Source organism: Catharus ustulatus, chromosome 16, assembly GCF_009819885.2.
Source record: "Catharus ustulatus isolate bCatUst1 chromosome 16, bCatUst1.pri.v2, whole genome shotgun sequence".
Taxonomy (NCBI): domain Eukaryota; kingdom Metazoa; phylum Chordata; class Aves; order Passeriformes; family Turdidae; genus Catharus; species Catharus ustulatus.
The window spans coordinates 16,119,156-16,253,833 of NC_046236.1; the positions used below are offsets into that span (position 1 = coordinate 16,119,156).

The following is a 134,678-nucleotide window of genomic DNA, read 5'->3' on the forward strand; positions in this document are numbered from 1 at the left end:
GACAGTCACAGCACCGCCTTTGAGGCTCTAGGACAGACACACCATCCTCAAGGGCTCAGCCAGATCGGGAACAATCCCCAGCCCTGGTACTCTGTGCAGCTCAGCTCCTGCACCCTCAGTGACCGGCACCACCTGCACTGCTCACATCCCACCAGAGCCATCCTGCGGCTGGGGCAGCTTTCCTTCTCCCTCCTCTCCCTGGAGGGAGTTTGCCCACAGGTGGGATGAACTGCAGTGTGGCTGCTCCCAGTCCCAACCCTGGATGCTTTTCTAAAGGTGACAAGAGCAGCCCAAGCATCGTCTCCTTCCAGAAACAAACGAGTCTGGTGACTTTTCATGCCAGAGAAGTGATGATTGCTTGCCCAAGCCTTCGGAGCAGCAGGTTTCAGCTGCCTGACATTGAGGAAGTAATTGCAAATTCACCTGGGAAGAGGAGCTGCTGCTTCCACGTATGGCGTCCGCATAGCGAGTGCCAGCTCAGCCAGCGCCACATATGCCAGCCTCACCCTGTCAGCAAACAGGGATGGGCAAACAGCACGGGACCCACATGGCTCCGGCAGTCCCTGATGCCAGGGATTTGGCAGCAGCACCCGAGCCCCTGGCTGGCTGCAGATTAGCACGAGAGGCCCAAGGACACCCCTGGAGCCCAGCCCCTCAGTGATCCCCTCGCTGCTCTGGGAGCCTGAGCTGGCAGAGCCTGTGCTGGGGGCCTGTCCAGGCTGTGGAGCAGGGACCAGCCAGCAGCTGTGCCCAGCCAGCACCTACACGTGAGTCTGAGAGCGTTTGCAGAGCAGAACCTGACAGTACAAGGCTGGCTGTGGCACAGCGGGGTCAGGAGATTCCTTCAGCTGCAGCAAAGCACAGGAGCACACAGGACCTCCTCACAATGCGCCTCTCACCAACCTCTGTGCCCCCAGCCCAGTTCTTTTATTTACACTTCTTCTTGCTTAATTTTCAGGTGAGGTCAGAGCGAGTTTCCCTGCTCTGGCTTTTCCCAGAGGACATGGTGGGGCAGGCAGGGAAGGGGACTGCTCCCCACTCTGCCCCTCCAGCCGTGCAGGGATTGCTGCTGGCTGGGGACATGCCAGGCTGGCAAACACAGGGCTCCTGCAGTGTGGCCACCTGCCCGGGGGAAACTGAGACTGCTGAGCCCCCCCAGCTGTCAGGGCTCCCCACCCCCTGATGCTCTGGGGTTTTTCCATCCCTTCTGCAAGTGTTTTGGTGCCAGGGCACTCGGGCAAAGGCCAGGCTGCCTGGTCTGCTCCCCATAAACAACCATGGGCAGAACTGGGAGCACTGGATCCCTGCCCCTGGTGCCAGCCCCAGCTGCCCCAGCCCAGCAGTGTGGCTGCTCCCATGCGCTGCTCCCAGGAGCTGTGCTTGCCCGAGGCTCCCTCTGCAGCGATGCCGAGCTCAGCCCTGGGCTCGGGGCACACACTCTGCCCCAAGGATGGATGGAGAGGGACGGCCAGGCACAGCCAGGAGCTCGGTGCCAGCATCCCCTGCTTCCTGCACTGCAGCAGCTCTATCCGTGTAATGCAAAGCCACTCTGGCACGCTGCCTATCCACTTGAACTGCCACCAGCTGCAGGAGCTGGATCCGGCTCCCAAGGCACCACCCTGCCCGCAGCAGCTCCGCGGGCAGGAGGGGCCGAGGGCACCCGGAGAGGGGGCTCCGCTCCGGGCACCGCCGGGATGAGCACGGAGAACAATCCCCGCTCCGGGTGCCGCACGGACCCCTGGCCCCGGCGCTCCATGGCACAGCGACCAACGCCACCCACGGTCGGCCACGGGACCCCCGGCAGCACCGCGGACCCCTTCGGTGTCCCCCGGGCACCACCGGGGTCACCCGCGGGACGCTCCCTGTCCCCGTTCCTGTCCCGAGCGCGGGGTGTCCCCGCAGGTCACAGAACCCCGCAGGACACGCGGGGCACAGCGAGCACAGGCTCACACCGGGAGCCCCTCGGGCATGGCACTGAGCACCGAGCTGTCCCCCGCACTGTCCCCCGCACTGTCCCCCGCACTGTCCCCCGCGCTGTCCCCCGCGCTGTCCCCCGCGCTGTCCCCTCCCGGGCGCTGTCCCACCCCCGCTCCCAGCGCGGCCGTACCTGTACCGGGACCGGCAGGAGCAGCAGCAGCAGCGGCGGCAGCAGCAGCAGCAGGAGCCCCCGGGCTGCCCCCCGGAGCAGCGGCAGGCTCGGCTCGGCGGGGCCGCCCATGTCCCGGCCAGGCCAGGCCGGGCCGGGCCGCGCTCCGCCGTGAGTCAGCGGGGCCGGGGCGGGTCCCGGACGCGGCTTCCGCCCCCCCCGCGCTCCGCACACGCACCCCGAGCCCGCGGCCCATCGCCTCCCCGCCCGGCCCCGCCGGCTCCCGGAGCCTGGCACGGCCGGAGGAGCCGCCCCCGCCGCCCCGCACCGAGCCCGGGCTGCTCCTCTCGCCGGTAACGCGGGTGAGGCTCTGCCGGGTCCTGCCGGAGCCCAGCCCGGTGAGCCGGGAGCTCTGCCCGGGGGCTGCGCCGGGAGCCCCGCCTGAACGGACCCGTGGAGCCACAGCCAGGGCACACCTGGGCACCTGAACGCTGGAGCCACAGCCAGGGCACACCTGGGCACACCTGGGCACACCTGGGCACCTGAACGCTGGAGCCACAGCCGGGGCACACCTGGGCACCTGAACCCTGGAGCCACAGCCGGGGCACACCTGGGCACACCTGGGCACACCTGGGCACCTGAACCCTGGAGCCACAGCCAGGGCACACCAGGGCACACCTGGGCACCTGAACGCTGGAGCCACAGCCGGGGCACACCTGGGCACCGGAGCGAACGGGAACTGCCCGCGGGCAGAGCTGGACAGTGCCAGCGCCAACCGGGGGCTGTGTCACTGGGGTTTGGCTGGGGGGACAGGAGTGGTCCGAAGGCGAAGCCGAGCTCAGCGTGACAAACCCGAGGCTGGTAAATGGGAGTGGGACTGACACCGCAGCCAGGGCTGGGCCAGCCCCCAGGATCGGGGGAAAACAGCTTAAAGCCCAGCGTTGGGCAGGGAGACACAGCCCATCCTGTAATTCACAGCCCGTGCGTGTGCAGATTTGGGCAGCAGAACCCAAATCCCCACCCTGGGAGATGGGCACCCGCAGCCTCCCCATGGCACCAGGCGGGGTCTCCTGAATTTCACCCGTGCCCATCTTCCTGCAAAGAAACTCACTACAAACCCAATGGGCGCAGCTCTTCATGCAGGAGAGGAAGCAGCTCAGTACATACAGAATATTGAAACACTCAAACACAGAAATACTTAATTATCAAACTTTAATTCTTAAGACTAATCTTACAGAATAAAACACCAGGATAACCAGTCAAGGTTACACTTAAAAAAATCCAGCAGTGCAAATCTAAGACTAAATATTTGTCATCTCCCTCCCCCCAAAATAGGCAATAGATTATTTAAAAATACCATAATACATGGTACTCACATATTCCATTTAAAATAAATCTGCAGTGGACACAAATATCTAAGTTTTTTTTTTCTGTTTTTTATATAAAACCAAAAAATTAATTGCTTTGAGTATGGATAAGACAGAGTGAACTTCCATGAGCTACCAAGGTGAATCCTTGGCTAGAAGGTAAAATGGCCACATTTCATACAAGACTTGCTACGGCGCTCCTGGTCCCCGCTCCCCTCTGGTGACAAGGACATTCACTAACAGAACAAGATGCCAACAGCCTCACGGTAACAGGTGGGGAGAGGCTGCTGGACAGAACCGAGGGTGAGCACAGCTCCACTGGAAAAACCAAGATACAAAGGGAGAAAAGCACAGGAAGGGAGGTGTGGGGAGCAGCCCTGCAGGGAGGGAGCAGGGTCGGGACCGTGGCTGTGGGCAGGGGCAGAGCAGACCCCACCGTGGCACCCGGGCACTGCAGCAGCCGGGAATTGAGGGAATTGTTTCTCTTTGGCCCCTGGAGCACGGAGCAGAGGGCACCAGCCAGCAGGGCAGGGTGTGTGGCACCAGCACAGCGCGGTGGCGGTGACACTTTCTTATCTCCTTTGAATCCAGATCACTCTCTTCCATCACCAGAACATCCTGACTGTAGTTACACATTCCTCATTAATGTCATTAATGGAAATCAATCATTTACTTTAAACTTGGTGTGAAACCATATGAGTAATACAAGCTCTTCATGCAAGACAGTCTCTGTTCAAACCCCAACCAGGCTGAGCAACACCACTTGTGCATTCCCAAGGAAGCAGAGATCCTGGCACTGCTTACACCCGGGGTGCACAGAGTACTGCCCTTGGGACAAGCAGAGGAGGAGAATCCTGCAGTGCTGGGCACGGAGAGGAAGGGATGGCACACAGGTGAGCTGTGATGCTCAATGCCACGGAACAAGGCAGGAGGAATCCCAAGGTGGCAGCAAGGAGGGGACACTGCCTGGGCTCTGGGGGCAGCAAACACAAGCTGTGTCCTGCAGGGACCTGCATTTGCCTCTGGAATACTTTAATCTGCAGTTAGCAAACCCAGAAAACACTCAGTGCAGCCTCATACAGAGAGGTAGCCCAGGATGCTCCCAGGGAACCACACCTGCACCCAGCAGGAACCAGTCACTGCTGGGATCACCCTGGTGAATTGTGATTTAACTGAAATACACATCTGTGCAGCTGTTACTGGTAACTTCCCACAGAACAAAAGTCAGATCTCAGAATCACCTTTATCACCAGCTCCAAACACCGAGTGCTCTCACACTTCACTCACTCTGTGCCTCTCAGGACCAAACTCCTCCCTGGGACCACTGGCTGTGCTGAGTCAGCCTTGGGATTGTCACAGTGACTAGGGAGCAAAACCCAAAGCCAAGAGAGAGGCAGGAACGGCTGTGAGGCAACTGTGGCACTATCCCAGTAAAAAGAGGGTGTTTCCTAATGTCAATAACTGCCTTGGAAAAACTGGTGTATGCCAGAACATAGAAAACTCCACATCATTCCTAAAGAGAAAGGATCTTAAAAGCAGTGCTGCTAATTTCAACTAGAATATTCATTTCAAAGAGGTTCAAGAAGCCTGGGATATTGAGCCAACAAACACCAACTAAAACATTTATAAATCACTTTCCTGTATTTTAATTCAAATTTTGCACATAGAACAAAAAAATGAGGATTTCATTTTTCCAATCAAATCCAACCTGCAAGGAAGCACCTCAACAGGATCACACTTTCTTAATGTAGAGTATTTTCTTCACATTTAAAATGGCTTCATATGTAACCAAGGGGTTTGTGCTGAGCCTTTTTTGAGCTGCTGGGCTGTACTGGCCCAGCACGGAGCAGCTGAGCCCCTCTGGCACAGGGTGACACTGCCCTGTGCCCCAGCAGTGGCAGTGCCTGTCCCCAGCGTTACTCACCCGGTCGCTGCATCCTGCCAGGAGCCACAGGAGCTGGGGAGGAGCTGGAGCTCAGGCACCTGCCTTCCCCAGAGCAAGGGGGTGAAGGGACAGGAGAGCAAACAGAACGTGATGCCAGACAGGTCTGAGCATGCTGAGGAACAAAAGGGAGCTGATCGTCACAGAACCAGCAAGGTGGCAAGTGCCAGAGTGGCCCCAGGGGACAGAAAGAGCCAGTGTCACCCCTTTGCTTTATCCTGCAGTGCCCACACCTTCCACCAGGTAACAAATCGTTAATTTAAGCCTCAACACCAGGAGTGCCAAGTAGGAAATCACAAGTGTGATGGCTGTGCTTCACCCAGGCCAGCTCCTCTCTGCTCCAAGGGACTGCCAGGGGAGCTGCCAGGGCTCTTCTGGCCCCAGCCCCTGCCAGCACACACTGCTGTGCCTTGCACACTGAAAGGAAATACCTCAAGCTGCAAGAGTAACAAGCACATCACTAGTTTCTATGTAGGATATGAAACTCATATTTTAAACTCATATTGTGTGGCTGTTCTAACAGAAAATACAAACTGAGAGCTGCTATCTAGAGGCTACAGGGAAACATGTGACCTCAACACCTACCAGAAAGCCAATGTTCTCCAGTCTCTCAAGTAAAATAAAAATAAAATAAATGCTCATTTGGGAATTTCCACCTGCTGTGCTTCAACTGGGCTCTTCCCTCAAGGAGAGGGAAGAGTGGACAGGGAGCATATTCAGATTAGCTGTTCCTAAAGCTGTTTCTGCATGGGTTTGAGCCCTGGCATGGGGCAGCACTGAGCCCCAGGGCTAATGCAGAGCAGGGATGTGGGAGCTGCTCCAGGCTGGCTGCACAGGCCCCCACTCTGGGCTTTGCAGCTGTCCAGGGCTGAGGGCTCTGCTCAGAACCCTGAGAGAAATGGCACATGGATGGCTGGGATGACACAGAGCATCACAGCCCAAGGTGCAGCATGTTCCTTCTGACAGAATGAGGTGTGAGGGCTTCTTGTGAACTGCAACAGGAGAAAAGCTGGGAGGTGGTTTACATCTCAAAACATCACTTGCTGGATGGTCAATCTAAAGTATGATTCCTGAACTCAAGATCACTATAAATTTTCAAATCCAGCTCACCAAAGACTGCTGCTGTTACTAAGAAGCCAAAACAGCACCTGAGCTTGTCTTCCTCACTGCCCCCACCCCAAAGAGGGCAGGAAGGTCCCAGGGGTTCCTCTGTGTCCCCCCACTCCCACCAGGCAGCACAAGGGTGTTTCCATCCCTGTCCCTGTCACTGTGTCCCCCTGCTCACAGCAGGCAGCACAAGGGTGGTCCCAGTCCAACAGCTCAGTGCCAATGCAGCAGCTGCAAAATGATCCTGGACTGCAATATGCACGAGCAAGAAAATGCTCCCAAAATGCAGGAGGTGAGGCCCTGACTGGGCACAAGAGGGAACAGTTGGCAGCACCGGGTCACTGCTGTGACCAAACATCCCTGCAGAGCTCACCTGCTCCAAACACGCCAACCTGGAGCTGCCAGAGCCCAGGAACAACCCCAGACAAGCAGGGCATCTTTGGGTTAAAACAAAGAATTAGTTCTGCTACCAAGGAGTGGAGGCTGCCCTGGAGGGCCAGCGGGATATGGCTTCACCGAACAGCAACGCTGTGCACTGCTACAGTTTATTCTTAAAAATCTGCTCCTCAAAGTCCCAGACACAACCAAGTAGCTAAATTAAGCCTAATGCTGATAACTGAGAGATTATGAAAATATTTGGTTTTGTTCAAACCACATAAAAAAATCCTCAATAATACATTGCAATATTTTCTTTTTAAAACTAAACTGGAAGATCAACTCTCAGCAGATTTAAGTGTATTACACACGATATTTTGTGAATTAAGGTTTATTGATTTCCATTGTATTTGCTTTAAATATGGTTGAAGCTGACTGCAGAAAAGGGATGGTGAAATCTTTTAAGTTAAAAGTAAACTAATGGTGAAAGAACATCACCTCTGGCTTCCATCCATGCCTCGTTTAGCATGTTTTAATAATAAGTTCCAGGACTGTCACATCCAGGGATGTTGGAGGCCTCTCCCAGCAGTGTCCTTAGATTTGTGTCATTTTCCTGTGCCAGAGGTGAGCGTGCTTTCAAAAATACTGCCACTTTCCCAGCACCGTGTCTTTGATTGCATCCACATACTGAGTTGGGACCCAATAGACCCAGTAGTAAGATGCTTCTGTTGGGCCCAGCTGAAACGCCTGCAATTAAAAATGACAACATTTACACAAGGGGAACAAAGGGCTGGTCCCAGTGGACAGGCACAGCTCATCCACTGCCAAACCAGACCAGCCTGTCCCACCTGCAGCACTCAGGGCACACCACAGCTCTTTGGTGGGCAATTAAAGGAGCACTGCAGAGAACCAGAGCTGCAGAGCACTGAGAAAACCAGGAGCTCTTCCCTTTTACAACATCACAACAGCAACCAGAACTCCTGGCCAGTTTCAAGAACACCAGGAAATTATTCTGGTAGACAGCCTGAAGCATAACTCAGAGTCTCTAAAGAAGGGACAGAGCTGAGAAGCCAAACAGGAACTAAACACAACAATGGCCATGTTTTATAGTCAGGGGATTTTATATTTAGACAATGTCCTATTCTCAACTTCTCTCTTATGCCCAGGAGAGGGGCACCATGGCATGCCAGAGCCTCTGCCCTGGCTCTGGGTAAGTTTGTTGCAACATGTGCTGAAGAGGACTCTTCTCACATGGGTGATCAAAAATCAAGTATTTGGACACAGACTAGAGGAGCACCCTCCTGCAGGCCATGACTTTAAGGAAAAACATTTCCCTTTCCTCCCCCTAAAGAAGGAAACAGACTTCTTGTAGAAAAGAAACTTACTTCAACATCAACAGTTAGTTACTGTGCTTTGAAAAGCAGGATCTTAAAAAAAACCCATGGATTAAAATAAACAGCCAAAATTTCAGTACATTAGCACAGTTCTCTTCTGAAATACAAGGTTGCTAGATCCCATGTGAGTTGTTCAGAAAATTGCAGGTGTGAAAAGATATTACAGCATCAAATCCTTTTTTTCTTAACCTCCATTAAGGCCTGTTGTTCATATAAATACCACAATCTAGAAGTTAAACCAGGTATCAAAAAATACCACCACCATTAAGAAATCAAGAAATTGTGAGTATGGTTACTGGTTTAACACTGTCACAGTCAGGGACAGTGTCAGCATTCACAAAATAATGTTCAAGCACTTCATGTTTGTGTGAAACCAGTCTGGATTTCCACACAGCTGCAGACACTCAATATGGACCCAAAATATTGAGAGTGTGAGGAGCCCTCAGAGGGCTGGAGCCACCATCCACCTCCAGCTGCTCTGAGCTGCAGCCTCAGTGGTGTGTGCTGCATGAAGGAATTAGATGGATATGATTAAATAGAGCCATTACTCACCATCATGTGATAATCCTCATGGCCTTCAATAGGTTCACTCACCACATTTTTAATGGACCCCATGGGTAACTTTTCTGTTCTCTCTACATTAAAATTGATCAAAGTATTATTTCTGACATGTGGGGAAGCAGTATTTCATATTCATTTCATACACCACCTCCATTAATGCCAAAACCTCCTCAGGTCTCCCCTCCAGGTGAGTTTTGGATACCTGCTGCCCAGGATGGGGTGGCTGCAGCACCACACCCACACCCACCCAGGAGGTGAAGGAATCCAAACCTGGATCACACAGCTCATGAGTATTTCAGTGCTCATGATTTGGGCCTAGACTGAGTGAGGAGAAATCCCAGGCTTTACTTAATGCTTTCCCATTCAGAACTCCCCTCTGAGCAGCAGGGATGCTCGTCCTATGGAATCCAGTCCAGGTATGAGAACATCCAGGACTGACTTCCAAGGATTACACTGAATTCTCAACAGCAAGCCTGAAAGCTGCCAAAGATACACTGAGCTAACTCTGAAAGCTTAGGCCAGGCTTTAGCCTCAGGCAGTGTGCAGAGAAGCACAGGGAGGGGAATATAAAAGAGAAAAATAGGGAAAGAAACAAGTAAGAGAAACTGAAGCCCCAAAAAGACCACAGAGTGACATCAGGCCAGAGGCAACAACAGAGTGACAAAGTACAGGCAGAGTTTTCCTGTCAGCTCTGTCCCCACTCCTTTCTGAACACTTAATTCCAAGGTCCTGCCTTCCAGTTCAAGCATCCAGCATCAGCCAAAAATTATCTTCTGCAAGACAGAGAATACCCAAAACACTTTACAAAGGAGAGACTGAACTCTGAGCTCTTGAGATGGATCTGTTTAACTGGTGATCCAAGAAATCTCAAACCTACCTACAGAAAGCAACAGGGAAATACTCAGTGACATCAGGAAAAATATTCTCTGCCTGATAACCGAGCTCACTCTGAACCACCTGTTCAGACCTGTGACTTCATCCATGAGGTAAAACCCCACTTTGCCCTTGTTTAACATCCCCCAAATCAATTTCTGCCCTGAGATCTCACCAACAGACAAATCCCATTATCCACACCTCTGTGCAAGTGACACAGAGCACTGGGGAACAGCTGCCTGTACCAAATTCAGACTACAAACTCCTGCACCAAGGGAGTGAGGCCAGGGAGGCTGCAGGGCTGAGGGCAAGAGCTCCAACTCTGCAGAGCCAGCAAGTGACAAGCTGTGAACAGCCTGATGTGTTTACTGCAGCCCTTACCTGCTGGCCTCTGTCAGAAGGAAGAAGTTTTTCCCAATAACAGGCAGCAATTACAACCATTCCCTAGAGGCAGCAAGCTGCTGCTAATTTGGGGAAGTAGGGGAACAGGTTACAGGAAACATGACTACAAGAAAAATCAAATTCACAGCTTAAGCAACACTAAGTAGAACACCTCAGAAACACCACACTTGAAAACTCATCTAGGGGGTGATGGAAGAGATCAGTCACCTAAATACTGAGCATGGATTTAGAACCTGGGATCACTAACACAAAAATCTGCCTGCCCAACCTACAGAGTTAAAAACCTCCCCCCAATGCCTTGCTCCATCTCTTTGGCCAGGAGAGAAATCACTGCAGCTGGCACCGAGAGGTTTTAAAGCCAGAAAAAATCTTCACGGTCAAGTCTGTCCTACAAAGAAAAGGTCAAAAACTTTTGAGATTTCTGCTTACTTTGGAACTACCATAGCAGCTGGAGGCAGTATCACCACCCAATTAGGCTGCTTTAAGTGAGCAAGCACCTTCATCCCTCCTGTTCTTCACTTTATATTGGCCAAACTGAAGGAGCTTCCTTGGCAGGTGAGGGGATCCCAGGGTCCTGTTTAGCCCCAGCCAGAAATTAAGCAGCCACTCACTCCCCCTGCCCTGCTGGGATGGGGAGGAGAACCAGGGGAAAAAAGTAAAAAACTCATGGTTTGAGCTAAGAACATTTTAATAAGTGAAACAAAAAATATATATACTACTTCTACTAATGGTAATAATAACAGTAATAAACAAAAACAAAAAAAGCAAACAACCAAAAAAAAAAAAGGAACTCCAGAGAAACCAGTGATGCCCAATACAGCTGCTCCTCACTGCTGACCAACTGCTGACCACTCCTGTCCCCCTTCAGTGACCAGTCCCTCTCAGCCAACTGCCCCCAGTTTATACTGCACACGATGCTCTGTGGTGGGAAATATTCCTTTGGCCAGCTCTGGCCAGCTGTGGCCAGTTCCCTCCCATCTCCTTGCACGCCTCCTCACAGGCAGAGTCTGAGACACCAAACAGTCCTTGACTGAGGGAAGCACTGCACCGCAACAACCAAAACATCCACTGCTATCAGCACTGCTGCCATCCTGAATCCAAAACAGCTCCTGGGAAGAAAACTAACTCTATCCCAGCCAAAACCAGGACACAGACACCCTCAGCAAGGCATGCTATCCCCAGGTCATTCCCAGCTCCTCCTGGCACCACTCATGACTGCAAGCCAACCCCTCTGCACAGCACCCCAGAGCATTACTGAGACAAGACACCCACATAATTTTGGCTGGAAGGACAGAAAGTGCCAGAGGTGCCAACACTCCCAGTTTCTATCCCAGTTCTGAGTTTTCCTTGGCTAAGCCATTGGGCTCCTGTGTACTGCTGGCATCAAATCCATGCTTTGAAATATGCCAGAAATGCCCAATGCTGTCCATTACAGCACCATTATCTGCTGACACCACTGACCCCCAGCTTTCCAGGGCCCCACGTGGAGTATCAAGTACTATTCAATGACCAGGGAGAACGGCACATGAGAAAAGGAAACAAAGTTTTCTGAAGCGCTGCAACACCAACATCATTCCCTAAACACGATTTAGTCAGAGCAGAAGCTTTTCTAGGTCACACAGCTCAGTCACAGCCCAACCACCAACTGCTGATCCCCGAGGCTGAGAGGTGCTCACCTTTTGTGCCAATCCACAGCTGGTCTTGCTCGAGTTTGAAGGTCAGTCTGACTTTGCCCCCTGACTTGTTGTACATGCCGGACAGCGGCACCGTGGGCAGCCGCTCCTGCAACGAGACACAGCCAGTCAGGGCAGCCTGGGGCACCACAGACACACGCTCTCAACCTTTTAACCTCGAGGATCATCCATCCCTCCAGCTCTCTGCTGAGACAGCAACCAGTGGGGAAAGGTCTCAGACCACAGACAAGTCTCTTTTCTGACTCTGAGTGTCTCAAGACCTCATTCACGCACCTGCACACCTTTGACAGAAGGCATCACATCGTCGGGTTTTCCTTTATCCAACACTTTTCTGTGTTGCTACAACATAAAAACAGAAATTAAATTCACAGGAACATGATGAAGCTTTGCAGTTTACTTCCAGCTGCCCCCTGCTCACATCCCAATGGCACTGAGACAGCTGAGGGCTGTGCACAGGCATTTATTACAGTTATTTTCACACTTAGTTGTGCACTTTCTAAGATACTCTCAATAAATTTATCAAAATGAATGGAACTCCAACATAATGCCAAGGATAACAGCCTGCTCAAATACACACAGACACAATACATGTCTGTAAAAACCAAAGCATTGCATCCCATGAGTGGCAGAAACCCTCCACATCTGGCAGTGCAAACCAGAGTGGATCAGAGCAGTGCAAACCTCCAAACCCACACTCACAGCTTGTATCTGAGCACCTTTAAGAAATGATGGGACTTACACTGAGTGTGAATCGTGACAAATCACAGAAAACCAGCAGCATGCTTCATGGAGGCACTACTTAATTTTAATCAAGGTTATTTTGAGGAAAGTATAGGGCTGGTAACACCTTGAGCAGTTTTAAGCAGTTTTTGGAGATCAAATTCTTTTGTGCCAATAAAAATTAGTTAGGTTTTAGGCAGAACTAATCTGGGCTGTGTTTACACTAATATCCATTAAATGTTTCAACGTCTTTATCAAAATGTTTGGCTGTGCCTGGCACCACAAGCAGTGTCTTCCAAAGCCCCAGTCACTGCTGGACTAAACAGTTCTCTGCTACTCCCCTGCCCAGAGTCATTCCAACGCTGAGCTGTCAGAAATGAACCCCCAGCTTGATCTGAGGAGGAACAGGACCCAGAAGTGCGTGTAGGACAACCACGTAAATCCTACCACTCCCCCACGCCAGCAATTATTGAGATATTAATTACCTTTTGTCTGCAAAGTGGCTCCTTTTTGTTTTCCTCAGCTTTGACCTCCTGTTGAGCAGCTTCTTTGGGCGTATTTACTGCTAACACATCGTTGATGGTAGAGCCCACAACCATTATTTTCGCTCCGTTTGTTACTTTGATTTCCCGCAACGTTTTCTCCTCTGGCAGAAGTCCCTTGAACATAACTTTCTGCATGGCCGGCGGGAGGCCTAGAGACAAGCACAGCGATTAGAGCCGGCGGCGGCGAGGGAGGCGCGGGGGAGGCGGCGGCGGTGCCGACACACCTGTGAGCGAGTGGATCTTCTGCTTCAGCTCGGCTCCCGTGCTGTCCAGGCAGAACTTCACGTCGTACTTGTTCTTGTTCCAGATTACCTTCAGCTCCACCAGCTCCCTCCCGCCGTCCTCGTCGCCGCCGTTGCTGACAGACGCCTGCGGGGGCTCCCGGCGCTCCTCACCCTCCGGAGACCTCCCCGCCGCCGGCGAGCCGCCCCCTCCGCCGCAGCCCAGCGGCAGCTCCTGCGCCTCCGCCTCCATGCCCGGCTCCTCGGCACCTGCGGGGAGCGGACAGGAAGATCCCGGCCCACGGCACGCTGCCCCGGCCCGGCCCCGCTCCAGCCCCCGAGCGCCGCCCGCAGCGCGCCTCCCGGCCCGGCCCGGCCCCGGCCCCGGCCCCCCGCCCCGGCACCGCGGGCACCGCGGGCTCCGCCGGCTCCGGGCACCGCCGGCTGCCGGCACGGCGAGCTCCCGGCACCACCGCTCTCGCCACCGCGGGCGGCGGGTACCGCGGGCTCCCGGCAGCGCGGGGTCCCGGCAGCGCCGGCTCCCGGTACCTCCAGGTACCGCGGGCTCCCGGCCGCGCTCGTACCATCGGCGGCGGCAGCGGCGGCAGCCATGATGATTGTGTACAATCCGCCGCGGGGCACGCCGGGAAACGCCGCGCCGCCGCTGCTGGGCCGCGCCGGCTCCCGTAGTCGCCCCCGCCCGCCTCTCAGCGTGGGGGCGGTGGGACCCCCAGATCGCGCCCCCGCAGCACCAGCCGCGCCGCGCCGGGAGGCGGGAGGGGCGCCGAACCCTCCGCTCAGCGCTCCGGGAACCGGAATCTCCCCACGCTGTCGGGCCCGTGGCAGCGGCCGCGGTGCCCTCGCGTGACAGGACGGCGCGGGTGGCGGCGCCTTTAAAGGACGCCCCGCCCCCAGCGGCGACGCGCGCGGGGATTGGCTGCCGCGGCCGGGCGGAAGCGGCGCCGCGGCCACGTGGGCGCGTGGCGGGATGGCGCGAGCTCTGCGCGCGCTGCGCTGCGCGGCGGGACCGGGATCGGGATCGGGATCGGGATCGGGATCGGGATCGGGACCGGGATCGGGATCGGGATCGGGACCTGGCCCCGGCCCCGAGCGGGGGCCGCGGGTCCGGTTCGGGCCCAGCCCCACAGGTGACCGACCCCTCGGCAGCCCCGCCCCTGCCCACCCCCGGGGCTCCGCTGCGGCGTGGGCGGAGTTTTGGGTTCAAAAACATCAGTTCGGGCTCTGGAGGGCTCCTAGGAGTGCTCCTGCCGGAGCTCCCGGGCTTGCCCTCCCGGTCGTGCGGGTCACTGTCGGTGTACCGTGGCAATGCTGTTTTGGCATGTGCCAGCTTAGAAGGGATTTCCAGGTCACTGTTCCTGGGAGTAGTCATTTTCACAGCTGATGCCCCTGGAGCTGTGTTCGTGGGTGCCTCGGTGACACTGCCATCGCAGGCACCATCCAGCGCCCTTCTAGCTCATATTTAAAACTCTCCCCTGGGTCTTCTTTGTGACCGCCTCTTCTCGTTTCCCTGCCACTACAGGTTTTCTGCATTTAGGTGGCCTTAGGACCGCTTTGTACAATTATATATTTGCCAAAAAACACCGAGGAACCTTTATTTTAAGAGTGGAGGATACAGATCAGAATCGGGTGGTGCCCGGAGCTGCAGAAGGAATAGAGGATATGTTGGACTGGGCAGGTATTCAGAAACATCTTTAATTTTTCACCTACTGAAACCTTACCTTTTAGAGGCTGACAGTGCTCAGCTGGAGGGAGGTCTGACTCTGCCTTTGGGCTATTCTGGCAACCCAGCTGTTCACCTGCTGCTGTTGCAGGTATTCCCCCGGACGAGAGCCCCAGGCGTGGTGGCCCTGCCGGGCCCTACGTGCAGTCGCTGAGGCTGGAGCTGTATGGCCAGGCCAGCGCGGCGCTGCTGGCCAGCGGAGCTGCCTACCGCTGCTTCTGCAGCCCCCAGCGCCTGGAGCTGCTCCGCAGGGACGCTCTGCGCCGCCAGCAGACCCCGCGGTACGTGCTGTGCCTGTGTCCCCTGGGGCTGGTACATCCTGTGCCTGTCCCTGTGTCCCCTGGGGCTGGTTTGTCCCTGTCCCTGTGTCCCCTGGGGCTGGTACATCCTGTCCCTGTGCCTCTCGAGGCTGGTACATCCTGTGCCTGTCCCTGTGTCCCCTGGGGATGGTACATCCTGTGCCTCTGTCCCCTGGGGCTGGTACATCCCTGTCCCTGTGTCCCCTGGGGCTGGTACATCCCTGTCCCTGTGTCCCCTGGGGCTGGTACATCCCTGTCCCTGTGTCCCCTGGGGCTGGTACATCCCTGTCCCTGTGTCCCCTGGGGCTGGTTTGTCCCTGTCCCTGTGTCCCCTGGGGCTGGTACATCCCTGTCCCTGTGTCCCCTGGGGTTGGTACATCCCTGTCCCTGTGCCCCTCGGGGCTGTGCACTCACACAAAGCCTCGCAGCAATGTGATTGTGCCACACTGCCCATAGAGAGGGACAGCGTGTGTCGCTCTCCAGGGATGAGGTGTTGGAGTGGGTGTGTAGTGGGCAGGTTATGGCTAAAATTCAGGAGTCTGCTTAGAGTTTTGGGCATGCAAAAATGGCTGATGTTCTCATCTTGCCTTGTTCTCATCTCCCAAAGATATGATAACAGGTGTCGGCACCTGACGCCCGCGGAAGTGTCCCAGAAGCTGTCCCAGGGCCTGGACTGCGTCATCCGCTTCCACCTGGAGAAGGGCGTGGAGCCCTTCCAGGACCTGGTCTATGGCTGGAACAGGCACGAGGTGGCTGAGGTGGAAGGTGACCCCGTGATTCTCAAGGGGGATGGCTTCCCCACGTACCACCTGGCAAACGTGGTGGATGACCACCACATGGGCGTCACCCACGTCCTGCGCGGCACCGAGTGGCTGGCTTCCACTTCCAAGCACCTGCTTCTCTACAAAGCCTTTGGCTGGGAGCCCCCTCAGTTTGGCCACCTCCCACTGCTGCTGAACAAGGACGGTGGCAAGCTGTCCAAGAGGCAGGGGGACATCTTCCTGGAGCGCTTTGCTCGGGATGGCTTCCTGCCAGAGGCACTGCTGGACATTGTCACCAACTGTGGCTCGGGGTTCACAGGTAACACCCCAGGCTCCTGCCTACCAGCTCACTTCATGCTGGCTTTGTAGCATGGGCTGGGTTTATTTTGATAGCTGAGAGCTTTGTCAGTGTTGAAGGGGTCAGGGAATGGGTGTTGTGTAACCAGTCAGTCACTGAGGTGCCCCCTGGCCTTCTGCAGAGCTCCTGTGGAAGCAGCTGGAATGGTGGAAATCTTTCTGTGCAGCCATTAAAATTGAGTCAGGGGCTTCATGGGCTCTTCCTCGGGAAAGCCCTCACTTCAAGGCTGAGAAACTCTGTGAAGTCTTGACAAAACTTGCATTCTGTGGTTAATAATTGCAGTGTTGTCTGACACCTGTGCCACCTTTCCTTTAACCTGACAGACCAGGAGGAGTTGAGTCAACGTCTCCTTTTGTGGTTCTTGATCACAAATTAACTCATGCTCTGAGAACTCTGCCTGGGAATGAAATCTTCCTTGGGCAGTGCAGCCTCCTGGCTGTGTGAGCTCTCTTTGGCTTTGAGGGGAGGTGTTCTGCTGAGGAAGGTGACAGGAGCCAAGCAGCATTCCCCACAGCAGCATCCCGTGTGTGCCTGCTGCCAGTTCCCTCCTGCCTGCCAGGGGATGTCCCTGCTGCTGCTGGCACTGCACAGGTGGCAGTCCTGTGTCACCTTTCCTCAGCCCAGCCCTGTGAGGACAGCTCATTGTTCAGAGCCCTGTCATTCCCTTTGGGTTGTGTTCCAGAGAAACAGATGGGGAGGACTTTGGAGGAGCTGATCTCCCAGTTTGAAGTAGGCAGAATTACAACTCATTCTGCTCTCCTGGACCTGGAGGCGCTCCCAGAATTCAACAGGTAAAAAATTTAGTGAAATGTAGAAAGCAGCACGTCAGTGGAATTTATTTCTTGCACTTGGCTTGTCTCCCATTCTGTGCTTGGACACTGGTGATGGCAACACTTGAAAGTCTAGGCAGAGGGTGGGTGTAGCTGGGAGGATCTAAAGTCTTTAAGTTTATAACCTAAGAAAATAACATCTAAAAAGAGTTAACGTTTCCAGAAGGTTCTTCTGCAAGTACACTCATGCTGCTGGGACATTGTGCTGCTAAGAGGGGCCTCATCAGCAGTTCCCTGTGGGGCACCAGAGCTAAATGCTTCTTTGTAGAGTGTCTCACTGGTTTTAGAGGAGTGTTGCTTTTCTAACAGTTCCAGTTTTAGCCCAGTTGGTCAGAGTGTGGTGCTAAGAATGCCAAAGTTGTGGGTTCAGGCCCCAGATGGATTATTCCCTTAAGAATTGGATTTGGTGACCCTTGTGGGTCTCTTGCAGCTCAGAATATTCTGTGATTTCTGTGAAGGGGGTTGGGGTGATCCAGTGTAACCCCAAGCAATCCAAAAGCAGGGCTTTGCTCTGTCCCAGGGTTCACCTCAGCCGTCACATTGAGAACCAGGGGCTGCGCCAGAAGCTCGTCAGGGAGCTGCAGGGGCTGGTGGAGCTCGTCTATGGGGACCAGCAGGTGCATCCAGATGTTCTGGAAAACAAATACGTGGAGAGAGTCCTCCTGCTGAGAAAAGTACGAGTAGTGGCAGAGCTCTGTGCCACCGTCCTCCAGGCTGAGGAATTGCTTCCTCCACAGCACAGCCCTCTGCCCTGCCAGCTTTGCTTCCTTTCCCCAGGGTCACATAAGCTTCCTGAAGAATCTGGTGTCGAGTGATTACTCTTACCTGTGGGTCAGGCCCTCAGTGTCCCGGCAGCAGCTACAAACAATTTCTGCAGAAGCAGATGAAATAGGAAAACTGGTCATAGGGTAAGTGTGCTGCTGTCTGAGCTGAGTCGTGGCAGCAAAGGCTCCTCATCTCTGAAAATTGTGTTCTTAATCAGAATTACTGTGGTTTTCCAGGTCTGTGGCATAACTTTGTAGTTTAAACTTGCTCTTTTGAATGAGCTCTGCCTCTGGTGAGCAGAGGGAGTGCCCTGGCACAGGGCAGGGGTGAGGGATAGGAATCCTGTGGTTTTCATGTCCCAGAGTGTAAGGACACCTTCTTTCCTAAAGGCTCATGAGAAGGCAGGCAGCTGACTTCACTGTGGAGGAGTTGAACAAAGGCCTGAGAAGTCTCCAGAAGCAAACCAGGGACACCAAGTACAGCAGCATGATGCAGCTCCTCCGCTTGGCGCTCAGCGGGCGCCAGGTAAAAACAATTCTGACCTTACCTGCAGCGTGCTCTGGTGCTGATCCTTCAGCTCCCTCCAACCAGGGCTGGCATTTGCCTTCAGGAGGAGAAGCCCCAAGGCTTTGTTTGAGCCCCCTCAGTTGCTCTGTTGGTTCAGTCACTGTGGTGCACAGACACTGCCAGGGGCTGAGTTCTGTGTGTTCAGTGACTCCCTCTCGTTTGCAGCATGGCCCGAGTGTTGCTGAGATGATGGTGACTCTGGGAGCAGAGGAGGTGTGTGGCAGGATGCACAGAGCACTGTCCAGCTGACACAGGACGTCGGTGATGCTCACTTGGATGGTGCAGGTGGCACCTGTGAGATCATCTCTGAGCTGGTCCCACATCTGGACAAACCTGCACTGAGCACAAACCACTTTGTTTGGGACAGGAACCAAGTCCAGATTCAGCTCCAGCCTGCTGTTGCCTCGTGCAAGGAGCCTGATTTGAAGGGTGGGAGAAAAAGACATGAATCAGCATTTAAATTCAGACCATGTGGGCAGAAAGTAACTGAACTTCTGACTGAACAGATCAGATCCTTTTTGGAGAGGGCATCGTGGTCAGGGTACCTACAGCTGCAAAACACAGTTCCCCAATAAATATGGGTGGGGTATTTTTATATATGTGTATAAACAGATGTATGCTATAGCTGCTGCCCTGGGGTCCTGCCGGCTGAGCACTCAGAAGGCAGATTCCTCCCTGTGTACTGTGTCACGCACGTGGTTCTGCTAAAAATATCCCTGATCAGGAGATTGAGATGTTTGTTCCTCTTTTGTCTGATGCCCTTTTAATTATTAAATTAACGTGGCGACTTTGATTCCGGTCTCACCAATGCTCTGCACGCTGGTGAGGGGAGGGGCTCGGAGGGGTGGTGGTGGGTGTTGTGCTGAGCCCACCAGGAACACTTCCATGCCATGGGCATTGGTGTGGGCTGATCATGGACCCTGATGGGGGCTGATCACAGACAGACCACGGACACTCACATGGGCTGATCACAGACAGACCATGGACCCTGATGTGGGCTGATCACAGACAGAACCACGGACATTGATGTGGGCTGATCATGGACCCTGACATGGGCTGATCACAGACACACCACGGACCCTGACGTGGGCTGATCACGGACAGAACCACAGACCCTGACGTGGGCTGATCACAGACAGACCATGGACACACCACAGACACTGATGGGGGCTGATCACGGACAGAACCACGGACACTCACGTGGGCTGATCATGGACCCTGACGTGGGCTGATCACGGACACACCACGGACTCCCACGTGGTTGCCCACGGAGTTTCCTGCCTGAGCGGAGCAGACGAGCCCATGGCAGGCAGCGGGACGCTCGAGCGCTGGCTCAGTGAGTGGGGCTGGGGCTGGGAATTGGGGCTGGCTTGGCTCTGCTGCCTCTTCCAAACTGGGTGGGCACCAGAGCAGCTTCACCTCCTGGGGAAGGGTGCATTGCCTCTCGGAACCCTTGTAGGGTGATGTGGGTGCTGTCTTGCTGCAGCTGTCCTTTTTCCCATCTGTCCTGTCCATCCTCAGCCCCCAAAACTGGCTGGATGACTGGGGAGTGGATAAAACAAAAAAATTTCTTTCCCTAATTTAGCTGTGCAGGAGTGTAAACTGCCTGTGTTCCAGCACAAGTTCTGCAGTGGTCCTGGGAGAGCTGCCTGTAAATTTTTTTTAAGTTCCTCCTGCTAAAAGCAACATCGGGCTGTGCTTGACTCTAAGTGTGTGCTTGGGGCTGTTTTTAGGCAGATTTTAGTAACAGCTGTTTCCTGGCTATCCCCCTGCTGCTAGAAAAAGCTCTGGAGCAGCGGCACCAGCGAGGTCTGAGCTGCTTCCTGCCCTGAGCACTCGCTCTCGCTGAGCCTGGGCTTTCCTTCTTGCTCTCTTGTTTTCCTCCCTCTGCAAGATGAGGCCACTGACCCGAGTGTGTGCGAGGAGAACTGGGAATGCATCCAGCGGTTCTGCGAGCAGGTGAACGCTGACACGGAGGGGTAAGGCAGACACACACTCAGCTCTGTGCTCCTGGGCTGTGTCTGGCTCTCAGCTTCCCTCATGGGGAGCTGGGGGTCTGGGCTCTGCTGCTCCTGGGAGCAGAAATGAGTTGGGAATACGAGCTGGGAATAGGTGTGTGGGGTGAGATGGAGGGTGGTGTCTGGAATGGGCTCTGACATCAATTGCTGGAGCCCACTGGGCAGCAGGTCCTGCTGGCCGTGCCCTCGGGAGCCTGGCCAAGGATTCCTGCTGGGGGCTCTGCAGGGAAGCCCCGAGGGAGCTCAGCCTCAGCTTTTCCTTCCAGAGGGATGGAGGATCTCTGCTGAGAATTCCTCACCTTCCAGCTGCAGTCTGGGCTCTGTGGGAAGTAGCAGGGGCTGATCAAGGACTGACCTGTCAGGCCTTAGTGCTGATCTCTGTGTTTAGAGCAGACAGAGTTCAGAGCTCATGCCCAGGAGCTGGCACAGGCTGTCCTGGCTGTCTGCAGCTCCCCTGGTGCCTGCCCAGGGCCATCCCCAGCCTGTCCCTGCTGTCCCTCCCCAGGCACAGCCCCTGGCACGGCTGGAGGGCAGCTCTGGGGTCACCAGCTCACCCCTGTGTGTGTCCCTGGCCAGCACTGTGCCAAGGAAGGGCTCTGTCTGTCCTGCTGTGAGTCCAGGGCAGCTCTGGGGTCACCAGCTCACCCCTGTGTGTGTCCCTGGCCAGCACTGTGCCAAGGAAGGGCTCTGTCTGTCCTGCTGTGAGTCCAGGGCTGCTCTGCTCTGCTCTGCAGACCCAACCCAGCAGCATTTGTTTTTCCTGGGAATTAGTGCCTGGTGTGACTTGCTTTGCTCTCCCCCAGCCCGTTGTCTGCGCTGAGGCTGCTGGCACACAAAATCCAGTCCCCTCAGGAGGGGGAAGCTCTCCATGCCCTCACTGTGAGTACTTCCCTCCACACACTGAGCCACTTGGAAAGGGCAGGGAGAGCAGCAGAGAGGACAGGATAGCTCTCTCTTTTCTCCCAGATGTCAACATCTTTCTCTTTCTCTTGGATGCATCTCCCTTTTAACTTCCCTTGCACAAGGAACACAGAAATCAGGGCACAGAGAGGGAGTGACTGCTCCTGTTCCTCCCCACGCTGCTCTGCTGAGGGGTTTCACTGGTCTGCAGCTCTGGCTGTGTGAGCTGTGTCCCACCCCAGAGAAAATAGCTCAAAAGTTGTTAGTGATGGCTAGAACAGAGCAGGTGGTCTTAAATGTGCTGCTTAGGGAGTGCATGAAGGAATAAAATGTGTTCTTGCTGCATGACTTTCTCAGTATCTTGTGTTGGTGAATGCAGTGTCAGAAAGTTCTTAGATTCAGAAATATAATCACAAAAGTTTTTGAAAGCTCCCCAAGCTTTGTGTGTTCAGTTCCTGTTGGTAACATTTTGTTTTCTGTAGGTGCTGGAGACCTGTGTGAACAACTGTGGTGAGAGATTTCACAGTGAAATGGCAAAATTCAGGTTTCTGAACGAGCTGATTAAAGTGCTTTCCCCAAAGGTAGGGGATTGTGGTTGCAGGGTGTTTCAGGGTAAGAAATGCAGCTCTGCTTTGTCAGAGGCAGTGGGATCTTCTGTCATGCTCCTCTTCACTGGGGTGGGTCTGGGCCTGCCTGAAACGCCCTCTTGGCTTTGCACCCATCGATTTCCCCTTCTGGTGGGTCCTGCACACATTTACCACTGGTGCACGTCTCATTTTCCATTGCATCAGCCCAAGGGCAGAGCTGCAAAAGCTGATTTCAAAGAAATGCTCAACTGAAGAGCAAACTCCTTGTCTCAGTCTCAGGCTTGATTACAGGATTTCAGTGAAACCACAGGCTTTAAAGCATATATCACTGAAGACAATGTTTACTGCTCTGAGAGAACAGGTATCATTTAATGGGTTTGAAATGCCTGGTCTTGGGGAGGTTTGTGTTTTTATAATAAAAGTAGTGCTCTTAGGCAATAATGGAGAAAACACCCAGATGCTGATAAAAGACAATAACGTTCATTTCTGGGTTTTTTCAGTTTTCCTGTGTCTGGGGCTGGCTGGGACCAGTGGGCTGATTGCATTGCAGCACTTGAGGGGAGTGTTTAAAATCAAACACAGTACTGTTTTCAATAAAATATCCTACTTTGGGTTTTGGATCTAATAACTGATCAGAGACTTTTGAAGTGGTTTAATTTTGATTGTTGTAGAACGTGTGTGGTTCTCAAACCCTCCATAGCATTTCTTATGTTTCCTAACCCCAAGATACACAGCAGGAATAAACTCACACGAGTTCATTTTTCCTTGGTGTCTGCATGTAAACTCCTTGGGCTGGATCCTGTGCCAGATCTGGAAACAATTATTTGGGTTTGAGCTTTTTTGTCTTTACTGTCTTGTTTTCAGTACTATGGAATTTGGTCTTCAGAAAAAGTCAAGTCGAGGGTCACAGAAGTGATATTCAGTTGGACAGTCTGGTTTCCTCAGGAAGTCAAAATCCAGGATGCTTATCAGATGCTGAAGAAACAAGGTTCAGTTCTGTTATTTCAGTTTCCTTTTTAGCCTCCCAAGCCCATGGTTTCCCCCACAGATATCTGCCCCCTCAGCTTGTGACTCAGCTTTTTCACAGCATGTTGTGTGTAAGGAAAAGGGACAAAGGTCCCAGGCTGGTTGGGCTCTGAAGGATTCATGGGACTGTTTAAAGGGATTTTCCAAAGAACCTTCCTGAGCCACAGCTCAGACTCTGTCCACACTGTGCAGGGAAAAAAGTACAGGACAGGCTCAGGAGTGATCTCTGCCCTGCAATACCCTCCCAGGGCTGTGAGACATGAGTTCAGAGTGATCCTGGCATGGATTTTTCATCCATTCCATTATATTTAATAGTCCTCAGTGGTATTTTAATCTGGAAATTTCTTCAAAACCTCATGTACTGTTGAGCACCGAGGTTTCAGCAGCTTGGGCATCACTGAATAATTACTGTTACCTGTTGCAGGGATTGTAAAAGAAGATCCCAAACTGCCAGAAGACAAAATTTTACCTCCTCCTTCTCCAAGACCTCAGAATTCTATTTTTGACACAGATGAAGAGAAGTCCAAGGTAAACCTTAGAGTCTTCATGCCCCTCTGCTTTGTGCTGATGAGAAAAGAGGCTCAGGAATATTTTGAGAGGTTCTGCTGTTTCACACAGACTATCTCAGAAAAATGCTGATCCTTCCTGCAGTGCAACAGCTAGAGAACTCTCTGAGGCCTTGTCAGAAATATTTCCTTAGTAAAAAGTGAAACTTTTTTACATAAAAACATTGTTTTCCATGAAACCTCCCCAAGGGAGGGATTCTCCAGGCTTTACAGAAGTTCTGCAGAGCCAGAGTTCCTAATCCAGAGCAGCCAGTGCATGCAGGCAGCAGTGTAACCTGGATTGGATTATGGGACAGGAGCTGGCACATTCCCAGGATTGTAGGACTGTTCTGCAGGAGCTGTCTGTGGTGTGTGGTGTGTGCACAGTGCCCAGGGGCTGCTGCTCACTGCTGTCCCCTCTCTGCCCTGACAGCTGCTGGCCAGGCTCCTGAGGAGCAGCCACCCCGAGGACCTGCAGGCTGCCAACCGCCTGATCCAGAGCGTGGTTAAAGAGGTGGGAGCTCCCTTTAATCCTGGGATTAAAAGCCAGGAGGCCTGGGAGAGAACTTGGTCATTCAGTTTTGGACAGGAGACCCTCTGTGCTGCAGCCCCTGGTTCAGTCTCTCCAAATTGTTCTGAGATTACAGCATGGCATCATTTTGTTTCGTTTCCCTAAAATGTGCTATTGCCAGGAAGAGGGAATATGTGAATGTGCACACAGCAGGACACTTCCATGTCAGTGGGACCTTGGCAGCAGTACTGTGGTCAGAAATTTCCAAAAATAAACTCAGTTCCCAGATGGAAAAAGGTCACTTCTGTACAAAACTGCCTTTGCTGCATGCAGTGTGTGCACATCTGGCCTGTTTGCATGTTCCATCTGAAGGAGTATCCCACTTCTCTGCTTATGGAGGAGATTTGGTTTCACAAAGCCCTGTGGTTGATTTGGGTGTGTTGTTCTGTGTGGCAGAAGCCACCAGCTCCCAGCTCAGATTTTGAAGTCACACTTGTGCCTGTGGTGAGATGTATTTCATATTCCATATTTAATATTCCATAGCACATGGCCAGGGTGCCTGACAGGGCAGCTGGGGGCATGTTCCCACCTGTGCTGCTTTGTGCCTTCTCTACCTGCAGTAAGATGTTAATAGGTGCGACCCAGAGTGCTCCAGCCGAGTGCACTGGCTGTATCAGCCAAGCCACCATCTACCTTTCTTTCATTTTCCATCACAGGAACAAGAAAAGTCAGCTCAGGTGTCCCGAAGAGTGAACACCATCAGAGAGGTTTCTGAGAATGTCACACGTATGGGGGAGTTGCTGGAGAGCTCCAGGAGACAGGAATTATCCCCAGCTGACCAGGAGACCCTACAGGTAAGTGCTCTTTTTCCTGCACAAATGTTCTTTCCCTCCCTCTTGTAGAGGGAGCAGCACCTGTAGGTGACTGCAGAGACAGAAGTGTGGTGTGCCTGGGTCCTGAGCAATGGAACTTTTCGTCCCCAGGCTCTATGCCAGCGCTGTGAGAAGCTCAGGCCGCTGCTCTTCCGCCTGGCCAGCGAGGCAGTGGCTGATGAGGACGCTCTAGGTAAGAGCCAGCCCTGTCCTGGTGCAGCTGTGACAGGGCTGTGCCCCTCCTGCCAGGGGACTGCTCTGGCACCCTGTGGGCAAAGCTCTCCCCTCTCACCACGAAACCATGCCCAGTGCCTTTTGGTCTCCTCCTGCTCATCTCTGAGGAAGCTGCTAATTTTCACTTGGAGCCCAAAGTTAAACAGGGTTTCTTCAGCTGAGGTGGTTTTCTGAGGTTTTTTTGAGTTCTGATGTTCAGAGAACTGAAGGCTTCTGAGGCCTTTTCTCCCCAGTAATTGAAGTTCTCCCTGTGTATAAACAAAGAAAGAGGAACATATTTTGAATTTTTAATGAGGGAGAGGACTGTAATCAGCAGCTGTGTGTGCAAAATGGAGTGAGAGGAGAGTGAGGAGCTGAGGGCAGCCTGCTCTGCTGCCTTCACTCCTGAGCTGCACTGGCCCTTCCTCAGAGCATCTTGGGGAGTGCCCTGGAACTGACCTGACCTTTCCTTAGGAACTGAGTGTTTTGTGTGTGCCCTCCCTTCCCAGCTGACATCCTGCAGGCCAGTGACCAGCTCTCCCAGGCACTGGGGCAGTGCAGGCAGGCTGTGGCCAGCCAGGACAGCGGGGATGGAGCAGCTTCAGCTGCCAGCTCTGCCCATGCACCAGGTGAGCAGCACCTGCAGCGTCCCAGGGCAGCTCTCAGGTGGGAGCAGGGTGTGGGAGGGCAGTGCTGCTCAGAGAAAAGTGCTGTAACACAGGGAAAATATTGTGTGGCCATCATTTTCTCTTGTATGTAGTTGTCAGACAGTATTCCCAAGGTGGCTCCTGTTCCAGGCACACCTGTAGCCAGGGATGTTCCATTCCTCTGTGGAGGCTCCTCGCTGACTCTGCCTCTGCTTGCCCACAGCCCCACGGCGCATCAAGAGCTACACCCTGATCGACTTCTCTGAGCTGGAGCCCCCGGCCCAGAGCCCCCCAGAGCCCCTGGCAGACGCTCCCTGGGCCTCCCAGCGCCACGGCAGCACAGCCTCCACCTGCCTGCTCGAGGAGGACTTGGAGTCCTTAGGTCTGTAGGTGCAGTTTGCCCTTGTTACTGGAATTTGGGGTGGTTAATAGAGAGGAGAACTCTTCAGTCAGTCCCAAGAGAAAGCAGAGCCTTCCAGATGCAAGTTTTCAGGGATGCAGTGTCTTTAGTGGTGGTAGACAGCAAAGGAAGAACCTGTGGAAAACCCCTGTTTTCTGTCAATTATCTGTGGCATTTTGGTATCTCTCTTAGGTCTCAGCAACTCCCCTGTCATAGAGAAACCACCACCTGATTTTGGCCTAGCAGAGGTGAGTGATGCTCACTTTGCAGTCCATAAGGTACACAGGACAAAAATCAGAGATGATTCCTGGTCTGCCTTTCCCTGGCAGCCTTTCTGGTGTACCACTCTGCTCTGAAGGCAGCTGGAATCCTTGAGTTCTCAGTTAATCTCTCAGGTGCAGTTTACAACCAAATGACTCATATGTATTTCCCCTTTAGATAGTGTATTTGATAAATGGAATTCTTTTCAGCACAACAGGTTTATTTTTGCTGATGTTATACAGCATGAACCTGAAGGGCCTTATTTTCCAGCCTGCTGTACACAATGGATTTAGGGAAGGTGGCAGTGCTGTTCAAAGCCTGGGGCCACAGGAGAGCTGGGAAGACAGCTGTGCAGGGAAGAGTGAGTTCCAGAGCCTGGATGGACAGCTCTCTCCACTCTCCAGCACTAAGACATTCTCTTTGTAAGTAAACTCTACATAACAGAGTCAGATTTGGGGCTGGGGAATTCTTCTGCAGGGAGGTTTAGGAAAACCTTTCAGCTACCCCTGGTCAGTGATGGCAAGTGATCCATGCACGCATTGGCTCTTTCCTGCAGGTGTGTATCTGTTAATTGCAGTTTGTGTAATTGTACACCAGGACCTTCCAAGGCTCAGAAAAAACTGTGGGAGACAAATCCCTTGCTTGATAACAAGGTGATGTTGAGCTAAAGGAACAAAAACCTCAGTTAGGCCTTTATTATAATAACCACTCAAAAAGTGTTTTCCTCAGCTTTCTCCCGACTGTGACAAGGTAGCTTCCAGGCATTCAGTGGAAGCTTGGAACAGTTCACAAATCAAATTAATCTCCACAGATCTTCAGAGCAGGAGGCTATTACAATATGCTTATACAACCTGCCATGATACAAGAAATTTTACTGAAGATTTCCAGCTTCTTGTGATGGCTTTGAGCTGGAATTTACTTTAATCTGCCTGACCAGGGCTCCAGAGAAGCTGTGCATGGGGACAGCAGACTTCCAAAGCCCTAAACCTAAGTTTTACCTAGTAACAGAACCAAAATCTGCCTTAATGAATTTTGAAACAGCAAGATCTTCCACAGATGGTAGAGTTTTTGAATTCCTCAAGGACTCAGAGTGTAAGTCTGTAGTTTATTTATACCTAAAGGGTGTGAGGCATTGGGAATACAGACAGACACAGCAGAAGAAAGTCTATTCCCTGTAGTATCTCCACTTAATACAAGCTTTCTGCATGCTTTCCTTTCCAGGGATTTATCACCAATGAAATTGCCCTTTCCAGATCCTCCAAACAATTCAGTGGCAGATCCTCCCCTCCTCAGTCCAGGCTATGAGCTGAAGCCTGCTGCCTCTTTGCATCCAGCCTCCTATGGTGCTTCTCTAGAAAACCTTTTTGTGCCTTTGACTTCAGTTACACCAAGTAAGTGCAGTTCTGTGCCCCAGCTCTGCTTGCCAGAGCTCTTCCATGAGTTTTGCAGGACTGGAAGCCAAAGTAGCTTCATGCTGTGTGGGTTGGCTGGAGACAAGTAATGACTGTTCTGTGATGGGCTTAATGTGACTGAGAATTTGAGGAGGTGCTGGAGATCCTAGCATGACAATGTCCTTGTCCTCCCTACTCATTCCTCAGGAGTTTCCTGCCCTGGCTGATGTTTGTAATCTGCTTCCAAACTCTGTCCTTCACACCTTCAGTCAAGCTTCAAACAGTTGTTCTACTAAAAGTCCTAAAAGACACTTTTGAGTGGGACTTGCCCCACTTCCTAGAGCAGAGCTCTTCATTCCAGCTCTGCTTTTGGGTTTCAGACTGTATGGCCCAGCTCTGCAGCTCCTCCCCAGAGCATTTCCTGGGTTTGTGTCACCCTGGGGTCTCAGCCCAGGCCACAGAGCCTTGGCTCTCCCTGCTGCTGGAGGAGTACAGTGCACAGAATCCTGATCTGCCTTCAGTCTCAAGTGGTCTCAGCAGATTTGGGAAGGGCTGGATGGTGATAGTCAGGTGTGAATTTGTCAGGCACGGATGGTAAGGAGCTAAACTTTGTGTGCTCTAAGAAAGGCACTTTGCTTTTCCCACCATCTCTGTTGGATTCACAGCTGACTTATCTCAAGGACTGGTGAAACCTGAGCTGCTAGATCCCAAATGCAGACATTCAGATTCCTGTCTCTGCCTTAGAAGCAGATGTAAATGAGGGGCTGTGTGCCACTTGATCTGTGAGTTTGCCAAAGGAAGTAAAAGTTTGCATTTTCCTTTTTGCTATTCCTTATCCCACCTTTCCTGCTCTCCCTCAGATGGGAGAGGAATCCAGGCTTTGGTTCTGATTGTTGGTTTGTCTCTGGCAGGCACTGTCTGTCCCCTCACTGTGTATGACAGGAATGGTTTCAAGGCCATGCTCCACTTCTCCAGAGACCCAGCTCCCGGCCGACCCGACGTGCTGGTGATGGTTCTGTCCATGCTGAGCACCTCGGCGCACCCCATTAAGGACATCGTGTTCCAGGCTGCAGCCCCAAAGGTCAGAAGCCTGGCACAAAGTAGCAGAGATGGTCAGAAATGTCCTGAGGAGAAGGTTCACCATTTCTTACTGAGTTTTTGCCTTGCTCCTGGGAAGTTGTGTGGTTCCCTGTCTGTTCACAGAAATGGTTGTACAGTGGTGCGTGTTTCACAGTGTGTATCCCTGGCCTTGCTATAGCCAGAGAGGGCTCCAGAGCTGCTGCTTCAGCCTCCTGGGCCGGGCTCTTGTTCCTTGTGCACGTGTAGCATAGAATTGGCTGTTCAGGAGTGTCTGCCTTTAGCTGCAGGCTGTGCTTTTCACCGAATGACAGAGTCTGGCTGATGATCTTTGACCAGCTCCATGGCTCAGTGATGCTCACAGCCCTTTCCCAACATGGACTAAAAAGTGTTTATTTCATTTTCTCTTTCAGACCATGCAAATAAAGTTACAACCAGCCTCTGGTTCTGAGCTGCCAGCCTTCAACCCTCTCCTCCCACCTGCAGTGGTGTCCCAGGTGCTGCTGCTGGCCAACCCACACAAGGTGCTGCTGGGGGCACTGGGAATCCCTCTGGCTGTTTGCCTGGAAGATGGGGACAGCCTTAATAATGGGGAGATGCAGTGGAGGGACAGGGCAGTCTGCACTGTGCTGGGAAGATGTTCTTTCTGCTCAAAGAGCTTTCCAGAGCTGCAGTCTGAGGGACTGTGTGGGCAGTTGCTGCAGGGTCCTGCACAGTTCTGGGCTATGTGCACACAGACAGCTCCAGGCACTCGCTGTGCGGCTGCTGGCAGCTGATGGAACACAAGGGCACCCAAGGAACAAGCGCTGGGTGGCAGATCTGCTGCATTGGTGGTGGATAATTGCGAGAGCCAAGATTGGTGCAAGGGACTCTGGCTCTCAGTAGGCCTGGATTGCCAATGGGTGGTGCACACAGGGCTTGCAGTTCGTGTCTTGGGAAGATGCAGGGTTTCCTTTTGTGCAGAGCTGCTGCAAGGCTGGTGTTTCCCCTTCCAGGGCTGGCTCTGCAGAAGGCTGTGTGGTGTGGAGGAGTCCGGAGTTGATGGTGATGTGTGACCCTGTCTGTGCCTCTCTCCGCAGGATCCCATCCGCCTGCGGTACAGGCTGGAGTTCACGCAGGGCCTGCAGCCCCTCGGCGCCGCGGGAGAGCTGACTGGATTTCCAGAAGCAGAGCTCTGGGGCAGGAGCTGAAATCCTCCTGAAGTCCATCAGGCTCGGACACTCCGTGATGCCTTAACCACAGCTGGGGAGGGACTGGGGGCCAGCAGTGCTGGCCAGCACTCTGTGAGGAGCCTGTTGTGGGGATCTGCCCCCTCCTTCCTCCTTTTTGTGCCTGCAGGAGGTGAAGGGGCTGCTGCTGGCCCAGCCCTGCTGGGGCTGAGCCTGCTCCAGGAGCCAACGTGCTGCTGCATGCACGCCTTGCCTGCCGCTTTCTCCGCCATTTCCCCTTCAGTTTTTGAATAAAAAAACCCAAAACAAACAAAAATATCGAACAAACCAACAACCAAAAAAAAAACAACCCAAAAAAGCGAATTTACACTAGCATTCGGCCCTGTGCCAGGGAGCCGGGGCACTCCCGGAGCGGAGGCAGTGTGAGGGAGCGGGGCCGAGCTCGGGGACCGCACGGAGGGAGCGGGCTGGGCCCAGAGCCGGCGGAATCGGATTGGGCTGGACAGAGACCCGGTCCGCCCACACACAGGCCCGGGACCGCCTCGGTACCGCCCCGAGACCACCCTGGGACCGCTTCGGGACCGCCCCGGGATTGCCCTGTACCACTTCGGGACTGCCTCGAAACTGCTCGGGACCGCCCCGGGACCGCCCCGAGACCGCCCTGGTACCGCCCCGGGACTGCCCCGAAACTGCTCGGGACCGCCCCGGGACCGCCCCGAGCGCTCCCGGTACCGCCCCGGTGCCGCCCCAGACACGGCCGAGCGTTTCCGGGTGCGGCGGGCCCGGGCCGCAGCCGCTCGGGCCGTTCCCCCTCTATCCCCCCCTCTATCCCCCCTCTATCCCCGCCATGGACTTCTCTCGGTTCCTGTCGGACGAGTTCGAGGTGAAGGGCTGGGTGAACGCGGCGTTCCGCGCCGTGCAGCAGGAGGCGCCGGGCAAGGTGGACGCGCACGCCGCCACGCTGGTGATGAAGCTGCAGCTCTTCATCCAGGAGGTGAACAACGCCGTGGAAGGTGCGGGCTTTGCTCGGCTCCGGCTCGTTCCCCACACCTGTGCGGGCCACCAAGGCCTCCTGGGTGATCCCGGCCTTGCCCCGAGCTCGGGTCTTGTAGTTATTCACCATCACATCTGCGTTAAATGCTGGGGAACAGCAGCTCCTGCCAGCGCTGGGTTAGATGGGATAACAGAGTAGATTTATTTTCCACAAGGGTTGCCCAGGGTGCCTAGGGCAGTGTTGGAGTCCCTGGAAGGATGAAAAAGCCGTGTGGATGTGGCACTTGGGGACAGGGGTTAGTGGTGGCCTTGGCTGAGCTGGGGGAACAGGACTGGGCTGTTGGGAACAGCTGGACTTGATGATCCCATTAAACCTAAATGATCCCGTGATTAAATACATACTTAAAGTTTAAAGATACAGCTGAAGATTTGTTGTTTGATGTTTTTGCTTTGGATTTTTTCGAGTACTAAAGATTATTGAAAAACCAGCTGTTCCTGCAAGGCTCTCACCCTCCTCACTCGCTGCTCTGTGTCCTGCAGAAACCAGCCATCAGGCTCTCCAGAACATGCCCCGAGTCCTCCGGGAAGTGGAAGTCCTGAAACAGGAGGCAACATTCCTGAAGGAGCAGATGATCCTTGTTAAAGAAGATATAAAGAAGTTTGAAGAAGACACAGCTCAGTCCATGCAGGTCAGGTCTTAGTGTTTATCTGCAGCCTGTGGCATTCTGAAAGTTGTTCATATGAAATAATCTTGTGAGCTTAAGATAGACAAAACCACTTATTTCAGCATCAGTGGTGGAAAGGTGGGTGTGTCACAGCCTGTGCAGTCTGCATGTCCTGAGGAGCAGCTGCTCGGGTGTTGGTTCAGAGCTGCTGGTACCTGCCTGGGGACACTGATTTCTGCCTGGGGTGCACAGCGTTTCCAGGCAAAGTGGATACTAAAAGAACAAGGCCAGAATTCAAAACAACCTTCTGTTATTTGACTTTGAAAGGTGATTGTACATCTCTAGCTACTTCGGATCATTCCATCTTCTTTGTAATAACATAATCTTTTCACCCCTTTTTGTTTTTAAAATTCAAGCAGAAAGTAACTCCCAGGTATCTGTGACAGTCATTTTGTGTTTCAGTGAGGAACACAACATTGTGTTTTTCCCTTCAGGTGCTGGTGGAGATTGACCAGGTGAAGTCCAGGATGCAGCTGGCAGCCGAGTCTCTTCAGGAAGCAGACAAATGGAGCACACTAAGTGCAGATATTGAAGAAACTCTTAAAACACAGGTAAATACTGAATCACTTGGTGTTTGTGCCTGGTGCTGATGCTGTCTGAGGTTGCCCTGGGTAACGGGTGCCTTTCCCTGTGGCAGGACGTGTCCCTGATCTCAGCCAAGCTGACGAGCATGCAGAGCAGCCTGGCCATGCTGGTGGACACACCAGATTACTCAGAGAAGTGTGTGCACCTGGAGGCACTGAAGAACCGCCTGGAGGCCATGGCCAGCCCTCAGATTGTTGCTGCTTTTAACTCCCAGTCTGTAGGTCAGTAGCTCCTGGTGTCATTTACTGTCAGCACAGAGTTCATTTCTTTAAAGCAGTGTTTGGCTGGAGAGTTGGTGTCCTGAAGGCTCCTGGCGCTGTGTCCTGAGCTTCTCGTGGTGGGGCAGATGCCCTGGAATGTTTTGGGCTCTGCAGCTGCCTGCAGGCCAGTGCTGCTTTGGTTTCCCTAGGGTTTGGGGTGCCTGTGGCCACTGCAGGGAACAAGAAGATTGCAGGATTTTGTGGGCCACATGGATGTGTGAGATGGAGGTGCTGCTCAAATAAGCAGAAGGACCCTGAAGGGTTTTCTGTTCTCATGGTGTTGCTGGTGTAATCAGGAAGGAAATTTGTTTGGAAATATTCTGACTTCCTACTGCTTTGTAAAACTAGCTTTATAAATTCTCCTTAGAAAATTGGTCTTTTGGGACAGTTCTTTGTGCTGTTCCTTCCCTGTGCTGCTGTCAGCACTTCTGAAAAATAGTTGTTCTGGTTGTTGACACTCATCTTTGTGCATCTTGAGGTCCTGGAGGGATCTGGAGCTGTGGGGTACAAACCAGACTTTTGAGGAGCCTGTGTTCCTAAGCTCTGTGCCATGAGTCAGTCTGAGGCACAAGGATAATTTTGAGGACAGGTGAAAGCAAAGCTGAGGCCTTTTTCAGGTGTGCTTTAGGTTTGTAAGTGCTGGCTTCTTTCTAGAAACTAATTATTTCCTTCTAGGAAATGCTCTGGCTTTATCTGGCTTTAATACTGGATGTGTTAGTAGTATGTGCTGCTTAGGAAGTTGAATTCATTCCTTGTGTCTGCTCCCTGATCTTGTTTGAGGGTGGTTTCAGGCAGCTCTGCAAATGAGAGATGAAGTTGTGTCTTTCTGTGTATTCCATTGTGCCTGCTCCCTTAGGATTTCTTGCTCAGACTGATGTCTCACCCTCAGCTGTGAGGCTGATCCTGTTGTCTGTTATTTTGTCTTGTTCAGATCAGGCAAAAATGTTTGTTAAAGTCTTCACTGAAATCGATAGGATGCCGCAGCTTCTCGCTTATTATTACAAGTGTCACAAGGTAAGAGTTTTAACATTTTAACACCGAGGAACGGAAATGGGAATTCTTGCTGGGCTCTGACTGCAGAGGGAGCTGCTGCCCCACGGATCTCAGCTGGGCTCTGGTGGGGGAGGCTCCTGCTCCTCTCTGTGTTTCCTTCTTCCACTTCTCTTGCTGGCTCTGAGCAGCTTTGGTTACTCCCCGTGCAGGAGTAATTCTCCGTTCGGGTGCTTGTGTCCCTCCCTGCAGCAGACACAGGATCTGTGTGTTCTGATTTCTCTGTGCCTTATGGCTTTGCTTTGCTTTCTGTGCATGTGGCTATGTCAGCAGCAACTTTATTACTGCAACTTGCCAGCTGCTGACTTGTGTACACTCTTTTCAGGTAAGATTAAAAGTTGGAATTCCAGACAGTTCTGTATCCATAACCTGAGCTTCAAATTTCTCACATGACTGTGACTTTTGAGGATTAAGTTCAAGACTGGGGCTTGCCAAGTATTTCAACTATTATGTGGGGGTATCAGTTGCAATCTCATTTTATGAGTAAAATACCAATGTTAATTAAATCTTTGAATCACTAAGAAGCCTGAAGCTCCATGCTGAAAGTCTTTTCCTTCTGTGGTGCTGAATTATGTGTTGTGCTGAAACGTGGAGAGGGGAGCAAGGGTGAGCCTCATGTTTTGGCAGAAGTGCTGTGAGTGGGGAGTGCTGGGTTTGGCACAGCAAAAGCAAACTGTGGCCTGCCAGTTTTCTTCTCACATGTCTTTGTTGCCCATCAGGTGCAGCTGGTGGCCGTGTGGCAGGAGCTTTGCCAGAGTGACCTGAGCCTGCATCGGCAGCTGAGCGAGCTGTACGACACCCTGCTGGGGACCTGGCACTCCCAGCTGCAGTGGGCAGCACAGGTGCAGTCACAGCCTCCTGCTCTGGTGCCCCACCAGCAGCAAGGTTGCTGTGTTATTGACATCAAAGCTGCCCTATCACTTTCATCTGTATCTTAAGTTAAAAGTAATTTGTTGGTGTTGTAAGTGTGTTCTGTTGCAAGACGTTTGAAATGCCTGAATTGCTTTATCACTTGGCCTGGAGGAAGCCCTCAAGGTCACACTGGACTGATGCATGTTGCTCTGAGTGAGATATCTGAGGGCTTCTGCTGTCACATCTTGGAGTCTCTGTGCTTCTTTTCCTTGCCAAGAATAATGTAGGATCAAAAAAGGGTTTTGTCCTTTGGTGAAATGAAGAAATAAGTTCATATTGTTGAAGAGTTTTTCATCCATGAAGGGTAAGAGATTTTTATCTGCATGTCACAAAGCCAGTGTCAGTGCAAGGCCTGTGCTGCAGAGGAGCTCAGTGTTTGCTTGAAATGTATTTTTTCTGCCTAATGATTGGATGTGACTTGCAGGTCAGATGTCAGGTTACATTTTAGCAGATAATTCTTTGAACTGGGGATTGTGAGAAATGGCACGTGGGGCACAGCTCGTGTCACTCAATCTCCTGTGTTGCTTCTGCTTTTTGAAAAACTCTTGGACCTTTTTGATGGTAAACCCAGCTTTCAGAGCAAATGAGCAGAAAAGCTGATGGAAAAGTCACAGTGAAGGCTGTAAAAAGTTTTATGCCAGTGGAGTGGCTGATTCTCAGCTGATTGGAGGCTTTCTAGCCTTTCCACTACTGACTTCTGCCTATCTGGCCAGTAATTTGATTTGTGAGATAGTCCTTTCTTCATATTTTACTGATTCATGTTGTTTCCCAACACACCTGTGTAAAATGAGTGCTCTGTTCCAAATGCCCTCTTCTGCCAGGTACTTTTTGCAGTTTTTTGTAGTGCCTGTGTTCTTCTGAATTCAGTTTTTGACCTGTACCTATCTTCTATTTTCTTGGTGCTTGTACTCAAAGCACAGCAGTAAATAAGTACTGCCCTAGACTGCAGCCAGGCTGTCCTGAGTGCTAGGTCAGCCTTAGCTGACCACTTGTGGGTTTTCCACCCCTTGTGAGGTGTTTCAGATTTGGAAGCTGCTCTTTACTGCTGTGTGTTCTCTCAGGTCGTGTGCTCTTCCCAGTAGCTGTTCTGCTGTGCAGGTTTTCAAGAACCCCCATGAAATCGTGACCGTGCTGTTGATTCAAACGCTGGGAGCGCTGGTGCCTTCCATCCCCGTGTGCCTCAGCACTGCCATGGAGAGGACAGGCCAGGACACCAAGCTGGCCCAGCTGCTGGAGCTCCACGACGCCTCCGTGCACTTCGCCAAGGGGCTGGAGGTGGCCATGCTGCCAAACCTGAGTAAGGCTCTGGCGCTGATTCTGTCGTTCTGTGCTTTGTCAAGTTCATTGTGGTGTTTTGTTTAGTTTTAGGTGGAGGGAGGGATTTTCTCTGGTAAGCAATGCCCAGTTCCAGGGCACTTGCACCTTTGTGTTTGTGTGTGTATCTCACACCCGAGCTGTTGACACAACACTGAGTTTCCTGCAGCAGCCCTGTCCTGAGCATGCTGGCTCTGCAGGGTAAATAGCATTTAGCACTTCTTTTATGAGATTTACTGTTTCTTCTGTCTCCCAGAGGAGGAAATGTCTCTGGGGAGGCAGTGAGGCCCATTGTGAGAGATCACAAAGCAGAAAAGTTGAGGAGTTTCCTGGAACTGTCACACCTCACTAAACAAGAGAGAACCTGCTTGAAGGCTGCATCCATTGGATGCTTGTATTTGATTTTGTAGTTTTTCTGTTGCTACTGGCTTAGGGTTTAATCAAGTGACAATGCCCAGTGTTTCCAGATCTGCCCAGTGCTTTCTCCTCCCTGGGACATTTGTCATTTTGGTCATGACTGCTGAGTAAATCCCACAGACCACGCAGCAGTGAGGTGCTGTGTTTGCACAGGTTTACACCAGACTGGAGCTGCTGGCTATTTATAAACCCTTATGAATTTGGTGGGGCCACTTCAAAGGCTGGCTATAGGAAAATCCAAAATTAAAGCTCATGGAGCATTCCTGATGCTGTGCTTCCTGTGTTTGGTTCCTCATAACATTGTCTTGAGCTGTTTAAACCCAGATTCTTTCTTGATCCTGTAAATTATGATTGCTGGGCAATGTCAGGGAGTGTGACTGTGTCTGTTGTCTGTCTGGTTGCATACACATCAGTCATTTTCCAGCTTAATTTGTGGTTCATTATAGAAATTATTAAAAAGGACTTGGAAAAATAATGCCAGATTCTAGATGATGGAATAGGAAGACCACTGTTGAACTGTTATCTGAGTGTGTTTTAAAAAACAAACAAACAAACAAAAAAAACAAAACCCAAAGCCTTTTTTTTTTAAATCTCTTTTAGTAGGGGGTAAGATGTTTGAGAAAATGAATATATCAAGAGTGGAAGTGCCAGGTGACTCAGCTGAGAAGAGTCAAACCAGTTCCTGCATGGGTGAGGGGAGGGCTCAGCTGTGATTCACAGCATAATTCCATTTGGAAGGGACCTTGGGAGATGATCTGGTCCAGTCTCCTGCTCCAAGCAGGATCTGCTGTGAGGTCAGACCCTGGTGCTTGGGATTCTCTTCAGTCTGGTCTCGAAAATGTGTGGCTTTGGACAGACTGCTCCATTGCTTTCCTGTCCTCAGGATGTGAAAGTCCTTTCTGATAGCCAGGACTCAGAGTAATTTTGGTTTGCTGCAGGTTTGAGTTTGGCAGAGCTTTGTGAGAGCAGCTGGTGCCCAGTTGTGATGTGAGCAATGATCACTCAGCCCTGCTTTGTGCTTGGGTTGGCAGCTCCTGCTCAGGCATGGCACTGAGAGCTGAGTCTGCTTCACATTCAGCTCTGCTTGATGAAGGCTGGCACAGTAGTGCCAATTATTTTAAGTGTGAAGTGGACTTTCTGATAAATGAGGATTGCCCCTGTTTGATGCCGTGGGAGTAATGTGTTTCACTTCTCAGATGGTTTCAATTCTTCTGCTGTAGGTTGGAATGTTTGGTAGATTTTTGTCACTCGGGCTGTTTTGGGTCAGTGAGTGTTAATTTTCCTGAGGCACTTGTTGAGGTAGAACATCTTGGTTTTAGGAAGCAGGTAGAGATAATAATCTTGTTTCTAAAAAAATAAAAAATCCAATCTGTGTAGTTGAGATTGAAGCTGTTGGGCAGCATTCCAAGCCTGTGCAGGCAGCATGCTCAAGTGGAAGAATTGCATCTAGCTTGAAATGAGGCTTTTAGTAGCAGATTCATGTGTTTGTAGACTAAACATCTGATTTTTTGTAGAGGAGCAGAACCTGGTGAAGGTGATGGAGCTGGTGGAAGTGGTGTATGCTCCATACAAGCCCTATCAACTCGAGTATGGAGACCTGGAGGAGGAGAATCTGCTCATCCAGATCAGTGCAGTGCCCTTGGTAATGTCCCAGTCTTGGCTCAGCTGTCCAGGGAGGGGCTGAAGCTTCCACTAAACACAGGGGTCTTTGTCATATCCCTGCTCTCTTTGCCCCTCTCCTTTTTGGTTATATCCTGCTGTTGGCAGAGCTGTTTTTCCTCAATTTGCTGGTGGGCAGGGGGTTTGGCAGCCTGGCTGTTGATACAGCCCATGGGCTGGAGGGTGGAAGCACCAGGGTGGTTCTGCCTTAGGAGTTTGACAAGAATGGAGCATTCCAGAGAACACTGTGTTGGACAAGGTGTGTTTTCTCTATTGCCTGGAAGAAGAGTCAGGCTCAGCTTTGTTGTTGCTGTTGTTGTCCAGGAGCATTGGGAAGTGATTGATTGTGTCCAGGAGCTGAACCACTCAGTCAACAAACTCTTCATCCTGGCGGCCGGAGCCATCGACAACTGCCTCAAGCTCACGGATGGCCTGGGGGTGTGTGGGCTGCTGAAGGCCCTGAAGGCCCTGTTCTCAAAGTAAGGTGCCTGTAGTACTGCCCCGTTTATCCTGAGTGGTGAGTGTGCAGTTTGTGACCAAGGACTTTGTAGTTTATGGGAAATGGCTGAGAGCAGAAATTATCCCTGACTACCATGAACCATCAATATCCCTCTTCATTCCAGCACAGGCTGTTTTCTAGATGGAAAATGGAAGATTTTATGACTAAATCAAAGACTTGCCAACTGTTTTCTATTCTGGTTGGGTAGAGTTTTCATTTTTAATAAAAACTTTTGAGGAAGAAGATGTTTCCCAAAACAAAATAAGGCAAATTAGGCTGACGAAAGTAGATCTCAGTGGGGAAATAAGTCTGGAGGTTGAACTTGATCATCTTGGAGGTCTTTTCCAACCTTACTGGTTCTGTGAATACACAATCACTGGGACAAGTGACCTCATTCAGGATCTCCCTGTAAATGTGAGACACCCCAAGGAGTGAGGTTCACTCTTAGTTCTTGTCTTAAAGTGTCACTCTCCTATTCCTGCACTGCTTTGCTCCTTATTCCTTCACAATACTGAAAGAGCTGCTCACCAGGCATGAATCAGATATTGCTGCCCTGTGGGAAGGGGAAAGAGGAAAGCACAAGTCTGATCTCACCTTCTTTATAGGCAATTACAGAGCAATGTACCTGCCTCCAGCTTATGGGCATTATTAAAATGAAAACGGGTGTGTGTAGAAAACAAAATGTTCTCTTTATCCATGTTCTCATCTGGGGAGTCACTGAGAAAACAAATTCATGAGATTGTTGTCACCATGTTCTGGAGTAAGGGCCAAGTGATGGTGGAGTACCAGGAGCCATATAAACTTTTCCTGGTCTTTCCTAGGAGATGGTCAATGTAGTGGTAACTAAAATGTCTTACTCCTCCCTTCTCCTGGGAATCCAGGCAGCAAACTGAGGCAGCCACACAGCATCTTTCACACTCCTTGTCTTCTGGTCTAGGCTTGAGTGTGCTGTGGCTGGTCAGTTTTGCTCATCCACCTGTTTGGAGTGGAGCCAGATTGTCTGTTCTGTTCTCCTTTTAGTATTTCTGGTTCTTGTTCTGCCCTTGCAGAGGACTGATGGAGCAAATCACAGGACATGTCTTTGTGCTGCTCTCCAGCCTGTTCCCTTATGCTGGTGCTTGTCTCTGCTCCTTCTCTCCCTGCAGGTACACGTCTGACTTCACAAACACACTGCAGTCTATACGAAAGAAGTGTAAACTGGATGATGTCCTGGCAGATTCCCCATTCCAGGAGGACTGGACTGCATTCCAGAACTCTGTCCGGTAAAGGGTTTGGGTATTTTTGTCTGGCTCAGAGCTGATTTTTGTATCAAAGCTGAAAGGGAACTGCTTGGGGTCAGTTTACACAAGCTCTCAGTGCAGAGCACAGGCTGAGCTCGCTGTGCTGCTGGGAGCACCAGTCTCACTCATGGGTTTCAGGTTGCTCCTGGCACGGGAAGGGCTGTGGGGCTCCCCACCCTGCCTGGAGCAAGGCTGCCTCTCATATCACTTGTGATATTAGCAGCTCTTAGAATTCTTCCCAGTGACACTGAGCTGGCCTTCCCCACATTGACGAGCATGTGGATGAGGGATGGGCAAAAAAACCCCAGTGTTACCAAATGGATGCAGAGGTAATCACCAAAGTGACTCTTGACAGATGTGTGGGCTGTGGTTTGGTTATGGCATCTCATAATTACTTGACATGGGTCTGAGATGGGTTCTCTGAGGGGGATCTGGCATTGTCTGCCTCAGATCTCACAGTGTATTTTTGTGTTTCCCAGGATAATTTCCATTTGTGGTGAACTCCTTCATCAGTGTGGAGATTTTGAGCAGCAGCTGGCCAACAGGTGAGCACTGGTGACCTGAATTCATGAGCTGTCAATGTAGGAACCAAGCTGAACAAAAACAAAGCCCAAGGTGCTGTGGTTGCATAGACCATGGAGGGAAAGCCAGCACTGATTCCCCTTCCCCATACTGTGACATGTCAGAGATGGGGCTGTTCTGCCCAGTTGTGTTCCTGAGACAGTCCCAAGAATCCTTCTCCTTGGATACCTGGCTGGCCAGCAATGGGCTGCCAGATGGGGGTCAGGAGGGAATTTTCCACTCAATCAAATTGGCAAGATCCTCACCCTTGTGACATGGGGCGTGACTCACGTGCTGAAATGGGTGTAGGTGTGCCTGACCTGATGGGCTCCCTGAAACCTGAGGAGTGTAGGCACAGGCAGCACGTGGATCTTGCTACTCCTTGTTGTAAGCAGTGCCCTGCTCAGCCTGGGCTTCCTTGAAATGCTCAGTGTGACTCGAGGAGAGCCCAGCCTGCAGTGCTCAGTGGGGCCCCACTGCCCTTGAGTTGCCAGAGCTCAAACCCCTCTGTGCTCTGTGTTCCCAGAGCTCAAACCCCTCTGTGCTCTGTGTTCCCAGAGCTCAAACCCCTCTGTGCTCTGTGTTCCCAGAGCTCAAACCCCTCTGTGCTCTCAGCATTCCCAGAGCTCAAACACCTCTGTGCTCTCAGTGTTCCCAGAGCTCAAACCCCTCTGTGCTCTGTGTTCTCAGCATTCCCAGAGCTCAAACCCCTCTGTGCTCTCAGCATTCCCAGAGCTCAAACCCCTCTGTGCTCTGTGTTCCCAGAGCTCAAACCCCTCTGTGCTCTCAGCACCTCTGCAGCTGCTGCATGGCACAGTGGATGAGGGGATGGGCTGCAATTGCAGTCTCTGTCAGTGAATGCTCTCCCCTGAAGTCACTCAAGGGCAGTGCTGGTCCTTGCACCAGCATGAGGACAGGGCTGCCAACTCCAGACAATTCTGCTGGTGACTTTTGTGTACTTGTTTCCAGGATTTTGTCAACTGCTGGGAAGTATCTCTCAGACTCCTACAGCCCTTGCAGTTTTTCTGGCTTTCAGGACACCAGTTCTGCAGAAAAGAAGAGCTCCATAAAGAATCCCTGGCAGGAATACAATTACCTCTTGAAGGAGAACCCATCTGAGTATGCCAGCCTTATGGAAACACTTTACACTCTGAAGGTAGCCCTGGTGCCTGGGGAGCCTGCCTGTATTACTGTGTGCTCTTGGGCCCATTTTGGGTGGATGACACCTGGATTCCCCTTCCAGTCTAATGAATTTTCCTGCTGGGCTGCAGCTTTTCCATGGGCTGTGTTCTACAGAGACACTGATACATGGAGAGATGAAATGTCCAAACCCAGGAAGTCTGGACTCATTCCATCTCTCCCCAGATCCTGGCTCTGTTTTGTGAACATGCCCTTATCAGCTCAAGTGAGGGAGATTTTATCACAGCAAGCATTGGGAAGGTGGTGTTGGAGCCATCTCAAATTCTGGAGCCCACACACCTTCTGAGACTTTATCTGCTGCCCTGTCCAGTCTGAAACAGAATTCTGCAGGATCATTCATGCATGGATCTGTGAACAGGGTAGAATGACTTCAGTTATCTTCTCGTGGATCTAAGTTATGTTTGCCATTATTGGTCACATGGAGTAGTGAATTCAAGCTTAGGAGTTTTATTTCCTCAAAATGTTTTGATTCTTTTACCTGCAACTTTTGTGGTTCTGCCTTCAGTGTCATGTGTTTGACTTTAAACCTTGACTAAACTGTCCAGTACCACAGGGACTCTTCAGGTAGAACTTATTTCCATCCAGGACATCACTTGTGCCCTGTGAGTAAAAGGCAGCTTTGCATTTTCTCAGCAAATTTCTCAGTACCCAGCATGTGCCAGAGCCTGGGGAGGCTGGAATGTAATGCTGATTCCTTGTCCTGCAGTTCAGATAACAGTGGCAGCTTGTGTCTTGAATGAGTGCTTGGAATAGGTCGTTCCAAAGGAAGCAGGCTGTGCCATCACAGAGCAAACCTCTGCAAGCACATTAACACAGCCCCTCCGTGGCCACTTCAGTGTCTGTAAATGTTTTTGTGTGGCAGGAGAAGGGCACCAGCAACCACAACCTGCTGGCCTCGTCCCGAGCAGCCCTGAGCCGCCTGAACCAGCTGTGCCACCAGCTGGCCTTCGACTCCGTGTTCCTGCGCATCAAACAGCAGCTGCTGCTGGTTCCCAGGATGGAGGTGGGCACGGGGCTGGGGCTGAGCTGGGCAGCAGGGTGTGCTGGGGATCCCTTGGGTCAGCACTGCCCACAATGGTTCTCTCTGGTTTGTCTCAGAGCTGCAGGCAGTGGGAGTTTCCCTTCCCTCACCCACAGCCTTTGCAGCACAGGATTTGAAGGCTCAGGTGTTTGAGATTCTGCTTTTCTGACCCGTGGGAGCATGTTTCTCACAGGGAGCTGAGTAGAAAAAGAGTGGCTGTTTTGGGCCTGAGGGATAATATGACAAACAGTTTTCTCACCATCTGTGTTCTGTTTTCTAGAATCCCTTGGGTAGTCACAGCTCCTATTGTTGGGTCACCCCTTTCTAAAATACTGCCAGGCTTCATTCTCTGGGAATCAGGAGTTCATCCTGGACTTTCTGCCTTACAGGGCTGGAGTTCTGGTGGCGTGGGTGAGACCCTGACAGATGACCTGCCAAACTTCAGCTTGACCCCTCTGGAATATATCAGCAATGTAAGAGAACTCAACTGTCTTTCTGCTCCAGAAAACAAATTGCTGGGAACAAAGATTTGCTTGGAGTAGCAGTTCTCTGTACAGGTCTTTCTTACTATGAGTGTTTCAGTGACTGCTTCTCTGACCTTGTGAAAAACTATTTCTTTTACCAAGTGTACTGATGCACGAGAGCCAATCTGGACGTGAGTGAGTGGCTGTCAGGCTCAGCTCTCTGCTTTCAGGTGTATTTACTGCAGGTGACTTTTTTCCTTAGAAAGGACTTGCCTCACATTTGTTCAGTGACTCAGCTTTTGGTGCTTTTATTCTAGATTGGGCAATACATTATGTCGCTTCCTCTGCACCTTGAGCCGTTTGTCACTCAAGAGGATTCTGCTTTGGAGCTGGCATTACATGCTGGAAAACTGCCATACCCCCCAGAGCAAGGTACGGTGACACCAAAGGCTTGGAGTGTCTGGGGAAAGCTTTCCCATCCTGACATTACACGGGTGGGATGTGTTACAGTGACAAAACCATTGGAGGTCCCTTTCCTATTTCTGTTTCTTCCAAAAACCCTTCTGTAAAACCCAGGAGGAGCCTCTAAATAATGAGTAGATTTTTTTTTTGTTGTTTCATTCAAACTGGAAGCTTTGGCTTGGTCTGTGTGAGTTTAGTGTTTGTTAAAATGATGGTTTGGGGTCTGAGGAGTTCTGTTGGGTTTTTGGATCCTGTTCATGCTCCAGGGAGCTGTTACCTGCTGTTACCTCATCCTGCTGCAGGTAACAGCAGCAGCCACCCAGTGCCTTTCCCTGCAGCCTGGCAGTGTACCTGGTGTGGGGGCTTGGTCTTTTTATGGTGTTATTGTTTCCACAGACAGTCAAGAAAGCATAGAGCTTGGTATTTACAGTCTTTCTGGAACCTTCCAAAAACATGCTCTTCACTTCAGGCTTTTGCATTACTATTATGTCACCTTCAAGCCTTTACATGTTGTAATGGCTTGATAATTTTCAAAACACTATTGAACACAGACTGCCTTTAGGGCTGGGAAAAAAGTTCTTGTGGATCCTTGTCACTTGTGGCTGGCAAACTGCTCCTGGAAGAGGATCCTGTAGGTGCCAGGCAGTGTCCTGTCCCACGGGTCACCCACCAGCCATGGGAAGTGACTTAGCTGGAGGTGATCCAGGTGTTTTGTGTCTGGAGCTCGTGTCAGAGGTGCACAGCACAGGGAGGGTACAGGACTGCTTTGATTACTCCAAAACCAGCTGATAACTGTGCCTGCCTGCATGTCCTGAAGGAGCAGTTCAGGTGTTATTAACCAGTTATGGTTCTGTGTTGTACCAACACAGCGAGGGCAGGGTTTGTGTGTGCAGAGCTAACAGGGCTGTCTGTCTGTCTGTCTGTCTGTGCAGGGGGTGAGCTGACAGGGCTGTCTGTCTGTCTGTGCAGGGGGTGAGCTGACAGGGCTGTCTGTCTGTCTGTCTGTGCAGGGGATGAGCTGACAGGGCTGTCTGTCTGTCTGTGCAGGGGATGAGCTGACAGGGCTGTCTGTCTGTCTGTCTGTGCAGGGGATGAGCTGACAGGGCTGTCTGTCTGTGCAGGGGATGAGCTGACAGGGCTGTCTGTCTGTCTGTCTGTGCAGGGGGTGAGCTGACAGGGCTGTCTGTCTGTGCAGGGGATGAGCTGATAGGGCTGTCTGTCTGTGCAGGGGATGAGCTGACAGGGCTGTCTGTCTGTCTGTGCAGGGGATGAGCTGACAGGGCTGTCTGTCTGTCTGTGCAGGGGATGAGCTGACAGGGCTGTCTGTCTGTCTGTGCAGGGGATGAGCTGACGGGGCTGTCTGTCTGTCTGTCTGTCTGTGCAGGGGATGAGCTGACAGGGCTGTCTGTCTGTCTGTCTGTCTGTGCAGGGGATGAGCTGCCCGAGCTGGACAATGTGGCCGATTACTGGCTGGGCTCCATCGCCAGGGCCACCATGCAGACGTACTGTGAGGTGATCCTGCAGATCCCCCAGCTCTCAGCACACTCCACCAAGCAGCTGGCCACAGACATTGGTGAGTGTGGGCACGGTGTCCTGGGCACAGCTGTGTCACACACAGGCTGTGTCACACACAGGCTGTGTCACACACAGGCTGCTCTCACCCTGCAGGGCTCCTGCCTGGTGCATCCCAGCCACTGCTGGGTGGCAGCTCTGGGGGACAGGGTTCCCTCTGCCACCAAGAACAAGGGTGTTGTTCATTTCACATTCTATTGCAAGTTAAATACGAGCTTTTCCTGAATTTTGCAGATTATCTCATCAATGTGATGGATGCCCTGGGCCTGCAGCCCTCACGGACACTGCAGAACATTGTGACTCTGCTGAAGGCCAAGCCAGAGGAGTTCCGCCAGGCTGCCAAGAGCCTGCCCCGCAGGATGGCAGCTGGCATCGCAGCCATGAGGGGGCTGGAGAGCTAGCTGTGCCCTCCCTGAAGCTGGCATCACTGCCAGGAGGGGCCTGGAGAGCTAGCTGTGCCCTCCCTGCTGGTGGCATTGTGACCATGAGGACCCTGGAGTGCCAGCTGTGCCCTCCCTGCTGGTGACATTGTGACCATGAGGGCCCTGAAGTGCCAGCTGTGCCCTCCCTGCTGGTGACATTGTGGCCATGAGGGCCCTGGAGAGCCAGCTGTGCTCTCCCTGCTCAAGGACTCACCTCCTCAGATTGGTTTTCATTTCTGCAAGGACAGTGAAAAAATCTCAGGGGATTTATTTCAGACTAACTTTTAATAAATGTCTTTGTCTAGGAAAAGCTTGTTCCATTTTTCCATTTCCCAAAAAACTGCATGACCCTGAGTAGGTTGGGGAGTGCTGGAAATGTTCTGGCAGGTGCTGTATAGTTCATGCTTTGTGTTAGCTTTTTCAGGGAGTTTAATCTGCTGTGTCTGAGGTGATGGGGTAGGTGCAGCACAGAGAGGGCTGCCTGGAGGCAGTGCCCACTGCTCAGGGTCAGGAAAGGTCTCTTCATCTTCAGTTGGCACTTGAGGCTTGATCAGGCTTGACCCTGAGAATAAAACCAGCTTTGCAGGTTGTTCCTGGTGCATGAAGTTTGTAAGGAATTTAAGGAAAGCAGTGCTTTCTTTTAGAATTTACCCCCATTTGTTACACAGATTTTTGTGAAACAGCTGATCTACAGGGAGGCCCAAAACTGGGACACCAGCTGAGTCTGGAGCACCTGCACTGCTGCTGCTTCCCCTCTGCTCAGCTGGGCTCAGGCTGCTGTGGGTCCAGCTGGGCTGGGACAGGGCTGGAGCCAGGCACCTGAGACACTTCCCACTTTTATGAGATGTCAGACAGCTCCATGAGCCAGCTGTGACTGGAATGCTGAGCTGTCCCCGTCCTGCAGAGAACACTCTGTTCCCTTCACTCCTGTGTAAGGAGGGTGAAGCTCTCCAGCCGTGCCTCTCCCACCCTGCCCCTGCCCCAGCGCTGTTTTGGGCTGTTCCTATGCTGGGCTGGCAGCCAGCTGGGGCTGAGGGCACAAGGGCAGGGTGAGCAGCCTGGGAGCTGCTGCCCATCCCAGGACCTGCTGCCCATCCCAGGACCTGCTGTCTGGTGGTGACAATGGGAGAGGAGATGCCCAGGCTCTTGCTGTCAGCATGGTTTAAGCCATGTGCTCTGTGTTCTGGTTTTTCACTGTTGAATCCTTTGGAGGCCTTTGCCAAGGATGACACTGCATGCATTGATTCAGGAGGGGAGGGTGTCAGGTCCTGGTTTCCCACTCAGCTGTGATTTGGGATCAAGTGCCATCACTTCACAAGAGCTCTCCTGTGGGAAAGGAGGCTGTGCTTGAGCGTTCATGGTGCCCAGGGACAGAAATGTTCCTTTCAGGAGACAGGGGAAGTCTAGGGGTGGATTCCTCTGTCTTTACAAATGTTTATGCTGCCTGTCATGTGCCCTGCTGCCACTCAGGTGGGTTTAGGGGCTTGCTGAGCTCAGGCTCTACCTGGACAGAGGAATGTGTCTGGGGGCTCTTGGTCCTTCTCCCTTCAAATGAGAACCAGCTGAGGGAGAAGGGGCTGGGGCACAGCGTGGGCATGCTAAGGAGGCACTCCCCAAATCTGGATGCAGTGAATTTTGAACACAGAATTCCACGGGGCAGAATCAGCCATGCTGGTGGCACCTCAGTGTCAGATTGTCCCCCAGTTCCTCTGTCCTGGTGGTCAGCAGCAGCTGGGAACCCCCCATTGCCAGCACTCCCAAGGGGCTGGGGGGACCCTGGGCTCTGCCAGCAGCTGTGCCCCGGAGCCCCCTGTGCTCGGGGAGCTTCCCCTGCACAAGGATCCCGGACCCCCCTCTCCGAGGCTGCGCTGGGCGCCGTGCCCAGAACATCGTGTTCAGGTATGAGATTTAACCACACTGTGCTTCCTCTTGAACTTTTGCAAAAGCACTCCAGTCAGGCCAGTCCCAGTGGGTTGTGATGGGCTCCTGGGAAAGCTCCTGAGGGCCAGAACCAGCCAGGGCCAGCTGAACTCTCTGCCCCACTCAGCTCAGGGACCCCCAAAGGCCCCACTGCCCTCATGCCAGGGTCAGCACAGTGTTCTCCTCCCCAGCCCTGGACTACCCCCACTGCCAGCAGGGAAGCTCAAGGCAACTTTGAAATCAATTTTTTATTATTGCAAGAGTGACAAACAGGCTGGTGCTTCCTCCCACCCCAGTCTCTGTGAGTGGTATCCTTGGCACACACCCAGAGCTGTGCCCACCTGCCCCACGAGGGGAACAAACCCTGGGCAGCAGCACAACAGGGGCTCCAGCAGTGAAGGGAGAGCTCAGTTTTTGCTGTTTCCATTGTAGTGGCTTGGGAATGGAAATTCTGCAGCCTCAGAGGTCAGGAGCAGCTTTGGTCCCATCCCAAGGCTCTGCTCCATGGTGTGGCACAGCTGTGCCAGGAGTGCTGGAGAAGGGGACAGGATGAGACTCTTTAAGGTCCCTTTCAAACTCTTCCAGGGCTCTGTGACCCACCAGGCCACAGCCTTGCATCCACTGTCAGCACCTCCTGTCCCCTCCCTGCCAGCACCTGGTGACAAGGGACTGTGACGTGATTTTACAGCAACACACGAGCTGTACACGAGCTCTCCACGCCACAGCCCGAGCCTGGCTCTGGGAGCTTTATTGCAGGGTTTATTGGGCAGAGCTTCCTCCCAGCCATCACTCATAGGATTGGCCTTAATTGTGACAGACAGCTGCCCAGCAAGGGGCACAGCCCTGCAGGAGTGGACAGGACACTGTGGTCACTCAGCACAGCTGGCAGAGTGGACAGGATGCTGATCACTCAGCACAGCCCTGCAGGAGTGGAGAGGGCACTGTGGTCACTCAGCACAGCTGGCAGGAGTGCACAGGACGCTGTGGTCAGTCAGCACAGCTGGCAGAGTGGACAGGACACTGTGGTCACTCAGCACAGCCCGGCAGAGTGGACAGGATGCTGTGGTCACTCAGCACAGCCTGGCAGAGTGGACAGGATGCTGTGGTCACTCAGCACAGCTGGCAGGAGTGGACAGGATGCTGTGGTCACTCAGCACAGCTGGCAGGAGTGGACAGGACGCTGTGGTCACTCAGCACAGCCCGGCAGAGTGGACAGGACACTGTGGTCACTCAGCACAGCCCAGCAGAGCGGACAGGACGCTGCGGTCACTCGGCACAGCCCAGCAGAGTGGACAGGACGCTGTGGTCACTCGGCACAGCTGGCAGGAGTGGACAGGATGCTGTGGTCACTCGGCACAGCTGGCAGAGTGGACAGGACACTGTAGTCACTCGGCACAGCCCAGCAGAGTGGACAGGACGCTGCGGTCACTCGGCACAGCCCAGCAGAGTGGACAGGACGCTGCGGTCACTCGGTGTCCGTGTCGCTGTCGGGGCCGGGGGTGTCCAGGGGCTGCACACGCAGGGAGTCGTAGTTGGGGGGGGGCGTGCCGGGCTCGGGGGGCAGCGCCTGGGCCCCGGCTGCCCCGGCCTCGTGCTGGAAGCCCAGGTTGGTGTGAGCCTCCACCAGCTCCGACACCGTCGGGGGCGCGTCCGGGTACCGCGCCCGCGCCCGCCGCTGCTTCAGCCCTTTGCACCAGCTGATGAGGTTGATGATGGTGATCCAGAGCGAGTCGATGATGATCTCCCCAAACTCAATGAGGCACAGCACCGAGCCCCCCATCCAGAAGCCAAACTGGCCTCCCAGGCTGGACAGCAGCCACACGATCTGCGGGAGGAGGGCAGTGAGTGAGGAAGGGGAGCCCCTGGGATGTGCCCACCCTGACCCAGCACAGGGGCCAGGGCTGATGTGGGGGATGCTCCTGGGACCTGCCTGCTGGGTGCCCTCTGTGCTGGTGCTGCCCTGGGGGCTGGGACAGGGATGGAGGAGGACTGGGGGAAGGAACTGAGGGCTGTGAGCCACCAGGCACAGGTGGCTTCATCCACCTCACTTATGACAGCAGCTGTGCACAGCAGCAGCCTCGAGGGTGTGACACTGTCCCCAGGGCCCCCAGCCCTGCCAGCCCCTGCCGTGCCTCACCGTGGTGGCAGCTGACTCCGAGATGGTGCGGTAGTTGTACTCCTGGAAGTAAATGTTCAGCTTGATGATGCCAGTCCTGTAAAGAACAAAACCCAGCTCGGTGAGGAGCTGCCTGCCCATGTCCTGCACCTCCAGCCTGGGCATGGTGAGTATGAAGTGACAAATCTATGATGTTGGAACTGCCCTCCATGCTGATTGTACCCAACTGCCCGTTTGAGTTTGAGTGACCCAGTCTCAGCTCTGGAGAGCACAGGACGTGCATCAAGCACCTTCTGGATCTGCTCTCTGTGTGTCCCAGGTGAACACGCTCAAACCTCGTCCTCCCTGCGCTGGCCCAGCGCCAGGGCTCGTGTCAGGCTGCTGTTAACAGGCTCAGCACAGAAGATAAAGTGCTTGTTCCTTTCACTCACCTGTCCAGAGTCACATTTGTTGACATATCCCTTTCGTAAGACAGAATATGGAAAATCCAGTCCTAGGAAAACAAAATGAGTTCAGAAGGAGCAGAGGCAGCCTGTGCTCCCCAAGAGCCTGTGCCCTTCCAGGACCAGGGGGATGCTCTGGACCTGAGCAGGGCACTGGGGGCTCCTCCCTGCCCCTGGGGGGATCCAGGGCTGTGCCAGGGGGGCTCAGGCTTGGGCTGACACCAGCCCTGGAGGGAGGAGCTGCTGAGGGGTCCCTCCTCCTGCCTCCAGCCCTGGTGCTCTGCTGGTTGTGAATGGAAAATGGGGACTTGAGCTTTGACCACCGGCTCTGACCACAGCGAGTGTCCCTGTGCTGGGAACAGGAACCATCAGTGTCTGTCACAAACCAAGCAGTCAGAGTTACCTCAGAGGCTTCTGACGGCCAGTCTGCCATGGAGATGGTCATTTTGTACTGTGTGTCACTGGAGGGAACAGAGAGAGCGTTAGTCTGGAGATTCCCCTCCTCTTGAATCTCTGGAACTTCAGTTCTCACAGGGCAAACCAGCCCTGCAGGGCTTGCTGCCCTTTTAGGGCTGATGGGACAAAAGGATCCCTGTACCTGCACAGCACAGATCAGGCTCAGGTACTCACTTGCAGGTTTCTTTACAGGAGTCAATGCAGATCTGACGCTGTTTTATGCTGGATCTCAGTGAGGAATAGCAATATGCTGTTTGGTGAAAACCACATCAAAGTATCTGTTTAGATAAGGACCCACTTACTGAGTTATATCAGTTTCATTTATCAAAATAAATATCAGGTGTGACCCTTCTGCACAGATTTGCCATCCTCCCTTTCAACTTTCATTTCCTTGAGGAACTTGGGCAAAACACTCAGACAATTTAATAACAAATTAAAAATAAACTGTAACTTTCTGAAGACAGTTTTTATAGAGGCAGGTTGCCCAGGGTTGATATTTTGACACAGCCCTGGCCTCTGCCAGCACAGAGCTGTGCCACCCCAGGACCCCCTGTGCTCTCCCCCAGCCCACAGCCCAGTCTGGCCCCTTGTCCCCAGCACCAGCCCAGGTGGCCACGTCCCTGGGAGCAGCTGTGCAGGAGCTGCCAGCCCAGGAACCCCCAGCAGCTCTTACCCCAGCCTGGGTAATCCTCATTATTGCAGTAATTCACCCCTTCGGGCAGAGGGAACATGTAGTGCCCACAGCCACAGCTCTCCACCATGTGGTTCTGGAAACAGGAGCGCAGGCAAGCCTGGGGAGGGAAGGGGTGCTCAGGGCTGGGCTCAGCCCTCGGGCACTGCTGGCCCCGGCTCTGAGAGCCCCTGGGGCACAGAGGGTGGGGGCTGCCCCTGCCCAGCAGCTCCTCCAGCCCTGCTGGGCACTGGAGCTTTCAAAGCCACTCCTGGGAAATGCAGAGAGCTCAGCTCCCACTCACACAAGGAACTGCTCATTTCTCAGTTATTGTAGGGCTTCATAGAAGTAATATTCCAGCTCCCAAAAGGGACACAGGTGTTCTCTTCCACCACAGACATGGCTCTGCTCTCCAGGCTTTACATTGAAAAAGGGCTGGTTTTACACTCTAAGGCCAGGAATTTCCAAATCCCTCAGCATAAAGAGCAGACATACGAATGATGTGTGTGTGTCGGTGCTGCTCTCCTGGAGAGGATCCAGCTGCCATTAGCTCACTGAGGTGTGAAGTTCATCACCTGAGACTGCAATGGGATTCTGCACGAGGCAGCACAGAGCAATAGCAACGTCTGGGAGAAGATAATTAAATTTAACAGCTGTGGGCAGGACAAGCAGAGAATTTCTGTGTGATAGGAAAGGTCCACAGAGTGCAGAGCAGTCAGGGAAGAGCCTGGCTTTGCTGAGAGGCTCTGAAGTGGCATTACAGGGGCACAGAACTCCGTCAGCATTTGCACTTCCAGGGAATAATGCAATCCTGCAATCCTCCCAAGTGTTTGCTCAAACCTTATACAAGCACCTTCAGAAGCTGGGTGAAGTGGTCCAGTTGTTATTGTATTATATAAAGGTAGAAATATAAAACCACTGCCAGCCCAAAGCCCTTCTGATCTCCAGGTGCATCTGTGAATCACCCCAAATGGTTTGGGTGTTTTCCTCATTATCACATCGCACCCTCAAGAGCTGCTTCTCTCTCCAGCACAGCCTGTTACAAATTAACCTGTGCTTAGTGTTTGCACTCTAATTTTCTACAGATTCAAGGTTTACAGACACTCAACTTTCTCATCCAATTTTCAGAGTGATGAAGAAGCAAAGGGCTGTTTCCTGTAAAACCAGCTGCATTTTCAGGGTTAAAAAATACTTGATTTCCCCAAAGAGAAAAAAGTTAAAGAACACAGGAGTGTTCAGAGGGAGAATCTCTCCTTTGTATTCCTCTCCTGTCAGGGGTAAATATCACTTGTGTACACAAAACACGAGTTCCTGAGAAGTGTCACTCTGACATTTTCTCAGCAGAAATTTCCCAGAGCCTCAGTTCCTACAGAACCATGTGGGGCTTAGGTCAGATATTAGGAAAAACTTTTCATGGAAAGCATTTGAAGAGGCAGCCCAGGGCAGTGGTGAAGTCACCATCCCTGAAGTGCTCACAAACCACCACAAACCACCACGAATGACGTGATGTGGCACTTGGGGACACGGCTTATCAGCGCTGCTGCTGTGTTGATACTTGGATTTGATGATCTTGAAAGGTTTTATGATTTTATGATTCCCCAGCACCCTCTGTGATAGGCAAAGATTTAATTGCTCGGATGGTTTTCCTGGCAGTGCTGTTTGGTTCAGAAGGGTGTCTCACCTGGATGGAGTAGGAGGTGTTGTACTGGCTGTAGAGGTTTCTGACGGGGACGTCGGAGCCGTTGACGGTGCAGTCGCTGTAGGGATAACCCATCCTCTCCAGCTCGTCCTGCAGAGCAGCCCAGAGCCCACACTGTGCTTAGCACTCCTCCACAGATCCCTCTGTGTGCCCATTTCCCTGTAATCCCTGAGCTCCCCACTGGCTGTGCTAAAATTGAAGGAGCCAGGGCTGGCAGAGCCCCTTCCCTGGGGATCCAGGCAGAGGGGGCTGCTCAGGGCTCCTGAACACCCTGACTGGTGTTTGTCCTGTCAGGCAAAGCTGACATGCTGGAAGAAGCAGCCACGACCTGAGCCCAATCTCCTGGCCTCAATAAAGCACTTTGCCAGGACAGTTACATAAACTCCTCCATAAAGTGCTCCAGCCCCTGACAGGTGTGTACCTTGTCTCCTTTGGTTTGAGCCAGTTCAGCCAAGACTTAAAGCAAACTTGGTTTAGGTCCCATCAGATAACATTATTCTCAGACAATCTGCTCCCCAGGAATGCCACACATACCACCAGCACTCCGATGGAGGTTTCTGTCCCAGCCATGGCGTAGATGCCCTGGTCCTTGAGGAAGGGGAAGCTCTTCTGCTGATGCAGCATGAGCCTGGCCCCAGCAGCAGAGGACAGGTAGGGAATGTAGTCCTGCTGGCTGATGTCCAGAATCAGCTTCAGCCCTGGGACACCAGAGAAAACACAGGAATTGTATTAGAAGGTGAGGCTTGGGGAAAGAAAGGAGTCTATTTTCTTCCCCCTGTTCCACGGTCTGGCTGCCATGGCCAGCAGTCAGGTGCTACCTCAGATATTTCAAATATCCAGAGGTTGCCCTTATGCTGTAGTCACTTTTTTTCTGTGTGGCACATTTTCCTTTTGGGGCTCATCCCCTTCTGGAAAGCCTCTGCTCCCTGTTGCAGTGCTCCAGTGACAGAGAATCATAAATCTGTCCTGAGTGACAGGAATGGGCACCAAGAGACAGAACCCACACGTGTGCCCCTGCTGCCCCCTGCTCCAGCACAGAGCACTCCCTTACCAAACTCAGCCCCGGGGTTGGAAGAATTCAGAGCCTCTTCATCCATGCCCCAGTTAAAGATGTAGCAGTTCCCATGGTCTGGGTGGTAGATTTGGGTGAAATTCCTGGAAGAATCATACACACAGAACTGTGACTCTCAGAGGGACTAAAGGGCTGTGACAAAAAGCAGATGGTGGGCTCAGCTCAGCAGCTGTGCTGGGCTTCACCTCCCCTTGCCTCAGCTGCTGCACAGGGACTCCAGCTGCTGGCACTTCAATCCCCTGCTTTTGGAAAATGCAAGGCAAGGTACAGGTGTGTGCTGGCCCTGGCCCTGGGACAGTGCTCAGGGGGATGGAGAGGAACATTTGTCACACAGGGGACAGAACAGCTGCCCAGTCTGAGCTGTGCCTACAGGTTTGGGCTGGCATTGTAGCTCCTGCTTTGATGCCAGTTCTTGCTTGCCCTGGTTGCAGAAGGGCTCCCACAGCCTGGGGTGCTGCTGTGTTCCCCTTCTCAGCACTGGAGATGGCAACTTGGGGTCCACAGGAAGCAAAGTTGGCTCAAATGCATTTCTCAGAGCCTTGTGCAAAGGGAGAGGGGCTGTTACTGGTGCTGCTGACTCAGCTGGATCATCACTGGATACCCTGGGTTCTCCTAGTCTTGAGATGTCATGAGCAAAGCAGCCTATCCAAAACTCTAACTCAGCCAGCACTCTTCCAAAAGGACACATTTCAGCCAGGATCACCTCCAGAAAACCTCTGGGAAGTGTTGTTAGAGCTGAGAATCAGCAGCAATCTCATTGACAGCTGATATAAACCGTAAAAAGAGAAAAGAACCCGAGTGCTGTTCATTCCTGCAGGGACAAAAAGGAGCTCGTGTGCACCTACTTGTAGTTGCAGGGCTCAGCCCCGTAGAGACAGGCCAGGATCATGTCCTCTGCCTGGTAGCCCATCCTGATCCTGTCGTGCAGAGGCACCTTGGAGAGGATGGAGGTGGCCTGCAGGATGTACCACTCGGTCACCGCCTGCGCCGCGCTGCTGAAGTTCCTGTACGTGCAGTTGTCAGAGCCCTGGCTGCTGCACTGGGGACACAGAGCAGGCAGGTCTGAGCCTGGGGGATGGCAGGGGCATGGGGACCCCCTCCCCATGCAGCTCCCAGGAACTGAGAGGTTCAGCCTGACAGAGACACAAGCTGGCTGTGACACTGAGCTGGCTGTGATGCTGAGCTGGCTGTCACCCTGAGCTGGCTGTCACCTTGAGCTGGCTGTCACAGTGCAGGGTCCTTCCCCAGGGACATTTCCCAGCTGGGCAGGTTATACATCATCCCCAGGGTGACCTCACCAAGTTAACAGAATATGTCAAATTCTTTAGGGCTGGAGTTTCCCCAGCTTCCGAGGCGTGCCCAGGCAGGTCCTTGGAGCCTCCATGGGAGCAGGGCTGAGGGGCAGAAAGGGATGGGGCACAGCCACAGCCTCCCCCTGGCATTTTGGGGGCCTGACCCAAGGAAGGGTGAAGGTGTCTGGGAGCCTGCAGGGAACACCCCAGCCCTGGCTCTGTCCTGGGCTCAGCCTGCAGCAGGGGCTGGGCACAGGCAGCCCCCAGACTTGGCACAGCCAGAGCACAGCCCCAAGGCAGAGTGGTGGGGAGGGGACACACATCTCCCTGCTGCATCCCTCCCAAGGCACCCACCCCTCATCTCTGCCCCCTTCACTGTGGGACCCCTCTCACCAGCTTCACTGCCAGCTTGTACTTCTTCTCTTCTGTTGTGCTGTTGGCTGGGCCAGGTGGAGCAGTGGTGAGGTTCCCTGCATCAGGGGCAGGTGGAGCAGTGGTGAGGTTCCCTGCATCAGGGCCAGGTGGAGCAGTGGTGAGGTTCCCTGCATCAGGGCCAGGTGGAGCAGTGGTGAGGTTCCCTGCATCAGGGCCAGATGGAGCAGTGGTGAGGCTCTCTGCATCAGGGCCAGGTGGAGCAGTGGTGAGGCTCTCTGCATCAGGGGTAGGTGAAGCAGTGGTGAGGTTCCCCATGGTTTCGTTGCCCATGGCAGTCTGGTTGGTCTCAAAGATGTCCAGGATGATGGGATTGTCTTTGTCGTGCTCGTCGATGAGGACCAGGGGCATCTGGTTCCAGAGCTCCAGGTCCAGTGGTGGGTACACGCTGTCACTGCTGTTCCCTGGCTGCAGGATCCTCTCCAGTGCTGCCTCAATGAGCCTGTCCAGCTCCTTCAGCAGGGGCTTCACCTCCGAGTACCTGGGGACAGGCAGCAGTGAGCAGGCAGGCTTATGGTGCTGGGGACACGTGCTGGGGACATGTGGCAGCTCACCCCAGTGGCCTGGACCTTCCTGGGAGCTCAGAGTGCTGCCTTGGATTTACCAGCAGGAGCATCCAGGCAGAGCATGGCCAGCTCAGGCACTGGTGTCCCAGCAGCTGCAGCTGGCAGGAGGGCAGTGGGAGGATAAACACACCCAGGGTGCACACAGCAGTGCTGGTACACATTGGTTCTAGTTCAGTAATTCACTACAGTTTACACAAAACATTTCTAGCAAGTGCAGGAGAAATCACCCCTAAAGCAATTCTTGTGCTGGCTGAGAGCGTCTTGCCTCGGGCTACACTATTGCATGGATTTAAAACAACTATAAATTTAAAGCAAATCTAATGAAAATCAGTGACCCCTTTGAAATCACAATTCAGTTCTGTCTCGGTGGGTCCTGGCAAACAGGACTGTGGAACCAGCCCTTAGTGACTGGAGTATGAGCAATGCAAGAGTGCTCACAGCGAGGAAGGGGAAGGAAAGAAATGGTGGGGAAAGATGCAAAGACTGATTCTGGCTGGGAAAGGTGAACTGAGGAAAGTTTGCAGGGAGGTAAAAACCTTCATTAGATTGACTGATATGGTGCAAAAACTTTGCTAGGAAGAAACTCTTCCCCATGAGGGTGTGAGACTCTGGCCCAGGGTGCCCAGAGCAGCTGTGGCTGCCCCTGGATCCCTGGCAGTGCCCAGGCCAGGCTGGGCAGGGCTTGGAGCAGCCTGGGACAGTGGGAGGTGTCCCTGCCATGGCAGGGGGTGAAATGAGATGAACTTGAAGGTCCCTTCCCATCCCAAGCTGTTCTGGGATTCTATGAAGCCCAGAAGAACTTGCAGGCAGATGAGCCCTCCTGTGGCCCTGAGCCATTCATCTTTGTTCTGTATTTGTTTTTAGGGCCACTTGGTGAGCCCATTGATGTTCCTAATGTGATGTCTGGGACAGGAACAGGCCCTCAGCACCTCTCACTGGCAATGTTTCTGAGGGGTTAGGGCACACACGGGGAAACTGGGAGATGAAAAACTTACTTGAAAGGGTTGGCATTGCAGACAGTGACTGCGGGGAACTTCATGGTCTTAAAGCCAATGGAGAGGGACGAGGTGACGTTGTAGGAGAGGTAGGTGTTGATGAGGATCCCCCACTGCCAGAACACCAGGGATGCGAAGAGCAGCGTTAGGAAGAACCAGATTAATTTCTTCTTTGGCCCCTCCTTGATGATGCGCTTGGGGCCGTGGGTGTTGGTGTTGTCGCAGTACCAGACCAGCAGCTCCTTGTAGGTGTAGCCAGGGCCCTTCTGCAGGCGGTGCAGCGCCCGCACCAGGTACTTCTTCAGGTTCATGCTGCTGCCTGCAGGCAGGGGAAAAGGCATCAAAGCAGCTCTGAGGGGAGCAGGGGCTGTGCCACACCGGTGTCAGCACAGCACAGTTGCTGCCAGGGCACAGCCGTGGTTTGGAACCCAGGGAAAACCCAGCACAGATGTGCCAGGGTCATGCCATGGCAGCACCTGGGCTGGGAGAGCTCAGGATTGGCAGCTCCAGAGTGTGAGTGCTTCTGTCCCATTTTGGCTCTTGCTGGCGGACCAGAGCTGAGTGGGACCTGCAGGACACGGCTGTGCCTGGTCCTGCTGTGTGGCAGTGCCTGCCCAGGTGCTGCTCAGCCAGTGGGAATGCTGTGTGCACAGATAGAGCTGGAATGCTGTCCCAGCCCCAGCCAACACTAGATGGACCAAGCAGTACACGCAGGAGCTGCCTTGGGCAGAGCTCAGGCACACAGAGCTCAGGGTTCAACCTCGCCCGGAGCCTCAGAGAATTTTTCTTAAAAGGAAGAAGATCAGAGTGCATCCAGCTTTCAGAGGGACAGGAGAAGAGGAGCTGAAGCAGCAGCACCTTTCCCAGGACCAGGAATGCTGTCCAGGGCTGCTGGAGGAGGGACACCAGATCGGTTTCTTCCACCAAATTCCTTTGTCTGACAGATATTATCAGTACGCCCCCCCCCGCCCCAGTCCTCTGCTCTGGTGAGGGATGCTGCATACTTGGCATTCATTTTGTGAGTAAATAGAACATTTTGTGCTGCTATTTTAAGGTTAGAATCTGTATTACCAAATCTTAACATCCTGAGGCAGGATTTCAAAAGGAACCTGGGGCAGCCACTCAGAACATTTGTCAGATCTAAGCTGCAGGAGAGCACAGTTAAAGATTAATGCTGGGAACAGGCCCCATCCTGGGAGGAAGAGTGCTGGAATAATGCAGCAATAGTTCACCAAGGAGCAGCACTCAGCAGGGCAGCAATGAGTGACACAGCACTGCTGCAGCTGAGCAGAGAAGGCAGCAAAGGTGTGCACGGGCCCCAGGGAGTGAAAGGAGGTGGGTTCTTCATACTTTTCAAAACTAAAAACCACTGATTTCTTGATGTGCTGGCCAGTTTGCTAACAGTATAAACCCAACAGATTGTGAAGTCTCTCTCCATGACACAACGAGAGAGATGGTTTTCACTGCATGCCTGTTACCTGTTAGATGTAGGTGATCCTCTGTGGGACAGGACTTTGGAAAGAACAAACCCCAGCTGCTTCCTCTAAGATCCGAGGGCAGGCTCTACTCCTATAGAGAAAGATTTTGTTCTGCAAGGAACTCATGTCCTGGCACTTGCACCCCTGGGCTCCAACATCAGCATCCCATCCTCAGGACCTTGTGACACTGAGCTCCTCCTGCATTGCCTGGGCTGGTTTGCTCAGAGGGAGCAGCAGAGCCTGGCTGGGTTTTGGGAGATGCAAGGAAAGGCAGCAATGACCTGGCCCCTGCTGAACTGCCCACAGCTGTGGGGGGACAGGAGCCCGAGGCCACCCTGCCCCAGCCCTGCAGGGTGAGCTCAGCCCCTGGCAAGGTCAGCCTTGGCTTTACAGAACCGAATCCTCAGAGCTCGTTTAGATCTGGGGAGCCCAGCGAGGCAGACGAGGAAATATTTTCTGCCTTTTAAGAAATCCAACAAAAGATTTAGATTAGATTGCAACTCCAAACCCTGCCCAGTGCAGGATCCTGCCTGGCTGGGGCTGGCCAGCTGTGTGCCCTCAGCTGTCCCTGCTGCCACCAACCACTGGCTGCTGCCACAGGGAGACCCCACTCGTGTGCTGGTCCCTGTGGGTCACTCATCAGCCTGGCAGTGCTGGGAGAAATCATTCCTCCTCATGTGGGATAAAAGAAATGGCATGAAGCAAAAGCTGCATTTGAATACACCTGGATGACTTTTTTTGCGATGTATATTCTCATTTTAACCGTTTTCTTCTCACCTGTATTTCCAGAGTGTTTCTGAAGAGGTTTCTTGCCCAAGCCCTGTTACAGGGACTTGGCACAGTGCTCAGAGCTCGGGCTGGAGCTGCTCAGGGCAGGGTTGGTGCCAGCCTGGAGTGGGTCCTGCTCTGCCCCATCAGGGCTGCACCTGAGCACAGAGGTGATAAACGAGGGATGTAAAGATCCGCTCTCCCTCTATGCACAGACAACCGTGCCCCCTCCCACAGCCCTGCCAGTGAGAGAGCAGAGCAGCGGTGGGGCAGGGCTGAGCAGGGCTGGGGGCACAGGAGGTGCCACCCCCTCGAGGGACACACAGCCTGAACCCTTTGCAGGTGGCTCTGGGGAGCCAGCACTGCTTCACATCGGGGCTGCTCTGGTCACAGCAGGGACAGCTGAGCTGGCTGGGCTGGCCCAGGGACACGAGACCCTGTGGGGCGCAGGGTGGGTGACAGGGTGGGTGCACAGGTGGGTTCTCAGGGTGCCACAGCCCTGTCCTGGCACCACGTGCATCCCTGTGATGACCAAAGCCACCCTGAGAGAAACCTGCTCCTGCTTCCAGCGGGGTTTCTCTCTGTGCTGTGGACGTGTCCTCCCTGTCTCCAGCACCGAGTCCAGCCCTGCCTCATCCCAGCATCATCCTGGGTGAAACTCCTCCACCTCACAGTGACATCAGACTCCCACATTACGAAATGATTGTGTTGACTCTGTTGAATCTCCTCTGGGGTTTTCCTAGGGCAATTGCCACTTGAAGGAAATAAAGTCATGAGCAAAACTTGGCCCAGTCCTGGAAGCTCCAGGGTTGGACATGGGCTGCAAAACCACCCTGACACTACCGGCCCGATGCCACTGTGATTGCTCAGCACTTTCTCTCCTGGGAAACCAGTCACTCCTCTTTGATCACCAGCTGCTCATCTGCCATCTCCCCCGAGCCCTGAGGGAAAAGCTCAGTTTTCCTAAGGGAGACATCGATACTCTCTAGTGCTATCTTTGCCAATTAGAGGAATTTCTTTTATATTACCTCCCAAATTTACAGGTCGGCAGTTTGAAAAGTGGAGCAGGAAGGTGTCAGGGAGCAATGGAAACCTGTCTGAAGGTGGGGCAGAGCTCCCAGCAGATGCTCTGTGCTGCTGGTGGAGAGCAGGGACAGTGGCCAGGGCACACAGTGGCCAGAGCAGGGACAGTGGCCAGGGCACCCAGGGGTGCTCCAACGCCCACGGCTCCAGCCCACGCAGGCGCCTCCGGGTCTCCAGCCCAACGGGCAGGCGAGCAGCACTCCAGGAGTATTTACAGTCTGGGAGCTGAGATAGCGCTCACCTGACTGTGCTGGGTGTGAGGCTCTGCTCCCAGTTCCCTGCCCAGCCCTGAGCTCCCCTCTGCTCTGAGTCAGGCTGGCAGAGCTGGGGGTGCTCGCCTGGAGAGGAGAAGGCTCCAGGGAAATCTCAGAGCCCCTTCCAGGGCCTGAAGGAAGAGCAGGAGGGGGACTGGGGACATGAGCCAGGACTGATGGGACAAGAGGGAATGGCTTCCACTGCCAGAGGGCAGTGCTGGATGCGATATTGGGAAGAAATCCCTCCCTGGGAGGGTGTGAGGGCCTGGCACAGGGTGCCCAGAGCAGCTGTGGCTGCCCCCGGATCCCTGCAGTGTCCCAGGCCAGGTTGGACACGGGCTTGGAGAACCTGGGACAGTGGGAGGTGTCCCTGCCATGGCAGGGGGGGAAATGAGATCAACTTGAAGATCCCTTCCAGCCCAAAGCAATCCAAGATCCCGAGGTGGCCCTGACGTCCCTCTCTTGTAGGACAATCACAAGCCATGTGCCAGTAAGGTCACATTGGTGAGCTCACTTTGCTCCTTGGGCAAGGAACAACGGCAGTCCTGGGCAGGGAGAGGAGCAAACCCCTGCAGCAGCAGCTCCGTGCCCTGGGATGCTGCGAGCACACTCTGCCTCACCATCCTGGGGAGATGGCACACCTCCAAAACCAAGCCAAACACTGCACTACCCCACGAAGATGTGCCTTGCTCCCATTCTCTTTTATCAGGGAGATTAAAGAAAACCCCTGTGTAAATAAAGGTTAAATCCGAATTACCACCCCTGGCGGCACAGCAGGTACATCCCAAACACCTGCCCAGCAGGAGAAGCTGCCCCGCTGCTGCAGAGACGGGTGAGCTCGGTGTGCTCAGGTGTGCTCAGTGTGCTCAGGTGTGCTCAGTGTGCTCAGGTGTGCTCAGGGTCACACGCTCCGTGCCCAGCCCCGTCCGGCCGGTCCCTTCGGATGCCCGAGCGATGCCCGAGCGCTCCCCTCCCTCGGCAGCGCCCCGGGGCCACGGCACCGGCCAGCCCCGAGCCCGCACACCCTCCCGGCCCCGGTGCCCCCGTACCTGCGGCTCCGGCAGCGCTCCCGGTGAGACCGGCACCGGCACCGGCCCCGCCGCTCCGGGCCCGCCCCGGCCCGCCCCGGCCCGGCTGAGCCCGCCCCCGCTCCCTGCCCTCGCTCCTGCCTTGAACAGCGTTTGGAGCTGATCCTGACACGTCCCGAGGAATGGCACCTGGTTCTGCTGCCCTGCTCCCGTCCTGTCAACATCGCCTGGCACTGCCCGGGATAGCGGCACAAACCCCGCAGAAATACAGAACCGCTGAATCCCTGAATCACAGAACCACTGAATCCCTGAATTGCCAAATTACAGAATCACTGAATCCCTGAATCACTGAATTGCCAAATCACAGAATCAGAGAGTCACAGAAGCACAGAATCACCAAATCACAGAACCACTGAATCCCTGAATTGCCAAATCACAGAACCACTGAATCCCTGAATCCTTGAATCCCAGAATCACTGAATCCCTGAATGAATCCCTGAATCACTGAATCACAGAATCACTGAATCGCCAAATCACAGAACCACTGAATCCCTGAATCCTTGAATCCCTGAATCACAGAATCACAGAACCACTGAATCCCTGAATTGCCAAATTACAGAATCACTGAATCCCTGAATCACAGAATCGCCAAATCACAGAACCACTGAATCCCTGAATTGCCAAATCACAGAATCACAGAACCACTGAATGAATCCCTGAATCCCTGAATCGCCAAATCACAGAACCACTGAATCCCTGAATGAATCCCTGAATCACTGAATCACAGAATCACTGAATCGCCAAATCACACAACCACTGAATCCCTGAATCACTGAATTGCCAAATCACAGAATCAGAGAGTCACAGAAGCACAGAATCACCAAATCACAGAACCACTGAATCCTTGAATCCCTGAATCCCTGAATCACTGAATCACAGAATCGCCAAATCACAGAAGCACAGAATTACAGAATCACAGGATCAAAAAAGCACAGAATCTCAGATTCACTGAATCACAGAATCATTTGGTTAGGAAGGAACCTTAGAAACACCGAATCCTGGCATGGTTTGGGTTGGAAGGACCTTAAAGCTCACCCAGTTCCAAGCCCCTGCATGCCCAGGGACACCTTCCACTGTCCCAGGTGCTCCAATGTCCAGCCTGGCCTTCTCTGGGCACCCTGTTCTCTGGGAAAGATATTTATATTCAAATAGAAGGGGCAGAGCTCTGCCTCAGTGGCACCAATGGACTGATCTGGAACTTGGTGATCTCTTTCCAGGAGAAATGAGCACTGTTTCCATAAAATGTCAGAATGAACTGAACGTGGAAGCAGCTCCTCTGTTTTCTTGGGGGCTGGTAGGCAGCAGCTCAAAGGGGCTGGGCCCTCCCAGCCCAGCTGCTGGGATTTTCACAGTGATTAGCATGTGCTTTGTGATTTCATGACTTAATCTCAGTATTATGTGTCTTCCACACTGACTCCTGTTGATCCCATAATTAATCCCTCAGAGGGGCTGGAGGGATTGCCCCCCCATTTTCTGTATTCTCCTAGCCCAGGGCCAGCCCAGTGTGTGCCATGGGCTGGGATCCCTCAGCCCAGCACCATTGTATAAACACGTTTGGAGGTAAAATCGGGAGCATCTCGAGTGATGTGTGAGACGTCAGCTGCTCACAAGAGAACAGTGAATATGTACAAACCTCCTCGGAACCATAAATCACTGCTGAGGGCACAGCATTGTACACAGGAGCGATTGCCCCTTGCTAGGAGAGGTAATGACAGATTCTTGTTCAATCAGGACTTGGTCAGACTTTCCCAAATGTCCCTGTGTTCTGCTATTTGGGAACAAAAGGGATTTTTATTTTTAGCTGGCACAAGTGTACCTCATGCCATGATGTCAGGAGTGCAATGCAGGATTGTGTTTGAAAGTGTCTCCGAGGGAAGCTGGAATGAGCAGGTTTGATGGACCAGGGCCTGCCGGGTTCCTCTGTCCTGTCCCAGTAATTGCCCTCCTGTGGCACTGTTTTTCAGAGAACAATGTCTGTTACCAGCCCTGGCAGCTCCAGCACTGGAAATAGAGCGGGTGGCGTTTGTTCCAGGGTTTGGAACATCAGCCAGCAAAGCCAAATGACCTTGAGCTGGCTTGACTTTCCATCATCTCTCAATTGTTTATGAGAAAGTTTATTCATAAGCAAAAACCTCCTGCTGAAAATACAGCTGAAACGGCACAGGAAGCTGCCCTGCATCCCAGGCATTGTGTTCCCAGTGGTGTGCTGTGCTGGCATGATGCACTGCTGACAGCAGCTAAACACAGCTGGGACACCAGATCCATGGGGAAAATCAGCCCTGAAAGTCACTCCATCTGCCCATCCACCATGTTTCAAAAATATCAACTGCTCCTCAGTTTGTCTGATGGAAGGAAAATGCTTTGATGGTGGCTGTGGCTGCAGTGGGTACACAGGCAGCTGGAATTTTGCTGGATGCTGTTAGCTCTGGGTGTGCAGAAGAGCAGAGGTGCTGTAATTGTAATTAGGTTTATCGTGTACCCTTCCAGAGACATGCTGTCACTAAATGAGATCGAATCATTTTGTTATGAGCAGTAAAATCCCAGTGAAGTGACAGTGAGCATCTCCCAACCACCCTGTGCCGGGAGCCGCTGTGTAAAACCTGTAAACTGGTCTGTGTTTGCGTTACAAAGATCAGGCAGTAAAACCCAGACTGGTTTTGTTTTACAAGCTCAGAAGAGGGGAGGGAAGGGGCCCCGCCGGCTCCTGCTGGCCTGGCACAGCTGGCCAGTGGCCAGTGGCCACATGAGGGGTCACTCTGTGCCGGGGTCTGGCACTGGGCAGTGGCACCACTGGTGTGTGGCTGTGCCAGCCAAGCTGTGGCTACAGGGAGGAAGGGATGGGCAAACTCCACTGGGGCTCAGCTTCCTCAGCGTGGTGACACTGGGCACTGGGTCCTGGTTCACCTGTGGATGACACTGGGCAGGTTCTCAGTGCAGCACTGTGATGATTTGTCATTGGTGGGGTTTCCCCTGACCAGCTCTGTAACTAATTGTGACACAGAATTAGTTGCACTCAATTGCCTTTTCCGCTGTAGAAGTTTACTGAAAAAAACATCCTTGTGCTGTGACTCCAGCATCCTGGGATGTGGCAGCTCAGGTGGAGCCCAGTCCTCTGGATGCCCTCAGGATGCCCTGGTACAGGCCAGGGAGTGCCAGCGTGGCTCCAGCAGCATGCAGCAATGCAAAGGTGCCCTGGGCTGGTGCTTTATGGTCCCCTCCCATGTCCTGGGGCAAATGTGAACTATTTTGTGACTGATGACATTTTATAACGACCAGAGCTGATTTATAACATGACCAGGAGTGATTACCCCTGTGTACCCAGGGGAACAGCTTGTACTGTTCAGGATTCATTATGTAAACTTGGGTGAGAAGGTCTTAAAACCCAGAGGACGGTGCTGGAGTGAGAGGCGTTGTGACAACAGGGTGATTCACCCGGCCACAGCCAGCTCCCACCTCCGCCGTGCTCCGGGTGAGCACATCCCACAGCCCTGCGGTCTGCTCTGCTGCAGGTCAATACATACAGGCAACACATATTTTTAACCCCTAGAAACACGTTTGGACACCGCACAGGAGTGGAAGGGAGAGATGTGACCCCGTGTCGCACAGCTGGTGCTGGATGGGGCCCGGCTGTGTTGGGTTTTTGTCACTCAGCCCCAGGGTCCCGTCCTGTGCTTCATCTCTCACTGCTGTGGGCTCTGCTGATGGCCAGGCTGCCAGGGTGACAGTGCCAGCGTGGCCCTGGGGCTGGCAGGGCTGGCACCCCCACATTCCCAGCAGCGAGGGGGGCTCAGGTCCTGACAGGGTCCAGCTCCCACCCAGCTCCTTCTGGAGGGGAAACTGAGGCAGACCCGTAAGACTGGGAGGGACAAGGCAGTGCAAGAGTGTCACAGGAAAGTGCTGAGGCTTGGGTGAAGATTCCAGAGGACGGAGAGGCAGAACAGTCTGTCCACAGCCCTGGGGCCAGGTGTGTTTCCCTGTTTGCACCTCAGGCATGGCTCAGGTCAGCATCCCGAGCCCACAGCTGCCTGTGGGGCCGGAGGGGAGACCTCTGGTGCAGGAACAAGGACAGGGGGACTGGAGAGGCCCTGTCCTCCAGCAGCACTGCCCCAGTGCCCTCAGCACCCCAGGGCCAGGTCACCCTGCTCTGGGTGCCATGGGGGCAAGCCAGGCCCCGCGCTGCCAGGGCCGGAGTGGCACAGCAGGCTCAGCCCAGCTGGGATGTTGGATGGCACTGCTGGCCCAGGGGTTTCTGCTCGCCCTGCTCGCCCTGGGCACGCTGTCACTCAGCCTGAGCCGTGCCCAGGTGTGCCAGGGGGTGTGGGCAGCTGCTGAGGGCACGTCCTGGCCCGTCCTGCTCCTGGGGAGCTGCTGGCAGCAGGATTAGTGCCGGGCCCTGTCCTGGCCTGTCACTGTGGAGGGACCTGCTGCTCCTCTGGGTCAAACCCTGACTCACTCACGCTGCCTGGAGCTGCTCCAGTGCTGCCACAGCTCCCTGCCACAGCCTGGCCCTGGCTGGGGATGCTCCAGCTGCTGGAAAATCATTCCAAAGGAACATAGGAAGGGCTGGTGGGGATGGCTCAGGCCGGGCTGTCCCTTCAGTGCCCAGTTCTGGTGCTGGCTCACCCTGCCCTGGAGGTGAAGGGGTAAAACTGAGCCATCCACCCTGCCCAGCTGTGTTTGGCCAACCCAGAGCTGGGCTTGAGCACAAGAGCCTGGATGGATTTTCCATTTCCATAGGCATGTGCTGGAGATGCCTTTCCCCAGCCCAGCCCCATTTACATTAATGAGGCATTTAACTCCCAAACCTGTTTGTGGACCACTGCATGTCACACGGATGTTACCTCTCTGGAAGGGACCTGGGCAGTTTTTAACCCTGTCGGTGCTGCCTGGCTGCACCTGCTGGGAGCAGCTTTGGGCAGCTGCCCCTTCCTTCCTCTCTGGGGGAGGCTGGGATCCCCCTCCAGACTGGCACCCCGACATGGGCACATCCCTGCCATACAGAAAATCCCTGTGCAGCTGGGTTTTCCCCCTCAGCTCCTCCATCACCTTGGCCTTCTCCCCTGTGGCAGTGGCTGCTGCAGGAGCCGTGGAGGAGCAGAGCAGAGCGAGGTTCTCCTGCTGTGCCTCCTCTCCTGGAAGGGCTGGTCGCGGTGTGCCAGGGCCGGTCCTGGTGTGCCCGCAGCCTTTCCCGTGAGTCAGCAGCACCTGCTGCTGCAGGTTGGTTTCAACACCTCTCCCCAGCCTGTTCCCTGCCCAGGCAGTGCCTGCCAAGCTGCCTGCACCTTTGCAGTGTTTTGGGGTGCTCCCTGCAGCCCTGTGGTGCCACAGAGCCGTGGGTCTGTGGCTCTGGGGTCACTGCCATCCCTGCCCACAGCTGGGCTCTGTGGCTGTATCCCGGGGATGGGAGGCAGGCAGGGGCTGCTGTGAGTGAGGGGTGCCTGCTCTGGAGCGCTGTCCCCATCAGGAGATGGGGTGGATTCCCAGCCAGCCCTGGAGCCAGCGCAGTGGGGCAGGGGATGTGCTGAACCCTGGATTTTACAGCCTGTTGTACCAATAAACAGCGGGTGAGTGTCTCAGACACTTTGGGTTTATGATGTTTAGCATGTGCCAGTCCTGATTCTCAGACTGTCCCCGGTGGTTTTCTGTGTTTGAGGTGACTCAGATGACTCAGCATGGTTCAGTGTTTAACTCATGATGAAGCAAAGCATTTCTGGAGCTCCATGGCCCTCTGCCTTCTGAGGATTATTCATACATGGAGAGAAGGTGTTGCACCTGCCCCAAAAGTAATTGCAAACAACACCTGCCGAACACCTGTGCTTTTCCAAAGAATTTAAAGCAAGTGTTCTCCCAAAAAACACTTGTCAGGACACATACCTTGGGTTTTCAGTGGGAGAGCCCTGACAGTTCTGCTGCTGGACCACTACAGGTTAGCAGCCTTGTTCTCCATCAGAGGATATTCCCCTTACTGGAACTGCAGCTCTTGGCATAGAGTCTGACCAGTCCCTACACCTGCTTTTGTGCAAAGTTGGCACCACTCTGTTTATTTTCCAAGGTTTTGTTTTGCTCTGGGGAGGCTTTAGAAATGCAAAACCCCTGACCCATCCCAATCAGCACCTTTCCTGGCCCTAGGGCCAGGTGTGGGGGTTCCCTCCTGTTGAGGGGCTCATTGCATGATCAGCACTCACTGATTTAATCCAGCTCTGAGGGCTGGAGGTTGGTAGGGGTGTTTGAGCAGTCTGAGGGGAAGAGGAAATGCAGGAGTGGCTCAGCAGTGGGGAAGGACAAGGACCAGGACCAGCATCAGGCTGAGCTTGGGCAGTTTCTCCTTAGTGCTGCCTGCAGCAGATGTGAGCAAACCTCGTGGAAAGCTGTGGTCTCTGAGGGGCTGCTGTGGAATACAGGTACAGCTGTGGAGTGGGACAAATGTGGCAGGTCCTCAGCCAGGTGTAACGGGGCCAGAGCAGCTCCTGTGCCAGCCCCAGCAGGCTGGCAAGGCAGGGGTTTGTGGTGAGCTGTTCCTTAGCTCTGGGCTTGGCTGTGGCTCCTGTCCCTGCTCTAGTGGGGACAGCTCATGCCTGTAACCCAAGGGGAATGGGGCTCCCTGGGCTGCTCTGCCCTGGGTCTGTTCTGTCACTGCTGCCCATGGCACAAGACTGACGAGATGAGTGCTGGTATTTGATGCTGCTAGAGATGATGGGGATGAGCCCTGGCCCAGTGCTGGACCAGGGACTGAGGCAGATCTGCTTCTCACTTTTCCTGTGGCCTCCAAGGGACTGCCCAGGTGTGGAGCTATCTGGAGACACCTGAAGTTCCAGTGGTTTTGGTCCCTTGCTGGTTTACATTGCTTTGTGAAAGGCCTTTTCGCTGTTTTTGCTTGCACCTCATGTTCCTCCTGCCTGCTCTTGAGCTGGGTCCCACAGAACCCCCCTGCTCCATCTCTGCTGGGAGTCTTGGCCCTGCTGAGAACCCACAGCCCCTGGGCACGCAGAGACAAGTCCCCTCTACTCCCTGGATGCCTGCAGGGAACTAACTCCTATAGCAGTGATACAAAAACAAAAAGGCAAAGGGCAAAGCAGTTATTCAAAAATATATCTTTATTTTTCAGTTTATCATCTATTTAAATAATTCAGTTAAAATAGGTTTTATTGCACATTAAAGAACCTTTCTGGATTCTCACTGTCCTCTGTAAAATAAGCTCCTAGAGAAAGGAAAGGAGACTCTTCCCTCAGACACCCCTCACACACTCTGCATTGCTCTGGCTCTACAGACCCCACCAGCCAGGGTGGAGTGGGCTCTGCTCACATCCCCACAGGGTGCTGAAGGCAGCAGAGCTGTGGCAGGAGGGAGCTGGTGCAGGCTGGGGAGGGCAGGTGCCCCAGGAGCTCTCGTGGCTGTGTGGGCACAGGCAGCAGCCCCTGGCCCAGGGGAGCAGCACAGGAGGTAAGAGGTGGCTGCTGATGCTGCTTTGGGGATGAGGTACAGGTGGAGCCAGACATCCCCCAGGCACTGCCAGCTCCAGGGCAGGCAGCTGGGGATGGTGGCTGCAGGAGGAAGTCCTTGCCTGGGGTTGAGCAGGAAAAGAGCAGCCAGCTAGCTCCCTGTGAGGCTTCTGGGAAGTCGTTTAATGAGCTCCTTGGAAGTTATGTTTAAGGGCTGCCTGAGTGATGTGGAATGGAACAAGCTTGCAGAGGATACACTTCATTACTGTGCTCCAAATTGGATTTCATGCCCTTTCAGATGATTCTTTGGGGATGACTCGGGCTTTCCTACCCAGCTGTGTAGTAACTTGCTCTACAAGCACATTTCTGGTTGTCCTGGCTTTTCATCTTACAAGAAAGAGCTCCTCAGGCCACCATTGGAATCAGGTTTCTAATGAAAATTCAAGTGAGAGCTTTCCTTTAATGCTCTTTTGTGCTCTACCCAAGCCCCTGTCATGCCCTTCCTACAAATGCCATCCTGGATTCCTGACAGCCCCGGGTTTTTCCCACAAGTCCAGCCACACAGCAGAGAGCAATTAGTGTTAATGCTCAATGTGGCATCAATCTGCTGCTGTGGAGCAATTCCTGCCCACATGCAATGGGGTGTGTGCAGCTGGTGGCTAATGCGTGCCTTTGCCTGGTGAGACATCCCAGCTTAGTACCACATCCTGCTCCAGCCATCTCCTGCCATCATTAACTCCAGAACTGATGGTGCTTGAAGCTCTGACTGTCTCAGAGCCCTTGGCTTCTGTGTCTGAGCTCTGCTCAGGGCAGCTTTGACTGCCGGCTCAATCCCTGAGTGAGGGTGTGACCTGACAGCCCTTCAGTGCTCGTCTGGGTCTGTGCCTCTCACCCCAGACATGTGGCTCCAGCACCCACCTCTGTGGGCAGGGGTGGGCGGGTGGGCAGTGTCAGTGCTGGCCCAGCTCCAGCGTGTCGGGCAGCTGCTCGGTGAAGGCGGTCTCCAGGCGCAGGGTGCTGTAATTGGGAGGGGGAGTCCTGGGCAGGGGGCTGTCCTGGGGCAGGGGCAGGCGCAGGGCGGTGGTGAAGGTGGGCAGGTCCTCGTCGATGCACACGGGGTTGTCGTGGCCCTGCCTCTCCACGTCGCTGGCCTGTGCTGCCCTCCCCGAGCCGCCCTGCTGGCGGTGGCTCCACCACTTCTTGGCCTTCTGCCACTGGCGCCGCAGCACGATGGACAGCGAGTCGATGAAGAACACCTCCACGATCTCGATGACACACACCACCGAGCAGCTCATCCACAGCCCCAGCTGGCCCCCGAAGTTGGACAGGAGAATGACGAGCTGCAAGGGCAGAGAGCGCGAGGTTAGGGTCTGCAATGGGCACGTGTCCATGGTGCTGGTACAGCAGGGAGACCGAGCTGGGCACCCAGGGCTTGCTCAGCACTTCCACAGGCAGTGGGCCCATCTCTGCTGTTGTTCTCTCTGGCTCTGCTTCAGAAGAGCTGAGCTTGCTGTGGGCAGCCTGCAGGCTGCCCCTGCACAGAGCTCGGGGCTGGACAGGCAGAGACGAGGCCTGAGATAAGGGCTGGAAAGAGCAGGACCAGCCCAGAGGTGCATATCTGAGATCAGCTTCCTGCCCCTGCCCGTGTGGGACTGCTCCCCTGGGCAGGTGAAAGCTCCCAGCCTGCGTGGGAGGAAGCACTGTGTCTCCTGGGAGCAGGGACCAGCACGCTCACTCACCGTGTTGGCAGGATTCTCCGAAATGAATCTCTCGTTCAGGTCCTTGTAAAACACCATCAGGTTGGCAAGGTCTGTCCTGGGGAAACAGGAGGCAGGCAGAGGGTTTAGTAAAACAATAACATGAAACATACTGAAAAACTATGCAAATAACCAGTTGGACCAGTAGGGCTGGGCTGCTCCAAGGGAGCTTTTTCCCCAATTGCCATCATTAGGGCTGCCGAGATCGTATCAGAGCTGGAGGTGCAAGGCAGGAACACACAGGGGGACCTACTTGTTCAGCTTCTTGTTGAGTTTCTGCCCTTTGTCCCAAGAGAGAACTCGGAGCATCCAGTCCTGGAGAACAGACAGAAAATGCTACTTGAGCTGCAGGTTCTTGTGCAGAGACCCTTGGGAAGGGGCTCATGCTCCACACGTCCCTGGGCTAGTCTGGGCACTGGAACTGAGTGTGTGACAGGCAGCTGGGCCCAAGGGGATCTCCCAAGACAAATTTCAGTTTAATGGTGAACTCCTGAAGGGGAAGCCCTGAGCAGGAAACTAGACTGGTCTCTGGGAGCAGCATCACTGAAGGCTACTGACTACCCCAGGGCCTCCTGCTTTTGTGCTGAGCCTCTGGGGTTACTCAATGCCTTGTGCTAGGCTGCTGCTCTGCTGGAGAACAACGGGACTGACCTCTGACACGATGGACGGCCACTGAGCAATGCTGGTGGTGAGTGCCCACTCCTTGAAGCTGCAGAGAAAGGCAGGATGTCACTTGTGAGCTCTGATCCCATGCACACCTTACCTCTGGCTGTGGCAAGGACTCACCTGCAGGCGTCTTTGCAGATCTGCTGGCAGCCCAGCTGCTCCTTCACAAACTTTTCATGCAGTCTGTAGTAGCAGTACACTAGAGGGGAAGAGCAGGATGTGTGTGAGAAGCCAGAGACAAAACCTGTTACCTGGAGTGGGACATCTGGGGCATAGGTGGCCCTTGTGGCCATCGCCTACATGGTGGGGATAAAAAGATTTACCCTATGAATATTGCAAAAGACTCTTGAGAAGTGGCTGTCACTTGGTACAGGCATGAAAACTGCCACACCTGGTTAAGCCCTCCACTCTTCTGTGGGGGGCATAGGTGACAAACCATCAGGGGAAGTTTCACAAACCAGTCAGTGTGAGCAAGGGAGGCACTTCTGGCTCTGGGGGTGGCAGCTTAAGTGGGTTAAGGCAGATTTGCCTCGTCCCAGCACACTGGATGTGCAGCAGCTGTGCCAGGGACACTGGGGGTACAGGGGACTGTGTGACAGGGACACTGGGGGTGCAGGGTGGGTACAGGGGCTGTGTGACAGAACACTGGGGGTGCAGGGGACAGGACAGCTGAGGCATGTGCAGTGCCAGAGGTGTTTCAATACTAACTCCAGTTTGGGTACTTCTTGTAGTTGCAGTACTCGGCCCCAGGAGGTAAGGGCTGAGCGTACTGGGCACAGCCACACGACTCCACCATGGCCTTCTGGAAGCAGGAGTGCAGGCAGATCTGGGGAGAGAAAACAGAGCTGAGGGCTAAGAGGCAGCACCAAGCTCCAGGCTCCTGTGCACCTAAAAACATCCTGCTAATGACAATGCAGTGGGATGGGAACCCTCTTTCCCTGGGCCGTCAGACTCTGCTGTGGGTGAATACAAACACAGGCAGAAAGTACAATGGAGGGTTGAGGCTCTAGTGCAAAAAATAAGAATATAATCTTCTTGAAGGATTACATATATGGGGGTTCTATGAATGCCACCAAAAGCTTCAGTGTTGCAGTTGCTCTTTACAGAGTCAAAGAGAGGGTTTTAGGCCTGCCATGGCACGTGGCCCATGAATCACTAAGTAGGTGTGGGAAGTGACTCACAGCAGCAAACGTTCACAGCTTCCACCAAACCCTGCTGGTGCCTACTGGGAGAGGTGAAGCTGGGAGGATTAACAAGGCAGCAGAGCTGTGGTTTGTGCTAAAACACTGGGACATGCAGAAACAGAACTTTTCTTTTAAATCCCAGTCAAGCCTTTTGGTTCCAGTCCCTCCTGAGCACTGAGTTTCGGTGAAGTACTGTTATTAAAAACGTGAGACAATGTCTGGGTGATCCTACCTGGCACTACACCACAGCAGATTTCATATTTCCCATAAAACACAAAATCAGCCTAGACCTGGGCTTTGCAGGCAGCAGCTAATGTAAGTACAATTCTTCAAGTGGAGAGTGCCAGAACAACTGACACTCTCCAAGAGGACCAAATTACAGAAACCATGCAAAATTAGTGGAAACTTACTCTGTAAACAAACATCCTGCTATCTGGATACTGATTAGATGGTTTCTGTTATTCTTGGAGTCCTAAAGGTCACAATTTCTGGCTTCAAGGGTTACTTAGCTGCAACCTTTACTTGGCCAATATTTTCCAGTCTCACACTGCTTGAAAATTGCCTAATGAGCTCATGTTCTCTCTTTATCTAACAGGGTGCCTGAGGGAACTTCAAACAGCAACCACTTAGGAATAAAAGTTGGATTTTAAGAAGTGCCGTCGCATTTTACATCAGCACAACCCTGTGCTCAGACTGCTCCCAGGCTCTGAACCACAGACTGTTATAAAGCTTTTTATGCAGGTAGTTTTCAAGCAACTGATAACCCCAAATGTAATGGCTTTACCTGGAGCGAGTAGCTCTTGTTGTAGAGATTTTCCACAGGTATGTCAGCCCCTGTCTCTGTGCAGTCACTGTAGGGTTTGCTCAGCTTGCGAGACCGAGTCTGGGAAACGGAAAAGAACAAAACTTGTTTTTTTGGAGTTCACCAAAGGATTCAGCGACACTTTATCCCAACTCTGAAACTGTAAGTGATAAGGCAGCTTTAAATAGAACGTTTACCTTTTGCTACCTAAAATGATTTGTCAATCCCTTGTCAAAACAAGGGTTTTTTTGTTTCTAATATCGTTTCCCAAACACTGCTCTGGCGGGGCTCTCTGCTGTCTTCCTGGAAACCTTCTGCAGGAATGCAAAGTGCTATAACCAAGGCAGTGAGGAGTTTTCAAAGTAGAGGAACCCATATGCATGCTCTCTCCTGGTCTCAGAGGCTGTGTGTGGCTTGCTCTGGACGTTTGTGTTCTGAGGGATGGCGGTTGTTGGATGGGGGTTTTGGGTTATTTTCTGTGAGGATCCCTGCCTGCCTGAGCTGTTGCTGCACTGGCTGCTCCTGTGCTGTGGGTAAACAGCACTTGAGGCTCCACTAGTGCTCAACAGCACCCCTCAATCCACTCTAAATCAAATGTTTGTGTCTCCTTCAAACCTTTATCCAGGTGCTGCTTTGACCCTTCCTCTCAAATGCCAATGACTTTTCCTGTTCTGCAATCTCTGCCCAGAGCAAAGAGCTCTGACATGCCAAGTCTGTGCCTGCAAGCTCTGTGAAACCAGGGCTGGGATTTCCAAATTCCCGAAATCTGATTCCAGTCCCATGGCCCACTTCCTCCAGACTGCCTTACCTCCCTCAGCCCCTGCTATCTTTCTGCAGTAATTATCCACTTTACAGTAAAGCAGCCTGAAACCACAAGAAACATCCATTTAAGAATCCATTCACCTGTCTTTCTCTACAGAGTTTAAAATTAGAATTAAAAATTCTGTACAAAGGATCAATTTAGCAGGAATCTGAGAAAGGCTCGTAGCCCCCAAGGCACTGAATGCAGCCCCTGAGGCCACATCTGATAGGAGCATACCTCACCACTTTGTCTACAGCAAGAGAAGGCTCGGGGCCACTGTGGTGCAAATCAGTGCTTTTAGAGATACTCAAATCTCTCTTTGGAGGGAAAGATGGAATTTCAGTATTAGAGATGCATTGCTTCTGAAAACTGACTGAAACCAGCTTTTAAATTCCACATAAAATGTAGTGCCAAGACACTGCCTCAGTCTGCTCCTGGGGCTTCCAAGAGATGATCGATCCTTTGTATAGAATTATTTTGTTGTGGCTTATGTTCCTACCAAAGCCTACTTGTTCCTTCAGGTACTGAAATAATTTCCAAACTAAATATTTAACTAAAGCACTGTAACTCTGACCAAGCAATGTCCTGTTTGCGTGCCAAACATCTTGGAACAGTTTTGGAGGTGAGGGCAGTCCTAGTACCCAGCAGGAGCCCCATGAGCAATAAGCAGACACCGATGCTGTGTTCAGAGCCCAGCACAGTGAGGGACACAGCTGCTGTGTCCTCTTTGTGACCTTGCACGTGGGGACAAGGACTGATCTGGCACCTCGGTGCTGCAGCCCTGTCCTGACAACCCTGACCCTCCACCACTCAGCAGGCTCTCTGGAGCTGTCCTTTCCCAGCAGGACAGTGATCCCCAGCTTTTGTTCTGAGACCAGAAATTGTGTCCAGCTTCTATTTTGGCTGCCTCATTAGGATGCAATTGGATCCTTTCCTCAAAGCAAATATTTTATATACAGACACCAAGATATGCCTAATCTTGTTTTTTATACTACAGCAACACTCCAAACGTATTGTGCTAGGAACATATTACATTAAATATTGAGACTCTGCCTTGTGTGACGGTTTCTGTACTGTTGGTGGTGACAGAGAAAAGTCTTGTGAGATTTGTGTCCTCACACCATCCTGGTTCCCAAACCTCTCAGTCATGATTGACCAAGGAGCTGGTGCCAGTTTTCCAGACAGCTGGAAGACAGTTAACTACCTGCATTTTGTAAAACATCAGCCCTCTTTTAATGTCTTTTCTAATGCAGGGCCTCAGCACTCCCAGATAAGCAGGATGGCTGATGCTCAGACCAGAAAGGCAGAGCTGAAGTGCTCACTTAACAGCCCATCCAGATGAAAGGGGACCTGGCACAGCTGTGCCGAACCCCCTTGGGCCAAATGCCTCTGAAAGAAACTAAATGGGGAAAGCAGGAGCTGCAGCTCTGCTTGCCTTTGCTCTCAGCTGCCCACAGCAAAGCCACTGTTCAAGGGTTGTGCTGCTACCATCCCTAGGAACCCAACCCCAATGTTTGGACCCACAGCTCCAGCTCTGGCTCCTCCACCCCAGGGACCCTCATGGGATCAAGCTTCCTGCTCATTGCTAAAGCCAAACAAGGCACTTGACAACACACTTCTCTTGCTGTGGATTTTGAAAACAAAACCAAAAATCCCCTGGAAAGCTAAGAGGTGGAAGAAAAGGGAGAACAAACAATATCTCAGGCCGGTTTGGTTTATAAAGACTGATTTTCCCATGGCCTCTTTTGTTCAGAAAAGTGTTATCACAGGATTTCCCTCAAGGCACTTCAGCTGAGTGGGAGGTATTTAAAGGCCTTCGATTTGCTGGCTCTCTGAAATCACCCCATCAGTTCCTATTTACAGCTGTACCAAGGCAAAGGGACCAGAAATGAAGATTGCTGTCACTCACAAAGTGCATCCCTATGGAGGTGACGGCTGCAGTCTCAATTTCCGTGCCAATGTCCTCAATGAAGGGATATTCGTTTTGGTCGTGGATCATGATCTTGGCTCCTGAGGATGTCACCAGGAAGGGGTTGTAGTCTGCTTCATCGATGTACAGAACAACGTGCAATCCTGAACCACAGAGACAAGGCAGGAAGTTACACCAGGAGCCAGAGCCACGTTTTCTGCTCAGGGAGGGCAGCACAGTTTATTTCATGTTATCTGGCCTTAAGTAGAACTGTAACAGCCAAGTACAGCCTCTGCCCAGCCAGACCAAGACACCTGCAGCCACTAACACCCCTTGGTGGTACCGAGTACAACAAACAACATCTGCTGAGAGCGTGGCTGGAACTTGCTTATATAACTGGGCAGCACTAATTTCAGCTGGAAAACATTAGTGATGCAATGATATTATCTGTATTCTCAGGAAAGAGTTTGCACTAGTTCAAACAGGCATTTCCCCAATCAGCCTGTACATCTACAGCCAACACATCGCTCACGCTCCAGCAGGATCCAGTTTGCTGCACCACTTGTTATCAAACAGTTCCTCTGCAAACTGCCCTGGAACACCCCAGGTGTGCAGTGCCCTGGAACACCCCAGGAGTGCAGAGTGCCCTGGAACACCCAGGAGTGCAGTGCCCCACTCACCATACTCGCTGCCCCCCGTGGAGGTGCTCAGGATGGTCCCGTTCTCGCCGCTGTTGAAGGTGTAGCAGTTGCCGTGGAGAGGGTGATGGAAACGAGTGAAGTGCCTACAAGAAATCAAATATCATTACATTGTTCCCTCTAGTTCTGTCTGTGGGAAAAAGGCAGCACATTTGGACTTTGGATTTGACAAGAGACAGACCAGAACTTACTACTTCAAGTTTATTTTGCTGAAAGATGTGGGTCTCTTTCTGAGTAGCTTTAAAATACATGGCAGTATGATCTAGTTTAAGATATCAAGAGATGGAAACTTGAGGAAGTTTTAATGTGGGAAGGGGGGTTAATAGCATGGGGGAGGCAGATTTACAGAACTAGCAGTGGCTCCTGCTGGAATTCAGCAAATACCAAATATTCCATTCCTACATATTATGGGCTTGGAAAGAAGCTGTTAAGATGACAGGAATTTTCTGTGCACTGACCTTTTGTCACAAGATAGGCCATCAAAGAAACATGTCAGTATAAGGTCATCAGCAGAATAACTCAATTTTTCTTTGGTCTCCAGGGGAATTTGTGCCATGATGTTCATGTAGTGCAGCTTGTACCACTCCTGGATAGCATTAACACCCGAGCTGAACGTGTACAGGGCACACTCACTGCTGTTGTTCGCGTCACACTGACAAGCACAAAGGGGAAAAAACATTTCAGAGGGTCTGAAATCATGGATTCTACAAGGCACAGATATAACCACGTATGAAGTTACAGTGGGCATCAAAGACCTTTCATGCAGTGACATGATCAAATATTTCAGGACCAAAAGAAAGGTCACAGGTGACACTGACTCTATTTGGGAAGACTTCAGGAAGGTTCTTCTCTTCCAGAGAGCTGGAGGTGACTCTGCAGCAGCCATGGAGGCTTAGGCAGAAGAGCAGACAGGGTGCTCTTCACACTGTGCAAAGCCATCTGAGCAGGCAATAAAACCTGCTGGAGGGACACTGACCCCAACACTGCCCTGTGCTGGCCAGGGCACAGTGACACTCACCAGCTGGAAGCCAATGATGTCATTGGAATCGGCCGAGTTCACGATGGATGAGTCCTTGTGAAAGACACTTCCCTCCACTCTCCTCTTCTGCCCGGTGCGCAGGTCGGTCGCTGTCCTGGACAAGTCCTCGACCTTCAGCAGAGGGATCTGTTGGAAGAAGTCGCTCCCTGTGCTGTTCCAGTCATCCACCGACCGGCGCACCTTGGACTTGCCCTCAGAAAATCCATAGAAAGTTTCCAAAGCCTTTTTTGTCTCTTTGTCCAACTCAGATAAATATTCTTTCATGGCACTGTACCTGCATGGGAGACAAGCTGACAGTGACATCCCATCCCACCTCGCTGCCCAGTGCTCTGCCTGCTGCACTGTGGGTGCCTTGGCTTGGACAGAATTCTCTGTGCAGATCTCACACCAGTGAGGGCAGTTATGCCCATGGAGAGATTTGGAGTAAGGACCCCAGGGAGCAGAGCAGACTGAACTACAAAGTTCTCCCAAGACTCTCAAGCTCCTTATGTTAGGAAGTCTGAGGAGGCAGAGTATGTGGAAATAAGACTTCATCTGTGAAGAGTCATCAAAGAGCTGGATCCCCATGGGAACCGGGGTGGCAATCTGGCAGCAGAACAGAGAGCAATGCAAAGCATGATTTGACAGGAGAAAAAGTATTGCTAATGAATCATGTCAAAATCTCCCATAAGGAAAGAAAGAAGCAGGAGAGGAGTGACAGATATCCCCTTTCCATTTTTTAGGAGATGATGCTGTTTGTAATCCTGGAACTCTGGGAAGAAGGGAATTGGAAGAGTCAAAGAGCTGACAGGGACAGTGCGGAGCAGAAAGCAGCACGAAGGGAGCCAGGTCAGCAGGCAGCAGTGAGGGGTGAGTGAAAGGCACAGAGGGGGATGCGGCACACCGGGTGCCCTACAGAGAGAACCCAGGCTGGCGAAGTGCTGACAAGCAGCACCGGGCCGAGCTCGGGAAGGAGCCCAGTGCTGTGCTGCCCTCCCATCCTCCCAGCAGCTCCCCGAGCCTTACTTGTAGGGGTTGATGTTACAGATGGTGACTGCGGGGAAGGGCAGCTTCTGGAACTGGACGGTGACGGACACCGAGGCGCTGTAGTAGTTCATGAGGAGCTCGGCGCACTGCCAGAGGATGAGCGCCACGGCGCTGAGGGTCAGCAGGATCCAGAGCAGGCGGCGCAGGCGGCCGCGGGACACCACGATGCGGCGGCAGCCGTGCGTGTTGGTGTTGAGGCAGTACCAGCGCATCAGCTCGCTCAGCGTGGGCGCCTGCGGGCCCCGCACCGGCAGCGTCCGCTTCAGCCGCGCCGTGATCTTCTTACCGGGAGCCGTGCCGGCCGCTGCGGGAGAACCGGGCGCTGAGGGGGCGGCTGCGGGATCGGCGCCCGCGCACCGCCCGGTGCCCCGCCGCACCGCGACCGCAGGGGCCGGTCCTGCCCGGCATCCCACCCCTCTCCCGGTGTGCGATCCGCGGGACGGCCGTGCCGGGGGGAATCGAGATCGCCGCGCCTCACCTCGCCCGCCCTCCGGGCCCGGCGGCGCCATGCTCCGCTCCCAGTCCCGGCGCCACTGCCGATGGGGCGGCGGGCGGCAGCATCGGTACCTACCCCGGCACCGCCCCGCCCCGGCCCGCCCCGCCCGTCCGGCCCGCCCCGCTCCGCGGCCGCGCAGCGCCGCCCCACGGCAGCGGCCGGGGCTGCGCGGGGAGCCCGGAGTAACGGGCCCGAGCGGGGCGGGCCGGGCCGGGCGGGTCCCGGCGAGCGGGGCCGGAGCCCCCGGTGTGGGACTCGGACCCGGGGGCGGGGCCTGGGCGGGGTTCGGGGGCGTGGCCAGGGCGGGGCCCGCCCCGCGCATGCCAGCACCGAAGATGGCGGCGCTGCGGCAGCGTCTGCCCGTCGCCAAGGTGGCGGCGCGGTCACGTGGCGGCGCGCCCCGCCCCGCCCGCTGCATGGCGGCGCCGTGAGGCGGCGGAGCCGCGGCCCGACCCGGCCCGGCGGGATGCGGCGGCCGCCGGGCTGAGCTCCGGGCCGAGCGCCGGGCGGGCTGAGCTCTGAGCGGGGATGCGCGCTGCGCCGCGCCGCCATGTCGCGGGTGAGCGGCCCCGGGCCGGCCGGCAGCGCCAAGGAGAAGCGCTCCTTCAGCAAGCGGCTTTTCCGCGGGCGGGCGGCGGGCGGCGGCGCGGGCTCGGCCCCGGCCGCCACCCCGGCCCCGGCGCCGTCCGGGCGGTCGCTCGGCGGGTTCATGAGCCGCGTGCTGAAGACCCTCTCCACGCTCTCGCACTACAGCAGCGAGCCCGAGCCCCGCGGCGCGCTCGCCCCGCGCCTGCCCCCGCCGCAGGCGACGGGCGGCCTGGGCAGCTGCTTCCCGCCGGGCCCGCCGCGCAGCCCCGAGCCCCCGCCGCGCCCCGCCGGCGGCTCCGAGGCCGTGCCCGGCGTGGCGGGGCTGCGCAACCACGGCAACACCTGCTTCATGAACGCCATCCTGCAGTGCCTCAGCAACACCGAGCTGTTCGCCGAGTTCCTGGCGCTGGAGCAGTTCCGCGGCGCGCCGCCCCCCGCCGACGGGCCGCCGCCCGCGCCCGGAGAGGTCACGGAGCAGCTGGCGCAGCTGGTGCGGGCGCTCTGGACGCTCGAGTACACCCCGCAGCACAGCCGCGACTTCAAGGTGAGCGGGGCCTCGTCCCGTCGAGGCGCAAGGCCGGCGGGGGCAGCCCTGCGGGGCCGGTGCCCGCCGTGCGGGGGTGGCTCGGGGCTCGCACGGTGCTGCCGTGGCTCACAACAGGTCCAGACGTGACACGGCGTGTCACCATCGCACGGGCACCGCAGGCTGCCCCGGGCACCGTGGGTGTCTTGGCACTGGTCTGAGCACCCACGCGGTGGGGAGAGCCGTCTGGCCTTGCCAGCTGCGTGCCCGTAGCTCTGGAGTGCTGTTCCTGCTCCGAGCATCCTTCCACAGCAGCAGACACTGGTCAAGGGACAACGCTGGACACCCACAGCAGCACCCTGGGGATGGGACAGGTGCTGCCACTCTGCTCTTTGCTCATGGTGTTTGGTGCTGGCTGATGGCTCTGGTTGGTTTCTATAGGTGAAAATACTCCTTTTACTGTTTCGTTCCTCTAGCGTTCTGCCATTAGGAAGCTGGAACTAACTGTTGTTTGGGAGTTGAGAGTGTGCATGGAAAGAGGCTGTTGAGAGCTGTGCCTCATAGTCTACTAACCAAGAACTCGTGAGTCTGGGCTGATTTGTGGAGCGTGTTTCAGGAGTGCCTGCTTGTACTCTCTTGCTCGGGCTCGCTCGTGTTTGGCCCAGGATGCTGTCCCACCACAGCCCCTGTTCTGTGGTTCTGTCTGACCGCCCCTGCCCTGCCCAGGCCTCGTGCCTGCTCCAGGAGCTGCTGGAGCACAGGGCTTGGTCCTGCACAGGGGCTTAAAAACACCCTGCCATGGCTTTGGGTGAAGTTGGGCACAGCTGTTTTAAAAGTGCTCTAGGCCTACCTTGCCCCTTGGAATAGGGAGAAGTATTATTCCTGGCACAGAAGATTCTTTGGCTGTGTGAGAGAACCAGAGAGTGGCTGGTACCTTCCACACTGTGAGCTTAGAGACACTTAGGGGAAATTTTAGGGGAATTTTTCTTGCAGATTGATTTGCAGAGCAGGCGTTCAAGTGCATGAAAACACAGCGAAAGCATTGACACTGTTGGGCTCTCTGCCTGCAGGTCAGCAGGTGGAGACTGGGGAGTTTGCTGTCCCTTGGTGCCTGTTGGGTGGTGGGATGTCCTGGAGGGTCCTCTGAGGTGGCAGTGGCCTTTGGCAGCCCCGGTCATTTGGATGGAGGCATGGCCAGCACCTTCTTCCCTTTGCTTTTCCCGTGCCTTTGGAGGTAGCTGCACCCACCCACCCCACAGCTATGCTGGGGTGTTCCCTGGAGACCCTGGCTCTTTGCCTTGGAGTGAAGGTGCCCGTGTTCTCTCAGCATGCCTGCCACAAGGACCACGTGTGGCTCTGGTCCCTTTGCGAGAGGTTTTTATGGGGGAGTGCTCAGAAAGCTGATCACTCGGTGAGCCTGGTCTTGGCAGCACCAGGGGGACTCACCTTGACCTGTCACTGCTCCTGAGGTGGTGTGGCAGGAGAAGAAACCGTGGATTTCTCCAGAGTAATAGCAGGAAAAAATGGTTGTGAAAGCAGGATTGTCTTCTGACAGTGGAACTGATAAAGAGGAAGCAGCTCTCTTTCTAGGCCAGGCTCTGCTGCTCACACAGGCTGTGGGAGCAGGGCTGGGATACAGAGACAGCAGGAGGAAGAGCAGCAGGGCCAGGGATTAAATGAAGGCCATGTTCTGTGGGTGTTGATAGCAGAACTTTGCTGTTTGCAGGCGTTGCTGATGGTAAGCCGGTGCTGTTCTGCTGTGGATGGAGCTGGAGCCCATCCATCTCCTACCTGCTGGCTCCCTGGGGGTTTTAAAAACCTCTTGCTGAAGGGAATCTGGTCCCAGGTGATCCAGTTCAGCACTGCACGGTGCCAGCAGCCCGGGTCCCGGTGCAGGACTGTGTCATTGTGTCAAGTGCTGCTCCCTTACAGGGGTCAATTACTTCTAATAAGAAATTAATGTTTCTAGAGACAGCTAAGTCGCCTGAACCTGCTATTAAATTCAATTCTTAATTAAACTTTTTCTCAGCAGCAGATTTGCACGGTTCATTTGCAAGTGTAAACAATGGGCTTTGATTGGAGAAAGGCAGAGATTGGCGTTTTCATTCTGGAAACTGCAGCTTCTCCCCAAAACAAGGAAAACATCCGCCAGCTGGTTCTGCTGGGGTGGAACATTCCTGATCTGCCTAGGTGTAATTGTTTTTAAGGATGTAAAGTATTTTCACAGAGCAATTTTGGGCTTTCCCTCCAAGAGTAACAGCCACTGACAGTAATTATTTGATAGGCAAAAGGCTCTTTATTCAGCATGCTTTCAAATCCTTGTGTTGGTTTTTTTGCTATTTTTCCTCTTTTGGTACCAAATGTAACTGGGCAAAGGCACTTCCTAATTGCTAAATATTTCTCTGCAGGTGCTAAATGTATTTTAGGATAAAGGATAATACTTATTTTCTTGCTCACTCATATCTGTAGGCTTCTCTCTTGGAAGAGAGGAAATTATTTTCAAGGGAGCGTGTCTTAGAGTCCTTGTGGGCTGGGGCCTTTGAAGGGATGATCTTTGGAATGCTTTTTACCCTCAGCTGGTTTTCCTTGGTAGTGTTTCCTCTCTTTTTAAGTTAGTCTTCAGGAAATAACCCATGCCATGGGTCTTGGAATGATGTAGCTGCTGAAACCATGGAAAACACAGTTCAAGCAACTGGTTTGTGATAAATGGTTCCTCCTGTAGCTGCAGGGAAGAGCCTGGCAGAGAGTTTGTGCAGAGAGGGGAGGCTGGACATGTTGGCAGAGCAGCAGAGTGGGGGTGTAGGGGCTGAGGTAGGAGAAGGTCCATAAGGACTGGATGGGAGGTGAAGCAGAAGGGTTTGGTTCCTTCCTGGGGAGCAGAACAGCAGCACGGTGGCAGAGCTGGTGGCTCCTGGGTTTCTGTGCTGTGGGTGACTCTCCCGTCGCTCCTGTGATGTTTGCTTTAACAATCCCTCTCTTCCGATTGCTCCGTGGGTTTTGTTTTCCTGCCCAAACAAAGCTGCTGCTTTCACAACAGGGACTAATATTGCAGCGTGTGCTTCCTCTTTCCCCTTTGTGATGGTGTGACAATGGTGACAAACATCTATTGTATAAGCAGGGCTTTGGGCTTGTTTTTTTGCAGGGAGCTGTCCCGTCCTGCCTGCAGAGCTCCCGGGAGTGTCAGACAGGGAGGACAGAGCTCCCTTTGTATGGGAATTGGTCTGCAGCACTCAGAGGTCGTGGTGGGGGTCATCAGCAAGCAGGATTTTGATTTAAACTAATTGGGCTTGAAAAATTATGTTCTTATGCAAATCCTCTGCTTTCTGTGGAGTGTGGGTCTTCTGTCAATGGTGAGTCTGTTTTGAGAGTTTCTTTGAGGCTCTGAGGCAGTTGTACACTGGAGCATGCCAATGTTCAACAGGACCCTTTGCACACCAGAGCTGGGATTGCATTTCTTGTCCTGCAAGAACATGGCCTTGGCTGTGACCTGCAGCATGTTAAGCAAATACAGCAGCAGTCACTGTAAGTCAATTGGGTTGGATTGTCAGAATTGGATCTGAACCCAGAACAAATCCCTATTGGTTGAGCAGGGATTATTGTGCCTGGTTAAAAGTGCTGCTTCCTTTTTTATTTATTTATTTTTAAACTTGTGTTTGGTGGGAGATTTCCAAGTAGCTGTTTGAAACTCATTTCAAGCTGTTTTGGGAATGCTTTTGGTGCAAATATCTCACTTTGGGACGAGCAATCTGCCAGCTGTGTTGGGCACTTCTTTGGGAGTTAGTCACTAACTCCTGAGTTATGGAGGAACTCCTGTTTTCGTGGTCAGATCTTTGCCTCCTGTTGAAGGTGCAGTGAGAGCAGTTCTTGGGGAGGCTGCTGAGGCAGGGTGGGTGTCAGGAGCCTTCAGCTGTGCTCACAGAGCTGTCAGCCCCAGGCCCTTGTGCTCACCAGGGCCCTTGTGCCTTGCTAATGGGGCCAGTGATGTGTCAGATGTGATCTCCTGCACTGTATTTAATTGTCTTGCTCTCTGCCTAGCACAGGATCAGTTCCTTTATTCTGAATAGGGTCAAATGTTTATTCCTTATTTCTGCAGAGAGCAAATTGTCCTCCCTCTGCACAGAGGGATGGAAGAAAGGGGAGTGAAAGAATAACTGTGAGACCCTTCACCCTTCTCTCCTGGTCCCTTGGCTGTTGGTGCTTCAGTTTCTGTGTTGGTCTGAAAAGGCTTTGAGTGGGTAAGGTAATGTGGAATGTTGAGTGCTTTTTGCACTTCAGTCCAGGTGCTTCCAGTGGTGCCATCATACGGAGGAGCTCGTCCTAGAGCTGCTCTGGGACTTGGAGTTCACAGACTTTCCTTGAAACAAAAGGAAGCTCCACATTTTCTGCATTGTTTTTGTGATGGTTCTTGACATCATGGAAATGTGGTTCACTGGGATCACAAAGGTCTTGCCACATTACACCATATTTTAAAATGTTCATTATCAATAGGATGTAAGTCCATTATTGCATGTATGGTTTGTTGTGTTTTGCTTATTTTCTTACCTGTTTTTCCTTACAGTTGCTTCACCTGCTTTCTACACACATACTCCTAAACCCCCTGGGAAGGGTTTCCTGCAGCAGACCTGGTTGCCTTAAGGCTGTCTGACTTACCTGTGAATCCCAAATGCTTTCTGGGGGTTTCTGTGTTATGCTTCAAACTTTGATGTGAGTGAGTGCAGCACAAGGCTGGGGAGCCAAGGCTGAGCAGCAGAGCCCAGAGGTCAGATGTGCTTTGCTGAGGGGTTCTGCTAGAGGGGCAGCAGCGTGTGGTGTGAGTGCTCTTCTCCAGGGCAGAGGGTTGGGTGAGGCAGGAGAAGAGAATCCAGTGTGGAACAGCTCTGCTGCTCCACTGCCAGGTAGCCCTGAGGCTTGGCAGGACCCTCTGTGAGGCTGGAAGGGCAGATGAACGTCAATGCCAAAATGTGTTTTGTGTCATCTGAGCTTCCAGGTTGTTATTTCCGTGCTGCTTGTGCAAAATGAAATATTTGTGGTGCCTCTGGTGTCATGGTGAAAGTATGAGAGCTCTGTGGTGCCTGGCAGCTCATGGAAGCAGTGTTCCCAGGCAGCTTAATTGGGTCTGTGTGGCTCTGTGCTTTGTACATGGCCACACTTTATTGAAGTGAGGCCATTTGTCCTGCCATTTGGGCAAAGCCCTGCTTAATGAACTTGTTTGCGTATGGTTGTGTCACTGAAATGAATGTTTGTTATAAAGTGCAAGGGGAGGCTTCTCAGAGCAGTAATGATGGGATCCCCCATCTCAGTTTCTGTGCCTGACTTGGGACCTGAAGCAAAGGCTGGAGAGAGCGAGAGAGGTGCAGATGTGGAGCTGGAGCTCCTCATGTCCATCCTCTGTACCAGCATGTACTGATAGTCCTTTACTGAGCTGCTTCAGTTTGTGCTGTTCTTCTGCTCCTCAGTTCCTCATTCCTTAGAATCCCACCAGTTACTCCACTAGTGTAGCAGGAAAAGAAGTTCTTTGTGAACAATACGGGATTTCTGCTCCTTGTAAGGGTGAATTCTCCTGGCAGCCAGCACTGATTCCTGGCAGTGCCTTCTGGCAGCCAGAGCTGCCCTCCTGGGAAGGCCTGGAGAGGAGTGTGCCAGCTGGGGAGTGCAGCCCCCACAGCTCTCTCTGTGTCTGTGCACACACTGCAGCCCTGGGTCCATCATCTGGACAGATCTCTCTCTCCTGTTGTGTTGAGGGAAGGTGGTTAATGAGGATTAACAGGCTTCAGCCTGGAAGGGTGAGCTGCTGGTATGAGAGGTGTTAGGCAGGGGCTGGTGCGGTGATGCTTCTTGTCTGGGCTCGTTAAACGTGCTGGAGAATCCCTCTGGTGCTGCTCCCTGTAGTCTCCTCTCAGCTTTGCTTCCTGAAGTACTCTCACAAGGGCTGTGCATTTCCCCTCTGTTGCACAGGTGGGTCTGTCTGGGCACACGGGGTGCCCCTGGAGCTGCCATGTCCCATGGGGTGCTGCCCCCAGAGCCCTGGAGCTCTGGGTGCCCACAGAGCAAGGGAGGAGTTTTATCCTGCTGTGACAGACCTGCTGTCATCAAAGCTTTCCCCTGTTTGGTGCTTGTGTAAGGCCAGGTCCACAGCAATCTCTTCTGCCCCTGGATGGAGGAGCTCCCTTCTGAGCCCCAGGGTGCTGGCTGGGTGCTGGTCTCCCAGAAAAGAAATCTCCAGAGAGGGACAGGTGCTGTCTGTGTGTGAGCAGAGAAATTCAGGTTAGAGATTGTCTGCTGTAGAACTTACACAAAGGCAAGCCTGTGGCTGTGGGCTTAAAAAAGAGGAATAACGTGGTTGAGCATAACTCAGTGTTCAACAGAAGATAAAGAAGAGGCTTTCTTTCCTGTGCATGTGTGTCATTGGGTCAGGTCTCTAATGAGCTGACTTTATCTGTTCATGTGCAAAATCCCACAGTTGCTTCCTAGCTGGGCCACACTGGAAAATAGCAGACCGGCATTTTTCCTCCAGTTGTCTTTGTGATCTGGAACAATAATAGCAGCAAAGAAGAGGCCAATAGTTCAGCTCTGTTTTGATCTATTTATTGCATCTCTTTAGAGCAGTAGATGAATTATTATTAAACTTTCAGTGGCCTGGTATAAATGATAATGTGTCTTTGATGTAAATCTCCTTTATGGACAGGCAGGGACTGATATGGTTACAGGGTGCTTGCATTAGATGTATACAAGTGGGATTGACAGGAAATTCTGATTTTCCCCCTTATCTCTTCAGATGGAGGCACTTCATTCAGGGTGTCTGTGTACCACTGCATGCACACCTGGTGGAAGGGAGGATCCACACAGGGCTGAGCTGAGCAAAGGGCTGGAGGTGCTGTGCCTCATGGAGGATGTTGGGAGGCAATGCCGGGGTCCATGGCCACTCCTGGTGCCTCACAGCTGAAACAACTGCACTGGAATTGTTCTGGAGTCATTCTTAATACCCTGTGGCTGGGCAGAGGCTGGGCTGGTGTGCCAGCTCTGCTTGCAGGAGAGCCAGATTAGGGGCAGAGGATTAACTGCTCTTGGGGGTTGGTAAATGTGGTTTTCATGTGTTTTTAAAGCATTTGCTTCTGAACTCTGTATCTGAATCCAGTTACAGCTGCTGTTGCATTGCTGCAGGACCAGCAAAATGTGGTGTTGTCTTAAGTGATGAGCAAAAGAAGAGTAAAGATTTAGGTTATGGCAAGGGCAAGAAACCTTCTGCTGGGCTGGAAGGGCAGACTTGGAAAGTAAATATGGAGAGGAGCTGGGTGGCCAGTGCCCAGTGATGAGGTTTGAGCAGTTGTGGACCCAGTTCTAGCAGCACTGGCAGGAGGTGTGAGTGGTGCTGGGAGCGTGCTGCTGCTGCTGGAGTGTTTGTTTAGTGGAGCCTCTTGTGAGGAAGTTGCATCTGGTATTTTGTAGTGCTTCCTGAATCACTTCCAGCATCTTGTGATGTGTCTCTACAGGCAGCTCTTTATCCTTAGTCCACTCAGGCTGCAAGAGTGTTGAGAAAAGCAGAGCAATTATCATGGAGATGTTGTGAGCTGAGCAGTGACACAGATACAGAGCAGGGCACGTGGCTGCTGTGCGTCCCTGGGTTCACTGTGGTGCAGACTGGCTGCTCCCTGTGGGACACACATCACTAAAAGCCAGGTCTGAGAGATGTGGTCGAGCAGCCACTAAAGACTGGACTACAATCTCTGCTTCACATGTTAGTGATTGATTTTCAGTTTCAAATTTAACACAGTAATTTAAGGGCTAAATTTAATTTTCAGTGTAGTTTTTTTTGAACAAAGTTAATGTTTGCATAGCAAGTCTCCACATGTATGCCTTACGTTCTTCCCTGCATCACTGTCTGGGTGCATTCAGCTCACATTTCCTCTGAAGGAGGGCAAGAGGTATCAGGCTGGTACCTGAAAAGACTTTTTTGGATCCATTTTATGGATTATATTTTATAATTTTATTTCTGCCAGTGAATTTTGCTTTGCTTAACAGGATCTAGGAGCAGAGAAGGCTGTTTGGTCTCCATTAATCTTCAAGTGCCCACAGGCTGCTTCCAATTTATCTCCCCCATCAAAAGATTTGCAGCAGCATGCCAAGCTGAGGTTACATTGGACACCAAGCAGAGGTGCTGGGGTCACAGCAGTGTGGCACAGAGTGTTGGCTGGGGACCACTCCCATGGTTCAGGCTGTGTGCACATATTTTATGTGGGAGGGTGCTGGTCAGCAGTAAAACTGCTGTTGGAAGGGCTGCACATATGTAACAAGAGCAGATTATTTCTGTTTTCCATTATTTTGCAGCCTTGAGACAGGTGGACAGATTACAGAGCATAGAGAGTATATCAGTTTATCAGTCCTTTCCTGCCTCTTTCATCACCACCCCCCTCCCTGGTGACCCCATTTTCAGAGGGATAAAGCAAGCAACCCAACCTCATTTCTCAAATCTGTTGCAAAGTCTGATTAGAGGAGTGGAGGAGCTCTGGCACAAGGCACATGTGCAGCCTCTGCAGCCTTCCCACCCATTCCTGCCCTGCAGGTGCTGCCTGGGCTCTGCCAGTGCCCCTGTCCCTCCTGGGGATCCCTCTCAGTAAGTCAGAGTGCTTGTGAACAGCTTTTCTCTCTGCAGGTGTGCCGAGGGTGTAGGTGCAGCACAGCCTGGCACGGGTGCTGCATGTTGTGGTTCTTGTGTGCAGGGAAAGCTGCACCTCCCTGGCTGGCATGGCCATGGAAGAGTGTGTTTAGGATGAGCAAGTTATGCATGGTGGATTCTTGCTGCCCAGTGAAAAGAATTCCATGGTGGCCTGTACTACTCTTGTGCCTGACAGGGTGCTGGTGGGAAGTAACTCTACTGTACCTGCATCGTGATGATCAGACTGTAGAAACCTCTGTGATTTAAATGTCCTGATCCTGGCTGAGCCCTGGAATTGTAGACCTAGATCAGCACTGAACACCTGCATCAAGGTTTTGGGAAATGTGTGACCTCACCAAAGCTGCAGTGGACAGGACAGAGTGTGTGGGCATTAGGAGACTGAATTCTTGTCTTGCTTCAGCTTGAACAAGCAGAGGATTTTGTGAGGGCAGCCCTGTCAGGGCTGTGAGGCAGGGTAGGTGATGGGATGGCCTCAGGTCAGCATTATCTGTTGCTGCACTGTCTCCTCCCCGCAGAACATCGTGTCCAAGAACGCGATGCAGTACCGCGGCAACGCCCAGCACGATGCCCAGGAGTTCCTGCTCTGGCTCCTCGACAGAGTCCACGAGGATCTCAACAACGTGGTCAATTCTGGTGGCATGCCTCCACTCAAGGTAAGGGGTTCTGCTGGGAGACAGTGTGGGGGTCTGACTTTGCACACAGGATTTCCTTTTAGAGTAGTTCTCCCCATTGGCTTCTCAACTTCAGTAGTTCAGATGGAAAAAACTTGAGTTAAAATAAGGATTGTTTCTGCCCTGGGAGTGTAACCAGCTGTTGTTCCCCTGGTCCCTGGGGCAGTTGTGTTTGAGTGGCTCTGCAGTAGCCAGGAGGTGTCACTGAGGCTGCCAGACCCTGTCAGGTGTGAGCCCTGTGCCCTTCCCTGGGCTGCCCTGCTCACCTCTCCTTCCTGCGTGCCCACCCCTTGGAACAGAGTGTGCTTGGTAGTTAAAAATGCTTGTGGCATTTTTCCAGTGCTTTTGGCTAAGGAAAGCAAAATTTGCCTGGTGTTCTGGAGCCACCTGCTTGGTGCAGCCACCACACCTGGGTGTGCCTCAAGGGTTTGTTCCTCTCTTTTAGCCGCCTCTGGAGGATGATGTGCTGCTCGAGGGCCCAGCCTTTCCCATCAGTAGCACTTTTGTGCAGGAACTCTTTCAAGCCCAGTACAGGTATGGTATTCTGTAAATTTGTTGGATGTGTGGGTGATCCCAGTGTGATTCTAAACTGACACTAGCTCCCAGTACGGTTGGGACTGGTGTCACTGTGTTAACAGCTGGTTCTGAATTCTTGCTGAACTAAGACTTTGCTCTAGAGGAAAGAGAGAATTTCCCTGCTTCAGATTTGGTATGTTCTGTGTAAATCTGCAGTATGTACCACTACAGCTGTTCCTATGCATCCTGAAAGTGTCAGTGCTTGGTGAGCAAAGGCTCAGGGAAGCCTGGTGCTATGGGGCTCACCCTGACTGAGAGGGAAGAACCCATGGCAGGATCTGGAGGTGCCTGCAGTTAGGGATCCCCAGTGTGCAGAGTGCTTGTCATCCGGCATTTGGGAATTCTGAGCTGAAGTTATCACTGTCCCTTCAGGGCTTTCCCTTGAGATTTCCCTGCTTTCTGGGGAGAGCTTTCTAATTTCAGAGCTTTAGGAAGAGAACAGCTGAATCACCAGTGTTCCTTGATGGCTTGTGCTGTAAGAATTATAATTGCTGGGCTTTCTCCCTAGTATTTGCCAACTTTTCCTTTGCAAAAGAGAAACCTTAAGCCTGGTCTAAGACACAAAGCCATTGTAAAGTGCAGATTGATTCTGAATGAGAATGGAGTTTTGGAGAATGAGACTGGACTCTTGCCTGGAGCTTTTCCTGTGTAAGAACTGTGTGCACCCCAGTGCTGACTGTCTCTGTCCCTGCCCTTCACTTCCCCTTTCTCCAAACACAAAACCCTTCCAGGGTTTCCCGTTGGATCTGCTGGTGGTGACTGTGGGGTTTGGAGGTTTATCCATTCCCAGTGAGGTGAGCTGTAACTGTGCCCTGTTGTCTGTTTGTCCCAGGTCCTCCCTGACGTGCCCTCATTGCCAGAAGCAGAGCAACACCTTTGACCCTTTCCTGTGCATCTCGCTGCCGATCCCTCTGCCCCACACTCGGTACGGAGCTCTCCTCAGTGCAGCCTTGGCTCTCCCCATGCCTGTCCTGCATTTGCTGCAGCAGGGAGACAATGTCAGCACCATTTCTGATAAGGCATTGAAGAAAGTAGATAGGACCACATGGGGATTTCATGTTTTGCTTTGCTGATAAAGTAGAAAATTGAGCCTTTTGCTTGTTTCAGAAAGGTCTGTCCTTCCTATAGCATTAATTTAGGGAGAAAAGGTCTTTGCTTCATATAACCAAATATGTTGCTTTTCACTCAATTTATAGCATTTTAAAATTAAAAAAGGGAAAAGGATGAAACACACTTAGATTTTTTTGGAGCAGCCTCACTGATCACTCAAATTTAAAAAATTGAAGTTAAAGTCTTTCTTGCAAAATGTTTTGCTTTTTTGAAATACAGCTGATGCAAATAAAGAAGAGCTTTGGGGGAGGAAAGAAGTCCAGATAAAACTTGCAAAGTGAAGATAGAGATGCACAGCAAAACTACCTGTAATACAAACTAACTCCTCCCCCTGGTGTCTGCATCCAGAAAACTTGTGTGGGTTCCAGAGGCAATGGAACAGCGTGGTGGTAGGGCAGATTAAACACTGCTCTGTCACGTTTGCTCTGAAAATCCCTGCTTCAGCACCAGGTGGAGGCTGAGTGGGTTGTGCAGGGGAGGTGTCCCCTCCCTCCTGTATCCCCAGTGCTGCTGGCTGCTGCTGGAGCAGGATTGAGGGCTGAGGCACAGCCTGTTCCCAGCAGCTCTCCAAGTGCTTACACTGACTGTCCCAAGCTTCCTTGTAGGATCCCTGTTGGAAATCTGATTGCCTTCTCATAGACAGCTTTGGTTTTAACTTTGTGGGCCTTTTTTGAGATGTTCTGCTTGTGGGAACCAGTAACACCAGGCCATGTAGTAAGAAAGGAGTGTGTAAATCAAACACCCTTGTCTGGCTGCAGCTGAGGGCACCAGTGTGAGGTGGATCGGGGCAGTCCCAGGGCCCTGTGCCTGGTGGGCAGCCTGGATGTGGCCAGCTGGGCTGAGGCTGCTGCAGGCAGTGCCCAGAGGTGCCCAGCCCAGCAGTGCCCGTGCTCTCCACAGGCCCCTCTACGTGACCGTGGTGTACCAGGGCAAGTGCTCGCACTGCATGCGCATCGGGGTGGCCGTGCCCATCTCCGGAACGGTGGCCAGGCTGAGGGAGGCCGTGTCCTCGGAAACCAAGATCCCCACGGAGCAGGTAACGGCCTGGGCTGCTCTCCTGGGTGCCCTCCCCGCAGTGGGAGGGACAGTGGAGGCTTTTGTTCCATGTTGGATATGGAGGAATTGAAATTTGCTGCCCATGGTTGAACAGGAAGCGAGGAAGGGGTGGGAATCTGGATCATGCTTTTCCCATGCATTGGCTGTTTGAATCCCAGTGGTGTTGGAATAGCCCTCAGTGGTGTGCCAGACCTGCCTGACCCCATGGTGATCTGTGCATGCTGGCAGTGAGACACCCACTGGGCACCTATGGCCAGTTCCTCTGTAGGAAGAGCTTCAAGAAAGCTGTTGGAATTCCATGAAAACCTCTCCATATGTCACTTTTACCCCAACTTCTCGTTTATGGCTGTCCTTTTCCCTGTTCCTTGCTCCTGGCTGATGACAGGATGTCTTGAGGAGTGCCATCCCTTAGCAGGAAAATCCCAGCTGAGAGGTGGAGCAGTGAGCTGGAACCGTGGGTGTTTTGATGGGTTCTGTTTGCTGTGCTGCCTGCAGATTGTGCTGACAGAGATGTACTACGATGGCTTCCATCGCTCCTTCTGCGACACCGACGACCTGGACACCATCCACGAGAGCGACTGCATTTTTGCCTTTGAGACCCCAGAGACCTTCAGGCCTGAGGGCATCCTCAGTCAGAGAGGTGAGTCAATAACTCTGCTTAATGCCCACCTCAGTGCCTGGTGAGGGAGGTTTGTGTGAGAAAAGAATGAGTCCCACAAGCTGTTGATGTTCTGGGGTATTGATTTCAGCTCTGACTTTGTCCAGGCTCATTGCAGAAGATTTAATAGTGTTGTCAGCTGGGAGGTTATCAAGCAGCGTTGTACACTCCTTTCTGCCTCTTCTTGGGGCTGATGCTGCAGGCCAGGCTGGCTTAATGGGAAATCTCTTGTCAGGCTTAATTTAAAGACCTGCTAGGGACCAGATGAAGCCACTGGAATTGTGTTATTTAAAATCAGATTGCTAGTGATGAATAAACAGTCTCAGGAATGAACAAACACTTTCTCTTTCCAAGCTCAAACTCCTCAGCCTCTGCATGTCCCCTCAGTGAAAGGGGATCATGGTGTCCTGGGCAGATGGAGTGTAATCAAAGGCGAATTTTATTATTGAAAGTAGCAAGTTGGGTTCCTGGCACTTTAGTTTTTCTTGTGGGCAGTAATAGCTGAGAGTGCTTGTACAACCTGCTGTGAAAAATCAGATGGGGAGCACTTGCATATAATGTCCTTCTCTAGAGAAACAGTCACTGTGAAGGGTAGTTGCTCTTTGAAGCCTTTGTACAAGTGATGAAAATGCTCCTGATTCCACACTAACCTGCTCCTCTGTAGGCCAAGGAGGACTTCTTGAGGGGGACATGAGGGCACTAAAGGCAAATGACAAAATGAAATGTTTCCTTTCTCCTAATTTTTCAGGAATACATGTGAACAATAACCTGAATAACTTGAAATGTGGCACTGAGCACTCCCGAACAATAGCTTACTCTCAAGGAACGGTGAAGTCTGGAAAACTGGAACAGTCCTGTCCTAAGCTAGCAGCAAATGATAAGATTGTCTTGCTGGTGTGTAACAGAGCGTGCACAGGACAGCAGAGCAAAAGGTGACTGGCAGTAACATGGTTTGAGCTACTCTTCTGGGTGCTTCTTAAACTGAGCTGGATTTTACTCTCCTGTAGTACAGGCTGCAGGTGAAGGAGCAGCAGCTTGCGCCCCCAGCTCACATCAGGTGCTAAAGAACATGTTGATCAAAAAGCATGAATGGTTGCAGCAAAATATTTCTGATTTTGGTGTTGTAAAGGAGCAAATGCAGCCCAGCTGGGAGGATACACCACCTTTGTCTGGTTTGAGAGCAGCATGTTTGACTGGGGCCTATTATGGGTGGGAATTTTAAATTGGGGTGAAAATGAGGAGAGGGAGAGAAGTAAGAAACAACCATGGCAAAGGCATTTGTATCAACAAGAGCCTGAGAACTGCCTCAGCCTCTGAAGCTTCACAAAACTTCACGTGAAGTTCTCCCAGGTAGTTTGGGGTTCTGGCTGCTAACAAGATCATCTTTTAATTGTTCTTCAAATGCTTCTCTTTCCCGTAGGTTTGGCTTGCCCTTTGTGTTGCACTTGGAAAAAACAATTGCTTGGGATATTCTGCAGAAGGAAATACTGGAGAAGATGCAGTATTTCCTGCGGCCTGCAGCCTGCTTGCAGGTGAGACAAATGTTCTCTCTGCTCACCAGAGAGGAGCTGTTGGATGCACAGGTTGCACTGCTGTACATCACCCCTCTGTCAGCTCATTGGCACAGGCATGTTTGAGACCTTGTACATTTGTCTTCTCATGTCAAACGTGTTCTAGGGTAAAGTCTTTGTCAGCCAGTGCTGGGAGCAGTTTGCATGTGGGTAGGTTGGAGCACTGAGTTTGGCCCCGTTGTCTCTGTTGCAGGTTTGCCCGTTCAGCTTGCGAGTGGTCAGTGTTGTGGGCATAACATACTTGCTACCTCAGGAGGAGCGACCCCTCTGCCACCCAACAGTGGAAAGGTGAGCTGGCCCTGCTTGCCAGGGGTGGAGAGAGGTGTGTTAGCTGGGAGCTCGCTGTTAACCATGCAGAAATGAGCAGTCCTGGTGCGTGTGGATGTCTGGAATGGACTGCAGAGCAGGGAAATGAGGGAACATCCTCAGGAAGCTGTGTGAGAATACCTCAGTTGTGTGTCATGCCATCTGGAGTCTGTCCTCCCTGGAAATGGAGAACAGAATGGAAATATTACTCCCACTATTTTTGATTTTTTTCTTGTGTCTGTTATTCTTTGAAATGTTGGTAAATGCCTGTTCTGTAACAGGTGTCTGCTGCCTTACAGAACTCATACTTGGATGAAGGCATTTACCAGCTCTGCCAAGTGTTTTGCTGTGTGAATTCCTTTTACTCCTTTGCAAACTTGAGCTGTGGGAGTGGAGGAAGGAAGAAGGGTTGTGGGGAGAAATTACATGCATGTAAAGGTAATGTAGACTTTGGATTGAAAGATGGTCTGACTTGTGTCTGCTCCTCTCTGCAGGGCATTGAAATCATGCGGACAGGGGGGAACTGCTCATGTGAAATTAGTGGTAGAATGGGACAAAGAAACTAAAGATTAGTAAGTATGAAGTAAAAAACCTTAAACTGTGTTCACCTCACAATTGCTGCTTGTGTGAACTGTGCATCCTTCAGCAAACATGAGACCACTCAAACTCCAGCTGTGCCCAGCCCCTGTGTGCAGGGCCAGCATGGGGAGCAGGGGGATGTGCTGGTAAATGTGGTGTCTCCCTGATGCAGCCTGTTTGTGAATACAGAAGAGGAATATATTCCAGACTCTGAAAGCGTCCGCCAGCAGAGAGAGCTTCATCATCAACCTCAGACCTGCACTTTATCTCAGTGTTTCCAACTGTACACCAAAGAGGAACAGGTAGATACACACTGTGTGCTCTGACTTGTCCACATGCTGCAGTAACTCCCTCACTCCAGAGCAGCTCTCTTCTGCTAACACTGATTCCTTGTGACAGGAGAACAGATTTGTAACACAAGACTGTTTATCTGTGCTGCTAACAGAGCTGCTCTGCAGTCAGAAGGTTGTGGGAGGTTCTGCTGCTGGGTTCTTTGCTGCCCAGATATTGATACAAGAACTTAGTCCTCTCTTTGGCAATTTCCTTCTGTGAAATATTATAAATATACAGGGTTAGGGCATTGTGGGTTCATGGGAGTGTCCTGGAGCAATTGTGTGTTCCCAGGTTTGAGCAGGGCTGGGGTGGACTGAGGCAGCCCCCTCAGTGACCACTGAGCTCAGTTCTGCAGGAATGTGGCTGCTCCCCTGCTCTGGGAGGCTGAAGAGACAGGAGTGATAATGTGCCACAGGCAGGCTGGGGAGGCTCTTGCCTGGCACATGGAAGCTATCTGAATTCCTTTAGTCTCTAATCTGCTCTACAAAGGGCTCGTCTGGAGGAAGTCTTTGGACTGAGCTGTAATAATTTGGGAGCCTCTCTTGTTCTTTCAGAGGTGGGGGAAGAGTTGTTTGGCAGCTTAAATCTCTGTGGCTGCTGAGTTCTCTAAGCACTGAGCTGTGGAGAGAGGCTTGGGGGACAGGGAGAGTCTTCAGTGTGTAACTGTGCTGCTGGGACTAGAGAGGAACAGGGTTCCCAGAGGGAACATCCGAAGTACACCTTTCTTCCTTTCTTCTCTCTGTTCTGATTTTTTTCTGCTTTTTTTTCCCTGTTTTTTACTTACTGATGGTTTTCTTTTGAGAATACTTTGCAGGCTGCCAAGCCTGCCTACTTTTTGCCTTGACTTTTCCTTTTTCTTCTGCACTTTTTAGGCACTGGCTTTTATGAGGTGCAAAAAGGTGCTCTGCACAGCAGCACTGGCTGAATTCTGCCTTGCAGCAGGAAGTGCCTCCTGAATGAGGCACACATGCCTCTGCTTGTCCCTTTAAAAGCACCATTGGGAGCCCTGCATTTCCAGTGAGCTTGATAAATGCTGGAGGGAGATGAGGCACAGGGGACAGTGTCTGCACTGGGCTTGGGGCAGCAGAGGAGCAGTGGTGTGGTGCAGGCTGCCTTGGAATTTGGAAAGCAATACCCACCCCTGCCTATTCCTTGTAGCTTGCCCCAGATGACGCATGGAGATGCCCACACTGTAAGCAGCTGCAGCAGGGGAGCATCACACTGAGCCTCTGGACCTTGCCTGATGTTCTCATCATACATCTCAAAAGGTTTAGACAGGTAAGGATGCCTGTGGTGTTGCTGTGTGATGTGAGTAATGCCCCTCTTCTAAAGAGCCATTCTGCCCTGTGTGTTCCTCACCTGGGCTTTTCCCTCTGCTGGCCTTGGCCTCTGCAGTCATGCTCTGCTCTGTGCACAGGAAGGGGACCGAAGGATGAAACTGCAGAACATGGTTAAATTTCCCTTGAGTGGCTTGGACATGACCCCTCACGTTGTGAAACGCAGCCAGAGCAGCTGGAGCCTGCCGTCCCACTGGTCACCTTGGAGGAAGCCTTATGGCCTTGGCAGAGACCCTGAGGACTACATCTATGACCTGTATGCTGTCTGCAACCACCATGGCACCATGCAGGGGGGACACTATACAGGCAAGTGTCCTGCTGTGCTGTCTGTGGTGGAGCCTTTCACAAAGAAACTGGTTCCATTTGTGTGTGGAGTCGCTGGTGGGAGCAGTGTCACAAGTTACAGAAGGTGAAGTGAATGGAGCCACCCCAAATGATGTTCTGTTCTGAGGGGTGATGTTGGACAAAGAAAGTCCTGAAGTGTAAGCTGTTTATTATGTTCTGGCAGCCTCAGGCTTCCATCTTGCCAGTCAGACTGGAAGATGATGCAAGAATAAATCTGTTCCTTGCATTGTCTTCTGAGCCCATTATAACAGATGAGTTATGTTAAATATCATACAGCAAACCTGAGAGCAGTAGGAGTGAGGGAGTCTTACAGTAATGTATTATTTCTTAGCATATTGCAAGAATTCTGTTGATGGCCAGTGGTACTGCTTCGATGACAGTGAAGTTCAGCAACTTTCTGAAAGTGAAGTGTGCAAGCAGACAGCTTACATCTTGTTCTACCAGCGGCGCACAGCCATCCCCTCCTGGTCTGCCAACAGCTCCGTGGCAGGTAAGCCCTGCTGGCACTTCCAGGGGTGGCTCTGAGTTGTCTTTCATGGATAGTTCATCCTGGAGAATTTTCTACCCAGCTCTGCTTAAACCCCCACTCTTGTGTCCCAGAGCTCAGCGAGGCTTGTCTGAGTCTGTGACTGTGTCAGAGGCCATGGGAGCTTTCCACTCCTTCTGCTAAGGCAGTTTGGGCAGGGAGGCTGCAGAGATGGGGGGAGCCCCTGTGCCCCCACAGGTGACTGCTCGGAGCTGCCCTTGTGCAGGACATCAAATTGTGACTTGCTCCTTCCCTGTGGCAGCACAGCCAGTCCTGAGGGGGCACCAGCAGTGCACATGTTGGTGGGATCCAGGGTGAGCTGTGGGTAGCTGCAGGCTGTGGTGTTGGGGTGGCAGCTGCAATGCCACCACTGCCTGCATGCTGGTATTGACAGCACACTGGCACAAGTGCAGTTCTGTCATAAATGCTCCATGAGAGTCAAACCCCATTCCCTTGGCAGAGTCTGGATGCTGGTGCCATGCAGGTCAGCTCTGAGCCCAGGTGCCTGTCAGAACCAGAACCAGGGCAGTGCTGGCTCGCTGGCTGCCAGGGCTCTGTGTGCAGCTGCTGCCCCGTGCCGTTGTCCCCGCAGGCTCGACGAGCTCGTCGCTGTGCGAGCACTGGGTGAGCCGGCTCCCGGGCAGCAAGCAGCCCAGCGTGGCCTCCGCCGCCTCCTCGCGCCGCACCTCCCTCGCCTCGCTCTCCGAGTCCGTGGAGCTCGCTGGGGAGCGCAGTGAAGATGATGGTGGGTACCATTCTGGGGGCTGCCTGTCTTTCTGATGCAGGATCCTTGCTAAAACAGCTGCAGAATCTGTGGTTACTGCAGCAGCTGAGAGAGGCGAGAGTTGGCTCGGTAGGAGCACGGGTGGGCTCTGTCTCATGTGAAAGGTTGGAGGAGAGCAGGGCTGGAACCTTCAGGAGCCTTTCAAGGAAAGCAAATGCCATCAACCTCTCTGTCAGGAACTTCTTGTGCTTGTGTTCTCTCTGGGTCTCACTGCATCACCTTTGCAGGGTGGCTGACACAGTGCTGACAGATTTAGCATAGGCACTAATTACCTGCTGGGAGGGAGATACAAATTCACTCATGTACACAAGTTACTGTTGAGTTCCTGGGTTTGCCTGGTTCATCCACACACTGCCTTGTAACTTTGGAGATCGTGGACCTTCATGGGTCAGTCAGCATTTGGAAACTGGTGTGGTGATGTCAGGGCGGCAGTTCTGTGACAGGTGTCGGGTCTGGCCATAAAAGTCACACTTCTAAAATACTTACATTTTGTGTTTCTAAATACAATTACATCACTTGATCTAGAGGTAGGAATCCTGCTTTGCCTTTCACAGAATGCTCTGGGAAATATTCTTTAATACACAATCATAATCCTAGCTGGTGATCTTGCCAGTTTCAAGGACTTTTGAGTTGCAAACCTTGTGTTTGACCTGCTGCTCAGGGATGAGAGAAGAATCTGGCTTATCAGTTGGAGGCTTCAGGGAGTTACTCCTGGGTGACCCCTCACAAATAAGTTGTTGGACACCTCCTTCAGCTTTTGTGCAGGAAGCTGTGCCTGCAGCCTGTGTGGACAGACACACAGTGTTGTGTGGGTGGGTTGCCTGGCTCTCCTGGGGAAATGTGGATGGTGGGGTGCAGCAGCTGCAGCCTTGGCTTTCCCACTGACACTGTCACTTGCTTCCTCTGCAGGAGGATTTTCAACTCGACCATTTGTAAGGAGCGTCCAACGTCAGAGCTTGTCATCCAGATCCTCTGTCACCAGTCCACTGGCCGTGAGTGAAAATGGTGTCAGGCCCTCGTGGTCACTCTCTGCAAAACTGCAGTTCCGCTCCAACTCCCCATCACGCTTCTCTGGAGATTCCCCAGTACATACCTCTGCTTCCACTCTGGAGAAGATTGGGGAAGCTGCTGATGACAAAGTCTCCACCTCGTGCTTTGGCAGCCTGAGGAATCTCTCCAGCAGCTACTTGGAGCCCTGTGACAGTCGGCGAGAGCACAGGACAGCTCGCAGAGCCCCTCTGGCTGTCATGGAAGGGACGTTCAGGGAAGAGTCCGTTGTAAGGACATCTAGCTCAGACCTTTCAGATGGCTATGGGAAAAGCTCTGTGCAGCCAGACAGGAATCACCCTGCTCTGGACCCTTTTGATAACAACAATCAAATCGCCTTTGTTGACCAGAGTGATTCTGTGGACAGCTCCCCGGTGAAGGAGGTGAAAGCTCCAGCTGGGACGGGGCTGGCTGCAGAGAAGGCACATGACACCCCTAAGAAGGGTCACAGCTCCAAAGGAGCTTCTGAGCCAGACAAAAGTTTGAGGAAGGGAAGGACAGTCTTAGCTCCCCAAGAGACCAAAGTCTCTCACTCTTCTCCTCCACTGAAGAGTTCTCAGAAAGCCTCCCGGTCCAGGAGTAAGACAGACTCTTCCAGGGTCAGCGGGCGACACGGGTCTCCTGCTCCCACTCAGGCTAGGAAAGACCACAGCACGAAGCCCCTGGAGGCATCTGTCCCATCAGCTCAACAGAAGCAGAAGTTAGGTTCCTCTCCATCCTCCACAGCTGCTAAGAAAACCCCATCAGGCTCATTGACTAAGGGCTCTTCCTCTGGGAAGAGCCGGACTTCGGACCGCAGCCTCAGCAGGGAGGGCTCCAAGGTCAGCCTGGGCTCGGACAAAGCGAGCGTTACCAGCAGCTCCAGGACGAGCTCCCCCCGTATCAGCCACTCCAGGAGTGACAGCAGGGCCGTGGACAGCAGGCACGTGCGCAGCTCCTCCATGGCCAACCTGCGCTCCCCCAACGCTGGGGCACGCTCTGGGCTCAAGAGGGACAGCAAGTCGGAAGAGAAGGGTTTGTCTTTCTTTAAATCAGCCTTAAGGCAGAAGGAGACGCGGCGGTCGGCAGACCTGGGGAAGACAACAATGCTTTCAAAGAAGACAGGGAGTGTCAGTTCCAAGTCAGGCAGTAAAAATGTGCTGGAGGACAAACCAGAGAAAGGCGGTGTCCCACCAGCCTCTCAAACCAATGCCAACATCACTACAAAAGAAAAACTTGTCTCAAAAGATGCCACATCTAACAAACATTCTCTGCTATCCAGTCGCAAGTCCAAGTCTTCCCAGCTAGATCCCGGAGTCCAGTCTCCTCCTTCCAGTGGCAAGCAGTCTGCTGACAAGCCGCTGAAGAAGTTACCTTCCAGCATGCAGGTGTCTGTACGGCCTTCTCTGGAACCTCAGTGAAATGCTGCAATCCAGGTGTCTTTTCTTCTGCTGAGAAGCTAATTTATTCTGAGCTCTTGTTTTTTGTTCATGTGCCTAATGTATGTTTTGAGGAGAAGTTAACTGCGAGTTGTTAAAGCGCCTTTGATTCTGCCATCAAACCAAATAGCCACAGGCAGCCAGCACTGGTGCAGTAGCCTAGCTGGAGTCATTGTTGAACATGAATGCAGCTGTCCCATAGCACTTGTGCAGGAGTCTCTGTCGAAAGTGCAACAGCTTTCTTCAGATCTGAGAGTCGGGACCTGGCCCCAGTTGTACTGACACTGTGTGCTTTGTAGAGCTGGGAACTGATATTCCTTGGTCTTGTTCTGGGTGGGCTGTGTCCACGCTGGTGTATGGCCTTGTTCTGAGCTGTGGAGGATGCGAAGGAAACTGGAGAGACTGTCGCTTCTTTCTGCTCTCAACTCTCTGTCCCTGCTCCCCTCCATTTTCAAGCTTTCTAAAGGGCAATATTTCAACACTAATGTTGTTTCTCAGGTATATACTCAGCCAGTATAGGAGGGACTAGCATTAGTGACGGACAGAAAGGTACCTGTGTGTCTGTGTGACAGATTTCATTTTTGCATTCCAACAGCAGGAAGTTTGAAATGGAACCTGCAGTTTTTGTTGCTGTGTCTATGAAGAGTTTTGCTTTGTCCATACTAAGGCAACCTCTGCCCTGTCCTGTTTAACTATTTTATTCTGAAACGCTCTGCTCAACACCAGAAGCAGTCCCTGGGCAGCAGCTGCTGGCCAGCTCGTCCTGTGGGAGCAGTGCCATGGGAGAGTTCTGGCCACACACCTGGATGGCCATGATGCTGTCAGGATGTTCAAACTCCTGGGAAGCATTTCCTAACGTGCTCAGACCCTTATCATAATGGTGTAATTAAGCCTCCATTATCTCTAGGGGTGAAGTTTAGATCAAGTGTCATGCTGCCCTCTCTGAGCATGCTTTGACAGACCCCTTTGTGTGGGTTGGAGGGGCTGTACCCAACCCCAGGCAGTGTCCTGTTCTCCAGAGCACTGTAGGTTCTTCCCTCTGGCATGCTCGTCCCCTCCCCATGGGTCTGGCTGCCACATGTCCCTCAGTGGAAGGTTCCCCTTCTTGTTTGGATGACAGCCTCCATCAGGGTTAAAACACTACATCTACTGATGTCTTTGTTTACATGCCCTTCTTACAGGGGAGATTCCTCAAGTTCTGTAAGGTTCTTCTTAAGGTGGATTTCTTAAGTCCTTTTACATATACGTGGTGTAATTCTTTTTTTAGAAATTCCATGAGTTTTTATTGGTGTGCTGCATATCCTTTATGACCACAGCCTGTGGTGTAGGCTGTGACAAGCTGGGCAGTGCACTGGCCATGCTCTCTGCTGAGCAAGGTCTGTGCCTGTCCAGTCCCATGGCAGAGCTTCTCTGGGGCACAGCTTGGGGCCAGGGACGTGTGTGCTGTCCCATCAGACAGAGCCCATAGCAAACTGGCCTGCAGGCAGCCTTGCCCCCAGGTCTGCTGGGCACCTTGCTGCTCTGTGATCAGATTTCTGCTCCCCACACACCTGCAGCAGTGGGAGGGAAGGGTTGGGGGTGGCTCCTGGAGTGTGTGTGGGGCTGGGCTGGGAGTGCCACTGAGCTGCAGGCAGTGTGTGGGGCTGAGCCCAGCTGCCATGTAACCCGTGCAGTGTCCTGGTGATGTCCTGCTGGTCCCCTTCCCCTGCCCCAGCAGTGCCCACAGCCTGCACATGTCGTGCCCTGACTGCTCCAGCCCGACCATGAGTGATCCCCCAATGCATTCCTTCACCCAGGCATTGTTTCAGTCTCTTGTATTGCAGCAACAAGAAGCAAAGATTGCATTGCTTGCTTCTGAAATGTATGACTTGGATTATTCTTGGATTATTTTCTGTTATATCCAGCAGAGCAGATAAGACTTGCTTCATATTGCAGTACTTAAATTACTCCCTGAAATGTTGATGTTGAAGTATTTGTTTAAGGTTTTATCTGTATTAAGGTCTTACACTGTCTTGGCTCTTCTCTTGTAACAACTCTTCTAGCAAGAATGTAATTCCAGTGGCTTATGCTGACTCGGTTTGGGATATTTAATAGACAGAACTACTTTCTGTGCATTTTGCCATGGACATTTGTGAAAGGTTGTTTTTATCAAATGACATTTTTTTCTCATGTCATCTCTCACTGAAGGAGTTTAAACTGGAAGCTGGTGTGTGGGTTTTGAGGTGGTTTTGCTCCTGTGCTGCATGCCTGACTGAAGGGAATTTGAAGCCATGTCCAAACCCATGTTTTAGCTGAACACCAGTTCAATGTTTGTGTCTGGAGCAAGACAATGGTGCTTGGAGCTCTCATTTGGGTAGAAGGGAGATGGAGGTCCTGATATTCCAGCAGCTGATAAAAGTAGTTGAACCTCTGCAATCCCATGAGATGCCAATCTCACTCTTTCTGCACATTCTCCATAATTCCTGATGCTAATTGTGCCAGCTCCAGCACTGTCTGCTCTCTTTGTGCTGCCAAACAGGATTTCTCTGTCCCTCTGGAGTGGCAGCTCTGGTGCACGGGCTCCCTGCTCTGCAGAGGAGTGTGAGCAGGCAGGAGGGGCTGCACTGGCAGTCCCCTCATCTCTGAGCAGGTGGGATGCTCTCCTCTCCCTGGGTTTCTGCTCAGGAGGGCCTGGCTTGGGCTGTCCTCTGGCAAAGTGGTTTGACTTGGCAGGGTGCACCAGAGCTCACAGGGACACAGGACACGCTCCCGTGTGTGTGCAGTCCCTGCTCCAGGTCTGGGGCTGCTCTGTATCAGGGCCACTCGTGGCACTCCACACCTCTGCCTGTCACACACCTTGCTTTTTGCACAGGAGAGGGCTGAAGGGTGTGGGTCTGGGAAACGCTGTTCACTGGAAGTGTTCATCAAAGCCTTGTAGCTGTTACAGTCATGACTCCATCAATGAAGTAGGAGAAATGTTTCTGAAATGGAATGTAGGTTATTACAGGCCCTGCTTAAAAGGATTTGGGGAAAAACCATCAGTCTTCTCTCCTTGCTTTAAAGCAGACTTATCTCTTGTCCCTTTCATGTGTAGGAGCTCCTGCCCATGGTATTGTGTTGTCCAGCTGCCAGGATGTGGCCTGGTACCAGGGAGCACTCGAGAGGGGGATCTGCCAAGTCCTAGATGCCAGCACCACCGTGGCTTTGCAAATGGATCCTTCAAGCAGCAATGGCTCGAGGCTATTCTGGAGCAGCTGCGTGCACATGGTCATGTTTTAAAGTTCCTGGTGGCCATCAGAAGCACTCATGGCTGAGGGGGAGGTGGGCTCTGCCTTCTCCCAGAGGCTGCTGCTGCCCAGGGACCCCCACCTCCCCTGGGTGGTGGCATGTAGGGCCTGGAAGTGTCTCAGCCATCCGAGTGCAGTGGGAGCAGCTGCTGCCAGGTGTGTCCTGCCCAGCCTGTCTGGGGATGGTGGGGTCTGGGACCTTCCTGCCAAGGTCCTGGAAGCACAGGTATGCCTTGTGGTGATGGGAAATGCCAAATGCCTGGGAAGGAGAGGCCCAGCAGTGCCCTGGTCCCAAAGAGGTGAGCTCCAGGCATTCAGGCAGTGTTTGCAATGCCTTTGGGTTGGAGTGACCTGCTCCAGTGTGTGACTTGCATTTCAGCCCAGTCCCTGGTGTGCCCCTTGCTCCTGCTCCTGGAATTGGCCCTCTGGGCGCAGGAGAGCAGCGCCTTCATTCCAGTGCTCAATTCCTGCAGGAGTCACCTAGAGACTTTTTTTTACCCTTTTTGGGCCGTGTCTTTTGGATAGTGTTTAGTAGTATTCAAGTTATAAGCACATTTTCAATGACGTGTATTGAAGAGGCACCTTTTATTTGTATTAATCACATTTGATAGACAATTTGGTGCCTGCAGTTCTCTGTAACCTGTGTCTCACTTAGGGTGTGTAAATTGTTAACCCTTTCAGACTTACTGAATATGGATTAATAAAAACAAGATGCTTAGGATAGAAAGCTAGCAGCTTAATTGCACTTCTCCCACTGCAAGTGCCCTCATTGCTGTTGCTGCAGGGGTTTTGCTTTCTGAGACTTGAGCATGGCCGCCCCTTTTCCTGGGTTGGAGGCAGCTTGCATGGCCCTGCTGTCCCCAGTGCATGTCCCTACTAACTATGCAAGCCTCTCACCCAGCTGTGGGCTCCAGAGCACTGCTTGGAGTCTGTGCTGCTGCCTCCTGCAGCTGCTGCTGGCACACAGGAGCATGTCCCTGGGTTCCTGCTTCCTTTGCACATCTCTGATCTTTCCTTTGCAGGATTCTGCGTTACTGACAAGGCTGGAGCGTAACAAGGTTAGAGGGATTGGAGCAGGGAAACGAGAACAAGCTGATTTCTCTTTTGTGTTGTTTTTCCTTTTGTTAGCAGGGTGACCTGCTCAGGGTTCTGTGTGTAGCCTGCTGTTGCATGCAATGCAAGGGGAGCTGTGCAGGCACACAGAGCTGCTCTCAGTGCCCTTGTGAGGGGAGCAGTTCCCAGCTGCCTCCTGCTGCCCACACTGCTCTCGGGCTTTGCCTTCCTGGGCCCTGGGCTGCCTGTCCGTGCTGCAGAGCGCTGGGTTGGGTTTGAGCTGTGTCCTGTGGCACAGCAGTCCCCAGGCAGCCGTGTGTGCTGCATGGCCTGGGCTCCCTGCAGGTCCTGGGCTCCTCCTGGTTCTTGGCCCTGCAGCTTCGGTGCCCTTCCCTGGGTCAGCTGGCATGGAGAGGGTTTGGAAACAACATTCCAAATAATTTTACTGTTGGGTTGTTTTTTTATTTTATTTTATTTTTAGTTTGGTTTTGGTTTTTTTGAATCTATGTCATTTGCCTACTAATCCAAAAGAATTTGGGAGTATCTAATGATACCTGTGGAGGGAACTGAAATTTAGTTTTAATCTGTGGTGAGATGAAAGTCCTACATGGTTTTCTCAACAAAAGCATCGTAAAGCAGTTACTATTAAGAGCTTTATTTTGTAAAAGAAAAGCACCTGAAGACTCATACAATGTCTGTGTTAGATCTAAAGGCTTAGGGACTCTGGTTTTTTAAAGGTGATAGCACTCAATTTATCTGCAAACAGTGTTTTTTAAAAGACACAGATTAAAACTAAGTGTAACCACCAGTCCCGGCTCACTCAGCCCTGCAGCCACAGCCTGGCCTCAGGCTCTGTGGCACTGGGAGTGCAATAACCCCTTTGGAGGTGCTAATTGCCTTGGGTAGGGTAACACTAGGGAATCCAGGCCACCGGAGGCTCCGTTATTGTCCTGTGGCCTTCCAGGTATGAATTTGTACAGATTTGCTCACCACCTGTGCCTCACCATTGGTTAAAATTGAATTTTAAGTCCTGTTGCAAATGCAATTTCTCTTCTGGACGCAATGTCGGATTTTACACTGGAATATCTACAGTTCTCAAACTGCATGTCACATCACTGTACCTGGTACAGGGACGTGGGGCTTTCCCACACCTTTGATATTCTCCTCTGTATTTTAATGTTTTTGACCTGTACAGTAATTGGAAAGCAGGCTGTCTACTTGGGGTTGAACATTGTACCATAAATTTTAAATTATTTGAGGACAACTGCATGAGACTGTGTCAATGCCTTTTATTATTTATTTGTATGTTTTATTATTCAAGGTGTATGCACTTTTAATATGCAGAATTTATATTTTTATGTTAAAAATCATTTTCTTTCAGAAAGAAGAGTTTGAATATGAGGAATTGGAATTAAGTGCAAAAAGGGGAATATGTAATAAAATACAATAAATTTATTACTAGGCATCCTGCCTGAGTGAGCGTTTTTCCAGGCTGCAGGCTTCAGCCTTGCAGTGTTCCAGCCCAGGATGGGGGCTTGGGAGCTTCCCTGTGTGCCCCAGGCTGCTCTGGGGACACCAAGGCCAGGGCCTGGCTGGGCACAGAGCTGTGTGCTGGGGAGGGCACAGGGCTCCTCCTGGCCAGAGCTGTTGCTGATGCTTCTCTCTCCACAGAGCATCAGTGCAGCCCTGCAGAGCGAGGCCCAGGTCCTGGCAGGGTGTGGGACTGCCCCAGAGCCCAGTGCTGGTGAGTCTGCTCTGAGCCCCAGGGCAGGGCGTGGGTTCTGCTTCCCCTCTGAGAGGGAGGGCTCCCCCTGCTCAGGCAGAGCAGGGAGTGTTCTGTGCATCCATCCATGCATGGCTCGTGCTGGGGCTCAGCCCCACCTGCAGGGGCTCCTCAGCCCCAGAGCAGTCCCTGCTGCCCCCACCCCATCCCTGCCAAGCTCCAGCCAGGAGGGACACATGGCCCCATGGCATGTGGGGCCAGGAGCCCCCCAGCCAGATCCCCACCTCCAGGAGCCCCTCAGGCCACCCCTGAGCATGGCCAAAGGTGTTGAGGGCAGGGGTGGCCTGAGGGGCCTCTGCCATCCCCAGATGCTGGAGGCTTGAAGCTGCTCCAGCTCTGAACTAACTGAAGACTCTTTTTCCTTCAGCAGGGTGTGCAGCAGTGGCTCCAGGCAGAGGAGAGAGTGGCTGCCAGATGGGAGAGTGGATGGGCTGCTCCTGCTGCCACCCCTCAGCCCAGCGAGGATGAGCGTGGAGCAAGGCAGGAGGAGGACAGGCTGCTGCTCCTGGGTGCTGAACAGAAAACCTCTGGCCGTGGTGGATTGGATTGTTTCCTCCAGCCCTGGGCTGGGAGAGCTCCAGCTGCAGGCACCAGCCCCTGCTGGACTGCCCTGTCTCAGGGCCAAGGGGGCATGAAAGGCTTTGGCAGTCCAGGGTGTCCTGTGGGCACAAGGACCGAAGATGATGTGTCCCCCACGCCTGGGGGCCTTTCCAGTGTGGACTCAGATCCTCCTGCTCTTGTGAGCCCTTGGATCAGTGCACTAAGGCTGGGTTGGGCTTCATAAACTCACCTTTCAACACAGTTTTTAATTCTCAAGGGTTCTTTGTGCATATTTCTGCAGGGAGGAGTGCTGCACAGGTGAGCAGCGTTATCAGTGTGTGCCCCATGCCCCTTCAGTGCTCACCAAAGTGGATTCCCCTCGTTCCCCAAATCTCCAGATGGCTTGTCCTGATCTCCCCTAGCCTGGGGGTGGGTACAGAAATGGTGATGTTGGTGTGTTTATCAACAGCTCTGCTGCATCACCCCTTGCCCAGATGGATCTTGAGGCACACGTGGCCCTGCAGGCCCTGCCATGGAGCCTTGTCTGTGTTTCCATCCATCCTGCTGGGAATGGTGAGCTGGAGCTGAGGAGCTGGAGCCTGCCCTGGCCAGTCACTCATGAGTCCCACCCCTAGCACGTACCAGAGGCACTGCTTCACATCTTGTGTAAAAATGGGGATGGCAGATGTTGTATTAAATCATGGGTCATCATTTATTTATAGGTGATTACATTAAAGAGAGATTAATATAGCCAAAGGCTTTGCAGAATTAGAGTTAATGTACTTGTGTTTATTGTATTTGCCAACATTTCTCCAATCCAGCTGGGTTTTTCTGGCCACAGGATTTAACAGAGAGCCCACTGCCATCCCTCAGCCTACCTGGGAGTGGGGTGAGAGATCCCTGGAAAACACTTGAGAACTTTGATCTTGGGTGATCAATTTATTGCCTCCCACTTTCTGAGGGTCCATGGCAGGACTTGGCAATGCTTGGAGTGGGGTTGGGAGGGCAGCCCAGGGCTGGGGCTCCCAGATGCTGCTCCTGGGCTGGGATTATGCTGTGTTTAACTGGGATTAGAGCGCTGCAGAGCTGGGCCAGGAACACCCTGTGTTTGGCTGGGATGCCCAACCACATGGGCATGGTTACTGGTTAATGGTGCCAACCAGGACAAGGTGCATAGAGTGGCTCTCTGCTGCTGCCTGGCAAAACCCAAGCTTTGGGAGGCTGTCAATAAATTGTAACACATTAGACACTGTCACCCCTACCCCTGGACTCCTAAATTTTGCTCTAATTGGAGTATTGCTTTTCCTTCCTCAGCACTTTTTCCCCTCGGCCAGGTATCGATCCTGGCTCTGTGGGGATCTGGCTAACTGTTGGCAATTTATGGGAACATAAAACTAGTCCATCGTAGAGGAAAAACCCAGCTTTTAATAAGAAATGGTGACATCAGCCTCTGGCTGATTCCAAGGTGGATTTACCATTTCACAGTGGATCCCCAGGTTGGGGGCACAGGGACTCTTGGGGGAAGGGGAGCATTAGAAGCCCCTTGTGCTGGGCTACCTTGTGGGCAGGGGAGGCCTGAGGGGCTTTTGAAGACGTGGGGGTCTCCTTTCAGGTTTCCTGTGCCCCTTCCCATGGTGGTTGAAGGTCTGGCTGGGGTCCCTTGGCCCCACAGGCCCTGGGTCCATTAAATGTCCCCTCCTTCCTGGAGCTTGGTCCCACTGCTGTGGGTGGCAGGAGCTGGGCTGGGACTGGAGGGCTCTGCTGCTGGGCAATCTCAACTCTTCCACGTGTCCTTGCTCCAGCTCCCCCAGCCCTGTGTGGGGCTCCATCCGTCCCCAGTGATGGATGCTGCTCCCTTTGTGGGGTGAGGCTGCTGGGGGATTCCCAGACCTGTGGGTTTTTATCCCACTGCTGTGTTCCTGCAGGTTTGGGGCTGTGGTTCCTTGGGGAGCAGGTCCCTGGGGTTGGAAGGCACCTGGCCCTGCCAGCCCAGCCCCGGCAGGAGCTGCTGAGCATCCCTGAGCCGCCAGACTCTGCGCTGGCTGTCACGCAGCGCCAGGGCGTGTCGTGCTGGGTGTCCCGGTGCTGGAGCAGCTGCTCTCCCCGCCATTTGCTGCCATCTAATTGTGGTTTTATTGAAATGAGTCTAAATTGTCTGGGAATCCATCAGCTCGCTGTCTCCCCGCGGCTCGCACTCCGTATGGATGCGAGCACTCCGCAGAACGCTCCCGTTTTTAATCTTGTGGAACCGGCTCCCTGGAGATGGGCTGCATTTCCCAACAGCCCTAATGAGTTTCCAGAGCCGGGGTCAGGCTGTCGCGGCAGTGCTCATGGGGGGCTGGGGGGGCTCGCCGCCCTGCTCTGTGCTCCAGACTGTAAATAACGCTGCCGCTGCCGTGAGTCCCTCTGCTCCTGCAGCAGGCACTGTGCGCATTGCAAAGCGACTCCTGGAGCCCCTCTGACAGCCCTTAAGCATTTTAATATTTTGCGAATGATTTATTGAGGGTAACGAGCAGATGATAGACTGCACTTCAAGGTGTGGATTATCTATTAGAGCTCATGTTGAAGGCATCTGCGCCGACAGGCTGCTGCCGAACAAGGCGAGTACAAGCGATCTGTTGTGTTACAGGAGGGGTCAGCACCTCCTGCCGCAGCCTGGGGATCACCCCCGGCCCTGCTGGCTGCTTGGGGACATCGGTAGATACCTGTCCCTGTCCAGGTACCTGCTCTGGGCACATCCATAAATGCCCGGTCCTGCCCGTGGAGTCAGAACTGCTGTCAAGCCTGCTTAGGAGGAGCTTGGTGGCAGTTCCATGGGTTCATGGGCTGGGACATCAGCTCTGCAGGTCTCAGGCAGGGAGCTGGGCAGGTGCTTCACTGATTTCTGGAGCTATTTGTATTTTAGGGCCGGTGCTTTCACAGCCCGTGTGTCCTGGCAGGCTCCAGTCCCAGGAAGGTGCTGGCTGTGGGACACGGAGCCCTTGGCACTCACGGTGCTGGCTGGAACCCTCTTCCACACCTTCTGCAGTTGGTGCTGCCCACCCCAGTGTGGCACAGCCAAGCTTGGGCCAAAAGGGGCCCTGCAGGCTCAGAGTGACCAGGACTGGGCCATTGTCCCCTGGGCACCCCTTGCTCTGCTGTGGGAGCAGCTGCCACTGCAGGGAGGGCAGGTGCTGCCCTGTTGCTGTGCTGGCTTTGTTACAGTGAGATTAATGCTGGTTATTGGGAGTTTTTATCACCTCAGTGTTTCCTCTCAGCTCCTGAAACCAGCTTCAGCCCGAATTTATTACCTGGCAGATAAATACAAGTGCAAGTTTATTTTGTCTCCTTGTTCATCAGAAAGGAATGAAAATGTAAGCAAAATAGTAAAAATAAAATAGACTCAGTTTTTCTTTAATTGACCTTTGATTTTAAACGTAATACCTTCCCCATGTTGCTGCTTCAGCCTTTAATTTCTCTCGGTGAAGTGGCTGTGTTCAATGATTCATTCTGTCCTGAGGCAAAGCACACACTGTAATTGGTTTTTAACTTCCTGGAATGTCAAAGCCAGGATTGAAATTTTACGTATCACACCACCAATTCAATACTGGCTTTAATAATAATGTTGCAGAAAGGAAAGCAGATTTACAGCTGTAGAAAAATGTAATCAAATTTTGAGCCTGAATGCAGTAAGTCCAAAAGCTAGTTTTCATTTGGAAACTTGTTAGATAAATGTGACATCACCTGAGTGGTTCCCAGCTCATTTCTGCTTCTCCGTGCCACGGCTGGGGGAGCTCGGAGGGCTTGGGGAGCTGCGGCTGGGCACGGAGCCCCGGGCAGAGCCTGGCACGGGCTGCGGGGAAGGGCTGGCCCGGGTCCGGTCTGAGGTCCGGTTTAAGGTCCAGCCCAGGTCCGGTTTGAGGTCCCAGGTCCGGTTTGAGGTCCAGTTTAAGGTCCGAGGCACGGCCGAGGCAGGCGCTGCCGCCGGGGCTGTGCCGGGGCCGTGCCGTGCCAGGCTGTGCCGTGCTGTGCCGTGCCGTGCCGGGCCGTGCCGTGCCGGGCTCTGCGGGTCTGTGCGGGGCCGGGGGCTGCTGGGGGAACACCCCCCAGCACTGCAGACACCAAACAAGCAATCGATTTTGGCCAATTAATGTCTGATAAAAACTAATAACCCTCCTCTCCCTTTCTTATTACCGAATGACCTCCAGCGATCCATTAGTTTAACAAATGATATGCGGGCGTTGAGCATGGCTAATGACTCTGGATTAAACGCGCTGACACCCGATTCATCAGCGTGGCCGCACCACGGTGCCGGCGGTGCCTCGCTCTCCATCACCGCCAGATTCCCTCCGCCGTGTCCCCGGACCCTGCGGGGCGCTGGGCTGGCCCCGGTGCCGGTTCGGTACCGGTTCTGTGCCCGGTTCGGTGCCGGTTCGGTGCCGGTCCGGTCCCCCGTGCCCCCTGCCCGCAGGCTCCGCGCATCGCCCCGCTCCAGTGCCCGCCCTCTGCCCGCAGCGCTGCGCTCCCTGCTCCCTGCTAGGATGTCCTAAAAAGCTAACTAAGCTGAAATCATTTTCCTCCCATGGAAAAGCCTTTAAATAATGCATTGCCCTCACTTGCTCTTACTGAGTGTTTTTTTAAAACGCAGAGAACTTTCCTTCTCACTTGTGTGCTGCATCTGTTTGTTGTAGGGTGCGAGTTACCCCCGGGAGGATCTCTGGAAATTCCATCCCAAGGGCAGCGCCCCGCGGCCCCTGAGCTCCCAGCCCGGCTCCTGGAGCTGAGGGCTCTGGAGTGGCCGCTTGCAGGGCTGAGGGGAAAAGCTCCCAGCCCTGTTTGCAAAAAGCTGACCATCCCCAGAGGCAGTGGGGGCAAGGACATGAAGGGCCCCGGTCCTGCTCCCACCGGACAGCGCTCCAGCATCCCGGCGTGTGCTCCTGCTGGGAATGCTGCCCTGGCTCCTGCAGGGAATGCTGCCCTGGCTCCTGCAGGGAATGCTGCCCTGGCTCCTGCAGGGAATGCTGCCCCGGCTCCTGCGGGGAATGCTGCCCCGGCTCCTGCGGGGAATGCTGCCCTGGCTCCTGCGGGGAATGCTGCCCCGGCTCCTACGGGGAATGGTGCCCCGGCTCCTGCGGGGAATGGTGCCCTGGCTCCTGCAGGGAATGGTGCCCAGGCTCCTGCAGGGAATGCTGCCCTGGCTCCTGCTGGGAATGCTGCCCTGGCTCCTGCGGGGAATGCTGCCCCGGCTCCTGCAGGGAATGCTGCCCTGGCTCCTACGGGGAATGGTGCCCCGGCTCCTGCAGGGAATGCTGCCCCGGCTCCTGCGGGGAATGCTGCCCTGGCTCCTACGGGGAATGGTGCCCCGGCTCCTGCAGGGAATGCTGCCCCGGCTCCTGCTGGGAATGCTGCCCTGGCTCCTGCGGGGAATGCTGCCCCGGCTCCTGCAGGGAATGCTGCCCCGGCTCCCGCAGGGAATGCTGCCCCGGCTCCTTCAGGGAATGCTGCCCCGGCTCCTGCAGGGAATGCTGCCCCGGCTCCTGCGGGGAATGCTGCCCTGGCTCCTGCGGGGAATGCTGCCCCGGTCCCGGGCTGCTCCTCCCAGCCAGCTGCCCGTGCTGGCAGCAGCACGGCTCCAAGCCCGGCTCCAAGCCCGGCCAGCCCCGCTGCTTCCCGCAGAGCCCGTGCAGGAGCCCCGGGCTGGGCCGGGGTCGCAGCTCCGCGGCCGGTCCCTATTGATTTCCACGGCTGCTAATGGTCCTCTTCATACAGTAAGAGGCTTTTGTGGGGAGAACTTCATCCAGCCCTATCACTGGGTGAAATTGTACTGCTCACTGCTCAGATTTCCAGGATGTGAGCTGCTTTAATAGCAGAGGGAGTTCTATCTAATACATTTAATGCCCCAATATTTTTATGGCCTGACAGGTCCCAATTGCACTGCTGCAGTACCAGGAGTGTGAGAGCCCGTGGCTCTGCTGGGTGTGAGGGAGCTGAGCTGGCACATGGTGGCCTGTGGGCACCCTGGCAGTGCGACTGTCACTGTCACCAGCTGCTGTGTCGAGCCCAGTGCAGCCACCAACACAGACCATTGAGGTGATGATGAGGTGGTGCTGGAGATGATGGAAAAGGGCAGGGAGCGGGAGCTTGGTGTTCCTCAGGGACAGCAAGCCCAGCACTGTCTCTTGTGGCCCAGCGCTGTCTATTGTGGCCCAGCACTGTCTCTTGTGGCCCAGCACTGTCTCTCGTGGCCCAGCACTGTTGTTGTAGCCCAGCACTGCTCTTGTGGCCCAGCACTGTCTCTCGTGGCCCAGCGCTGTTCTCGTGGTCCAGCACTGTTCTTGTGGCCCAGCACTGTCTCTTGTGGCCCAGCACTGTTGTTGTAGCCCAGCACTGCTCTTGTGGCCCAGCACTGTCTCTTGTGGCCCAGCAGGGTCTCTTGTGGCCCAGCACTGTTGTTGTAGCCCAGCACTGCTCTTGTGGCCCAGCACTGTCTCTTGTGGTCCAGCACTGTTGTTGTGGCCCAGCACTGTCTCTTGTAGCCCAGCACTGCTCTTGTGGTCCAGCACTGTTGTTGTGGCCCAGCACTGTCTCTTGTAGCCCAGCACTGTCTCTCGTGGCCCAGCACTGCCTCTTGTAGCCCAGTACTTTCTCTCGTGGCCCAGCACTGTTGTTGTGGCCCAGCATTCTCTCTTGTGTCCCAGCACTGTCTCTCGTAGCCCAGCACTGTTCTTGTAGCCCAGCACTGTTCTTGTTGCCCAGCACTGTCGTTGTAGCCCAGCACTGTCTCTTGTAGCCCAGCACTGTCTCTTGTAGCCCAGCACTGTCTCTCATGGCCCAGCACTGTCTCTTGTAGCCCAGCACTGTCTCTTGTGGCCCAGCACTGTCTCTTGTGGCCCAGCACTGTCTCTTGTAGCCCAGCACTGTCTCTTGTAGCCCAGCACTGTCTCTCATGGCCCAGCACTCTCTCTTGTGGCCCAGCACTGTTGTTGTGGCCCAGCACTGTCTCTTGTGGCCCAGCACTGTTGTTGTGGCCCAGCACTGTCTCTTGTGGCCCAGCACTGTTGTTGTGGCCCAGCACTGTCTATTGTGGCCCAGCACTGCCTCTTGTAGCCCAGCACTGTCTCTTGTAGCCCAGCACTGTTCTTGTTGCCCAGCACTGTCCTTGTGGCCCAGCACTGTTGTTGTAGCCCAGCACTGTCTCTTGTGGCCCAGCACTGTTGTTGTGGCCCAGCACTGTCTCTTGTGGCCCAGCACTGTTCTTGTGGCCCAGAACTGTCTCTTGTGGCCCAGCACTGTCTCTTGTAGCCCAGCACTGTCTCTTGTAGCCCAGCACTATTCTCACGGCCCAGCACTGTCTCTTGTAGCCCAGCACTGTCTCTTGTAGCCCAGCACTATTCTCACGGCCCAGCACTGTCTCTTGTAGCCCAGCACTGTTGTTGTCGCCCAGCACTGTCTCTTGTGGCCCAGCACTGTTGTTGTCGCCCAGCACTGTTTTTGTGGCCCAGCACTGTCTCTTGTAGCCCAGCACTGTTGTTGTGGCCCAGCACTGTTCTTGTGGCCCAGCACTGTCTCTTGTGGCCCAGCACTGTTGTTGTGTCCCAGCACTGTCTCTTGTGGCCCAGCACTGTCTCTTGTAGCCCAGCACTGTTTTTGTGGCCCAGCGCTGTCTCTCGTGGCCCAGCACTGTCTCTCGTGGCCCAGCACTGTTTTTGTGGCCCAGCACTGTATCTTGTGGCCCAGCACTCTCTTGTGGCCCAGCACTGTCTCTTGTGGCCCAGCTCTGTCTCTTGTGGCCCAGCACTGTTCTCGTGGCCCAGCACTGTTGTTGTGGCCCAGCACTGTCTCTCGTGGCCCAGCACTGTTGTTGTGGCCCAGTACTGTCTCTTGTGGCCCAGTACTGTCTCTTGTAGCCCAGCACTGTCTCTTGTAGCCCAGCACTGTCTCTTGTAGCCCAGCACTGTCTATTGTGGCCCAGCACTGTCTCTTGTAGCCCAGCTCTGTCTCTCGTAGCCCAGCACTGTTTTTGTGGCCCAGCACTGTCTCTTGTGGCCCAGCACTGTCTCTTGTGGCCCAGCACTGTCTCTTGTAGCCCAGCTCTGTCTCTCGTGGCCCAGAGCAGAGCTCAGGGGGTGCCTCGTGCAGGGCTGGGATGTGCTCCTGCCTTTGAACTCAGTGTGCAGAGAGGTCCCATGGACTGTGATGGCCAGGATCAAAGGATAGGAAATTTCTCTGTGTAACTTATGTAAATGAGGACTAATGAGGTTTTCATTATTACCTTTAATCAGCTTTCCCACAAGTAGCAGTGGTTTATACGGCTTGAGCTGGGACAGTGGCACATGCAGGTACATGGGCAGCCAAGCACCTTCATTAAAAACGTTTTTAAAAAATTAATCTGCAAGATGCAAATTATCTATTAAATGCTCAAGAAGAAGGTTTCAGGGGGAAAAAAGAGCACCAGGAAAGCAGCAGCTCTGCAAACCCTGCAGGACTGTGGCGAGCAGAGCAGCAGGGTGGGCTGTGCCACAGGTGCCAGTGATGCCACGGGGGGTGTGTGTGTCCCCAGGAGGGTGTGGGGACAGGGCTGTGGGGACAGGGCTGTGTCCATGGCTGTCCCACACCAGTGGCTCTGGGGTGGCCCCAAGCAGGCAGCTGTGACCAGTGTGTGGTGCAGGACGTGCCCCAGCTGGGATCCTGCAGTCTCAGGGGATTTTCAGAGGATGCTCCATCAGTGTGGCTGCAGGCACTGGGTGTCCCCTCTGCCCTGCCCATCTCACTCTGGCAGAGTTTCTGCTCTGCTCTGGCTGTGCAGGGAGGGAAAAGTGCCAGGTTTGAGCTGTGCCAGGCTGAGAGTGGGTCCTGGGCTGGTGCTGGGTGCTGCTGCAGGGTCCTGGGCAGCCTGACCCTAAGAGAGAGGTTTCAGCCTCTCGGGTTCAGAGCAGCTCCCCTTGGAGCTTCCCCCTTGATCCTGGAGCCTCGAATCAGTGGGAGGAGAGAGCAGAGTGAGTGAGTGAGATGGTTTGGACAACTGCATCCAATTAGCCTGACATTAATCCTGGGCAAACATGTGGAAAAATCACTGCAAAATTCAATTAATGGGAGAATTAGAGCCTGGGAATATAAATTCATGCCTGTCAGCGTGGTTGAGCAGAAGCAGGTTCTGTCAAACCGACCTGATTTCATTCTTTGATGAGGTTCTGGGTTTGGCGGTAGCACAGAAATGGCCTGTGCTCCACTCAGTGCCACAGTGCCCTGGGGAATAAGAGATGAGAAGGGATTAGAGTGCAGGACTGAGGAACGGGCAGGGAAAGTCTTGTTCTGCAGCTGGGTGGTGATGGCAGAGTCCTCTTGGGGAGCTGTGTCCCTGTCCAGGTGTGAGATCAGCGGTGCTGTGGGGCAGGAACACCCAGTGCTCGGGCAGTGTGAGGGGATCAGAGACACGAGAGCTGCTCTGGGGCAGGGAATCACCTGGCTGGAGTCACCTGGCTGGAGTCACCTGGCTGGAGTCACCTAGCTGGAGTCACCTGGCTGGAGTCACCTGGCTGGAGTCACCTGGCTGGCATGGGAGCAAGAGCTGCCCTCCCCACAGCCCTGGGGAAAACGTGTGTGTGCACAAAACATCGAGTTTGCTTTATTCAAATTATTACGTGAAAATGATCCTGAGTGCTGTGAAAGCAGCAGAAACTGTGCCCAAACCTCTGGGGCCCTGGCAGGAGATGCCAGGTGCGGGTGGCACTCATGTCACGGGCAGAGCACTGAGCAGTGCTGCCTGCCTGGACAATGCTGCTGTCCCACGCTGCCTGGGAAGGTGACAGGACAGGCAGACAGGCTGCAGGAGTGGCTCCAGCACCGCCACTAACGCTTCCAATTTCCCTCTGGAAATTGTTTCTGTCAATATTTTAATTTCATTTGGCCTGAGCAGGTGGAGCGAAGACAGCGCGCGCTGAGCAGATCATTTGTCTCCTGCCCTGGATCTCGGTGGGGACGGTGCCAGCAGCTCCTCATGGATGGAGCCAGGGAATGGCCAGCAGGATGGGCAGGACAGGAGGGGATTGAGCCCTGCTGCCCCTGCACCCCGTGCCCTGCTGCAGGGCTGGGCTCTGGGGCAGGACTCACAGACAGGGACCCACTGGCCCTTCCAATGGGGCCACCACACTGCCCCAGTGTCACCATCAAAGCCCCACGTGGCAGAAAGTGCCAGGGTGGCAGTGCCAGGGCTGCTGGGGCCCTGAGGCCATGCAGGGCAGGAAGCCCCTCGTGTCTCCTCTGTGCTCCAGGTGCTACCCCTGCAGCGAGGTGTGCTGGTCTGGGCAGAGGAACAAGCTCTCACCAGATGGTGGGGCTGATAAATTGCCCAGGAAAAGCAAACTAGTACATGCAGCTCGCGTTTCCTCTGCGTCTCCATTGCAAAGTGCCAAAAGAAATCTGTCTCAGGAATTATTTCAGAGAGGGTAATTTCTGTTTCCCAGTTGCTGTCATACATTAGAAATATCTGAAATGCCTCCGGTTGGTTTCCAGTGGTGAGGAGCAGCCAGGGGCTGCCATGGATGAGAAGCACTAAAAGAAAATAAATTAGCCTCTTGCACTCAGCCCTGCTCAGCACCGAACCACGAGTGACGAGCAGCTGCTGCTTAAGTAACGACCAGAATAATGAGCAGAGTAAGATCTGCAAGGGAATATTAACTCTGAGGAATAACGTTTTCTCCCCCCTTTGAAGTTTGCCCTGTCCTGGTGTGGGGTGAGCCGTGGCCTGTTGGAGCTGGCAGGGAGGGAGTGGAGCTGCTCTGCAGCATCCTCTGCCCCACAGTGCCAACACTCTTCCCCTCCTTTCTCCTCATCAGTCCCAGGCCAGTCTGCCTCTTCCTGGCCCAGCCAGGTGTAAACCTGCTCAGCTTCCCACAGCTCCCAGTCACCTGCAGCCACAGGAACCAGCAGGATTGGCACTGCTCACTCCCACACTCTCATCCCAGCTCTGCGCCCAGGGGAGAGCCTGAGATGGGGCAAAGCCACCCTGGGCTCTGAGCTGAGCTCTGTGTGCAGGCAGGCTGGCACAAGGTGATTTAGGCAGGCAGCTGGAGCAGCCAGAGCTTCTTAATGGCCATGAGTGACCCCCACGGCCTGGCACAGGGGTGGGGGAGACACTGGCACCAAGATCCCCTGGGGCAGCTCCCTGGGCACCACGAGCCCGCCGGTCCCCGGGCTGGTCCTGCTGCTGCTCTGTATTTCCCGAAGCCAGGTGGGTGTGTTTGTCTGGCTCGTAACGGGAAGGACCCAGTAGTGAGCCCTGCTGTGTTGGAAGGAGTGTTTTCAGGAGCTCATCCCTCTGAAGATGTAAACCAGCAGCACTCCTGAATTTCAATTCCTTTATCTCCTCTTGGCTGAGTCATGCAGGGATCATTCCCCTGACGTGTGGCTCCGCGTGTACACAATCACCATCACACAGGGCTGCAGTTTGGAGAGAGTGCCTTGTCTCCCAGTGGTGATTAATGATGATAATCTTCCCTCCCATTGAGCCTCTCGGGTACCTGTTGCAGAGCCGCCCTCCCCAGAGGATGTGCGTGCACTTAATGTGCCACTGTCAGGAAAACTGCACATCCTTCTGCAGCAAAGAGACACAGAACAAACCTAAATGGGGCTGTGAGCTTTCCCTGCCTTGCTTCCCACAACGCCCATTTCCATCTGTCCCACATGGGTGAGCAGCTGTGCTGCTGTGCTCTCCCCAAGGGAAGCACTGCTCTGACTTCACCTGGGACGTTCCTGTGGCTGTGATGAATCCACAGAGGGGCTGGTGCTGCTGGGGCCCTGCTCCCTCCTGGGCAGGGCTGGCACTGCTGGGGTGGCTCAGCTGGCAGGGGCAGAGTGTCCTGCCCTGGGTGGTGACAGTCCCTGCAGGGCATTGGGGACAGCTGCCACAGTGCTGAGCTGCTCTGAGGAGAAGAACCCCCCAGCACCATGTCCCACCAGCTGCCCTGCAGGGCTGGGGGCTGCAGATGGGGGATTGTTAAATGGGGGATCCCTTGGAGCTCTGGGGCTGCAGGTGGGGGATTGTTAAATGGGGGATCCCTTGGAGCTGTGGGGCTGCAGGTGGGGATTGTTAAATGGGGGATCCCTTGGAGCTCTGGGGCTGCAGGTGGGGGATTGTTAAATGGGGGATCCCTTGGAGCTGTGGGGCTGCTGGTGGGGGGATCCCTCAGCTGCTCTCCATCAGCAGTGGGGTGGCCACTGCACCAATAGTTTGGAGTTGCAGTTTGCCAGGGCTGCTGGTGCCAGGGTGGCAGCCCTTTGGTGGAGGCAGCCCTTGGCAGAGTCTCTGCCTTGCCAAGCTGCAGGCACAGGAGAGAGGCCATTAAAGTGTTTGTGTTGATCTGGCAGGGACAGCCTGGGACAGTGACAGGCAGTGATTTGCTGGGGAAGAGGGAAATGACAATATTCTCCATCAACATTATTATAGGGCTGAGCCTCTGGGTGGACAACCCAAGAGCTGTGAGAAACACTTTAATTTGCTTTTTCTCCTCAAGGAGAGCTAATGGCATTGAGTGCAGCCCTGGCCACCAGCCACGCAGGCACTGGGGCACTGGGGCACCCAGCAGCCTGTGTGCCACTGCAGGCCCGTGGCAGTGCTGGCTGTCCCTGGCTGGGGCTGGCGGTGGCTGAGCTGCCCCCCTGCTCCACTCGGCTCTGCAGAGACACAGCACATCTCAATGAGCTTGTCAAATGAAATTTTCTGTCTGGTTAGAAATGGATTTTCGAGCTCCTCGCTCACATGTAAACATTTTTAGTGGTCCCCAGCCAAATCAGAGCCAGTGAGAGCAAACATCAGCCTGAGCAGACCCAGTCCCTGCAGGGAAATCACTGGCCACAGAAGGAAGCCAAATGCGTGACGGCTTCGAAAGGCATCCATTAAAGTTGTGCTGAAGTGATTCATGGAGCGGGTAGTTAGACTTTAATTAGATCTTAATCACGTAATTTTATCTCTGTTTTAGAGATTAGAGACAAATGAATGGATTGGTCTCATAACAGTGCTGTGACTAAACACAGCAGTGTCACATGGCAGCTCTGTGGCAGGCAGAGATGGGGCTGAGAGATCAGCCTCGTTGGGTGTTTTAAATAAAATTAGCGTGTTTTAAATGAATAAAGAAATTTATTTAAAGCACACAAATCCACCAGGACCTGCCAACACTCAGGGAAGGTGGAGAGATGTGGAGCAAAGAGAAGGGACCACGGACCAGGTGTGAGACTGAGCTGCCACCACAGCCATGCCCACCAGGGCTCCATGGTGTGTGACAAGGAGAGGTGGATTGTTTTGGCTGTCAGTTCAGACCCTGCTCAGGATTAGCAGCACAGTAACTCATCTCAGCCCCTCCTGGGCCCTTTCCCTCCTGTGTTGCTGTTTCAGCCAGAGCTGCACAGAGCTGCTGTGCCCTGCAGTGCATGGATGGACGTGGGGATGAGCATGGCCTGAGGGCAGTGCCACGGGCACCATCCCTCTGCTGACAGGCAGGAACCCTGCACATGTGTCCCAGGAGGGGCTTTTCCTCCCTTGCACATGTGGGATCTGTCAGTGTCTGCCCTGCATGCATCCTGCTCCTCAGGTACTTTATTTTAGTTGAGTCATACAAAAAGGGTTTGGGTTTGCAGAATTAGTCCCTGTGGGTGGCAGGACTGGGACGATGCTGCCACAGCCCAGCTCTGTGGGGCACAGAGCCCACCACTGGGGCTGCCACTGGAGCTGGGATGCAGCAGCTCCGTTCAGGTCTCAGCTTTTGCCTCTCTGAGCTCTGCCTGGACCTGAGCTCTGCCAGGGCTCATCCCTGAGCCACTGCAGGGAGGAAGTGGCAGCTCTGTGCCCCATGGCCATGGTGCTACAGAGCCAGTTCCATTGTCCTTGAGCCCTGCCCTGCCCTTGCTGCAATGGCAGCAGCCCCTTCCCACCTTCCCTTTCCTGCTTGATATGCCACAGCAGCCACTTGAACTCATTACTGTGGGAGATTATAGGTCCCCAGGTAATAACGAGTCTTCAGATAATTACTAACAGATTCTCTAATAGGAATGAACTCAGTTGAATCCATTCAGTCACTGGGTAAATATTTATCCCTAAGCTGTGCTTATCTCCAGCCACTGGAGCGTGCCGGAGACGTTTGCTGTCCTCAGCCCGTGCTGGCTGCAGGGATGCTGGAGCGTGGTGAGGTCCCTTAAAATCTTACAACACTTACCCACAACAGGGGAGCTGCTCTGGGCTGGCCAGGATTCAACAGCACACGGTGTGAGCTGAGGTACCAGAGGTGCCAGCTCCCCTTCCCCTGGAGCTGGCAGTAGCATCCCTTGGCCACGGACCTGTGTGGGGTCAGAGCCCCCAGGTGCCAGCTCCCCTTCCTTGGCCACGGACCTGTGTGGGGTCAGAACTCCCAGGTATCAGCTCCCTTTCCTTGACCACAGACCTGTGTGGGGTCAGAACTCCCAGGTGCCAGCTCCCCTTCCTTGGTCACTGACCTGTGTGGGGTCAGAACTCCCAGGTGCCAGCTCCCTTTCCTTGGTCACTGACCTGTGCAGGGTCAGAGCCCCCCAGGTATCAGCTCCCCTTCCTTGGCCACTGACCTGTGTGGGGTCAGAGCCCCCAGCTGCCAGCTCCCCTTCCTTGGCCACTGACCCGTGTGGGGTCAGAGCCCCCAGGTGCCAGCTCCCTTTCCTTGGTCACTGACCTGTGTGGGGTCAGAGCCCCGCAGTGCTGGGGCCCCAGCAGGGCTGAAGTGCCTCTGACGGGGTGGCACAGCCAGCACAGCTGTTGGCAGAATGTCCAGGGGCCACTGACACCCCTGGGTGCCATCGAGCAGTGCCAGCCCACCCAGCCCTGCCTGCTGTGGGTGCCATCCCCTGCTGCAGCACCCGCAGCCCTGGCTGCACTAATTGGCCCATGCGGCTAATTAGCTGCCAGGTAATGAATTATGCAGCGATGCCGAGCCTCAGCGTTGTTCCACCAGGTGCTGCACGTGGAGGGGGCTGCTCGGGGAGCAGAGGCAGCTGCAGCAGGAGCTGTGACTGCCCCGGGCTCGGCTCCTCCTGGGCAGCTCACCTGTGTGATGAGCAGGGCCAGGGAAGGATCCCCTCGGCCCAGCTCCTCTCAAGAGCTCTGCAGCACGAGTGGGATCAGGGACCACTTAAATCACATTCATTATGTTTAACTATTTACGAGCTGATAAATATTGAACAGCTGCTCTCTGGGGTTCAGGCCCGAGTGAACCCATCAAAACACAGCACAAAGGGCAGTGGCCGTGCTGTGGGGGCAGCTGGGGCCCTGCTGTGCCAGGGATGACTGCAAAGTCGTGTGACAGCCCTGTCCCCTGTCCCCTGTCCCCTGTCCGGGCAGAACCCAGGCTGGGCAAGCAGGGGGGCTCCCTCTGCTCAGCATCAGGTCACCAAACCAGCAGCACTCCAGGTCCCCACCAAACCCTTCCATCCTCATCACACCCCTGCCCTGCCTCCTTGGCATGCAGATTGCCTGCTTGGGGCTTTTTAAGCCATTTTTTAAGAGCTCCTAATGTGCTCTGCATTTTCAGTGCAGCCCTGCCTGCGCCCTCATTTGCTCACCCTTTGGAAAGCTAATACTTGATTTAAGCACATTTCTGCTCCCTCCATTTGTGAGGACAAATGTAAAGTAATTGTTTGATATCGCAGCAGTTTCCTCAGGCTCCAGCTCTAATTTCCCACTAATACAGTATTGTCAGGAGGATCAATCTAACCTGGCACCTTTTGCCTCCTTGGAGTGGATTGGAAATGGCTTTTCTACTGTGAGGTTGGGATTTGTGAGTCTTGCTGTGAATGTTTTTCTCCTTTAAAGGAAAAATCATACAAGCCAATATCCCATTTTCCTGTCCATGGCCATTAACTCCCGTCTTTCCCCCCACCTGCCCATAACTGCTCCCCTCACTGCTGTGTCTTCCCTGTGCCTGGCAGTGGCAGAGATGCAGATGGGGCTCTCTTAGGTGCCCACTGATAACCTGCAGTTTTGTCCTGCTGGAGCTCACTGGTTACTCATCACTGTCCATGGTGTTCTGCATCCCTACTCAGCTGTGCATCCCTCTGAGACATCCCCATCCCGTGCCAGGGCCCTGGAGCCCCAGGCAGGGCTGTGCCACAGGTCCCCTGGGTCATGTCAGGCTGAGCCCCTGTCCTGCCCCAGCCCCTGCCCCTTCCCTCTCCTGCCCGTGGGTCTGGGGGCTCCCCATGGCCCCCCAGCTCTGCCCAGCCCTGGCCTAAGAACAGCCCATGCATACGGACTGGTGGAAGCCACTTTATTTACACGAAGGGATCACAAGCTGAACAAGGAAACTAGTGCCACTAAAGTACCCGTAACAGCAGGATTCTGTGCTTTATTCACAGGACAAAATATCAGTACAACATTTTCCATAGACTTCTTGGTCAAGCAGATACATCTCACTGTCCTCATGGGTACACGTGTGACAAAGGCAGAGTGGAGTGGCTGCAGCCTGGCAGGGACAGTCCCAGTGCCACTGTCCAGGAGCACCCGTGTGACACAGAGGGATGTGCTTGGGAGCAGCCTGAACACGGGCTGCAGCAGGGGCCGTGGCCCTGGGGGCTGTGTGGTGCTCAGGGCAAACAGGACCCCACAGAGGAGCCACTGGGACCCGCTGGGACAGGCGGTGCTGGGCACTCACCCCTTGGCTGGGTGGCTGCAGCAGGACTCTGAGTCTTCCTTGTCTTGGCTCACTCTGGAGCACTGCAGACTCCCAAGGGACAGGAACCCCTTGGCTGCCCCTGCTCACCATTCTGGGCAGGATGGGCTGGGGGGTCCTGGCTCCAGCCCCTCCTCGCAGCAGCCTGCAGCCTCTGTCACTGCAGCTCTGCTCCTGGACACTCACTCCCACCTGAAGTCCTGCCCCACTGTTTCATAGAATTTGATATTATAAGGTCTATAAAAGTCCCGAAGCTGCTCGATCACCTCGGGGTCTATCTGCACGTGAGTCCTGCCCTTGGACTTGCCCAGGCAGCGGGGCAAGCCGCTGCTCTCTGACTTCTTCAGGCACGGAAAGCCTTTTGTCTTGTTGAAGTAGAAGTGCTTGTCTGTGATAACCCGTTTGATGCCCAGGAAATCCTGCACTTTGCCCATCTCCCCCGCAGGGTCTGTGATCAGCTTCTCCCCGCTGACAAAGTGGATCTGGGAGAGGGGGAAGTACTGCAGCCAGCTCTGCAGGTGCACGGCGTACATCCCGATGCGGATGGCGTTCCAGGACGTGTCCACCAACCCCAGGCTGCGGTTGCGGAAGGTCAGCCCCTCGAAGGTGGGGATGTCTGGCTTCTTGGAGAGGGTCTGTGTGTAGTCAGAGATGGCCCTGGTGACCGGGTTCCGCACCACCACGATCAGCTTGGTGTCCCGGGACATGTTGAAGATGCGCCGCGGGGCCTCCTTGGTGACAAAGTAGCTGGGGGTCTTCTCCACCGTGATCTGGCTGTCCAGGGTCCGGGGCATCAGGCTCCTGCAGGCAAGCACAGGGTGATGGTGAAGGAGGAGCTGGGACAGGAACCAGGAGGTGGAGACGAGTGCCCTCCCCGTGGGACAGAGCAGGCACAGACCCCTCAGCAGCTGTGCAGGACCTTGGCCACGGTGACTGCCAGGGCCGTGCCAGTGGCAGGGGACAGCCTGGGCAGAGGGTGGGGGCACTGGCAGCCCCACACTCAGGAGCAAGCGTGTGTCCTGTGCCAGGATGCAGGAATGTGCTGGCTGTGCCACACCAGCACCACAAGGAGCCTTGGGGAGCAATGGGCTGTGCCACTGCCAGTGGGAGCTGGAGCTGCCCAGGGATGTGGGCTTGTTCCCACCAGGGTATCACCCACCCCACCAGGCCCTGAGCAGCCCCAGGAGCTCCAAATGGGCTCCTGGGTACACACATCTGCTTCTGGCATTGGGAGCTGGGCTGCAGGCCAGGCAAGGAGCACCGGACTGGGGGAAATGCAGCATCCCTGCAGCACAGCTTAGCACTAATTAAATCATTTGCTTTGACATCTGAACATCCAAATCAAATAAAAACTAATGGGATGGAAAGATTTATAAATTGGTCTTGTATTACTAGAGTAAACTATCAAATCCACTGCAGTCAGATTCATGGCATTGGAGGTCCCCTGGCTGGAGCAGGCAGGGAGCAGGTAAGGGAATGCCTGGCTGGGGTGGAAGGGAGTTCTGGCAGCCAGGATGAGGCCAGCACCCTTCTGCTGCATCCACACCTTAGCAGTGCCCTGTGGCACCAGCAGCTGCCGTGGTGTGAGCAGGCACAGCCCAAATTCAGCTCCCTGTGAGCCCCCACAGCACACCCAGGCACTGCCTGCCTGCCTGGGCCCGCAGTGCTGCTTGTCCCTGCACAGGGACCTGGCCCTGGTGATGCCACCCTGACTGCCCCAGCCACTTCCAGGCCAGCAGCAACCATGGAGACCAAACACACCATCCATCCCTGCAGCCATTCCTGAACCATCCCTCCTTACAGGCATCCCTGAACCATCCCTCCCTGCAGCCATTCCTGAACCATCCCTCCCTGCAGCCATTCCTGAACCATCCCTCTCTCAGCCATTCCTGAACCATCCCTCCCTGCAGCCATCCCTGAACCATCCCTCCCTGCAGCCATTCCTGCTCCCATCCCTCTCTGCAGCCATCCCACAGGAGAGCACAAGGCACTGAGTTATCTGTGCACCAAACCCAGCAGAGCTGCCAGGGCCATGCCAGCACCACAGCACGAGGAATTCCAGTGCAGTGCCCAGGACCTGGCACCTCCAGCACCCCTAAAACAAGCCCATGGCCAGCAGCACTGGGCTGATGAGAGACCTGGCTGGGAGGAGATGCAGCAGCAGCTCATGACACCCTGTGTGACAAGAGGACAGAGAGGGATGCAGGACATGGGAGCAGTGCTGGCAATGCCGAGGGCACCGTCCCACACACTCTTGACCAGCTTCCTAATTTGAGAGAAAGCAAACTAATTAGTCAGCATAAACTAGCAGGGCTGGTTCACTGAGGTACCTGAGCGTGGATGGCTCTTAATTGGCCTTTCCCACTGCTCTGCTTCAAACCCCATAAATCCCGATTACGATCCCCATTGGTTAATGACTGTCAGGAAGTGCTAATTCAGTGCAGGCACATGGCTCTATCTCCACATCACAAACAAGTTTCATCATAAATCAGCTCAGGACAGCTCTGTAAGTGATCCACTATTACAATATATTGTGGAGAATCATAAAACTGCTGTTTCATTAATGGCTCATCCTCAAGCCTGTTAGACTTTCATTACGTGAGTTATTAGGTCCATGCATTCAAAATACAAAATTACAGGTTCTAATTCATTATGAAAAACACAAAACCTCTGCATAGTAAATTACTGAAATGAGACAAGAGTTGGTTTTCTTTTTAAATGGACTCCCAGTGTTTGCTGCTCTTGAGCAACAGAGACTGCTGAGACAACAAAACACAGCACGGGCAGATAAATAAATCACCAGTGAAGCCATGCAAGGGGGAGAGATGTCATCCAGGCATTCATTTTCCCGCTAACAGCAGGATCCCCAGGGCTGCAGGAGCAGGGAAATGCATGGCAAACTTAATTACACCAGACTTTAAAATAATATTTTTGGACTTGTGCATTGGCAGGGTTATTTGCATACAAATAGCATGTCACACAGCTTTAGGGCCGGCTGGCAGGTGGAGGTGTGGAGGTTCTTGGTGCTGGCCCACAGTGCCACAGCTGCATGGCCAGGGCTCAGCCAGGAGCTGCTCCTGCTGCTCCACGGACACATCCTGCGCTCCATGGACCTGTCCTGTGCCCCGCTGCTGTCCCCAGCTGCCCTTGGCTCTGTCTGCTGGCATGTGCTGAGCCAGCTGCTGCCAGCATGGGGACACGGAGGGGGGAGGACGGCTGGGGCACTGCACACTGCTCTGCTGCAGGGACAGCATTAATTCCTCCTGAATTAGAGATTACTTTCACTAGAGCTGCCCAATTCCTAAAGCCCTTTAGTGCCATTTGGTACGGGCATGAACACTCCCTTCAGCCCAGATTCAGAGGTCGTGTTTGCCCACGTTGGTGACATGGGGACACACGTGGGGACAGCCCAGGGGAGCTGCTGTGCCCTGCTGTGCCCTGGGGCCCCCAGAGCCAGCAGAGCCCCCACAAACCCAGCACCCCAGAGCTGCTGGGCAGCAGCAACACAGAGCCTGGCCTGGCTGTGGCAGCATGAAGGCAGCCCTGAAGGGGTTAACTCCTCCCCAGCACCTTTCCGAGCCCTGAATTATTAATTTTGTTATAATCTGCCTTTGGGCACCCTGCAGCCCCTACAACACTCCCACATTAAAGAAACATGCGCTCCCTCACTGCCCGCGCCGCTTTGATGTCGAACACGCGTGAAACACTCCCAGGGAGGCACGGTACAAAACCTCACCACGGTACCAAACCAAAACCTCACCACGGTACAGAACCTCACCACGGTACCAAACCTCACCAGGGTACAAAACCAAAACCTCACCACAGTACAAAACCTCACCACGGTACAAAACCAAAACCTCACCATGGTACCAAACCTCACCAGGGTACAGAACCTCACCACGGTACAAAACCAAAACCTCACCATGGTACCAAACCTCACCACGGTACAGAACCTCACCACGGTACAAAACCAAAACCTCACCATGGTACAAAACCTCACCACGGTACCAAACCTCACCACGGTACCAAACCTCACCACGGTACAGAACCAAAACCTCACCAGGGTACAAAACCTCACCACGGTACAAAACCAAAACCTCACCATGGTACCAAACCTCACCACGGTACAAAACCAAAACCTCACCACGGTACCAAACCTCACCACACAGCTGAGACTCTGCACATCAGACGGGAGGGCAGTGCCCCAGAATCCCATGCCAGCCCCGGGGCAGCCCTGCCTGCTGTGGGCAGGGGTTGCTGTGTGCCATCCTGCTCCATCTGCTCAGCACCATAAAAACAAACTGCTGGATTTGGCAGAGTCCCCAGTGCCAGCGCCTGTGGTGGCAGCTCTGCGCTCCCCTGACGCCACCAGCACAGAGGGTGACAGGGCTGTGAGTGCTGGGACATGAGCACGGGGAGCACTGGGGCCAGCTCTGCTCTCAGCAGGACTGTGCTGTGCCGTGCCGTGCTGTGCCATGCCGTGCTGTGCCGTGCCAAGGCTGCACACACAGCTGGCAGCACCATCAGCTCCTGCCTGGCACCCCTGCTCAGCAGAGTGGCAGTGCTGGGTGAAAGTTCCAGCAAAGCAGCTTCTGGTAGCTTTGGGAAGTTTAAACAAAACTGGTTAAACGTGAGAAACTGAGGTGTGGGGACAATAAAAAGCTGAGAGACAGCGCAGGGGCCATGCAGGACACAGCCATGCCCTGGTGGCGGCTGCAGCCCCTGGCTGGCACAGCTGGCACAGCTGGCACAGCTGGCCCAGAGTGGGCTCAGCCCTGCCCACAGGACAGGCTGGCTGCACCCCAGGCTGCAGGACCACACCAGGGCACAGCTACAGACACCAGCCATGGCCCTGCTGCCACCACCCCACGCTACAGCAGCCAGGATTTAATGATGGAGCAGCTCCCTTTAATAAATGTTTATGTTCAAAGAATTTACACCAGTGCTTGCAGAGAGCTAATGAGGGACATTTCCATGCATAAAAGCAGAGCGAACACAGTAATTAACTTTGTTGCTGATTCATTTTTAATCATTTAAATGCTCCAGAGATTTGCAGTGTCCTTTAAGTCAAGAGTTTCCTTTCCAAAGGGCACAGTGCCACTGCCCTTCACACTGTGGCCAGGGCCGGGTCCCACCACGGACACCCAGGGCCAGGGATCCTTTCCCCACCAGACTCACAAGCCCATGGCGTGCCAGGCCACCAGCTGAATTTGGTGCTTCCAAAGCAAAGGTGAGAACAATCTGCAGCATTTACAAACAAGGACAAGGAACTGAGCTAGGATTCCTTAACTCCAAAGGCTGGGCACCCATGAGCTCATGAGCTCCTCTGAGAGGGAAGCTCTCCTGGCCCCAGTGAGGGGCTGGCAGCGCTGGTCCATGCTGGGGCAGGACAGCAGCTCTGTCATGACAGTGGCTCTGTCACGACAGCAGCACTCTCAGGACAGCAGCACTCTCAGGACAGCAGCACTCTCAGCTCTGTCAGGACAGCGGCTCTGCTGTCCGGGCAGGGCAGTGCCCAGGGCTCGCTGCCCTCCAAGGACACTGCCCACGCACCAGGCTCTGCCAGGGGCTCCACGCCCATTCCCCAGAGCCAGGGCTCTCTCTGAACTCCAGGAAATTTCAAAGCATCCTTGAAGCTGCTGCCTTCCTCTCCTCTCGCTAATTAACTTTACCCATAGCACTGTCAGTAAAGCCCGCAAACATGTGCCGGGCAAAGCCTAATGGGCTCCCATTTGTGTGCGCGCCAGCCCGGCCATTAGCCGGGAGCAATTAGCGTCAATTAGCGTCTGCAGGGGAGCGGCTCTGCCGGCTCCTGGCTTGCTTGTCCTCCCGCAGGCCAGGGGACACGGGGGGGACACGGGGGGGACACGGGGGGGACACGGCCACACTCCCAGCCAGGGCAGCCCCTGCTCCAGCCTTCCCTGCGCTGCTCACCGCCCGGAGCATCCCAAACCCGGGGACTCCAGCAGTGCCCAGGACCTGCTGGGGAAGCCAAGCTGGGCCCAGGGCCGCCCCTGGGATCAGGGGGTGCAGGCAGGTGGGTCTGTGCAGAACCAGACGGGCTCTGCCCTGTGCCAGTGCCACCTCCGGGCTCAGCTGGGGCAGGGTGGGTGGGAGCCGGGCTCAGCCTGCTGCTGCTGCAGCCACAAGGAAAATCCCCTCTCTGTGAAAACAACTCTGGAGCATCTCACAGGATCACTCAGGAATCCTGAGGAGGAAAACTGCACCCCGAGATGCTGCAATTAGAGCCCCTACTCAAAATTAACGGCAATTTAAATCGCACCATCTTCCCTGTGTTCTGGAAAATATTGAAGGTTATTGGCCCCCACTGCTTGCAGCAGGAAAAAGCTCAATATTGAACATTTAGTGCAGGATTGGTAATGAATCGATATTCCCCAGTAGCTGCTGTTTGGTTTCAGTTGTCTTAAAACAGACCTTGCTAAAAATATCTTTCCTGTAGTGTATCTGTAGCTAATGAGGTGGATTAGAGACTGATGGGAACTGGGGGCTCTGGGGCAGTGAGTGGGCAGCCCCGGGTGCTGGTGCCACACGGGGGGAGCCCAGGGCTGGCTCTGCCCTGCACGGGGAGCTGGGGCTGCTCGGGGCCATGGCAGCAGCAGGAGGCACCACGAGAGCAGCTGTGAACAAGCGTGACATTTGGAGAGGCAAGGACAGGAGGTGTCCCCTCTGCCAGCGCTGCCACCTCTGCGTCAGACAAATGCCAGGGCAGGGGGAAACGTGAGAAAAGGGTAACCAACATTTCTGGAGCATGAGGGGCTCCGTTCTCACGCTACTTGCATCTGCACCAAAGACCAGCTCGGGCTCTCTGCTTGGTCCCCACTGGGGCACGGGGGGCAGGCACGGCTGAGTTGGCACTCAGCAGCCAGGGGCTCCTGCAGGCAAAGCCTCTGCTCACACACATCAGGGAATGCCTTTACCTGTGCCTTTGCAAGGGTGTGTGCTGTGAGCAGCCTGCAGCCACCACCCTCCACCGCAGCAGAAACCCTGACAGCCCCAGCCAGGCCAGGCACAGCCCCTGCTCTGGGGTCCTGCAGGCAGCCCCTGCACTCCCTCACAGCCCCACATCTGCTCCCCCAGCCTCTGCTCTGTCCTTCCTGGCCATGGCACTGGCAGGACCCTGCTCTCCTGCTCCAGGCTCTTGGCAGAGCGACAGGAGCTGATCCCGCTGTGGGTTAGACCTGCTCCACATTTAATTGCTCCAGTTGCAAGGAGGAAAATCAATTCCACGTTTTATACTTTAGCAGCCTCTGCGCTTAAGTTTTGGCACATTTGTCAGTTTAAAAATAAAAAGGTAATAAAACCAAGGAAGTGTCATTTAATTGTTTTAGCTGAACTAATCTGGAGGCTCCGGTGTGATCTCTCCATCAACCCAGACAGAGCCAGGCCCAGGGCAGGGCACTGCTCCCTGGCCATGCTCCCCCCTTCACACGGAGAATCAGGTGGGAGTTGTCTGCTGGCTGCACACTGCTGCAGCCCCTCAGTGCCACAGGGTGAGGGGACAGGACACAGCTCCTGCCTGTGGCAGCAGCAGCACCACTCCTGGTGTCCACAGGTGCTCCTGCACGCCCCAGGCAGGGTCTGTCCCTTCATCCAGGGCAGGCTCGTGTCCCAAACCTCCTAGGGGAGTGTCACAGGTTCAGTCCTGCACTGCCCACGCTGACAGCACGCAGGGGGAACAAACAGCTCATCAATCACAGACACAAGGATGCAGGGAAGGATCCCAGCTCAGGATTTGGGGGATTGCTTCCCAGCCAGGTTTTGAGCCCATGCAGCTCCCCTCTGAGCGAGGGGCTCAGCCAGGACCCGTATTCTGCTCTGTCACCCATCCTGCCACTCTGGGCATCTTCCAGAGAAAGCACTGTCCTCTCATGCCTGTGCTGCAGGGCTGCTCACTGCTGCTGGCTTTGTGGGGGTGCAGGATGGGTGACAGTGCCTGATGTTGGGGGGAAGGTGTGGGAAGGGCACAGACCTGCCAAGGGGCAAGAGCCAGTGAAGGATGTTGCTGTAGCTACTCTCTGAGGAACAGGGCAATGCAGGACAGCCTCAGGAGAGGGAAATAGCTTCAGTGAGCTTCACCTGCGCCTGTCTTGGCTCTCCTGTCACCTGCCACCAGTGCTGGCACCAAAGATCTGCCCATTCCTGGCTGCAGGGTCGGCTGTGACCCAGCAGGACACTGCAGATCATTCTGATCATTCTCTCCATGCAGTGCCTGAGTGCCTCTCAAGGCTCCATCCCAGCTGCCAGGACCTGAGCAGAGCTGGGAGTGAGCAGTGTCACTGACCCCACGCCTGCTTGCCACTGAGCACTGACCTGCTTTGGAACTGGGGACATCTCCGCCAGGAAATGCTGTGGAGATGGAGGGAGCCTGGCGTGGCCCCACAGGTGCCTCCTCCACCCGCACAGTGCTCTGACACACGGGCAATGCCAGAGTCCCTGCCCCTGCTCTGAGCTACCAGCACCCGGGGCCGGGCCAAGGGCCCCTCTGCTTCCCGAGGCAGAAGCCGCAGGACCTTGCCCGAACACACCCAGCACTCCAGAACAGCACAGCAAACACTCACTGGTACACTGGGTGGGAAGCACAGGGAGCAGGGGGGAATGGCTGGCAGCACCCCAGGGCCCACGGGCGCTGTGAGCTGCTTACAGCAGCACTTCTGCCTCTCCCAGAGCGCCCACTGCACCTCTCAAAAGCCCTGCGGAAACTAAAACCCCATCTCCTGCTGGAGACACGCTCGCTGACCTCTGCAAATTATTAGAGATTCCACACAGATCCACAGTTACTGGAGTTCAGAGAGATGGGATGGCAGAGGGCAAGGACTGCTCCTCTCAGGAGCCAGCGATCAAACCGGGCAGCAGAAGCTGCCGGCAGCGAGCAGGGTGCGGGAGGACAGCCGTGCGTCCTGTGCACAGGCACTCGCCTTTTGGAGAGCCGTTCACCCAGGCAAATGTTTGCTCAGACGGGATGGAATGGATGCCCCGGCACCGTCCCGGCTCCTGGGTACAGCCCAGAGCCCCGGCGAACGGGCAGGACCGAGCCGCGACCCGCTCGGCTCCAGCAAGAGGAGATCAAGGAAAACTCCGAGTGCGGCCGGGCGACAGCGCCCACCGCCCGCCGGGACCGCTCCGGCCGCTCCCGCCCCGCCGGCTCCATGGACTGCCCGAGGAACGCGGAGCCGAGCCCGCACCGAGAGCGAGAGCGCCGGGAGAGGAGAGGGGACGGGCGGGCGAGAGCCCGCGGTGTGCAGGGACGGGGATGCTCCGGGCCGGGGGGATGCTCCGGGCCGGGGGGGATGCTCCGGGCCGGGGGGGATGCTCCGGGCCAGGGGGATGCTCCGGGCCGGGGGGGATGCTCCGGGCCAGGGGGATGCTCCGGGCCAGGGGGATGCTCCGGGCCGGGGGGGATGCTCCGGGCCGGGGGGGTCGGGGACAAGGGGTGCCCAAGGGGGCGGGCGGGGGCCGGTGCCGCAGCCCCCCGCCCTCA

General features: G+C 53.7%; 9 protein-coding genes across 19 annotated transcripts in view; 4 read left to right on the forward strand and 5 right to left on the reverse strand.

Moving 5' to 3' along the window:
• Positions 1-3,177, reverse strand: part of ERN2 (endoplasmic reticulum to nucleus signaling 2) — an 11,173-nt gene extending 7,996 nt beyond the window's left edge. The window contains exons 1-4 of the mRNA XM_033074345.1: positions 3,108-3,177; positions 2,325-2,527; positions 2,108-2,143; positions 1-27 (exon numbers count right to left, since the gene is read on the reverse strand). The exon at positions 1-27 is cut by the window's left edge and continues 91 nt beyond it. Of these exons, the coding sequence (XP_032930236.1) occupies positions 1-27; positions 2,108-2,143; positions 2,325-2,527; positions 3,108-3,177 (336 nt within the window). The remainder of the gene's footprint in view (positions 28-2,107; positions 2,144-2,324; positions 2,528-3,107) is intronic.
• Positions 3,178-7,252: 4,075 nt separating this feature from the next.
• UBFD1 (ubiquitin family domain containing 1) lies at positions 7,253-13,955 on the reverse strand. Its single transcript, XM_033074261.1, has 7 exons — positions 13,872-13,955; positions 13,291-13,557; positions 13,007-13,215; positions 12,075-12,140; positions 11,784-11,889; positions 8,824-8,906; positions 7,253-7,624 (listed from the first exon to the last, which is right to left on the reverse strand). The coding sequence occupies exons 1-7, from the start codon at positions 13,897-13,899 to the stop codon at positions 7,514-7,516; spliced, it is 870 nt and encodes a 289-aa protein (XP_032930152.1). The 5' UTR covers positions 13,900-13,955; the 3' UTR covers positions 7,253-7,513.
• A 320-nt stretch (positions 13,956-14,275) lies between these two features.
• On the forward strand, positions 14,276-19,401 carry EARS2 (glutamyl-tRNA synthetase 2, mitochondrial). The gene is made up of 9 exons (XM_033074492.1): positions 14,276-14,435; positions 14,828-14,983; positions 15,120-15,309; positions 15,935-16,407; positions 17,129-17,237; positions 17,797-17,950; positions 18,054-18,184; positions 18,431-18,566; positions 18,774-19,401. Exons 1-9 carry the CDS (start codon positions 14,276-14,278, stop codon positions 18,855-18,857), a joined length of 1,593 nt encoding a protein of 530 aa, XP_032930383.1. The 3' UTR covers positions 18,858-19,401.
• A 470-nt stretch (positions 19,402-19,871) lies between these two features.
• Positions 19,872-30,498, forward strand: GGA2 (golgi associated, gamma adaptin ear containing, ARF binding protein 2). Of its 2 annotated transcripts, XM_033074491.1 has the most exons (17): positions 19,872-19,944; positions 20,503-20,587; positions 21,430-21,505; positions 22,009-22,107; positions 22,978-23,101; positions 23,564-23,667; positions 24,118-24,198; positions 24,912-25,049; positions 25,179-25,260; positions 25,790-25,909; positions 26,151-26,309; positions 26,520-26,575; positions 26,859-27,010; positions 27,810-27,979; positions 28,891-29,060; positions 29,470-29,580; positions 30,136-30,498. In XM_033074491.1, exons 1-17 carry the CDS (start codon positions 19,911-19,913, stop codon positions 30,244-30,246), a joined length of 1,872 nt encoding a protein of 623 aa, XP_032930382.1. In that variant the 5' UTR covers positions 19,872-19,910; the 3' UTR covers positions 30,247-30,498. The 2 variants fall into 2 exon arrangements, with proteins under 2 accessions (XP_032930382.1, XP_032930381.1); XM_033074490.1 differs by lacking the exon at positions 30,136-30,498 and having other exon boundaries at positions 29,470-29,854.
• A 529-nt stretch (positions 30,499-31,027) lies between these two features.
• On the forward strand, positions 31,028-45,931 carry COG7 (component of oligomeric golgi complex 7). Its single transcript, XM_033074377.2, has 17 exons — positions 31,028-31,238; positions 31,759-31,907; positions 32,378-32,494; positions 32,581-32,749; positions 33,720-33,802; positions 34,558-34,680; positions 35,849-36,047; positions 37,996-38,123; positions 38,465-38,619; positions 39,785-39,901; positions 40,399-40,464; positions 41,450-41,636; positions 42,543-42,683; positions 43,091-43,174; positions 43,483-43,597; positions 45,057-45,200; positions 45,434-45,931. Exons 1-17 carry the CDS (start codon positions 31,073-31,075, stop codon positions 45,598-45,600), a joined length of 2,310 nt encoding a protein of 769 aa, XP_032930268.1. The 5' UTR covers positions 31,028-31,072; the 3' UTR covers positions 45,601-45,931.
• Positions 45,932-48,490: 2,559 nt separating this feature from the next.
• SCNN1B (sodium channel epithelial 1 subunit beta) lies at positions 48,491-61,972 on the reverse strand. 2 transcript variants are annotated; one of them, XM_033074227.1, is made up of 14 exons: positions 61,915-61,963; positions 59,538-59,686; positions 57,283-57,601; positions 55,683-56,202; positions 54,843-55,036; positions 53,977-54,080; positions 53,460-53,623; positions 52,908-53,015; positions 51,230-51,347; positions 50,731-50,806; positions 50,504-50,561; positions 50,089-50,150; positions 49,679-49,754; positions 48,491-49,366 (listed from the first exon to the last, which is right to left on the reverse strand). In XM_033074227.1, exons 3-14 carry the CDS (start codon positions 57,591-57,593, stop codon positions 49,007-49,009), a joined length of 2,151 nt encoding a protein of 716 aa, XP_032930118.1. In that variant the 5' UTR covers positions 57,594-57,601; positions 59,538-59,686; positions 61,915-61,963; the 3' UTR covers positions 48,491-49,006. The 2 variants fall into 2 exon arrangements, with proteins under 2 accessions (XP_032930118.1, XP_032930117.1); XM_033074226.1 differs by lacking the exon at positions 59,538-59,686 and having other exon boundaries at positions 61,915-61,972.
• A 7,061-nt stretch (positions 61,973-69,033) lies between these two features.
• Positions 69,034-79,832, reverse strand: SCNN1G (sodium channel epithelial 1 subunit gamma). Its single transcript, XM_033074522.1, has 13 exons — positions 79,754-79,832; positions 79,255-79,579; positions 78,229-78,523; positions 77,669-77,862; positions 77,193-77,296; positions 76,513-76,676; positions 73,784-73,882; positions 72,524-72,641; positions 71,936-72,014; positions 71,801-71,858; positions 71,403-71,464; positions 71,132-71,207; positions 69,034-70,732 (listed from the first exon to the last, which is right to left on the reverse strand). The coding sequence occupies exons 1-13, from the start codon at positions 79,782-79,784 to the stop codon at positions 70,343-70,345; spliced, it is 1,995 nt and encodes a 664-aa protein (XP_032930413.1). The 5' UTR covers positions 79,785-79,832; the 3' UTR covers positions 69,034-70,342.
• A 489-nt stretch (positions 79,833-80,321) lies between these two features.
• On the forward strand, positions 80,322-109,293 carry USP31 (ubiquitin specific peptidase 31). Of its 9 annotated transcripts, none has more exons than XR_004419536.1 (18): positions 80,322-80,903; positions 90,072-90,209; positions 90,673-90,761; positions 91,636-91,728; positions 92,814-92,949; positions 93,465-93,609; positions 94,376-94,559; positions 95,048-95,159; positions 95,392-95,486; positions 95,999-96,076; positions 96,256-96,385; positions 97,575-97,694; positions 97,834-98,059; positions 98,430-98,588; positions 99,217-99,369; positions 100,318-102,371; positions 107,864-107,936; positions 108,343-109,293. XR_004419536.1 is itself a non-coding variant. In XM_033073765.1 (17 exons), exons 1-16 carry the CDS (start codon positions 80,322-80,324, stop codon positions 101,853-101,855), a joined length of 3,978 nt encoding a protein of 1,325 aa, XP_032929656.1. In that variant the 3' UTR covers positions 101,856-101,870; positions 108,343-109,293. The 9 variants fall into 9 exon arrangements, 4 of the variants coding, with proteins under 4 accessions (XP_032929656.1, XP_032929657.1, XP_032929653.1 ...); XR_004419538.1 differs by having other exon boundaries at positions 108,346-109,293; XR_004419539.1 differs by having other exon boundaries at positions 100,318-101,870.
• A 15,470-nt stretch (positions 109,294-124,763) lies between these two features.
• The window catches only part of HS3ST2 (heparan sulfate-glucosamine 3-sulfotransferase 2), a 10,353-nt gene continuing 438 nt past the window's right edge, over positions 124,764-134,678 (reverse strand). Inside the window, exon 2 of the mRNA XM_033074605.2 lies at positions 124,764-125,980. Coding sequence (XP_032930496.1) covers positions 125,362-125,980 — 619 coding nt within the window. The 3' untranslated portion in view covers positions 124,764-125,361. The remainder of the gene's footprint in view (positions 125,981-134,678) is intronic.

What these genes read in the sequence shown, in the direction of transcription:
- UBFD1 (XM_033074261.1), bottom strand. Translation starts at nt 13,899, where the DNA reads ATGGCTGCCGCCGCTGCCGCCGCCGATG. An exon ending in CGCCGCTGCCGCCGCCGATG is followed by an intron (nt 13,558 to 13,871) that starts GTACGAGCGCGG and finishes CGCTCCCCGCAG; the next exon opens with GTGCCGAGGAGCCGGGCATG. An exon ending in GCTGTGGATTGGCACAAAAG is followed by an intron (nt 8,907 to 11,783) that starts GTGAGCACCTCT and finishes ATTTTAATGTAG; the next exon opens with AGAGAACAGAAAAGTTACCC.
- EARS2 (XM_033074492.1), top strand. Translation starts at nt 14,276, where the DNA reads ATGGCGCGAGCTCTGCGCGCGCTGCGCTGCGCGGCGGGACCGGGATCG. An exon ending in CGCCGCCAGCAGACCCCGCG is followed by an intron (nt 15,310 to 15,934) that starts GTACGTGCTGTG and finishes CATCTCCCAAAG; the next exon opens with ATATGATAACAGGTGTCGGC. An exon ending in GCGCTCCCAGAATTCAACAG is followed by an intron (nt 17,238 to 17,796) that starts GTAAAAAATTTA and finishes GCTCTGTCCCAG; the next exon opens with GGTTCACCTCAGCCGTCACA.
- GGA2 (XM_033074490.1), top strand. Translation starts at nt 19,911, where the DNA reads ATGGCAGGCAGCGGGACGCTCGAGCGCTGGCTCA. An exon ending in TCAGATGCTGAAGAAACAAG is followed by an intron (nt 23,102 to 23,563) that starts GTTCAGTTCTGT and finishes TACCTGTTGCAG; the next exon opens with GGATTGTAAAAGAAGATCCC. An exon ending in TCCAGGCTGCAGCCCCAAAG is followed by an intron (nt 29,061 to 29,469) that starts GTCAGAAGCCTG and finishes TTTCTCTTTCAG; the next exon opens with ACCATGCAAATAAAGTTACA.
- COG7 (XM_033074377.2), top strand. Translation starts at nt 31,073, where the DNA reads ATGGACTTCTCTCGGTTCCTGTCGGACGAGTTCGAGGTGAAGGGCTGG. An exon ending in AAGAAACTCTTAAAACACAG is followed by an intron (nt 32,495 to 32,580) that starts GTAAATACTGAA and finishes TCCCTGTGGCAG; the next exon opens with GACGTGTCCCTGATCTCAGC. An exon ending in GGCCATGCTGCCAAACCTGA is followed by an intron (nt 36,048 to 37,995) that starts GTAAGGCTCTGG and finishes GATTTTTTGTAG; the next exon opens with AGGAGCAGAACCTGGTGAAG.
- SCNN1B (XM_033074226.1), bottom strand. Translation starts at nt 57,593, where the DNA reads ATGAACCTGAAGAAGTACCTGGTGCGGGCGCTGCACCGCCTGCAGAAG. An exon ending in GCTGAGCCCTGCAACTACAA is followed by an intron (nt 54,081 to 54,842) that starts GTAGGTGCACAC and finishes TGATTCTTCCAG; the next exon opens with GAATTTCACCCAAATCTACC. An exon ending in CAACCCCGGGGCTGAGTTTG is followed by an intron (nt 53,624 to 53,976) that starts GTAAGGGAGTGC and finishes CTGGTGTCCCAG; the next exon opens with GGCTGAAGCTGATTCTGGAC.
- SCNN1G (XM_033074522.1), bottom strand. Translation starts at nt 79,784, where the DNA reads ATGGCGCCGCCGGGCCCGGAGGGCGGGCGAG. An exon ending in GGCCGTCCATCGTGTCAGAG is followed by an intron (nt 71,465 to 71,800) that starts GTCAGTCCCGTT and finishes TCTGTTCTCCAG; the next exon opens with GACTGGATGCTCCGAGTTCT. An exon ending in CGGAGAATCCTGCCAACACG is followed by an intron (nt 70,733 to 71,131) that starts GTGAGTGAGCGT and finishes CTGCCCTTGCAG; the next exon opens with CTCGTCATTCTCCTGTCCAA.
- USP31 (XM_033073765.1), top strand. Translation starts at nt 80,322, where the DNA reads ATGTCGCGGGTGAGCGGCCCCGGGCCGGCCGGCAGCGCCAAGGAGAAG. An exon ending in TGCCAACAGCTCCGTGGCAG is followed by an intron (nt 98,589 to 99,216) that starts GTAAGCCCTGCT and finishes TTGTCCCCGCAG; the next exon opens with GCTCGACGAGCTCGTCGCTG. An exon ending in GGAGCGCAGTGAAGATGATG is followed by an intron (nt 99,370 to 100,317) that starts GTGGGTACCATT and finishes CTTCCTCTGCAG; the next exon opens with GAGGATTTTCAACTCGACCA.